This window comes from Blennius ocellaris (assembly GCF_963422515.1).
Source record: "Blennius ocellaris genome assembly, chromosome: 22".
Taxonomy (NCBI): domain Eukaryota; kingdom Metazoa; phylum Chordata; class Actinopteri; order Blenniiformes; family Blenniidae; genus Blennius; species Blennius ocellaris.
Genome location: NC_137671.1, coordinates 22,102,734 through 22,246,912, shown reverse-complemented (window position 1 = coordinate 22,246,912; position 144,179 = coordinate 22,102,734). Strand labels below are relative to the sequence as shown.

The window sequence follows — 144,179 nt, the reverse complement described above, 5'->3', positions numbered from 1 at the left end:
AGGAGCTGAAGGCTAAAAAGGTGAGGAGCTGATGGGTCAAGAATGTGAGGAGCTGAAGGCTCAAGAAGGTGAGGAGCTGAAGGCTAAAAAGGTGAGGAGCTGAAGGGTCAAGAAGGTGAGGAGCTGAAGGGTCAAGAAGGTGAGGACCTGAAGTGTAAAAAGGTGAGGAGCTGAAGTGTAAAAAGGTGAGGAGCTGAAGGGTAAAAAGGTGAGGAGCTGAAGGGTCAAGAAAGTGAGGAGCTGAAGGTTTAAGACGGTGAGGAGCTGAAGGCTCAAGAAGGTGAGGAGCTGAAGGCTCAAGAAGGTGAGGAGCTGAAGGCTCAAGAAGGTGAGGAGCTGAAGGCTAAAAAGGTGAGGAGCTGAAGGCTAAAATGGTGAGGAGCTGAAGGTGCAAGAAGGTGGGGAGCTCATGGCTCAAGAAGGTGAGGAGCTGAAGGCTAAAAAGGTGAGGAGCTGAAGGCTCAAGAAGGTGAGGAGCTGAAGGCTAATATGGTGAGGAGCTGAAGGCGCAAGAAGGTGAGGAACTGAAGGCGCAAGAAGGTGAGGAGCTGAAGGCTCAAGAAGGTGAGGAGCTGAAGGCTCAAGAAGGTGAGGAGCTGAAGGCTCAAGAAGGTGAGGAGCTGTAGTGTCAAGAAGGTGAGGAGCTGAAGGCTCAAGAAGGTGGGGAGCTGAAGGCTAAAAAGGTGAGGAGCTGAAGGCTCAAGAAGGTGAGGAGCTAATTGGTCAAGAAGGTGAGGAGCTGAAGGCTCAAGAAGGTGAGGAGCTGAAGGCTAAAAAGGTGAGGAGCTGAAGGCTCAAGAAGGTGAGGAGCTGAAGGCTAAAAAGGTGACGAGCTGAAAGCTCAAGAAGGTGAGGAGCTGAAGGCTCAAGAAGGTGAGGAGCTGAAGTGTAAAAAGGTGAGGAGCTGAAGGTTCAAGAAGGTGAGGAGCTGAAGGCTAAAATGGTGAGGAGCTGAAGGGTCAAGAAGGTGAGGAGCTGAAGGGTCAAGAAGGTGAGGAGCTGAAGGCTAAAAAGGTGAGGAGCTGAAGGCTAAAATGGTGAGGAGCTGAAGGTGCAAGAAGGTGAGGAGCTGAAGGCTAAAAAGGTGAGGAGCTGAAGGCTAAAATGGTGAGGAGCTGAAGGCTCAAGAAGGTGAGGAGCTGAAGGCTCAAGAAGGTGAGGAGCTGAAGGTTCAAGAAGGTGAGGAGCTGAAGGCTAAAAAGGTGAGGAGCTGAAGGCTAAAATGGTGAGGAGCTGAAGGGTCAAGAAGGTGAGGAGCTGAAGGCTAAAAAGGTGAGGAGCTGAAGGCTAAAATGGTGAGGAGCTGAAGGTGCAAGAAGGTGAGGAGCTGAAGGCTAAAAAGGTGAGGAGCTGAAGGCTAAAATGGTGAGGAGCTGAAGGCTCAAGAAGGTGAGGAGCTGAAGGCTAAAATGGTGAGGAGCTGAAGGCGCAAGAAGGTGAGGAGCTGAAGTCTCAAGTAGGTGAGGAGCTGAAGGCTAAAATGGTGAGGAGCTGATGGGTCAAGAAGGTGAGGAGCTGAAGGGTCAAGAAGGTGAGGAGCTGAAGGGTCAAGAAGGTGAGGAGCTGAAGGGTCAAGAAGGTGAGGAGCTGAAGGCTCAAGAAGGTGAGGAGCTGAAGGGTCAAGAAGGTGAGGAGCTGAAGGCTCAAGAAGGTGAGGAGCTGAAGGGTCAAGAAGGTGAGGAGTTGAATACTAAAAAGGTGAGGAGCTGAAGGCTAAAAAGGTGAGGAGCTGAAGGCTCAAGAAGGTGAGGAGCTGAAGGCTCAAAAAGGTGAGGAGCTGAAGGCTCAAGAAGGTGAGGAGCTGAAGGCTCAAGAATGTGAGGAGCTGATGGGTCAAGAAGGTAAGGAGCTGAAGGGTCAAGAAGGTGAGGAGCTGAAGGCTAAAATGGTGAGGAGCTGAAGGCGCAAGAAGGTGAGGAGCTGAAGGCTCAAGAAGGTGAGGAGCTGAAGGCAAAAAAGGCGAGGAGCTGAAGGCTCAAGAAGGTGAGGAGCTGAAGGCTCAAGAAGGTGAGGAGCTGAAGGCTCAAGAAGGTGAGGAGCTGAAGGCTCAAGAAGGTGAGGAGCTGAAGGCTAAAAAGGTGAGGAGCTGAAGGCTAAAAAGGTGAGGAGCTGAAGGCTAAAATGGTGAGGAGCAGAAGGCTCAAGAAGGTGAGGAGCAGAAGGCTCAAGAAGGTGAGGAGCTGAAGGCTCAAGAGGGTGAGGAGCTGAAGGCTAAAAAGGTGAGGAGCTGAAGGCTCAAAAGGTGAGGAGCTGAAGGCTCAAGAAGGTGAGGAGCTGAAGGCTCAAGAAGGTGAGGAGCTGAAGGCTCAAGAAGGTGAGGAGCTGAAGGCTAAAAAGGTGAGGAGCTGAAGGCTAAAATGGTGAGGAGCAGAAGGCTCAAGAAGGTGAGGAGCAGAAGGCTCAAGAAGGTGAGGAGCTGAAGGCTAAAAAGATGAGGAGCTGAAGGCTCAAGAGGGTGAGGAGCTGAAGGCTAAAAAGGTGAGGAGCTGAAGGCTCAAAAGGTGAGGAGCTGAAGGCTAAAAAGGTGAGGAGCAGAAGGCTCAAGAAGGTGAGGAGCTGAAGGCTAAAAAGGTGAGGAGCTGAAGGCTAAAATGGTGAGGAGCTGATGGGTCAAGAAGGTGAGGAGCTGATGGGTCAAGAAGGTGAGGAGCTGAAGGGTCAAGAAGGTGAGGAGCTGAAGGCTCAAGAAGGTGAGGAGCTGAAGTGTAAAAAGGTGAGGAGCTGAAGTGTAAAAAGGTGAGGAGCTGAAGGGTAAAAAGGTGAGGAGCTGAAGGGTCAAAAAAGTGAGGAGCTGAAGGTTTAAGAAGGTGAGGAGCTGAAGGCTCAAGAAGGTGAGGAGCTGAAGGCTCAAGAAGGTGAGGAGCTGAAGGCTCAAGAAGGTGAGGAGCTGAAGGCTCAAGAAGGTGAGGAGCTGAAGGCTCAAGAAGGTGAGGAGCTGAAGGCTCAAGAAGGTGAGGAGCTGAAGGCTCAAGAAGGTGAGGAGCTGAAGGCTCAAGAAGGTGAGGAGCTGAAGGCTAAAAAGGTGAGGAGCTGAAGGTTCAAGAAGGTGAGGAGCTGAAGGCTAAAAAGGTGAGGAGCTGAAGGCGCAAGAAGTTGAGGAGATGAAGGATGAAAAGTTGAGGAGCTGAAGGCTAAAAAGGTGAGGAGCTGATGGCTCAAGAAGGTGAGGAGCTGAAGGGTCAAGAAGGTGAGGAGCTGAAGGCTCAAGAAGGTGAGGAGCTGAAGGCTAAAATGGTGAGGAGCTGAAGGCGCAAGAAGGTGAGGAGCTGAAGGCTCAAGAAGGTGAGGAGCTGAAGGCTCAAGAAGGTGAGGAGCTGTAGGGTCAAGAAGGTGAGGAGCTGAAGGCTAAAAAGGTGAGGAGCTGAAGGCTCAAGAAGGTGAGGAGCTGAAGGCTAAAAAGGTGAGGAGCTGAAGGCTCAAGAGGGTGAGGAGCTGAAGGCTCAAGAAGGTGAGGAGCTGAAGGCTCAAGAAGGTGAGGAGCTGAAGGCTCAAGAAGGTGAGGAGCTGAAGGCTAAAAAGGTGAGGAGCTGAAGGTTCAAGAAGGTGAGGAGCTGAAGGCTAAAAAGGTGAGGAGCTGAAGGCTAAAAAGGTGAGGAGCTGAAGGCGCAAGAAGTTGAGGAGATGAAGGATGAAAAGTTGAGGAGCTGAAGGCTCAAGAAGGTGAGGAGCTGAAGGCTAAAAAGGTGAGGAGCTGATGGCTCAAGAAGGTGAGGAGCTGAAGGGTCAAGAAGGTGAGGAGCTGAAGGCTCAAGAAGGTGAGGAGCTGAAGGCTAAAAAGGTGAGGAGCTGAAGGCTAAAAAGGTGAGGAGCTGAAGGCTAAAATGGTGAGGAGCAGAAGGCTCAAGAAGGTGAGGAGCAGAAGGCTCAAGAAGGTGAGGAGCTGAAGGCTCAAGAGGGTGAGGAGCTGAAGGCTAAAAAGGTGAGGAGCTGAAGGCTCAAAAGGTGAGGAGCTGAAGGCTCAAGAAGGTGAGGAGCTGAAGGCTCAAGAAGGTGAGGAGCTGAAGGCTCAAGAAGGTGAGGAGCTGAAGGCTAAAAAGGTGAGGAGCTGAAGGCTAAAATGGTGAGGAGCAGAAGGCTCAAGAAGGTGAGGAGCAGAAGGCTCAAGAAGGTGAGGAGCTGAAGGCTAAAAAGATGAGGAGCTGAAGGCTCAAGAGGGTGAGGAGCTGAAGGCTAAAAAGGTGAGGAGCTGAAGGCTCAAAAGGTGAGGAGCTGAAGGCTAAAAAGGTGAGGAGCAGAAGGCTCAAGAAGGTGAGGAGCTGAAGGCTAAAAAGGTGAGGAGCTGAAGGCTAAAATGGTGAGGAGCTGATGGGTCAAGAAGGTGAGGAGCTGATGGGTCAAGAAGGTGAGGAGCTGAAGGGTCAAGAAGGTGAGGAGCTGAAGGCTCAAGAAGGTGAGGAGCTGAAGTGTAAAAAGGTGAGGAGCTGAAGTGTAAAAAGGTGAGGAGCTGAAGGGTAAAAAGGTGAGGAGCTGAAGGGTCAAAAAAGTGAGGAGCTGAAGGTTTAAGAAGGTGAGGAGCTGAAGGCTCAAGAAGGTGAGGAGCTGAAGGCTCAAGAAGGTGAGGAGCTGAAGGCTCAAGAAGGTGAGGAGCTGAAGGCTCAAGAAGGTGAGGAGCTGAAGGCTCAAGAAGGTGAGGAGCTGAAGGCTCAAGAAGGTGAGGAGCTGAAGGCTCAAGAAGGTGAGGAGCTGAAGGCTAAAAAGGTGAGGAGCTGAAGGTTCAAGAAGGTGAGGAGCTGAAGGCTAAAAAGGTGAGGAGCTGAAGGCGCAAGAAGTTGAGGAGATGAAGGATGAAAAGTTGAGGAGCTGAAGGCTAAAAAGGTGAGGAGCTGATGGCTCAAGAAGGTGAGGAGCTGAAGGGTCAAGAAGGTGAGGAGCTGAAGGCTCAAGAAGGTGAGGAGCTGAAGGCTAAAATGGTGAGGAGCTGAAGGCGCAAGAAGGTGAGGAGCTGAAGGCTCAAGAAGGTGAGGAGCTGAAGGCTCAAGAAGGTGAGGAGCTGTAGGGTCAAGAAGGTGAGGAGCTGAAGGCTAAAAAGGTGAGGAGCTGAAGGCTCAAGAAGGTGAGGAGCTGAAGGCTAAAAAGGTGAGGAGCTGAAGGCTCAAGAGGGTGAGGAGCTGAAGGCTCAAGAAGGTGAGGAGCTGAAGGCTCAAGAAGGTGAGGAGCTGAAGGCTCAAGAAGGTGAGGAGCTGAAGGCTAAAAAGGTGAGGAGCTGAAGGTTCAAGAAGGTGAGGAGCTGAAGGCTAAAAAGGTGAGGAGCTGAAGGCTAAAAAGGTGAGGAGCTGAAGGCGCAAGAAGTTGAGGAGATGAAGGATGAAAAGTTGAGGAGCTGAAGGCTCAAGAAGGTGAGGAGCTGAAGGCTAAAAAGGTGAGGAGCTGATGGCTCAAGAAGGTGAGGAGCTGAAGGGTCAAGAAGGTGAGGAGCTGAAGGCTCAAGAAGGTGAGGAGCTGAAGGCTAAAATGGTGAGGAGCTGAAGGCGCAAGAAGGTGAGGAGCTGAAGGCTCAAGAAGGTGAGGAGCTGAAGGCTCAAGAAGGTGAGGAGCTGAAGGCTCAAGAAGGTGAGGAGCTGTAGGGTCAAGAAGGTGAGGAGCTGAAGGCTAAAAAGGTGAGGAGCTGAAGGCTCAAGAAGGTGAGGAGCTGAAGGCTAAAAAGGTGAGGAGCTGAAGGCTCAAGAGGGTGAGGAGCTGAAGGCTCAAGAAGGTGAGGAGCTGAAGGCTCAAGAAGGTGAGGAGCAGAAGGCTAAAAAGGTGAGGAGCTGATGGCTCAAGAAGGTGAGGAGCTGAAGGCTAAAAAGGTGAGGAGCTGAAGGCTCAAGAAGGTGAGGAGCTGAAGGCTCAAGAAGGTGAGGAGCTGAAGGCTAAAAAGGTGAGGAGCTGAAGGCTCAGAAGGTGAGGAGCTGAAGGCTAAAAAGATTAGGAGCTGAAGGCTAAAAAGGTGAGGAGCTGATGGCTCAAGAAGGTGAGGAGCTGAAAGCTAAAAAGGTGAGGAGCTGAAGGGTCAATAAGGTGAGGAGCTGAAGGCTCAAGAAGGTGAGGAGTTGAATACTAAAAAGGTGAGGAGCTGAAGGCTCAAGAAGGTGAGGAGCTGAAGGCTCAAGAAGGTGAGGAGCTGAAGGCTCAAGAAGGTGAGGAGCTGAAGGCTCAAGAAGGTGAGGAGTTGAATACTAAAAAGGTGAGGAGCTGAAGGGTCAAGAAGGTGAGGAGCTGAAGGCTCAAGAAGGTGAGGAGTTGAATACTAAAAAGGTGAGGAGCTGAAGGCTCAAGAAGGTGAGGAGCTGAAGGCTCAAGAAGGTGAGGAGCTGAAGGCTCAAGAAGGTGAGGAGCTGAAGGCTCAAGAAGGTGAGGAGCTGAAAGCTAAAAAGGTGAGGAGCTGATGGCTCAAGAAGGTGAGGAGCTGAAGGCTAAAAAGGTGAGGAGCTGAAGGCTAAAAAGGTGAGGAGCTGAAGGCTCAAGAGGGTGAGGAGCTGAAGGCTAAAAAGGTGAGGAGCAGAAGGCTCAAGAAGGTGAGGAGCTGAAGGCTAAAAAGGTGAGGAGCTGAAGGCTCAAGAAGGTGAGGAGCTGAAGGCTAAAAAGGTGAGGAGCTGAAGGCTCAAGAAGGTGAGGAGCTGAAGGCTAAAAAGGTGAGAAGCTAAAGGCTAAAAAGGTGAGGAGCTGAAGGCTAAAAAGGTGAGGAGCTGAAGGCGCAAGAAGTTGAGGAGCTGAAGGATGAAAAGTTGAGGAGCTGAAGGCTCAAGAAGGTGAGGAGCTGAAGGCTCAAGAAGTTGAGGAGCTGAAGGCTCAAGAAGTTGAGGAGCTGAAGGCTCAAGTAGGTGAGGAGCTGAAGGCTAAAAAGGTGAGGAGCTGATGGCTCAAGAAGGTGAGGAGCTGAAGGGTCAAGAAGGTGAGGAGCTGAAGGCTCAAGAAGGTGAGGAGCTGAAGGCTAAAATGGTGAGGAGCTGAAGGCGCAAGAAGGTGAGGAGCTGAAGGCTAAAAAGGTGAGGAGCTGAAGGCTCAGAAGGTGAGGAGCTGAAGGCTAAAAAGATTAGGAGCTGAAGGCTAAAAAGGTGAGGAGCTGATGGCTCAAGAAGGTGAGGAGCTGAAAGCTAAAAAGGTGAGGAGCTGATGGCTAAAAAGGTGAGGAGCTGAAGGCTCAAGAGGGTGAGGAGCTGAAGGCTAAAAAGGTGAGGAGCTGAAGGCTAAAAAGGTGAGGAGCTGAAGGCTAAAAAGGTGAGGAGCTGAAGGCTCAGAAGGTGAGGAGCTGAAGGCTAAAAAGATTAGGAGCTGAAGGCTAAAAAGGTGAGGAGCTGATGGCTCAAGAAGGTGAGGAGCTGAAAGCTAAAAAGGTGAGGAGCTGATGGCTAAAAAGGTGAGGAGCTGAAGGCTCAAGAGGGTGAGGAGCTGAAGGCTAAAAAGGTGAGGAGCTGAAGGCTAAAAAGGTGAGGAGCTGAAGGCTAAAAAGGTGAGGAGCAGAAGGCTCAAGAAGGTGAGGAGCTGAAGGCTAAAAAGGTAAGGAGCTGAAGCCTAAAAAGGTGAGGAGCTGAAGGCTAAAAAGGTGAGGAGCTGAAGGCTAAAAAGGTGAGGAGCTGAAGGCTAAAAAGGTGAGGAGATGAAGGCTAAAAAGGTGAGGAGCTGAAGGCTAAAAAGGTGAGGAGCTGAAGGCTAAAAAGGTGAGGAGCTGAAGGCTAAAAAGGTGAGGAGCTGAAGGCTAAAAAGGTGAGGAGCTGAAGGGTCAAGAAGGTGAGGAGCTGAAGGCTCAAGAAGGTGAGGAGCTGAAGGCTAAAATGGTGAGGAGCTGAAGGCGCAAGAAGGTGAGGAGCTGAAGGCTCAAGAAGGTGAGGAGCTGTAGGGTCAAGAAGGTGAGGAGCTGAAGGCTAAAAAGGTGAGGAGCTGAAGGCTCAAGAAGGTGAGGAGCTGAAGGCTAAAAAGGTGAGGAGCTGAAGGCTCAAGAGGGTGAGGAGCTGAAGGCTCAAGAAGGTGAGGAGCTGAAGGCTCAAGAAGGTGAGGAGCTGAAGGCTAAAAAGGTGAGGAGCTGAAGGCTAAAAAGGTGAGGAGCTGATGGCTAAAAAGGTGAGGAGCTGATGGCTCAAGAAGGTGAGGAGCTGAAGGCTAAAAAGGTGAGGAGCTGAAGGCTCAAGAAGGTGAGGAGCTGAAGGCTAAAAAGGTGAGGAGCTGAAGGCTCAGAAGGTGAGGAGCTGAAGGCTAAAAAGATTAGGAGCTGAAGGCTAAAAAGGTGAGGAGCTGAAGGCTAAAAAGGTGAGGAGCTGATGGCTAAAAAGGTGAGGAGCTGAAGGCTCAAGAGGGTGAGGAGCTGAAAGCTAAAAAGGTGAGGAGCTGATGGCTAAAAAGGTGAGGAGCTGAAGGCTCAAGAGGGTGAGGAGCTGAAGGCTAAAAAGGTGAGGAGCTGAAGGCTAAAAAGGTGAGGAGCAGAAGGCTCAAGAAGGTGAGGAGCTGAAGGCTAAAAAGGTGAGGAGCTGAAGGCTCAAGAAGGTGAGGAGCTGAAGGCTAAAAAGGTGAGGAGCTGAAGGCTCAAGAAGGTGAGGAGCTGAAGGCTCAAGAAGGTGAGGAGCTGAAGGCTAAAAAGGTGAGGAGCTGAAGGTTCAAGAAGGTGAGGAGCTGAAGGCTAAAAAGGTGAGGAGATGAAGGCTAAAAAGGTGAGGAGATGAAGGCTAAAAAGGTGAGGAGCTGAAGGCTAAAAAGGTGAGGAGCTGAAGGCTAAAAAGGTGAGGAGCTGAAGGCTAAAAAGGTGAGGAGCTGAAGGGTCAAGAATGTGAGGAGCTGAAGGGTCAAGAAGGTGAGAAGCTGAAGGCTCAAGAAGGTGAGGAGCTGAAGGCTAAAATGGTGAGGAGCTGAAGGCGCAAGAAGGTGAGGAGCTGAAGGCTCAAGAAGGTGAGGAGCTGAAGGCTAAAAAGGTGAGGAGCTGAAGGCTCAAGAAGGTGAGGAGCTGAAGGCTAAAAAGGTGAGGAGCTGAAGGCTCAAGAGGGTGAGGAGCTGAAAGCTAAAAAGGTGAGGAGCTGATGGCTAAAAAGGTGAGGAGCTGAAGGCTCAAGAGGGTGAGGAGCTGAAAGCTAAAAAGGTGAGGAGCTGATGGCTAAAAAGGTGAGGAGCTGAAGGCTCAAGAGGGTGAGGAGCTGAAGGCTAAAAAGGTGAGGAGCTGAAGGCTAAAAAGGTGAGGAGCAGAAGGCTCAAGAGGGTGAGGAGCTGAAGGCTCAAGAAGGTGAGGAGCTGAAGGCTCAAGAAGGTGAGGAGCAGAAGGCTAAAAAGGTGAGGAGCTGAAGGCTCAAGAAGGTGAGGAGCTGAAGGCTAAAAAGGTGAGGAGCTGATGGCTCAAGAAGGTGAGGAGCTGAAGGCTAAAAAGGTGAGGAGCTGAAGGCTCAAGAAGGTGAGGAGCTGAAGGCTAAAAAGGTGAGGAGCTGAAGGCTCAGAAGGTGAGGAGCTGAAGGCTAAAAAGATTAGGAGTTGAAGGCTAAAAAGGTGAGGAGCTGATGGCTCAAGAAGGTGAGGAGCTGAAAGCTAAAAAGGTGAGGAGCTGATGGCTAAAAAGGTGAGGAGCTGAAGGCTCAAGAGGGTGAGGAGCTGAAGGCTAAAAAGGTGAGGAGCTGAAGGCTAAAAAGGTGAGGAGCAGAAGGCTCAAGAAGGTGAGGAGCTGAAGGCTAAAAAGGTGAGGAGCTGAAGGCTCAAGAAGGTGAGGAGCTGAAGGCTCAAGAAGGTGAGGAGCTGAAGGCTAAAAAGGTGAGGAGCTGAAGGTTCAAGAAGGTGAGGAGCTGAAGGCTAAAAAGGTGAGGAGATGAAGGCTAAAAAGGTGAGGAGATGAAGGCTAAAAAGGTGAGGAGCTGAAGGCTAAAAAGGTGAGGAGCTGAAGGCTAAAAAGGTGAGGAGCTGAAGGCTAAAAAGGTGAGGAGCTGAAGGGTCAAGAATGTGAGAAGCTGAAGGCTCAAGAAGGTGAGGAGCTGAAGGGTCAAGAAGGTGAGAAGCTGAAGGCTCAAGAAGGTGAGGAGCTGAAGGCTAAAATGGTGAGGAGCTGAAGGCGCAAGAAGGTGAGGAGCTGAAGGCTCAAGAAGGTGAGGAGCTGAAGGCTAAAAAGGTGAGGAGCTGAAGGCTCAAGAAGGTGAGGAGCTGAAGGCTAAAAAGGTGAGGAGCTGAAGGCTCAAGAGGGTGAGGAGCTGAAAGCTAAAAAGGTGAGGAGCTGATGGCTAAAAAGGTGAGGAGCTGAAGGCTCAAGAGGGTGAGGAGCTGAAAGCTAAAAAGGTGAGGAGCTGATGGCTAAAAAGGTGAGGAGCTGAAGGCTCAAGAGGGTGAGGAGCTGAAGGCTAAAAAGGTGAGGAGCTGAAGGCTAAAAAGGTGAGGAGCAGAAGGCTCAAGAGGGTGAGGAGCTGAAGGCTCAAGAAGGTGAGGAGCTGAAGGCTCAAGAAGGTGAGGAGCAGAAGGCTAAAAAGGTGAGGAGCTGAAGGCTCAAGAAGGTGAGGAGCTGAAGGCTAAAAAGGTGAGGAGCTGATGGCTCAAGAAGGTGAGGAGCTGAAGGCTAAAAAGGTGAGGAGCTGAAGGCTCAAGAAGGTGAGGAGCTGAAGGCTAAAAAGGTGAGGAGCTGAAGGCTCAGAAGGTGAGGAGCTGAAGGCTAAAAAGATTAGGAGTTGAAGGCTAAAAAGGTGAGGAGCTGATGGCTCAAGAAGGTGAGGAGCTGAAAGCTAAAAAGGTGAGGAGCTGATGGCTAAAAAGGTGAGGAGCTGAAGGCTCAAGAGGGTGAGGAGCTGAAGGCTAAAAAGGTGAGGAGCTGAAGGCTAAAAAGGTGAGGAGCAGAAGGCTCAAGAAGGTGAGGAGCTGAAGGCTAAAAAGGTGAGGAGCTGAAGGCTCAAGAAGGTGAGGAGCTGAAGGCTAAAAAGGTGAGAAGCTAAAGGCTAAAAAGGTGTGGAGCTGAAGGCGCAAGAAGTGGAGGAGATGAAGGATGAAAAGTTGAGGAGCTGAAGGCTCAAGTAGGTGAGGAGCTGAAGGCTAAAATGGTGAGGAGCTGATGGGTCAAGAAGGTGAGGAGCTGAAGGCTCAAGAAGGTGAGGAGCAGAAGGCTCAAGAGGGTGAGCAGCTGAAGGCTCAAGAGGGTGAGGAGCTGAATGCTCAAGAAGGTGAGGAGCTGAAGGCTAAAAAGGTGAGGAGCTGAAGGTTCAAGAAGGTGAGGAGCTGAAGGCTAAAAGGGTGAGGAGCTGAAGGCTAAAAAGGTGAGGAGCTGAAGGCTAAAAAGGTGAGGAGCTGAAGGCTAAAAAGGTGAGGAGCTGAAGGCTAAAAAGGTGAGGAGCTGAAGGCTAAAAAGGTGAGGAGCTGAAGGGTCAAGAAGGTGAGGAGCTGAAGGGTCAAGAAGGTGAGGAGCTGAAGCCTCAAGAAGGTGAGGAGCTGAAGGCTAAAATGGTGAGGAGCTGAAGGCTCAAGAAGGTGAGGAGCTGTAGGGTCAAGAAGGTGAGGAGCTGAAGGCTAAAAAGGTGAGGAGCTGAAGGCTCAAGAAGGTGAGGAGTTGTAGGGTCAAGAAGGTGAGGAGCTGAAGGCTAAAAAGGTGAGGAGCTGAAGGCTAAAAAGGTGAGGAGCTGAAGGCTCAAGAGGGTGAGGAGCTGAAGGCTAAAAAGGTGAGGAGCTGAAGGCTAAAAAGGTGAGGAGCTGAAGGTTCAAGAAGGTGAGGAGCTGAAGCCTCAAGAAGGTGAGGAGCTGAAGGCTAAAATGGTGAGGAGCTGAAGGCTCAAGAAGGTGAGGAGCTGTAGGGTCAAGAAGGTGAGGAGCTGAAGGCTAAAAAGGTGAGGAGCTGAAGGCTAAAAAGGTGAGGAGCTGAAGGCTCAAGAGGGTGAGGAGCTGAAGGCTAAAAAGGTGAGGAGCTGAAGGTTCAAGAAGGTGAGGAGCTGAAGGCTAAAAAGGTGAGGAGCAGAAGGCTAAAAAGGTGAGGAGCAGAAGGCTAAAAAGGTGAGGAGCTGAAGGCTCAAGAAGGTGAGGAGCTGAAGGCTCAGAAGGTGAGGAGCTGAAGGCGCAAGAAGTTGAGGAGCTGAAGGATGAAAAGGTGAGGAGCTGAAGGCTCAAGTAGGTGAGGAGCTGAAGGCTAAAATGGTGAGGAGCTGAAGGCTCAAGAGGGTGAGCAGCTGAAGGCTCAAGAAGGTGAGGAGCTGAAGGATGAAGAAGGTGAGGAGCTGAAGGCTAAAAAGGTGAGGAGCTGAAGGCTCAAGAAGGTGAGGAGCTGAAGGCTCAAGAAGGTGAGGAGCAGCGGAGCTAACCAGGCTACCAGCATCGGAACTAACCATACTACCAGCATCGGAGCTAGCCAGGCAACCGACATCAGAGCTAACCAGGCTACCAACATGGGATTTAACCATGCTACCAACTTCAGAGCTAGCCAGGCTACCAGCATCGGAGCTAGCCAGGCTACCAGCATCGGAGCTAACCAGGCTACCAGCTTCAGAGCGAACCAGGCTACCAGCATCAGTGCGAACCAGGCTTCCAGCATCGGAGCTAACCCAGCTACCATCATCAGAGCTAGCCAGGCTACCTGAATCGGAGTTAACTAAGCTACCAGCATCGGAGCTAAATAGGCTACCAGCATGGGAGCTAATCAGGCTACCTGCATGTGAGCTAACCATGCTACCAGCTTCAGAGCTAACCAGGCTACCAGCATTGGACACAGAGAGAGCCACAACCCCAACCCAGAGAGAGCCACACGCCCAACCCAGGTAGCACCAGAGGGAGAATGCAGAGAAGACCCCCCCAGCCTGGAGGAGCCCACAAGAGAAGGCTCCAGGCCCCGCCCCAAGCCGCCAAGCTGAGTCCAGATGAGGAATGCCGTTACAAGTCTCTCTTCTCTTTCACATCCCGACAACCACTTCCACACTCTTTGGCTTTTGTTCATTTCCATCTTTTCAAGCAGCTGGAACATGAATTCACCCTCATCCTCAGAGGCTCCAGCATCACAGAAAACACTTCAGCGCCTCCACAATGTCTTTCAACAAGAAAACACGTTTCAGGATGAACTTCCTCACTGCTCTTCTTTTAGTCACATTTCACATCCAGTTGTTTTGAGGCTGAGTTTCCTCCGTGTGAGTGTGTTTCATGTTGGAATGAGTTCATCGCCGTGACGACAGGAGGAGTTCTGCTTCCATCACTTCCTGTTTCTGCATCATTATTAAGCTTAATGTTCCAGATCAACCCCCGTGGAGCGAAACAGACTTGGAACAAGTCCAGAACCAGAACGTCCATAGTTCAGTGACCAGGATTTATTTGATTATGTCAAAAAGATTGTTCTAGATACTTTCTCCTCTCCTCTCCACTGCAGCTCAGCCCTGAACCCGACCACCAATCACCATCATTTAAGAACGGGCAGGTCATTGCACAAATTAAAATGCTGTAGAAATTGTAAAAGAACCGGAGAGCCAACAATTTCTAACTTTGATCACACAAGTGTGTGCATCGTTTATTTTACTCTAGAACAGTAAAGTGCTAAAAACAATATGGCGACTGCCATAAACAACATAACCCGCAAGGCTTCAGGTCCTTAAAGGGACCGCAACTTCCAATGACATACATACAATAATGAACATGAACCTAAACTGCTTTAAATGCCACCCTGTCGGTTTAGCAGTAAGCAATAACATTGCATGTAAATCACATGTTATAAACAAGGCCATCTCTGGCTTAAGGTGAATTATGTCGCTTCTGTAGTTGTGGTAAATGCAGTCACTACAATACTTCTATTTCAAATGTCATGTGTGGGGCTTTGGACAAATCGGCTGTTGTAAAAGTTTATTTTCCCACAAGTTTTGTCTTTGAAAAGCCAGTCAATGTCCCAAGTTGTAAAAGTTTTCTAAATATCTTGTGGAGGAACATGTAGCAGGCGGTTTATACTTTTAAAACTATCATGCCTCCACAGAATATATGTACCCATTCTATTACTTTGTGCTTCTGTTCCACCTGCACACCTTCTATTTAACAGTGTTATGCTGACCTCTAGTGGGAACATGTGGAAACACATTCCAGTGAAGCCACACGGAAATGAGAGGAATTTCCTCAGGCGTTTTCTTTACTTTGAATCAAAACCTCCTTCATGCGTATCAAACTGTGTTTATTGTTTCATTACTGTTTTTATGCTTCTTTGTGATGCTTTTGGGAAATTATGCACCTTAAAGTTTGGCTCAATGCTTTTGATTAATCAAAAATTCAATGTTTCAATCCTTTACCCTATACAACAAAATGTCTATGATGCATTCTTTTAAACACCGGTCCATGTTACACATTCAAACTGTTTATTTTTCACTCTTATTCATCTCAAACGGGGCCTTTGAATATTTGAATTGTTGGTTTTTGCGGCACAATAACCATTTTTACTTGTTTTCAGATTGTAAATATGTGCAGTTTGCATGTTCTCCCTGTCCATGTGTTTATTTTCTCCTTTATTCCTCCCAGTGTAAAATCATGCAAACAGGGTTGATCAGTGATTCTGAACTTGCTGAAATTCATCTTTTCTGCTCATCTTCAGTTGTAGAGGAATATTATTTGCATTAAAACCTTATATGTTGGGCCCCAACATGACAAGCACTAAGCTTCATGGGATTCCAAGTTCTTTGCACACATCAAAATCATGTGTTGTATATGTGACATGGCGGGAAATAAATGAAATGTAAAGTATTCAGTGTGATTTATGTGACATAAATAAAAACACACAAAGAGTTTCAGTTCAGAAAAACCAAAAGTGTTTAAAGTGTGCAGATAGACACTCAGGAATACAACCAGGTTCAGACCAAGTCTCGTTTAAAGGCTCATCTAAATGTTGTTAACAGGAATTACAACACAAGGACGAGTAAACAACTTGAGGTCATGTTAAAACAAAAAGCACGTAAAAACTAAGCAGGTTGTCATGTTTGCTCCTTTTGACACGACGGGTGAAAAGTAAGTCTGACAACAATAAATATCATTTTTTAAAGTTTCCCATTGAAGTAAAAATAGGAGTTTAGGATGTTCATCACTCTTTGGTTGTATTGATCCCAAACGAGACGTTAGGAAGGTAAAGAAGGTCCAGAATCCAAAGAAGTGATGCTGAAGGGGAAGAAATAAAAATGAAACCTGGATGATCGGATAATGAGGAAGTGGGATTCTCCAGAAAATCAATGTAAAAGCACAAACGAGTCCACCTCACAAAACCACATCACTTCTAATGGATTGAGGGAAGAGCTTCGGCAGAAATATCCAATTAAAGCATAAATATGCTTATTCTAAGTTCAGACGCTAAATGTAATCATATGTAGTATACAGTGTAATAGTTTGGTTTGTAAACATCATGTTAGCGTTCAACAAGCAGAAAAGGCTTCAGGTGACTCCAAACTGAACCACAGAGAAAAACAACCTGAGAGCTTTTTGTCAAATCCCATCATTTCCCATCAAGGTCATGTCAGTTTGAAGTGTTGAACTACTGGAATGGAGAGACGTTCAGCAGTGTGACTCTACGCCAGATGTCTCCACGTCTCCTGGCATCTGGTGTTTTGTTGGAAGCTGCTCTCCCAGACCCGGAGCCTCGGGCCCAGACGTCTCAATCACAGGAATAGGTCTGCAGGAAGATGTGGTCTGGGCCCTGGGAGACGGAAATGAGGGCCTGGAGAAGCTGGCTCTTCATGGTGCAGGAGGGAAATGGTGAGATGGAGCTTCAATGTTCCTTTGACCAGCGTTAAGAGTCCAACGTGCCAAAAACAACATGGACACCATGGAGAATTTAAGAGAGGGCCGTGAAACATGACACCTTTGGGCCAAAGCGGCCTGAAAGAGGCTCCAATACAGACTAAATGCAAGAAAACTGATTAGATTTTTTTACCCTATCAGGTCGGCCGTCATTGTGCGAACACCTTGTTGTTCATTGTGTAGCAACAAGAATCCTCCTCGCTGAAACATCATTCCCCCAACGCCTGGAAGGTCGCAGTTTAAGCTTTTTAACAGTTTTAATTGGCCAAGTAAAACCAGAGTTATGATCAAAAAGATCAAGGTCATATGTTGGGCCGGGTTTGGTTGGAGCTGTTGGGTCATTGTTTTATTTTTCATTGTAAAATGGCTTTCTATGCATCTTGATTCTATGCAGGTAGATCTATGGCCCTGCGAGCTCGACTCAATAGTTCTAAATAGTTACAGAAAAAACATCATCTAAAAAAATGTATATTCTAAATATTCCTTAAAACTCATAGAAACACTAAAGATACCCACTGAAACTCTTCAAATGTAACGTGGGAGTGAAAAAAAAGTGAAATATATTTTCATGACTTTTAAAGTCACAAAAATCATCATTACTAAAGACTTTGATATGAGGCATTTGCATCATTTTGGTTGTTTTGAACACAAAATGTGTTTGAAAACAACCAATAAAAAACATATGGATGTATTTAGTTTGAAATGTGTATATTTGGAAGCTTGGCGGCCGAATTGGAGCCTCTTGCGGCTCAGCTCTGGCCCACGGGCTTTATGTTTGAAACCTCTACTTTAAGCCAACACCCACATTAAATCATTGACATGAGTCCAGAAACTAATTTCACTTGGCAAGAGAACTAAAAACAAATGGAATATATTTCCATTAGCAGTTCTTATTGCCTTTAAATCAAGTTCACAGAAGCATATTTTGGACACAAACACGTATTAGTAAAAGGTGAAAAGGCCTCCAGACGTCCGTCTTCACCTTCAGAGAAGAAGAAGGTGTAGAACGACGCCCTCACAGCCCAGGTGGAATGGACCATTCCAGACTTTTCCATCCACTGGAAGGGGCTTTTCTCCGGATGCCACTGCACCGCGGAGAACGGGTAGTGTTTGGCTGGACACAACAAAAACACTCCTGTTTCTCTTTATAATCCATAGAATTGTAAAAGTCACAATTGGAGGACGATCACGTGTCAAAGCTTGAGTAAAACCAGCAAAGCTTCAATACAGCAGATGGGATGAGGAGGGTCAATCTAATAACTCTTAAGAGGTGGAGGTTATAAGGTGGTGCTGCCATCTGGTGGACTCTGGTGTAAATGCAGTTCATGGCTTTCTTCTTTGTTGGTTTCTTTCTATGGCGTCATGGTTTTCTACAGCGAGCCGTCCAGCCGCCATCTGGACGCTCAATGTTCAGAAAAGACGGCTGAACAAATAGCGAGGTGTTGCTAAAAGCCTCTTGCCTCAACTCATATGTTTTTGACCAAACTCTAGCAAATGATTGTCTGGAGTATACAACTCATAGGTATACAACACTAGAGGCCTCATGTGCCGCCTGTGACGTGTCTCCAGCGCCGCCATCTTGGGGAGGTTACCCTCTTGTGCAAAACATAAAGATCCCAGGCGAGAAAATTCACAAACACATTCGTAGCTCGCTTGCTAGTCCACATAGCAACACAAGTCATACCTTCATTTAAAGCTGAGGAAAAGCTCTATCCCGTAGAAACCTCGTGGGAAAACTATTGGCATTTGCGTTCAAATGCTGAAGCAGAGAGGAGGAATTTTGGAAAGATTATACATTTAATAATTCAAAATGCTGATGAATTCTATCTGCAGAATATCTATAGACCTGTGATCGAGCTGATTTTTCATTTACAAATGAATGAGCTAAACCGGAAGTGTGTATACGTGCATGGCGCAGGTCACACAAACGTCCGGAATAAGGTCAAAAAGTAGTGTGCTGAATGGCAGGACCAAACTACATCAACTTTTATTTTGAATTCCAACAAGGACGTTATAAGAGGACTCCACTCAACATATCTCTCACTCATGGTTGCACACAAGTATCCAACAAACAGACCTAAACAAGACGAAATAATAACTATCTGAACCGAGGAACAAAAACACAACACAACAAGCCCAGCAATAACCCTCACTAACCTCCGACATCACCTAAGCTGAACTCCCATCATGCCCTGCGGCGACCAACTCCGTAAACGCTACAATACTCTTCGCCACTAGATGGCAGCACAGAACGTGCACTAACGACAGTGAAATAGAAACCTAACAACAAAACCACTTTTTTTTCCCACATTCGAAAAACGCACTTTTTAGCTCAGTTGGCTAGCACGTGGTGCTCGTAAGTTCAAGGTCGCGGGTTTGATCCCCGTTACGGGCCACACAGTTTTTTGTTTTTTTTAAACTTAACTAAAACTAGATAGAGACTAGATGAAGGTTACCACGATACAACGCTACCTTCTGTAAATTTATTCTTCATTCAAAAAATCCAGCGGCCTCCGCTCAACACGTGACATTTGGTGACACCAATCACAGTGAATTAAACGCACAAAAGCAACGTTTTTCCAACCACTGTGCCGCTGAACACCGAGACGCGCTCAGGTGTGCCGTGTGAACTCTCCAATTTCGGTAGTGGGTGTGAGGACCCCGTTCCTCAGCCCGTCGGAGGACATAAACGTCTCCGTTAGGAATATCAAGGATATCGTTCGGATCGCGACGATGACAAATCACGCACTCCCAGTCGTCGCTCTCGGGCACCGCAGGACGAGGATGATGTCTCAAGCAATGTCTCAGAAGAGACAACACCGGGACCAAGCCATCGAGCACAGTCCAAGAAGGGGCGTGGGCGGCGACTGAGGGCTTTTCCGCCAACACCAAATCAAGCTCAGTTTGAGCATGAAGAGGACACTGTGGATGACAGAGGGCTGTGGACCCCACTGGACCGCGTGGAACACTATATTGATAAAGACTTGATAAATGGTTGCTGATTGCTCCAATGCTACATCACTAGCCAGAAGTTGAGACGCAATCAACACGTCAACTCATGAAATCTGTCGTTTTTTTGGTGCTTCTATTTTGATGTCTTGTGTCCAGTGTCTTGCAGTCAGGATGTATTGGTCCAGCACTTTGACACTTCCTGCCCTCACAGAAAAGTCCACACGTGACAGATCTTTCAGACTGAGGAAATGACTGAATGTGGTCATTGTTGATGACGTTCCAGACGTCACTGAAGGGGCGTGATGCATTCTGGAAAGTGAGGCCTTTTCTGCACCGCATTCTGAAAGGTGGCAGGTCCCAGGCTCCCCCACCATGTGTTTCTGTTGACGAGCAGATGATTCCATTCACAGGAGCTTGTCCATGGTGACAATATCTGCCAACGACGGGACGAGAAACTGAAAAGATATGTAACCATCTCGTGACCAAGAATTATCCGTGAGTACAACTCCAAGATGGGTGGAGTTGACCTCGTCGATAGAAGGATGAGCGACGACAGCACGGATGGCCACGCAAAGAAATGGACACTGCGGATGCTAATGCTCTTTACTGATCTGGCTTTAGCCCCCAGCTGGTTCCTGTGCCGTGAAGACCTCCGTGTATTGGCTACTTCAAAGAAGAACGTCATGCAGTTCTTAAAAATTCAGATGAAGTGGCCATAACCTTCTAGGGTCATCATGACAACTCTGACTTTTGTTTTCATTGTCATTTTATTTTTGCACTGAGCAAAAATGAGAAGTTATTTATTTGGGGGATTTTGTGCGGAGAAAAAGCACATAATCGCTGTTTGTATTTGGTTTTTTGCACTTAGAGAAATTGACAGTAGCTTCCTACTTTGGTTTTGCACTCAGGAAACAATGTTGCCATGTTCAGGTACCAAATATAGAGTTTTGTACATCATTACTCAATTGTGACTTTATTGTGTTTTATTGGAATATAAAACGAAGGTCCACATATGCGGACATCACTTTTCTCAGAAACTACATCGTGTAATAAGATCATTCTCTGTTTTAGACACTCATCAGGTCCCAATAAGGCCAAATAGCAAAGAGAAATTCAAATTGAATGCCATTTAAGAGTCCGGGTCCTAGGAGGTGTTAAAATTGTTTTGATTTTGGGCTGTAGTTGTCCTGGCTGGGGCCTGCTAAAATTGATAAGAACCGGTGCAAACCAGCTTACTCCTCCATTTTGATGTCCCGTGACTGGAGAAGCACGGGTGGGGACAGGAGGAAGACCTTGGAGGAGATAGAGAAAAGGAGGCAGTAATTCTGAGCCGGGGCTCTTTTCCCATTCTTCTTCCGCTGTATTCGCTTGGGCCCGGTTTTTGTTTCTGAGAAGCAAGATCCACCTGTGTGGTGAACGGCTCTTTGAACCCAGAAATATTTCTGTAAGTGTTTTGAGGTAGGTTGCTTTGTAATAAAACTCATGTGTTGATTTCATTCTCAAGTTTCATGTTTGGTGGCTTCAACTCACTGTGGTTTTCCATTTTCCTTACACGGGGAGCGAGCTGTCCCTCCTCGGGGGAGCGGGCCCCCAAACAGGACAGAGGTTAAATTGCAAACAATTAAACAGAGGGGTATCGCACACCAAGTAGGCCGGAGCCAAACCGGAAGTGTGACGACGTGCATGGCGCAGGTCACGCAAACTTCCGGAATAAGGTCAAACAGATGAGTGGCGAACGGCGGGAGCAAGCTGCTTCGGCTTTCATTGTGTCATGAACGAGCCCATCCCGTGACATTATAACAGGACACCACCCGACACGTGTCTCAGTCACGGTCGCACACAAGAATCCAACAAACAGAACAAAACAACACGAAATAACTATCTGAAGCGAGGAACAAAAACACAACACTAGCACAAATCAACAACACAACAAGCCCAGCAATAACCCCCACTAACCTCCTACAACCCCTAACCTGAACTCCCATCATGCCCTGCGGCGACCAACTCCGTGATCGCCGCAATACTTTTCGCCACTAGATGGCAGCACAGAGTGTTGACAATGGAAAAAACAAAACCCCTTTTTTCCCCACACCTGAAAAATGCACTTTTTAGCTCAGTCGGTAAGTGATAAGTGCTCGTAAGTTCAAGGTCGCGGGTTCAATCCCCGCTATGGGCCACACAGTTTTTTTTTTTTTTTTAAACTTAACTAAAACTAGATAAAGACTAGATAACGGTTACCACTATACAACGCTACCTTCTGTAAATTAATTTTTCATTCCAAAAATCCAGCGGCCTCCGCTCAACACGTGACATTTGGTGACACCAATCACAGTGAATTAAACACATTAAGAGCAACGTTTTTTCAACCACTGTGCCGCTGGACACCGAGATACGCTCAGGTGTGCAATTTCAGCAGTGGGTGTGAGCACCCCGTTCCTCAGCCTGTCAGAGGACGTAAACGTCTCCGTTAGGAATATCAAGGATATGGTTCGCACTCCCAGTCGTCGCTCTCGGGCACCGCAGGACGAGGATGATGTCTCAAGCAATGTCTCAGAAGAGACGACACCGGGACCGAGCCGTCGAGCACAGTCCAAGAAGGGGCGTGGGCGGCGACTGAGGGCTTCTCCGCCAACACCAAATCAAGCTCAGTTTGAGCATGAAGAGGACACTGTGGATGACAGAGAGGGCTGGACCACACGGGACACTATATTGATAAAGACTTGATAAATGGTGGCTGATTGCTCCAATGCTACATCACTGGCCAGAGGTTGAGACGCAGTCAACACGTCAACTCATGAAATCTGTCGTTTTTTTGGTGCTTCTATTTTGATGTCTTGTGTCCAGTGTCTTGCAGTCAGGATGTATTGGTCCAGCACTTTGACACTTCCTGCCCTCACAGAAAAGTCCACACGTGACAGATCTTTCAGACTGAGGAAATGACTGAATGTGGTCATTGTTGATGACGTTCCAGACGTCACTGAAGGGGCGTGATCCATTCTGGAAAGTGAGGCCTTTTCTGCACCGCATTCTGAAAGGTGGCAGGTCCCAGGCTCCCCCACCATGTGTTTCTGTTGACGAGCAGATGACAAAGACTTGCCGGTCCATCAACACAAACTCCTGAAAGGACAAAGACTTGCCGGTCCATCAACACAAACTCCTTAAACGACAGACTTGCCGGGCCATCAACACGAACTTCTGAAAGGACAAATAATTGCCACTTATCCGGTCCATCAAGACAAACCCCTGGAAGGACAAATACTTACCGCTCAGCCGTACAGTAAAACATAGGGTTTCAAACAACCTCCAGGGATTACAGGGTTAAAAGTCCCCCCTCCCCTACACGCTCACACTCATTCCGAGGAGCAGCCCCTCCCCTACCCATGCACTCCCTTTAATTATCAGCTGCACGTGCAGGACATTCATAGCGCCTCAGACAGACGGAGAGAACACTGCTGCTTGATCCACAGTTCATTTGAGAGTTTTTTTTCACCTTTTATAAAATGTGCATATTGTGCCTGAGGAAGACCTATTAAGGTCGAAATGTTGCACGTGGCACGTTTTTTTTGGGAGTAACCCAAGTTGGGGATACCATTATGATTTTTTTCTTTTTCTTTTAAAATAACCTAGTGGGTTTTATTGAGAACGCATAATTATATCAAACCGATCACGGTATTTATTTTCATAATACAACTAGACTTTTATAATATTGTGTATATACACACAATCAATATTTTTTTCTTTTCATTATTTTCAAACAAAAAACAAAACAAAACATTCCTTCGTGCAAAAGAAGCTGTGGGAAGAGGGAAACAGCTTCTTTTGGCAAAATGGGGGAATATGGAGAGTGGACAACGGTGCGTTATGGAAGGCGCAAAAACAGGGACCACGGATCTCCAACATTGACAACAGGAGCCCTGGTCAACAATATGGGCAGAAAAATGATGGGTACCGGGGGAGGGCTGGTACATTTACCCGATGGATGGACTTCCCCCCCCCCCCCCCCCCCCAACGACTTACCCCCCTCAGAGAAAACAAAACCACAGAAATAATAAAACCCATTTAAACAAAAAACTGTTCAACCACCATGCATTGGACATTTGTTCCCCATGTCAACCAACGAGTCAACATTAGGGGATGGAGTCTAAGATTGTCTAAACCCAACAGCATGCAATGTACAGACAAAAAACACTTTACAATACCCTCATGTTTATTGTTCTGCCAAAAGTTTTTACCCTTTACTGACTCTACATTTCCCCCAACATGTTTGCACAGAGTTGTACCACAGATTTGACTAAACATAGGCGGCCGATTGTAGTTGAAAGCCCAGGCAGCGTAAATTGCAGGCTTCAAGTGGGACACAAGTCCTACTTGGCACACAACACATGATGGAACATGCATTAACACTACAAGAAACAATTCAACCCACTTTGTTCAACCCACCATGTATTTGACATTTGTTCCCCATGTCAACCAACGAGTCAACATTAGGGGATGGAGTCTGAAGCCCCAACAAGTGCCGGGGCGGAGCGGAGCGGTTCGGAGCAGTTCGGAAGCACAACCCCGACCGAAATTTTGGGTCGTGTCTCCACTGCAGAGAGGAGCATGAAAAGTGGGCGGGGCTTATGAGCTCCGCAGAAATGTGACATTATAACAGAAAAGAACGTCGTCAGATGTAGATCTTATGAATCCTCTGTTGTTTAAATTCTCCACTTTGCACTGTTATTTTTTGCAGCGGAAAAAAAAAAAAGTTATTTTTTGCAGCAGTCATTTTTTGCAGTGGAGAGCTGCAGCGCAACTTCCGTGTTTGTTTTGAGAGAGCGAGTCGCTCGGCCGCTTGGCCAGCGACTTGCCTCGCACTCGAGCGCTCGGGTGCGGGGCAAGTGGCCGGAGCGTTCCCCCCGGTTGGTTGAGGCACAGACATGGGAGTCTGAGCTTTCTGCTCAAACCCAGGAGGTTTTCCACTCCGGCGCCGCAGCACAGCGCCGCGCCGCACAGCGCAGCGCAGCGCCGGAACACGGAGGCGCCGAGCTCCGAGCTACTTTTCATGGCTTCCGCGGTCCGTCCCCGCGATAAAGCGCCACTGACCGCGGCTGAACAGAACGCTGACCGCCTCTGGAAAGCGGAGCTGCCGGAGCGCGGGCAGCGCCGGAGACGAAAGCTCCAGACTCCGGTGTCCCGGACGCACATCAGCGCCACGGCGAGCGCTATGCTGCAAACAGACAACTCCAACGCGATGCAAAGTCCCTTCCCCCGGTCTCCCCCTGCCTCAAGTCCGCTCTTTCACAACAAACACTAAAGTTGAGCAGCCAAGAAAAGAAAATGAAAATAAAAACAACCAGAGCACAGCTGACCACACTGACAGCAGAGGCTTCATCCAGCCAGAACATTAACATATTGAGGGCGTGTAGTAAATCACTGACCAATCAGCAGACAGCAGCTCAACCTCAGACCCGTTCCATGGTCCCCGGCACCCCAACGGATGGGTAGCGGAAAAGCGGTCGCCTTTGGAGCGGTCTAGAGCGGTTTAGACTGCTTTACATGTCGTGAGATGCGACGCGGAGCGGTTTAAACCCGTCTAGGCTGGTACTTTCTGTGCGGTGGAGACGGGGCTTGAGATTGTCTAAACCCAACAGCATGCAATGTACGGACAAAAAACACTTTACAATACCCTCATGTTTATTGTTCTGCCAAAAGTTTTTACCCTTTACTGACTCTACATTTCCCCCAACATGTTTGCACAGAGTTGTACCACAGATTTGACTAAACATAGGCGGCTGATCGTAGTTGAAAGCCCAGGCAGCATAAATTGCAGGCTTCAAGTGGGACACAAGACCTGCTTGGCACACAACATGCAGAACAATTCAACCACCATGCATTTAACATTTGTTCCCCATGTCAACCAACGAGTCAACATTAGGGGATGGAGTCTGAGATTGTCTAAACCCAACAGCCTGCAAACAGATGCATGGAACAAAAAATCTTAAAACTTCTTGGAATTTTCTAAAACAGTGTTCATTCAGCTCAAGTACACTTGGAGTCATTAAATTGACAGTGAAAAGTGGCAGTGCATCATCCTCAATTGTACCAAAGATGGCCCATCTTAGTTTAAAGCCCACTCACCACCACAAGGTGTAGGCCTCAAGTGGGGACACGAGACAAGACATTTGGCGCACAAGACAAACTCAGAGGACAACACATCAAGACTACAAAGCAATCCCAATTCAAACAACTTTATATTTGTCATTTTCATAGTTTAAAAAAAAATGGATCAATCATTAACTTTTTAACCAACAACATACATGGGGACCACAAAACCAGTCAGACAACTGTTTTTGTGGCTTTATGTTATGTATAACAATGGGACAATTAACTTATTAACATGAAATGCCTTAATTAGGAGAATCCGCCATGTTCAGAATTGTCCAATAGATCCAGATATTTCTACTGTCAGATGTTTCCATTGAGTCAAGGCTTTTCCATGAGATCCAGGGCTTTGTTTTCATTAAATTGAGGTGCTGGATTTTATACATTTCCCCATTTATTTGCCAGCATTGGAAAAACCATTATGTGCATCACCTTCAATGTTTGAAACCCATGGTTGCACCTCAGAAATTAATTTCTTGTTGACTATCATTGTTGCATTGGAACAAGTTTCAGGTTTCTTTTTTATCAGGTGACATGAAACCCAATCATCTCATGCATGCATTTGGCATCATTGCACACCTCGATGTCCATGTATTTCCACAGTGGAGTTGCTTTTGAGGTTCGAACAGATACCGTTTTACTTTTCCCCAAATAAGAGCTCATTGATTTTGAAGAGGATTGGTAAGGATGTCCAGCATCTGTGGCATTTCACGGATTTTGCAGTTTCAGGACATTTTGCTTCCAAGTCAAGAGGCCCTTCCTCAATCACTCTTCCAGATCCTCCAAAGCATGCTTTTCCTTTAAAACTCCAAGACAAGCAATGCATCCAACCTTTTCTGCTTTGGCTCTTAATGCAACAAAAGATTGTGAATTTTACACTTTTATCCATTGATCATTTTCCAAAAACATTTCAAACACCATAATTGTCATGTGCGTCGCCATTGTTTGAAACTGAGTTGCACTTCAAACACATTTTTTGTTGAACACCTTTTATTAAACAACTTTCAGGTTTATTCTTTATCAGGCAACATGAAACCCAGCAAACTTTCATGTAGGCATTCATCATTGTACAGCCAACCCAGCTCACACCACGTTTTTACAATTAATTTGTTGTTTGACATGAAACCTTGGATACTGGCTCTGAGGTTCAGCTTAGTTTGACAGTTTTCACCCTTTCACATTGAGCTACAAACCCCTCAGCAGTCAGTTGAATTGTTTTTTCAGTGTTTATTCCCAACCCATCGCAGTCGGCAGTGGATGCACCAGTCAATGGTGATGCCAGACATAGTAACCATAGTCTCCATGGTAACCAGTAAAGTGTCTCCATGGTAACCAGTAAAGTTCAGTGTCATAGTCAGCACAGTCTGTCAAAATGGTTCATTTGTGACTCACTACAGCAACCAATGCATTGGATTACCAACTATACTTCAAAATGCATGTGCGCATGATTTTTATTTGGTCATCTATTGTGTGACGCGACACGCAATCCTACCTCCTTGCATTGGATGCTGTGCATGCAGTGATTCTCAGGTCCAACCGCGCTCCAAGAATGGTCCAATACTGCTTCAACATGGCTCCACAAACCAGTCCTGTCTCATGTGGGAAGTAAGAGTTAAAATGACACTGCCGCCATTGAAACGCACATCCAATAGAAACACTTACCTGGTTCCAAACCATTGGCCAAAAGGCTGATGTCATCTGTAGAACTGCAAACAATTCTAACAATCACCAAGTAGAAAGACTCACCTGACTAAACAGTTTGACCTCCACAGAGTAGAATCAGTCATCTGGCTCCAAACTGTTGGGCTGATGACATCTAGAGAACAGAGGAGGAAAAAGTAAACATATTTTACCATTGAAATATAGATCCAGTAGAAACACTGACCTGGCTGCAAACTGTTGGCCAAAAGTCTGATGACACCTGGAGAAAAGAGCAACATTTTTAAAACATGTTTTCACCAAATATATATATCCAGGAGATACTTACCACAACTGATGACTTCCCAAGGTTCAAATTGCTTAGGTGTCTCTGTATCACTCAGATCAACCACTCCCTTGATGTGTGGGATTTGAATGTTTGATATATTGTAAGAAGCTTTAATTATTCACAAGACTGATAGTGCATACAATAAATGTATAGTGTCAGTAATACTAAAATGTTCAAAATAGCAAGACAATTACATGAAATATGAAAGTACAGCCACAGAGTACATGAAAGATAAGGGTCAAAAAACAAACTAAAATAAGTTGGGTAAAACAGTGACTTGTTTCCAACTGGTGTAAAGGGCCCCAAACTCTCCCTGTGAGACCAGCCCCGAGTATTAAATCATTCTGTAAAGTATTCCATGAATATGAAGAACGCATGAAGGCTTTTATGCCCAGTTCCATATGAATTGTTGGAATTGTGAGTACAAATAAGTCTTTATACCTGTCAGGTTTAGGCTACAGACATTTATTAAATCTGCAAGAAAGAAGAAGACAACAAGAATGAGCTTTGATTACTCGCGAGGAGAATGACCAGGAGCGTGCCCAAGTTCACCTCCTACCCACTCTGAGCTTCAGACCATTTCTCCTGCGTCTTTATTTCATTTAACAAAGGGGGAGGGTTCACAGGATATACATCATAGTAACAAACATTTTGTATGCTTAGCAGTTTATCAACCATAAGTACAATCTCAGGACATCCCGCGCGCATGGGACACCGAGACGGCAGCTGTGTGGAAGATGCGGCTTTCTCTGTTAATCAGTCTCGGTCAGGGTGACCTGCTCAGAACATATGATTAGTGAGCAGCGCTGCACAAGAAATAAGACTGAATTTAAGCATGAATATAATTAAGCACGAATATGGCAACTATATATAAAAACACTAACAATACCACAGACTGTAGTTATTTTAGTTTCTGCATCATAACTGCAATGGTACAGAGGCAGCAAACCAAGAAGTGCTTTAGACAAAACCAAGCCAGTGAATGTGTCTGCATAGAGATCGAGCTGTTGTAGCAACTGCCCCCCCCCCCCCCCCCCGGGGTTTCAGCATATCCTCAATGGTACCACAGATTTCACAAAACATTTGAACACAAGTGTCCCATCTTCGTTGAAAGCAGCTCACCACAATAAGGTGCAGGCCTCAACTGGGGACACGACACTTTATGCACATGACAAACTCAGACAGAACATAAGACTACAAAAAATGATTCAAACAACTTTTGTATTTGTTTCTTGGGGATTTTTCTAGTTTGTCAAAAACAAAGTACAATCAACTTTATAGCAAACATGACATTCCTTAATCAGGAGAATCAGACAGGCAGGCTTTTCCTGAGACCGTTTTTTTAAAACCACAACAGAAGAGGCATTGGATTTAATACTTATTTGCTCACAACATTGAAAACGCCACCATAATGTTCATCATGTGCTTCAACATCATTCGTTGATCCTAACTGACCCATCATTGGTTTCACAAATGCATTTCAACTGAACACAATTTCTGCTTTGAACCAAGCTTCAGGTTTCTCTTTATCAGCTGACATGAAACCCAACAAACTTTCATGTATGCATTTGGCATCATTGCACACCTGAACCAGGTCTGTCAAACCATTTTGTACCACTGATTTGTTGTTCGGCATGAAACTTTGGATGTGATCTTATGGTGGCTGTAGGTCCAGCTTTGCATTTATGATCCGTGGATGAAAAACAGTTTGCCTGCTTTCCTTTTCCTCCTTGTGGTCATGACTGGTTGGTTGAGAAAGATTCACTCCATTGGATATTTTCCTTCAGTCCCACATCCTCCTGTTCATTATGCGATGGTTTGAGTCCTCCATGTCCAGGCATTTCCAAGGTTGAGTTGCTGGATTTAAGGTTCCGACAGATGTCATTTTACTTTTCACAATAAGAGCTCATTGCTTTTTAAGAGGCTTGGGAACATCCAGTTTCTCTGGCATTTGACTGGTTGTTTTGCAGATGTTGCAGCAAGGTTTGCTTCCAGGTCAAGCAGTGCTTCCTCCGTTATTCTTTCTGCTCCTCCAAAGCATATCTTTCCTTTACAAATGCAGCCTTTTCAGCATCTGCTCTTACTGCAGTAGAAGAGGGGCTGGATTTTATACTTTTATCTATTGATTAGTCAACATTTGATCCACCACCATAATTATGTGCATCACCATTGTTTGCAACCCGGTTGCACCTCAGAAATACATTTCATGTTGAACACCATTTCTTTCAACAACTTTCAGGTTCCCTTTTTAAATCAGGGGAACTTTAAACCAAAGAAACTTTCATGTATGCATGTGACATTGCACAACCGAGCCCGCTCCGTCACCATTTTCTTTTTAACAATTTGTTGTTTGACATGAAACCTTGGATGCCATCCCCTATGCTGGCTGCTAGGTTAGGGTTAGCCTTTGACAGTTTTCAGCCCTTCACATTTAGCCACGAATCCCTCAGCAGTCAGTTGAATAATTTGTTTTTTCATTGTTTATTCCCACACCCTCACTGCAGTCCTGCAATTTGCTATAGCAACCAATGCATTGGATTAACAACTATTCTTCAAAATACAAGTGCATATGATTTTTATTTAGACATGTATTGTGTGACGCTACATGGAAATCTACCTCCTTGCGTTGGGCGCCATGCATGCAGTGATTTTCAAGTCCAACGTGGCTCCAAGAACACTCCAACAGCTCCACACCAACTACAAAGCCCAGCTTTGGATGAGAAGTAAAATATGCAAGCCAACATGCTGTCACCATTGAAATACTGATCTAGTAGAAACACTCACCTGGCTCCAAATTGTTTGGCCTTGATGTCCATGAGAAACATCCATGTGGCTCTAAATCATTGGTCATGGGGCTGATGTCACCTAGAGAACAGAATAATGTTTAGTCAATATCATCATTGAAACAAACATCCAGTACAAATACTCACCTGACTCCAAAGCATTTAAGCTCGACATCAAGAACACAAACTCAAAATTGTAGGCCATTCGGGTGATGACACCTGGAGAACAGAAGGAATCAAGTCAAAATATCACCATGGAAATAAACATCCAGTAGAAACACTCACCTGGCTCTGAAGCATTTAGCCTCCACCTCCAGTAGAAACACTCACCTGGCTCCAAACGGCTGGCCATTGGTCTGTTGACACAAGAACAGAAAATAATGCAAGTTAAAATATCACCATTGAAATACACATCCAGAAGAAACTCACCTGGCTCCAAAGTATTTGGCCTTGACTTGCAGTATAAAAACACACCTGGCTGAATAGCGTTGGCCTTTCAGCTGATGTCACCTGGAGAAAAGAAATTAAGTCAAATATCATTGAAACACCTCTATTAGAAACGCTCACCTGGCTCCAAACGGTTGGCCTCCACCTCCAGTAGAAACTCACCTGGCTCCAAACTGTTGGCCATAAGGCTGATGTCACCTGGAGAACAGAACAAATGTTTTCATAGTCATTGAAATAAACATCCAGTAGAAACACTCATCTGACTCCAAAGCATTTAAGCTTGACAACTCGAAATTGTAGGCCATTCGGGTGATGGCACCTCGAGAACAGAAGGAATCAAGTGAAAATATCACCATGGAAATAAACATCCAGTACAAACACTCACCTGGCTCCAGACCTCGATTTCTAAGACAAACACCCACATGGCCACTAGGTTGATGACCTAAAGACTTAGGAGAAACATTTTTTAAAACATTGTCACTGTAGTGGCTTAAAAAAAATGTCTCACTGAAGTTCAAGTTATGACAATATGGATATGAATATCTGATACAATACGTTCAAAAATATGCAACCCCAATTCACCTCCTTTCTCCTCTACCACATAGGATAAAATAAAACCTTCCAGTCAAGCCACAAGTGACATTAGCAAAAAGGCATTGCGGGATAGAGTTCCTACAGTCATCAAAATACACATCCAGGAGATTCACTCACACCTGATGACCTAAGGTTCCAATGCCTTAGGCATCTCTGCACCACTCAGCAGGACAACACCTGCCTTGATACATGGGATTTGAATCTTGGATATATTTGGCCATTTTGCCAGCCCATCTGGCATCACCATGCTTTCAATGATAACCTGCATATTCTCCCATTTCAGAACCTCTTGAACAGGACAGAAGTTATTGCTGCCCAAACCAGCCATCTGCAAACCAGTTGAGCAGCCTGGAACGACTGCCTCTCACCCCATGGTTAAAAGGAAGATTTCACTCCAGTGATGTTCACCTTCTGCATTAGATGACCAGAGCAAAATGTGGACAAGCTTCCCGAGTCAGAGAAGGCAAAAGTTCCCATCATGACACTTCCAAGTTGCCTTCACTCTCATGGAAGAATGGATGGGATACACCAGTCCTCTAACTCCTTTATGTCCACATGCCTGGGGTGAAAATTGTTGGCCTGCTTTCCTTTTCCGCCATGTGGTCATGACTGGATGGTTGAAGAGATTGACTCCATTGGATATTTTCCTTCATTCTCACATCCTCCCTTTTGTGTGATAGTTTGAGTCCTCAATGTCCAGGAATTTCCAAGGTTGAGTTGCTGGATTTAAGGCTCTGACAGATGTCATTTTAATTCTTCAAATTATAGCTCATTACTTTTTAAGCAGCTTGGGAACATCCAGTATCTTGCATTTGATGAATCCTTTTTGCAGTTGTTGCAGTAATGTTTCCTTCCAAGTCAAGCAGCTCTTCCACCTTAGTTATTCTTCCTGCTCCTCCAAAGCAGACTTTTATTTAAAAATGCAGCATGAGAAATGCATGCAGCAGTGCTGCATTTTACACTTTTGCCCATTGGTTGTCAACATGTGAAACACCATAATGTGCATCACCTTCATTGTTTGAAACCCAGTTGCACCTCAAACGCATTCCTCGTTGAACACTTTTGCTTTCAAACAATTTTCAGGTTTTTTTTTGTTTTAATTGGGGGAAATGAAACCCAACAAACTTTCACATACGCATGCAGCATCATTGCACAAACAAACCAGCTCCGTCACCATTTTCTTTTTAATAATTTGTTGTTTGACATGAAACCTTGGCTGCTAGGTTCAGCTGAGCCTTTCACATTTAGCCACAGACCTCTCTGCAGTCAGTTGACTGTTTTTTCAGTGTTTATTCCCACACCATCAGCGATGGACACACCAGAGTCAATAGGGACATTAGACATAGCGCTGCATGCCTCCATGATAACGAACAAGCAAAAGTTCAGTGTCAGTCAGTCAAAAAGTCCTGTAACTTGCTACAGCAACCAATGCATTGGATTACCAACTACCCTTCAAAATACAAGTGCATATGATTTTTATTTGTATTGTGTGATGCTACACGCAATTATACCTCCTTGCTTTGGACGCCATGCATGCATTGATTTTCCAGTCCAACACTACTCCAACATGACTCCACACTCCAACTCCAAAGCCCAGCATAGGAGGAAAAGTGAAAGATGTAAATCAAAATGCTGTGACCATTTAAATACATATCTAGTAGATCGACTCACCTGGATCCAAAGCATTTGGCCTCCATCGCCAGTAGAACCATTCACCCGACTCCAAATCATTGGCCATTGACTGATGTCAAGAAGAACAGAAAAGGAATAGAGTCAAATTCTTAACCATTTAAATGTATATCCAGTAGAAACACTCACCTGGCTCCAAACGGTTGGCCATTGGTCTGGTGACTCCTGAAGAACAGAAAATAATGCAAGTTAAAATATCACCATTGAAATACACATCCAGGAGAAACACTCACCTGGCTCCGAAGTATTTGGCCGTAACATGCAGTATAAAAACACACCTGGAGCCTTTCAGCTGATGTCACCTGGAGAAAAGAAATCAAGTCAAATATCATTGAAACACACCTCCAGTAGAAACACTCACCTGGCTCCAAACTGTTAGCCATTAGGCCAATGTCACCTGGAGAAAAACATTTTTACAAAGATACTCTCACCTTTGAAATGTACATCTAATTGAAACACTCACCTGGCTCCAAACCATTTGGCCTTGATGTCCAAGAGAAACATGTGGCTCTAAATCATTGGCCATTAGGCTGATGTCACCTAGAGAACAGAATAAATGTTTAGTCAATGTATCATTGAAATACACATCCAGTAGAAACTCACCTGCCTCCAAAGCATTTAAGCTCCATGTTTTAAACACCAACTCGAAGTTGTTTGCCATTAGCATGATGACACCTGGAGAACAGAAAAGGAATGGAGTCACAATATTATCACCATTGAAATGCATATCCAGTAGAAACCCTCACCTGGCTCAAAATCATTGGCTGACGACACCTGAAGAACAGACTTGAGAGTTTTTACAACGTTGTCACTGTCGCGACTTCTAGCCGAAAAAAAAAAGCTGAGGCTGAAGTTGGAATTATGTACCGCTGACTCGTTCCACAGAACACCCCACATGTGTTCTTTACAGTGTACAGGTTTATTTGGATTGTCAGGCAGAGAAGGAACAACATCTTTCTCACTAAAGTTTAAGTTATGGACAATATGGATATTTGAATATACAATGATGCTGTATGGAGATACAATGATACATTCAACAAAAACACCCAATCCCAAGTCACCCTCCTTCTCTACCTCTGCCACACAGGACAATATAAACCTTCCAATCAACCCACATCAGCAACACCCACGTGACATCAGCAGTAAAAAAATATTGCATGATACAGTTCCTACAGTCACCATCAAAATACACATCAAGATACGGAACTGATGACCTCCCAAGGTTCCAATTCCTTAGGTTTCGCTGCACCACTCATGAGATCAACACCTGCCTTGATGCAAGGAATTTGAATCTTTGATACATTTTGCTGGCTCCTCTGACATCTCCATGCTTTCAGTGTTGACCTGCATATTTTTCCTGTTTCAGAACCTCTTGAACAGGACAGAAGTTATTGCTGCCCAAACCAGCCATCTCCAAACCAGTTAAAGAGCAGCCTGGAACGACTGCCTCCCACCCCATGGTTAAAAGGAAGATTCCACTCCAGTGATGTTCACCTTCTGTATTAGATGACCAGAGCAAAATGTGGACAAGCTTCCCGAGTCAGAGAAGGCAAAAGTTCCCATCATTGACACTTCCAAGTTGTTTTCACTCTCATGGAAGAATGGATGGGATACACCAGTCCTCCAACTCCTTTATGTCCACATGCCTTGGGTGAAAATTGTTGGCCTGCTTTCCTTTTCTGCCATGTGGTCATGAGATTCACTCCATTGGATATTTTCTTTCATTCTCACATCCTCCTGTGTGTGATAGTTTGAGTCCTCAATGTCCAGGAATTTCCAAGGTTAAGTTGCTGGATTTGAGGCTCTGACAGATGTCATTTTAATTCTTCAAATTATAGCTCATTGCTTTTTAAGAGGCTTGGGAACATCCAGTTTCTGTAGCATTTGACTGATCGTTTTGCAGTTGTTGCAGTAAGGTTTGCTTCCAAGTCAAGCAGCTCTTCCTTATTCTTTCTGCTCTTCCAAAGCATGCCTTTCATTTAAAAATGCAGTACAAGCAATACATGCAGCCTTTTCTGCATCTGCTCTTACTGCAGTAGAAGAGGGGCTGGATTTCATACTTTTATCCATTGCTTGGTCAACAACATTTAAAACACCATGATTACGTGCAACACCTTCATTGTTTGCAACCCAGTTGCACCTCAGAAATACATTTGTTGAACACCGTTGTTGCTTTCAAACATCTTTCAGGTTCTCTTTTTTAAACAAGGTAAAATTAAACCCAACAAACCTTCATGTACGCATGTGGCATCATCGCACAACCAAAGCAGCTCTGTCACCATTTTTGTTTTAACACATCGTTCAACACAAAACCTTGGATGCCATCCCCTATGCTGGCTGCTAGGTTTAGTTTAGCCGTTGTTGAGGGGCTTGTAGCTAAATGTGAAAGGCTGACAACTGTCAGTCAGTGGAATAATTTGTTTTTTCAGTGTTTATTCCCTCACCCTCACTGCAATCAGCGGCAGACACCAGAGTCAATGGGGACATCAATCATAGCGCTGCATGCCTCCATGGTACCCGGGAAGTAAAAGTACAGTGTCAAAAAGTCAGTCAAAAAGGTCTGCAACTTGCTGCAGCAACCAATGCATATGATTAACAACTATCCTTCAAAATATAAGTGCATATGATTTTTATTTCGACGTATTGTGTGACGCTACATGGAAATCTACCTCCTTTTGTTGGGCGCCGTGCATGCAGTGATTTTCAAGTCCAACGCGGCTCCAAGAACACTCCAACCCGAACCCACACCAACTCCAAAGCCCAGCATAGGAAGAAAAGTGAAAAATGCAAAACAACATGGTGTGATATTTACATACATATCTAGTAGATCGACTCACCTGGCTCCAAAGCATTTGGCCTCCACCGCCAGTAGAACCATTCACCTGACTCCAAATCATTGGCCATTAGACTGATGTCACCTGGAAAACAGAAAGGGAATTGGGTCAAATTGTTAACCATTGAAATGCATATCCAGTAGAAACAATCACCTGGCTCTGAAGCGTTTAGCCTCCACCTCCAGTAGAAACACTCACCTGGCTCCAAACGGTTGGCCATTAGGCTGATGTCACCTGGAGGACAGAGGAAGAGAAAAACATTTTTACAAAGATACCATCACCATTGAAATGCACATCTAATTGAAACGCTCACCTGGCTCCTGTTTTGTGGAATGTTTACAGAATCGCTTTCAGTAGGCGCACAATCAAAACAAACACTTCTTGGCTAGAATAAATGCGTCTTTTATTCCCCACCAATCAGTGAACAGCAATACATCACACAGCAATGATAGATCAATCGCTTCTCTCACCCGTGACGCTGATCTGGAGAGCCCACAGACCGGGCATGAGAAATGCTGTGCTGGTCCACGCGAGTGTACGGCTCCGATGGAATGGCTCTGACAAATCATCTTCAAGGATTCTTTGTCATATCAAAAAAAAAAATGATACGAAATTTGGACTCAGGTCCCGGTAAGCCAAAGTAATAAAAATAAAAATATATAACAGGAGCGTAAAAATATATACATATACAAGAGCAAAAATGTAAAGTGTAAAGTGTTTGTAGTGCAGGAAGATGAGGGAGTCTACGGAACATGGCTCGAGTTCGCTAGTCTCACAGCTTCAAGGAAGAAGCTGTTCCTGAGCCTGGTGGTTTTGCTCCGAATGCTCCTCAGCCGCTTTCCTGAGGGGAGGGGCTGAAACAGTCCATGTGCTGGGTGGGTGGAGTCCGTGTATTGCCGTGCAGTCATATGTCAGCAGAGTGAACAGGAGGGGGCTCAGCACACAACCCTGAGGTGAGCCGGTGCTGAGGATGATGGGGGAGGAGACGGTGTCGTTGATCCTGACAGTTTGTGGTCTGTTGGTCAGGAAGTCCAGGATCCAGTTCCCCAGTGTGGGGCTCAGTCCCAGGGAGTGGAGCTTCTGCACCAGGGTCTGCGGGATGATGGTGTTGAAGGCTGAGGAGAAGTCCAGGAAGAGCAGACGGACGTAGGAGTTTTTGCTCTCCAGATGGGTGAGGGTTGTGTGGACCACCGATGAGATGGCGTCATCAGTGGAGCGGTTTTTCCTATATGCGTATTGGTGGGGGTCCACAGTGACGTCATCTTGCATCTATCTTTATAGTGAGGAGCAGCTGCACCGCCCTGTGCATCGTTGGAGACTGGCCAGGTCTCCCAGACGCTCAGGCGCAGGACAGCTGATCCTCCGTTCAAAGCGAAACCAGGCGCAGGTTTCGTAAACATGTTCCGAAACCGGCGCCTCCCTGTTCTCCGAAACTACTCATGGAGCCAATTGTATTAGAATCAAAACATCTTACTGTGCAGGGTTTCATAAGGTCTCTGTACGGACGTGCCATTCTGCACGTACGCGTTATTCGTCTTACAGCTCCAAACAATTTGGCCTTGATGTCCAAGAGAAACACTTATGTGACGCCAAATCATTGGCCATTAGGCTGATTTCACAGAAAAGACTTGAGAAACATTTTTCAAACAATCAAAATACACATCCAGGAGATGCACTCACAACTGATGACCTCCCAAGGTTCTAATTCCTTAGGCGTCTCTGCACCATTCAGCAGGTCAACACCTGCCTTATGTGTGGGATTTGAATCTTGGCTATATTTAATTGGCTCCTCTGTCACCATGCCGTCAGTGATGACCTGCATATTCTCCCGTTTCAGAATCTCCTGAACAGGACAGAAATTATTGTTGCCCAAACCAGCTAAGGAGCAGCCTGCACATGGTTCCTAAAAGGAAGCCAGCCACTCCTCCAGTGATGTTCCCCTTCTACACAAGATGGCAAGAGCAGAATGAGGGTGAGCTTCCCAGGTCCGAGAAGGCACAAGTTCCCATGACATTTCCCAAAGCTACCTTCACTCACAGGAAGAATGGATGGGATACACCAGTCCTCTTGTTCCTGTAGGTCCACAAGCCTTCGGTGAAACCAGTTGGCCTGCTTTCATTTTCCTCCTGGTGGTCATGATTAGACTTCTCAGTTCCTGCAAAGCATGCCTTTCATTTAAGAAATGTATGCCGCTTTTTCCGCTTTGTTGGAATCATTTTCATGTGCTTCATTGTTTGAAACCCACACTTTCCCCCTCAGAAATGCATTTCTTGTTTAACCCAATTTTTGCTTTTAACCAAGGTTCAGGTTTTGTTTTAATCAGGCAACATGAAACCTCACAATTTCTTGTACGCATTTGGCTTCACTTCACATGCAAATCACCTTTGTCAGAGCATTTTGTGCCATTGATTGTTTGACATGAAACCTTTGATGTGTCCCCTACACTGGCTGCTCAGTCTTTCTGAAATTGAGGTTTTTGCCTTTTGCCGCAAAACCCTTGTCAGTTGAATCACCCTTTTTTTCCCCCATCATTTATTCTGACACCATCACTGCTGTCAGCAGTGGACACATCAGAATCAGTGGCAGTGTCACACATGGCGCTGCATGCCTCCATGGTAACCAGGAAGTAAAAGTTCAGCGTCGACAAGTCAGTGCAGTCAGTCAAATAGGTCAGTTTGGAAGGACTTTTCTCACTATAGCAACCAATGCATTGACTTTACAACCATCCTTCAAAATATATATGCACATTATTTTTATTTGGCCATGTATTGTGTGACACTACTACCTCCTTTCATTGGGTGCTGTACATTCACAGGAGGAAAAGTAAAAACATTTTAAACATACAATCACCATTTAAATGCACATCCAGGAGAAACTCACCTGGCTTTACAGCATTTGGCTTTGACATCCAGTATCAAAACTCATGCTATGCAACCCCTGGTTAGCGTTGGCCTTTAAGATGATGTCACCTGGAGAACAGAAAAAATGTTTAGTCATATAGTCATTGAAATACACATCCAGTAGAAACACTCACCGGAATTTAAAGTGTTTAAGGTCGTCGTCCAGAACACTGTTCCCCAGGTGGCATCAGCCTAATTGCCAGCAATTTGAGTCTGAGGAAGAGCAGAAAAAATATTTAAACATACTTTCACCATTGAAATGCACATCCAGTAGAAACACTCACCTGGATCCAAACCATTTAGCCTCCAGGTCCAGGATAAACACCCCACTGAGCACGCTATGTCCATAGACGTCCAAGACACGTCTGTCCAGGCGTGATCTGGACATCAATTTGACAGCTAGAACTAGTTGAGAAATGATACAGAAATATGTAGATTTAAGATACTCAGAATCAGTTGAAAGACTCCTCACAAGCTGTTAAGTTCAACTACTTATTATAACTATAATTATTGATTTGTCATTAAAATGAGGGAAGCTCATCATCATGACAGGCAAGAGGGGACAACATGTGAAGTTTAATGCAAGACGGCACAATGTCAGAGTTATGACCATTTCTTACTTTGGTTGCAAGGCATTGAACTTTATAGTCGCCACAGAGAAACTTGCCACTTTGATAATCTTTCATCTTGTGAATACAACTTTAACTATGCGAGTTCAAATCCAGTTGAGGTGTTTGAGGACTTTGCTTGTGTGTGCATGGGTTTAATCTAGGTACTCTGGATTCCTCCCACATTCCAAAAACACGCTTTTTAATTGGCAATTCTATGTGCAAGTCCATGTGTGTGTTCTGTGATAGATTGATGACCTGTCTTCATTCTTTTAAAACATGTTTTCATTGACATCCAAAGGGTTAATTGTGGCCCCTCTGAGGACGCCTTCAGGATGTATAGAGATGATGTCTTTAGGACCACTTTTTGTTCAATGGGATTCACCTGGCTCCAAACCGTTGGCCACTAGGTTGACGACACCTGGAGAGCATAGGACAAACATTTTTGTATCAATGTGTTACCATTGTGTGACCTGGTAATACTAAACACATGAAACCCAGAATAAACCCAAACCAGAGATTGCTGTAGAATAAGATATTTTATTAAAAGACTGAGAACAGCTTGCCTCCAATAAGCCAATTGCAATGAGTCAATAAAAATCTGATGAAACACATCAGGCAAGGAGTGCAATTAATCAATTGACTGGAACATAAATGAACAATTAAAGGGAATAACGAATGTGGGGCTACACTACTCAGGGTGCAATTAGAGAGATACCAATAAATGTGGTCTTCGTAAGCCTAAGCAACAATAACTAAAACACCACTTCACACATTAATTAAAACACTGAAGTTCTCCTATTCACAATAATCTACAGTGAATAATAAAAAAAAAAACAGGATATCCACTCTACATCACCCTCAAGTAAAACAGAAGTCAAAAAAATAAATAAAATGGCCCATCTCAATCAAATAGGAGTTTGAGAAAAACAGCAATTGGCTACTCTAACCCTAAAAAGCTTTGCAAAAAGAACATTTTACAAACACCATGTAAAGTAACGCATCAAAAATATACCTTGCCAGACTGAAAGCATCCTTCCCCCATTTGGAGACATGCAGGTGTTTGGGATTTGAATCAAGTCTAACATATTATACATTTTAAATATTTATCAAATCTAAAACCGAGCTGAAACACTTTACATCACACATTTTAAAATCATGCTTGGAACTATTTGAAAACGTTTTGTAAGTGAACTCACCTATCAAGCCACCAAACAATTGCTGGCCTCAGCTGCTCCCACTCAGGTGTCTCATTGCAGGAAGAATGGCTCAGGTGAGCTGCCCATCCCTTTTTATAGACTCCGCCCTCTTCCTGCTGACTTCCTTTCACCACCCTTTCACATCTGACTTCCTGCTACCACCCTGTCACACACAATTGCAGTAGAAACAATCAACTCATTCATCTCATGTTTACTTCTGCCTCCACCAGTAACTCAATTCTGATTATCCAATAGCTTAGTAAAAATTGATCCTGGACAAGCCCCATTTCTCTAGAGGGTCCCAGAGTGGAGAATTGACTAAGGAGACAACAACCAATTAATTAGATGAGTTAGAACAGGTGTGGCAAAGAAAAAGGTTTATTTAATAACAATTGAACAAGACTGGCGGAGGTTGAGACTTTGGGTTTGTGCCAAACAAAACCATAAATACAATAAAACCAGAGTCACTGTTGCTTAACTGAAGAACTAAACTATATCACTTTCATCTGGAGATCAAGATTCTATGGAGTGCATTCGTGTTGAAATTATTCTTGAAGACTATAAAAATATTATTGTCACTGTCTATAGAACAGCTGGTTCCTGTCTGGTTACATTTAATTATGAAATGGGAAGGCTTTTAGACAATTTAAACAAGGTGCAGATAGTCAATGATAATTTCAACATAGATCTCCTGAATCCTCATGATAATATTAAACCATCAGATACAATCTCCTCCCTCTTATCCTCAAACTGAGCCCAAGTATAGTTAATACAGCGACAATAATAGATAATATAATCACTAATGAAATTGGAAGTCAAATAAGAGTTGGATTACTTATTAATGATATAATCATCATTATCTCCCTGTATTCTGCACCTTTCATCAAATCCTACAAAAAACCCAAACCCCAGAAAGTCTCTCAGCAGATGGGTTAGGGTGATGGGACACACCTGAAGTCTCTGCTACTGATGACCCAGACCAGGCTTATAATGCCTTTTTGTCCATCTTTGTTAAACTTTATGACAAGCACTGCTCACATAAAAGACTTAATGTTCAAAATTAAAATTCAGTGAATAAAGCTGCTGAGGGGTTATAAAAAAAAGTCATCTTTATAGATTATATACAAAACATAGAACTAAAATGGCAGAGCAGAGATATAAAACCTATAAAAACAAGTTAATAAGCATCATGAGAGTAAATTAAATAAAAATATTATCACAAATGATTGGAACAGTGTCCTGTCTGTGTTCCCTCGCACGCAGGAGAGGACTGATCTCCCGGGAAGAAGGAGAAAAAACAGTAAGTCAGAGTACTACAAACCTTGAAAATGGATCAACAGTAATTTATTACAAAAGACAGAAATACTGGGCTAACAAAGATTTGTCTTATACTTAGCCGATAAACGCGAAGGAGAACAGCCAAGGATGAAACAGGTCAGCACAGCACAAGGAGGAAATGAACAGAGAGAGCGTCTTCTGCTGCAAGCAGAAGTTAAACCCGCGCTTCGCTCTCTCCCCTCTTCCCATTGGCCGCCGATAGAGGGGGCGTCAGTGACGTAATCTCCGTCACTGAGCAGACTAGTTTCCTATTGGTAAACCTTCACACAGACAGAAAAAGACTTCAATTCCCATAATGCACTCAGTAACTTTCCACTATCTATAGGTCAAAACATTCATCCCGTCGGCATTTTAACAGTTTTTATAAATCAACACAACAAATATCACAGATCAGAGGTCATGCAAACATCATAACCCTTTGAAATACCTATAAGTAAAAACAATCAATATCTGCAGAACACATATACAGTAGAAATCTCTGAAAACAAAACATCCTATCTTTGGCCTTAGTACGTTTTTTATAAATCCCTCTCTTGATGTGCTTCTATCACATCACTAACATCATTTATTTATCTCAAACAAGATCTTTTTTTTTACACCACTGGGTCGGTCTAGCACCGCATCCAGGGAAAAGAGGGGATTTTAACAGTCCCTCTCTTGGAGTGGGCTAACCCCACTTCACAAATGATCATTAAAAAGGAACAGATCAATTTCTTCTTCCGGATCAAAATGACCTGGTTCACCTGTGGAAGTTAACAATGCCATGTTTACCACATCCCGTTTGTCAGGGGAGATGGCAGTATTAATCAAACGAGTAAGGAGCGCTCTAATACATGGAATGCAACAACAACCACAAACAGTCAGAATAGCTGTGAACACTGCAATAGAAATCAACACAGACATTACCAAAGCTTTGTAATTACCAAACATGTCAGCCAAACCGTCCCACATGGAGGTATCAACTCCTGAATGATCTTTCATCTTTTTATTGAGTGTACGCAAACCTTCTAAAGCCCTAGTTAAGGTGCCATCTGCTGCTGTGTTATTAGGTATGAAAGTACAACACTTATCACCAAACATAGCACATACTCCTCCTTTCTCCGCCAGGAGCATGTCTACAGCTATGCGGGTTTGAAATGCCATAGTTGAGGTTGCTTGAAGCTGTTCGTGGACGGCTGCAAAACCCATTTCTGTCCAATTGCCTAAACGTTGTACATTATAATGAATATAATTAATCCTGTCTACATTTTTATTAGGTGTTACCGGGAAAAACGCTGAGATAATTGGTAGGTTTTCAAAACCTGCTGCTACTTGATCGACTAATTTGTATTCATCAGGCACTCCTCTTGGCACTCCTATTGCATCTATATAAGTCGGATCTGATTGTCCTCTCCAATCTCTTTTACGACGTTTAAAAATGACTTTTTGGTGCACCTGAGTGCGTTGTATTAGAGTAGAAATTTGATCTATGTTTAAAGGCAGGACTTTTACTGGAATTATTAAAGTTACAAATGCACATAAACCTCTAGCCTGTCTTGGGAGTCCATCATAAATTTTATTTGATCCACACCACCACCATACATCTGACCTAGCTAATGGCGTGAAATCAACGGGAACTTGAAGTGTTTTTTCGCACCAAGTTGAATCAAGTGCTCCTAATTCGTGTTCAACTTTGTCAGCAATTACTTTAATACAGGTGAAGTTTTGTTTAGCCACTATGCTATGAAATAGGGGTTTAAGTTTAGACATTGTAGTTATGGGAAAAGTTTCATCCCATTTCTTACAAGTTTTACTAGGTATAGTTTGATTCATTAAGTTAACTATACAATTTGAGTTTACTGGAGCTGGCACTATCTTAAGTAGAGGTCGAGCATGCATACACACCAAACATGAACCTTTAATTGTGTCCTGAGAGATTTTAGCAGCCTGCTCTGCCATTAGCAACCAATTATTTTCATCACCTGAAATTCCTGTTGTTATTTTGAAATATTCATCTACTTCTTTAACTTGATTAATGGTCTTAATTCCTAATTTTTTTGCTGCTGGAGACATCCAAGCTTTAACTCCTATTTTATTTTGGCAGAGGTAATCACACAATTTTATTGGGAAAGGTACATCTCCCTTATCTCTCATTTCCCATAGGAGGAAGTCCCAACACACTCCAAAATCACCTTTAGGGAAACCAGGGGGGAAAATAGTACGGTTGTTAGTTAAATCTACCTTAATTTCTATTGATTCACTATTTGAAGTTGGTGATTTTAGCGTGATAATTGACCTATGATACCTAGCATATGTAGTGGTTGTCCGACTCCGCCAATCTGCACCCACATCGTCTGCTACCAGGTTTCCCCTTGCCCCCATTAGTCCAGTATTTGTCATATACCAACGTCTACTGTGTCGTCCCAATTGTCCCATAAAACGTAATTGAGTGGGTTGGATGGCTATAGTGGTGATCCTATTTATGGGCAGGAATATTTGTGGAATAGTGAGATGGTACTCCCCACCACTATTTCTACTACAAAGGTCATTTGTGACTCGTCTTTTAGTTCTTATTAGTGTAGCTGATGTAAGTGTTTTTACCTGCTTCACATTCGTTAGAGAACTGATACCTTTACCTGCGGGATGAGTGGGCGGCGACATGTACAGAAACCAGGGTGTTAAGACAATTAGTAATGCAAGTATTAATCTATATAAACATTTCCATGATCCACACATACTGGACCTCTGGCTATGACCAGAACCTTCTAACAGTTTTTTCAGCCACTTCATCCTCTGTTCTTCTGTGAAGATGAATTCTTGTTTAATTCTTTCCGTCTTTCTATATCAGTGCTGCTCCTTTGATCCTTCGTGTTGTGCAATGTTTTGCGATCTCCTGACCGGCTTGAACCTAACAATGTTTTCTCTAAATAACAGGGGTTGTGTATTGCACCCCTGGGGCTCTTCCGTCGTCGGTGTCGTCGCGATGATTTCCTCCTGGTGCCGATTCTGCGTAGGATGCTCCTTCGTTGTCACTTGGCCCCTCCTGGTCGTCGGATTCCCAGTCGTTGTCAGGAACGATGATCTCTCTCCCTGGTGGATCTGCCTTGGCGCAGTGACGAAGATGGAGCCACCCTCGATGTCCTTCGACCCTCACGGCGTGTGATGTCTTCTCCGTCACCTGGAAAGGGCCGTACCACCTTGGATTCAGCCAGTGGCGTCTGAACCTTTTCACCCACACCCAGTTGAGATCTCTGGTATCAGCACCTTTGGGCAGCGGACCGGGATTCCTGCAAGCAGCACAAAACTGGACAGCGTCTGTTAGTACAGTCCAGTATTCAGGACTAAACACCGGTAGTGAAGCATGCGCGTCGGGCTGTGGTATGTCTCCGGCCGGAAGACGATAGCCACGCCCTGTGTGTAACTGGAACGGAGTCAACCCACCTCGTCCTGCTTGTGGTGTGTTTCTCATATCATGAAGAACAATGGGAAGAGCTTCCAGCCAGGTCAGATTTGTGCCTGTAATTACTTTAGCAAGTTTCTGTTTTAAAATGCCGTTAGCTCTTTCAACCAACCCTTGACTCTGAGGATGATAAACTGAGCCATATTTATGTTTGATTCCAAAATGTTCTTCCACTTTTTTCAAGTCATGGTTTTTAAAATGTGTTCCATTATCTGATCTAATCACTTTTGGCAAACCATGAACTGGCACATAATTAGTGATAAGCTTTTGTATCACTTCTGCAGCTGTTTCCTTGGCTGTGGGATATGCACTCACCCAGCCAGAGAATACATCCACCATCACCAGCATATACCTCATTCCTTTCACTCTATATTCTTTTCCCATATCTGTGTAATCAATCACTAACGTGTGTCCTGGCCCTTCTGGGAGAGGAAATATACCTGGAGATGTTTTAAAGCCTGGTTTTACATTCATTTTCCCACATATCTGGCATTGAGATAAAATTTCTTGCACTTTTTCTTTCAAATATGGTAAAAACCAGGGTGAAAGTCTTGTCATTGTTGTATCTTTATTTACATGCGTCTTCCCATGAGCCTCCATGATTACTCTATGGGCAATTTCTAGAGGGAGAACAACTTTACCGTCGGGAGTTCTCCAAATGCCGTCGGCTTCTGCGACTGCTTCCTTTTCCAGCCACACTGATCTTTCCCATGGCGACGCCCTCTCTTGGAGTATTCTAAGGTCACCTTGGGTCATTGTCTGAGTCTGTCTCTCATCAGTCTGTTTATCCAAATCAATGTCTTCTGTCTGTTCTGTCATTGCCAACAAAACATCATGAGGTGCAAAACCTGCTGCACTTTTAGCAGCGACATCGGCTGCATCATTGCCTAATGAGTCCTCATCTGTTTTTCCTGTATGAGCTGCGCATTTTCTTACTGCGAGCTCCAAAGGCAACATAATAGCATATGCAAGTCTCTGTACCAAGTCTGAATGTTTACATGGTGTCCCTGATGTCGTTTTCCAGTCAACTCTTGCCATCTTAGTCAGTTCCCTGGTGCATAGTCCAAAAACATACATTGAATCAGTTACAACTTCTCCTCTCTGACCTTCTAGTAGTTCTAATGCTTTACACACTGCTTTCAATTCTGCTCTCTGTGCTGACATTCTTTCTTCATCATCTAAACTTTCAGCAACTACTGTTTTCCAATCTCTTCCTTCTCTTTCCACAACCGCAAAACCTGCTTTTAACATTCCTTTCATCATGTCCCTATGACAACACCCATCCACATACAAAACTCTTCTGTCCCCTAAGAGTGGTTCTGTTTTCAAGTCTAGCCTGAACTTTACATCTCTCTCAACTCGCGGGGCACAATCATGTATGGGAAACGATCTCACTCCTGACACTGCAAGATCATCTGGGGCTTGGAATGTTATGTGTGGTTGCAGAATAGTTTTTCTCAATCTTTGTGTGCGTAAGGCTGTCATAGAGAATGCTGTTGAGTCTATGTATGCAATTACTCCATGATCTGACAAAATGGTCAATGAATGACACATGACTATGTGTGCTGTTTTAACAATAGCCTTGGCAATAGCCGCAACTGCTCTAGTGCATGGAGGTTGAGATTTCTCTGTAGTGTCAAGTTTTGCGCTATAATAACAAAGAATCGCTCTGTCATTTACAGCCTTACCATTCCCTCTCTGTTGAAACAAAACTGCGTTAATAACACCGTTTTGTTCAACAACTTCTAGGTAGAATGGTTTACAGTAGTCTGGGGTTGCCAAAGATGCACTTTGGCCAACCGCTGTTTTTGTTTGTATGAAAGCTAATTCAGCTTCCGTCGTCCAAATTAGTGGTGCTTTTAAATCGTTGTAGCCTGCAGTAGCCATGAGTTGTCTAAGTGGGTCAGTAAGAGTAACAAAGTCTGGAACATGTGATCGATGGAAATTGAAAAGTCCAAGCAATGACATCATTTCCTGAACTGTCTGAGGCTTAGCAAGCTGGAGCAAGGAGGAGACCTGTGCTGTTGTCAAACTGCGTCCTAACGGAGTCAGTTGTCGTCCAAGAAATGTTACTGACTGACGACAACATTGCAATTTCTTTTTGGAAACTTTGTATCCATGATGAGCGAGACGCTCTAAGATGGAGTGAGTTGCTTGCAAACAAGCAACCGGCGTTTGAGCCGCGATCAAAATGTCATCAACATACTGTACAACTTCCACTCCTTCTGGCAGTGGGACATCTTCCAAAGAAGATTTAAGCAATGAATTGAAGATGCCTGGTGAATTCATCATACCCTGAGGTAAACGAGTATATGTGTATTTACATCCTTCAAAGGTAAATGCGAAAATATCTCTGCTGTTGTCATGTAAAGGTACAGTAAAAAATCCGTTAGCCAAATCAATAACTGAAAACCAAACATGTTCTGGCTTGAGCATGTTAAGAATCACAAGGGGGTTTGGCACTGGTTCCAATGGAGTGGAACATATGGCATTAATATCTCTGAGATCATGTACCAAACGATATGAGCCATCTGGTTTCTTTACAGGGAGTAATGGCGTATTGGATTTAGAATATGTTGGAATCAATACTCCTGCATTTTTCAATCCTTCAATAGTGTCTTTAATTCCTGTTGCTGCTTCTGGTTTCATGTGGTACTGAGGTTTGTAAATGTGTGGTTGGGAAAATGATAACTGCACAGGAGGAACGTTAAGTACACCCACATCAAATGAATGTGTTGACCACAAACTGTCAGGCAAAGTAGATAACATGTGTTCACTTGATGGATGATCTGTTTTCTCCTGACCATGAAACCTTTCCAAATCTGTGTCTGCAGGTGTTACTGTGTTGGTATTTGAGCCTATGATTTTATAGTACATAAGTGATGGAGAATAATGTACACATGAAATCTGTGTAGGTACCCAGTCAACTGCTGCTACTGCTTTTCTACACATTGGTCCCAAATTTTTTGCCTCGCTTTTTACACCTACTGCCAACGAGCAATGAGGCACAGATGTATCTGACATCATGTACCAGGTAAGCTGAGAAGGTGACAAATTAGCAACTGCGGCAACTCCTTCCGGTCCCACTATTATGTCTGACATATGTACAATCGAATCAATGGAGGAGGAACAAACGTCCCATCGCTCCTGATACGTTTCATCAGAGTCCCGACAATAATAGAGTGTAACATGAGATGGGTCAGGAGGAGGCACATATTGTCCACACGCATCAATCCATGGTTTCCATTGATAGAAAAAATGCATAAGTCCCAAAGTAGATGGTGTCTCAGGTTCCAACAACAACCAATAAATGTGGGCGGGATCAGCTGATTCATCAGGTACAGCAAACGGATGCAACGCATACAGGGAGCAGTCCACATCTGGACTTGTTGTATTCACCACTGTACCGTTTGGCAAAGTCACAATAATCCCATCAGCTGAACAAGAAATCAAAGCTTTTAACTTAACAAGCAAATCTCTTCCACAAAGCGGGCGGGGACACGAATCAGTAATCAAAAATGCATGAGTCAATTTTTGTCCATTACATGAAACTACAGTTTCCTTTGACAGTGGTAACGATTGTTTCTGTCCCGACACCCCCACCACAGAGACTGTAACAGAAGAAGGAGCAGGTGCTACATCAGAGGGTAATGTTGAAAGCCCTGCACCTGTGTCTACCAAAGCTTCCACTTGTTTACCTCCTACTGTCAAAATCATACGTGGTTCCACTGTCAGGGGCGGGCATCCCTATTGTGGATGTTGTTGTGAATACTGCGGAGCCATCAGTGACGCCGGAGCCACATGAGGTACCAGGGATCCCTGTTGCTGATTACGGGAATGAAACGAGCCTCCAGCCCATGGAGCAGAGGGTTGAGACGCACAGGACTGATATTCAGCAGCCGCCTGAGGGCAACTGCGAGCCCAATGTCCTGTTTGTCCACAAATGTAACAATCATCACTATCATCACGTGGACCTCTCCTTCCTCTACCACGACCACGAAAACCACCTCTCTGTCGAAGCCTATTCTGGTAGGGCAGTTGTTGTTGATAGCTCACTGGTTGCATTGCCATAGCTCCAAATGGGTGTAGTGAACCCGGCTGAGAAAATGGCTCCTGAGGCTGAACTGCCTGAACAACCTGTTTTACTTTCCCCTGTTTGGGCTCTAAAGCCTTAGCCTGAGCCTCCTTCAACTGAAGTTGCAACAACATGTTAGTAGCGGAAGCTGTAGCTTCTGTCGTCTTAGCTGTCTTCTCTCTGTATCTATCTATGGCATGTGTTAATGAGGCAGAAAAGTGCACATGTGACGCACTCAAAGTTGTGACTTCATCTCTCAACTTTTCTGCAACAGAAGCTGGCAATCCGGACAACACTGCTTGTCTGAAAAAAATAACAGAGGCCCTAGAGGGATCACCTTGAGGAATTTCACCTGTCACAGTTTCCCATTCATCAACAACTCTCTGTAAATAAACCAATCCTGATTCTTTTTCCCCTAGTGGTAATTTAGCAACTGCTGCTTGAGACCACTGTGTTGGAAACCTTTCCCTAACCTCCTGAAACAGGTTTCCTCTATGGTGGACAAGTGGAGCGTGGTGAGGAGAACCAGCGCTTCCTGCTGCCACTTCTATGTCATTCAGCACTGAAGATGTCACACCTGCTCGAGCCAACAAAGCCCTTATATCACCCATAGCCAAGCTAGTCCCTGATGTGATGTCCATTAATTTCTTACACCACGCCACGCCTCCATGCATAATAGACGGTAAGCGTAACAAAAGTCCTGACACGTCAGCCTCTGAGTAAGGTTTAAACTTTGGCGGGTCACCAGGTGTGGAGGGGAGTAGAGGAAGGACATTAGTTACTACTTCTTCCACCTCCGCACCGTCTTTACTGCGTGTCTCCCATCCTCCACCTTGATTTATGTCACTTGAATTGTATGCCTGTTGTTTTGTCTGTAGACGTGTGCGTGTAGCCACCGGATGATCTGCAGGCCTAGTCTGTATACCTGTCACTTCCATCTTCACTGTCACATCATCACTTCCTGTCACAGGAGTAACTGACCACAGTCCTGATCCAAAACCTCTGGAAAAAGAACCTTTTCCTGGATCACTTCCACCTTCTGCTCCTCTCAGCAGAGGGGAACCGCACTCTGATCTTACTCTCCTGTCATCACAGCTACCACTTCTCTGATCACTTGCCACACCCCTATTTCCTGCATATTTTCTCTCACTTTCTGCCTTTTGTCTCCTTTCTTCAATCATGATTCTATTCCACTGGCTGCGACTACATTCATTCAACTGAGCCTTTTCTTGTGCTAAAGCATGAGCTTCAAACTCCTTCAGACCAGCTGTATGTAATGCCTGCTCAACTCTCTCCAAGTCCGTTAAAATGTCAGAATAGTCAGACTGCAGTCTTCTTAAGTAGTCAAGTCCATAGTTTTTGAGTCTTCCCTGTGTTTCTGTCACTGATCCAGTTAACGCTCTGTCATTGTCCCTGCAATCATCTCCTAACGACCTGTCTTCAAACTGTTCACGTTTGTGTGTGAAATGTTTAGGTTTGAAAAAAGTGTCAGATGCTCTCTGCCTATTTTGAGGTGGTTTGACACCACCTAGTAGTTCATCTTCGTCATCTGAGGGAGTAATTTTAATTTTCCCTTGACCATTTATTTGCCCATCAAATGCAATCACTGGATAAAGGCTTTGAGTTGGGGGAGGTGTCGATGAGATCAAAAATGGATTGTTAGGGGAAAATTTTGACTTGTCAGAGTGAGGTGTGGATGTCTGATAAGGTGGCGGCAGTGCGGTGAGGGTTGATGCTTGTGCAGAACTAGAAAACACTTCCTTTTCTTTTGTGGAAGGTTCTCGAAAAGACGGACCCTTATATACGGGCGTCTGACTATGTGGAGGCTCCTCATCGGTGTGAGCTCCTTCTACTTTAGCCATGGCCTCTGTGATCGACAACAGGACTGATTTGCGGACAGAAGATGCATTCGTTTTCTCAATGTATTTGCCTTCTTTTGAAAATATTGACTTTTTAACAAGTTCCTTTTCAATTTGCAGTCTGTAATGAGTCAGAGCTGCTTGTTCAGCGTTTAGCTGTATTTTAAATCTACTCAAGAATGGTCCTGTGTCATCAGTTGTCGGCCACCATGGCTGTTTCTTCTCTGCTTTCTCAAATTGTTTTAATCTGAGTTTGAGAGTTTCTGGTCTCTGTACGTTATCTGGAGAGTACAGGAATTTCTTCACTGCCTCCCATGTTGCACTAAATGTGGCCATGATTCTGTTTCTAATCACCACTTTGTTTCACACAAAAATATATTGCCACACTTCGTTGCCTTCGCCAGTAGAGGTCAATGCCGGTAGTATCAATCCGGAAACGGAATCTTCTACATAGGATCAGAAATCACTATGCGCCGTAACCCTGGGAGTTAACCTCAGATTGGATACTACTTTTTCTACTGTTGATAAAACAACGACAGAACTATACCAACCCACAATATCCCCACAGAAATGTGTGTTTTCAGGACATGAGCCTGGTGCAAGACACACACGAACCTCCCCACACAATCCCTTTATGTTAATATATACAAAGAAGAGAGAAGAGAAGAGAAAAAAAAAAAATTTAAAATTAAAAAAAATTAAAAAATTAAAAAAAAAATTAAAAAAATTAAAAATAACTGCAGTTTACTTAACCAGCGCCTCCTAAACTATCGCGTCCCAGACGCGGGGCAAAGCTTGCTAGTAATAAAACTCCAAACTTTGCGGGCCTTTAACCCTTATAGTTTCTTTTTAAACTTAGACTACAGCGACCTTACGGTCCTTATTTATAGTTCGAGGAACTGAAATTATTTCACGAGACTTTAAAATCTCTATTTAACGTACCCAGTACGGTTTTTTGTTTCGGACTTATAGATCCCAAGGTCCCTGACCTCAAGCCCCAGGCTTCGAAAAAACACTTTTAAGTACTTTTTCCTTCAGCGTGCCCCAGGCACCTGGGATATAAAAAACTGTATAATCCACTCTCAAGTTTTTAAACTCTAATATATTTTTTACAGTTTATTCTATAATTTATTTTTTACCGTTTATTCTATAATTTAGCGACTATCGAACGGCCTTTAACACCACGTGCTACAGAGCCAATTTTATCGTATCCAATGGGCAGTTGTTCGGTGAAACAGGAAACTGCTCACCTTTTTCCAATATTCCCGGGATGGCTCCACAGCACGTCGGTTCGAAAGCTGTCGTTCAAAAGACTAATGCGTCCTTTCTTCCCTTTAGTTGAAAATCGTGTTCGTGGCGCCAATTTGTCCTGTCTGTGTTCCCTCGCACGCAGGAGAGGACTGATCTCCCGGGAAGAAGGAGAAAAAACAGTAAGTCAGAGTACTACAAACCTTGAAAATGGATCAACAGTAATTTATTACAAAAGACAGAAATACTGGGCTAACAAAGATTTGTCTTATACTTAGCCGATAAACGCGAAGGAGAACAGCCAAGGATGAAACAGGTCAGCACAGCACAAGGAGGAAATGAACAGAGAGAGCGTCTTCTGCTGCAAGCAGAAGTTAAACCCGCGCTTCGCTCTCTCCCCTCTTCCCATTGGCCGCCGATAGAGGGGGCGTCAGTGACGTAATCTCCGTCACTGAGCAGACTAGTTTCCTATTGGTAAACCTTCACACAGACAGAAAAAGACTTCAATTCCCATAATGCACTCAGTAACTTTCCACTATCTATAGGTCAAAACATTCATCCCGTCGGCATTTTAACAACAGCTTAAAAACAACATCCAAGGAACAAGGAAAATACGAAATGGTATAATTAGAAATACAAATGAATTTCCAAATCATTTCATCAATTATAATCAGGAATTAACAAACACTAAGGAAATAGCAAATACCTTTTATGATTACTTTGTAAAAGTAGAACCGGCACTAGCAAACGAAATTGTAGAATCCAAGGATGCAGACTTTGTAGCTTCACAAATCATCAACCAAAATTCCAACTCTCTTTTTCTAACTGGTGTGGAAGAAAATTAAATAATCACTGGACAGCAGATCAACAACTCGCTGGACATTTGCTATCACTCAGGCTGCAGTTTCAGCTCAAAATGACTTGAAATGCTTCTTCCTGATGCCACAGGGACTTGAACTCTGCAGGACAATGTGCTAAGAAAAGCTCTGCTGAAGAGGCTGGAGAAAATACAGGACGTTATTGAATTAGTAATTCAACAGCTTTTTAGATGCAGGTAACATTTAACAAAACAAGTGACATGTCGAGTCAAACTGTTACAAAGAAAGAAATGATCAAGAAAAGAACTTTAAAACAGCTTGTATGCGTGTTTGATTTATAAATGAGACATCAGCTCCAATACGTCTGACTGAACAGCCTCATAAAGCCGCTGCTTCCTTGCTTTTGTCCTGGATATTTCACAGCATGTCAGCAACAACTCAATCAAATCACAAGTGCTGATCCCATGAGACTTGTGTACTGCAGCGCCACTGAAAAGGTTGATCATCTACTGGGAGGCGGGCGGCCAAATAAATTAACATTTTCTAATTCATTTTTGTAAAAACCATCTCCTCCACCTGGAATTGAACCAGGATTTACCAATACACCTGCAGCACATTTAACCACTACATCAGTGTCTATATGTAGTGAAAGGAGTCACACAACATGTTTGACATGGAGACAATGTGAAAACTTCCATGAAGCTTTTGGCCTGAATTAAATGTTCCCTCCATTGAAGTACACCAGCCAAAAGTGTCAATCATGGCCAAGAAGTTAAATGTTGTGCTTTCTAGTGTCTTTAAACTAAGTCTTCATTCCTCTTCAGCTACACCTTTTTTCCAACGTTTCCGCTTGACAAGGACTGAATGTATGGGTGTGGCTTCTGAATTGACATGATTAAGCTTTAAACCTCCATCAGTAAACCTCCATCAATCTAAACCTCCATCAGTCTGCACCTCCATCAATCTAAACCTCCATCAGTAACCTTCCATCAGTTAAACGTTTATTTGTGATCAAGTTAAAATGGCTCTTCTGGTCATCAGGCTGTCCCACACACACTCTCTTACATATGATGGTTTTACAGTCTGCTGTTCTCGTTGCTCTGGTGACAACCGATCCCACCTGACAGGTGACTTCACTCCAGGTCTGGTCTCATGCTGCTCATGTTCTCCTGCCAGCTCTGGTTACCTCCTCTCACCCGTCACACACACACACACACACACACACACACACACACACACACACACACACACACACACACACACACACACACACACACACACACACACACACACACACACACACACACACACACACACACACACACACACAGCGCTTGCCTGCTGAAGCTCCTGTGTTGTGTGTGTTGGTCTGTGCAGGTGAGGATGGGCAGCTGAGCATCCGTCAGTGAGGACCCCCGGCCGGAGAGGCTGGAGGCCGGTGGAGAGCCAAGCAGAGCTTCTTCCCCTCCAGGGTGGAGCCATGCCACCCTGCAGGTGAGCTGCCGTCTTTCTCAGGACACGGACTAACCCTAACCCTATGTATTGGAGTACAGAAGTGACAATGTCTACAGAAAGGGAAGCAAAGATGTACAAAGTGTTTTGGGCAGCATTGGTGGCTTTCAAACATGTTTTGAATCTGATTAAGCTTCTTTGTTGAATTTGCAGTTTTTCAACAGTAGCAGGTCACAGCTGTCTCAGATTGAGTTCGGTCCAGACTGATTACTTTTGCACATGTCCAACCTAAACTTGGGCTTACCACAAGCTCTATTTCCCAGGATACCGTAGCAATCTTCACATTCCTAATTCTCCTTTTATTATGCTCAGTGCCTCCAGGACCAGGGGCAGCCATGCAGCCCTGTTCTACCTCTACCATGTCTCATTGTTTGTTCTCGCTTTGTTTTGGAGTCTTAAAAAGCTCATTCATGTGTCTCCAGAGAATTATTGAGGTTTATACATCCATGGCACACATGAAACCTAAAAAACAAAGATTGATGAATTGCTGACACTTGCTGCCCCCTTGCTTTCTTTCTAACATTTTACCAAATTCACAAAGGCCTCATTTATATGCCAATGCTTCAAGTTGAAAACACAGTTTTTCTTTTAGAAAAGTTTCATGTTTGCACAGCAACATTTTGAAAATGATGTCTATTCCCACCAAAACTACAGAAACCCTGAAAATGATGTGGTTTTCATGTTGGGCCACTAGTTGGTGCTGTTGTAAGTTTTTATAATGAATCTACACACATGAATCGGAGAACAATCCACTATAACCATTAAGACTGACAACACAGACATTCTAGTGGACAGACCAAGTTGGATTGTTATTATGGTGACTGTCACAATAAAAGTACCAAGTCGTATTGTTATTATGGTGACTGTCAAAATATAAGTACCAAGTCCAGGAGAATATGGACTTGGAGTCACAACACCATGGAGGAAACTTTGTTCTGATTGGCTCTACTGAGCATGTGCAGAAGAATTTATTGCAGCTGTGGTACTCGTGAGCAGGAGCACCATTTTGAGAAAGTGACGTGTTTCGATTTTTGATTTGATTTGAAATATGTGTGTCATCAGCAAATAATACACATTTCACCATTTCAGAAACTTTATAGATGTGGTTGATCTACAGTATAAACAGTCTTGGCCCCGGCACTGATCCCTGGGGGATGCCACACACAATATCCCCAAGTTCAGAGTAACAGTCTCCCATCTTAACAAACTGTCTCCAAATAGCTTCTCACCCATTTCAATACAACTCCTCTGACTCCATACTTCTCCAGTTTATTCATTAATATTTCATGATTTATGGTATCAAATGCTTTTTTTAAATCGATGAAAAGTCCAGCTGTGAGTTTTTTATTGTATATAGTAGTTGTAATCTTCTCAATGACTTCGGTTAGAGTGAGTGTTGTCATTTTCACCCACATGAAGAAAGAGTCTGAACAATTTTCAAAGTGTTCCAACTTGGAAAAGTTTGTGTTTTCAGTGACTCTGAGCACCATTGTTGTATAAACAGACCCACAAAACACAACCAAAGTTTTCTGTTTTCACTTGTAAATGTAAATGGGGCTTCCATTGGATGACTTTCCAAATCCATTTACTGACTTTATATTTGTCAAAAACCAAAAGAATCCATCTTTTTCTGGCTTTGTTTGATCCTTTACAGGTTTTCTGTAGAATCTGATGTGAAGCCATGCGTTGTGCCTCCTCCTCTGCCCCATCCATCCAGACTTCAAACTATTTGTGACTGAGCTAATCTGCCAGTCCCAGGCTGGGATAAAGGAGGATTCCATATAGATCAAATTTCACCGTACACACCAGTATTAGATTTGATAACAATACAGGAGAAAATGGGTATATGTGTTTCTTTTTTTGTGTGTTTGTTTTGCAGGCTTGTGTAAGACAATGATAAATAATGTTACTGGTTGATTTGCATTTTCATTTTTGGTGTCAAAGTGAAGATTTAAAGTCACAGCTTTCAAATAAAAGCCATCAGAAGATGTTTATTTTAATGGATGATGAATGAATAATAACACATTTAATGGGTGTGAGTGAAGATGTTGATCTGTTAATTGTCTATGTTTAGTTTCATAGCAGTTTTTTCAATTGCCTTCCATAGATAAATCAAATAATTCAGGCATCATTTTGTGTCTCCAGGCAGATGTGAAGTCAGTGGATCCCGATAGTCACACTGTGGACATTCAGTCTTTAAAGAGCCAAGAGATCAACACACAGAACCAAGAGAAGAAAGAAGAGACAGCAAACCAGCCCAGCTCAAACCAGAATACCCCAAAACCAGAATCCCCCAAACCAGCCCAGCTCAAACCAGAATCCCCAAACCAGCCCAGCTCAAACCAGAATCCCCCAAACCAGCCCAGCTCAAACCAGAACCCCCCAAACCAGCCCAACTCAAACCAGAACCCCCCAAACCAGCCCAGCTCAAACCAGAACCCCCCAAACCAGCCCAGCTCAAACCAGAACCCCCAAACCAGCCCAGCTCAAACCAGAACCCCTCAAACCAGCCCAGCTCAAACCAAAATCCCCCAAACCAGCCCAGCTCAAACCAGAACCCCCCAAACCAGCCCAGCTCAAACCAGAACCCCCCAAACCAGCCCAGCTCAAACCAGAACCCCCCAAACCAGCCCAGCTCAAACCAGAATCCCCCAAACCAGCCCAGCTCAAACCAGAACCCCCCAAACCAGCCCAGCTCAAACCCAACTGTCACTGTAAGCAGCTCATAAACACGTCACACCACCAATAATGGCCAATCATGTGATAATGACTGATGATGTAAGTGTTAGGGTGAACGATCAGGCTGTAATGAAATTAAGGATTTTAAACAGATTTGGTGGTCTGTGTTTCCCTCTAGCGGGCGCAGACTGCAACTGCATCATATTAAGCTGATCGTGTGACGACTGTATAGACAATTAGTTGTAACAAGGGCATGCGGCACGTATGGAGACCAAACTACACATAACATCAAAACAGACCTCAAGCACTCAGGAAAGACATAAAAAAAAGGGTTTACGCTTGCACATTAACTGATGACACTGTCACATGATCCTCATTCGCTTATGAACGATTCTCAAAAGTGCTCAAACTTGGAAATAAACACCAGATGGGCAAAGGGGGTTTAACTAAAACAATGCCGGGCAGTTATGAAGCACATTTACACATTTACACAGACCGTCACTTACTTTGGCTCAAGCACGCACACCTATGGCATCCATTCTGTACAAGGCATTCAGAGTACTGAAGAGACGCTGAGAAAGGAAGTGACATTGTACTTTAAATATTTTCATAAGAAAATAACCAGCATAAAATACTTTCTGACAGTAATAATAAATAAATAGGGCTACTTTTCTTTAAAATAGAAGCTTTGTTTGGAGATTTTGTGCAGTTTGCTTATGAAAAACAGGTAAACGTATGTAAGGGAAATAACGCGTACGTGCAGATTTGCACGTCCGCACAGAGACCTTATGAAACCCTGCACAGTGGAAAAGCACTGAGGGCACGGGTGAGGGAAGCGATTGATCTATCATTGCTGTGTGATGTATTGCTGTTCACTGATTGGTGGGGAATAAAAGACACATTTATTCTAGCCAAGAAGTGTTTGTGTTTTGATTGTGGCCTACTGAAAGCGATCCTGTATAAATATTCCACAAAACAAATTGGCGTCACGAACAGGATCGTGGTTTCAGATATGCACAATGTTCCGGAGGAAAAAGAGCGCTGCGGAAGGAGAGGTGAAGGAGAAACCGACCGCTTCGGTTACGGTGCCTGAAACATGGACCGTGCCGGGGTGGGAGGAAGATCCCGAATTCCGATCCGTAGCGACTGAACTCCGGAAGGGGGGGGGGGGGGGGGGCGCATGGAAACGTGGTCTCCCATTGTAAAGACAGCAAGTGGTGAAGAAGTAGCCGCCGCGCTACAGAGGTGCCCTGTGAGTGACAAGAAACCGGTTGATGCCCTGCAGCGGCGTGTGTGGTTATTAGCCGCTGCGTGGCGTCGTAAAACAGAAGAATGTCGCAAACAGGAGCAGCAGATTAGTCGATTGCAAACTGAATGTGCAGAGACTAAACAAAATGAAGTAGTGGCAAAAACACAGCTGCAATTGCTGCATGGGCAACATCAGCGGTTGCAGGATGTGGCGGAACAGTCTGTTTATCAGGTGGCTGTGCTGAAAAAGAAAAAGAATCAGCAGCGGTCACCGGATAAGCGGAAAATACGAGCCTACATTGCAAATGCTGCTAATGCGGGAGGTTATGACCCGTCTAGTTGGGATGGGGACATATGGAATGATGATCCTGAGTTTGGTTATCCATGGAATGATGATGATTCAGATGGCGAAGGTAATAATTTAGTGCAGGGAGCTGCAGCCAGACCAATTGCCCGCAGGAAGGAAACACAGGAATGGACCCCACTTGAAACTCGATTTATTCGAGATGATGGTGGAAATATTTTGAGAGATCAACATGATAATCCTCGCGTAGCTCCGTTGCCGCTTCCTCAGGTTGAAATAATCACTGAAGATTATACAGCAGATGAAGTGCAGCATTTGACAGAACGGTACAAACAACAGCGTGATGAATCAATGATGCAGTGGTTGGTCAGGATGGTGGAGAATGTGGCGTCGCAGTTGACGGTTGATGAAAATTATTTCACCCGGTTCTTGCGGTTGTCGACTGATCCGTTGGTTAACAGTACGGTACGGGATGTGAGGTTTGCGAGAGGGTCTGGAGGAAGCCTGTTGGACCTGTATGCTGAAGCGACGTTCAATGCATATCCCAATGACTCTGACACTCCTCCCTCACGGGAGCGGTGGCAGACTTTGCGGGAGGGAATGGATTACTTGCGCGAACTAGCTATGAGGCGCACGGTAACTGAGGAAAGGAAAGCTGCCGAGTATTTGGAATTGGACATGTCAAAACCGTTGAGAGATGGATTGCCGAAAGCGGCACCTTCTGCATACAAAGGGTTAATTTTGACTCTGACTTTGGGAGGAATGACAGATAAGGTTTTTACCTTGCATTGTTGGTGAAAATGAAGGAGTTGGCTGGCTTGGGTAATTGGGAAGCGCAACAAGCTGAAGACCGGAAAACAGCTTGGAAGTCAAGTTATCAGACAGAACATGGCAGTCAGGGACAGAGGACGCGAGGGAATGTGGGTTTCCAGCAGCACTCGTCGGTACCAACGAGACGCGACCTCTGGTCCAAACTGATACAAGCGGGGGTAGATGGAAAAACTATCGATGGAGTACCAACCGCTAAGCTGCATGCTATGTGTAAAGGAAAAGGACTATTGGCTAAAAAGGAGGTCCGTTGTCTGGGACAGTTTGCTCACAACTGTCAGTGTGGTGAGCACCAGAACCCCAGTGCTCCTCCCATTGAGGAGGAGTCAGAGGAGGAGTCTGACTCGCCCGCTGAGGTAGCGGTAAGGCGGGTGAAAAGCAAAGGAAAGGCTAAAGGCAAAAACAAACAGCGCCACTCTGCTAAGTTGTATCCGGACCTTTCCAAATTTGATTTATAGGATGAAGGTCGAGCCCCAGAGGTGAGGATGATGAATTGGACTGCAAACGACATACGCCCTCATGTTGAATTGGCAATACATTGGAATCGAGGGAATACTCAAAAAGTGCGCGCTCTAGTGGACACTGGGGCAGAGGCCACAATAATACATGGCAATCCTCACAAATTCAAAGGGAAAAATATGGAAGTAAGTGGACTGGGCGGTAAAATTGTTCCAGCCAAAATGGTAACAGTATAATTAAAAATTGGACATTTGCCAAAAAGAAAGTATTAAGTATTGATCACTCCGGTAAAAGAATGGATAATTGGTATGGACATTCTTGCTGGAATGACATTGCATTTGCAGCAGGGTCGATTTCAGTTTGGAACGGAACCCTCTGTAATGGTGCGACCGGTACTGGTGGGGAAGGTCAAAATGGCTCCTTTCCCCATTCCCCAGGCAACTCAAATGGTTAGCTTAAAGCAGTATCGGGTACCCGGGGGCCATGATGAAATTACAAAAGCGATCAAAGAATATGTGGAGGCAGGGGTGCTGAGAACATGCACCACTGCCTGGAATAACCCCATTTGGCCTGTACATAAATCTGATGGAACTTGGCGCATGACGGTGGATTACCGAAAATTAAATCAGGTAACCCCGCCTTTGACGTCCGCTGTGCCGGACACAGTGGGCATTATTGAACGAGTCCAACATCACTCTGGAATTTGGTACGGGGTAATAGATTTGGCTAATGCCTTCTTTACCATTCCCATACCCGACAACCGACAGGAACAGTTTGCATTTACTTGGGAAGGCAGACAGTATACATTCACTCGTTTGCCTCAAGGTTATCTGCACAGCCCCACCATATGTCATCACATAGTGGCCGAACACTTGGATGCATTCCCGTTGCCAAGAGGAGTTTTGCTGTCTCACTACATTGATGATGTGATGATTCAGGCGGACTCCCAGGAGCAGATAGAGGAATTGCTCCCACAGTTGGTGGCTCATATGCGAGGTTATGGTTGGGAAATCAACCCAGCAAAGATCAAAGGCCCCACTCAAACAGTCAAGTTTTTGGGTATTTGGTGGAACAAAGGGGAGAGAGAGATCCTCCCACAGGCAAGGGAAAAGATTTTGGCTTGTGCCACACCCCAGAGTAAGCAAGATGTACAGCGGTTCATAGGTTTGTTCGGGTATTGGAGGAATCACATTCCTCATCTTGGACACATTTTACAGCCTCTGTATCATGTGACCAGGAAAAAACATGATTTTGAATGGACAGATAAGCATCAAACAGCTTTTGAGTTGTCAAAAGAAGCTATCCAGCAGGCTGTGTCACTGGGCAAGATGCAATCAGGGCCCGTTGCGCTCCAAGCATCTGCTACAGGGGACTATGCTAATTGGAGCTTATGGCAAAAACAAGGTCGAGAACGAAGGCCTTTGGGGTTTTGGTCTCGGAAACTACCTGACGCCGGGACACGCTATACACCTTTTGAAAAGCAGTTGTTGGCGTGCTACTGGGCTTTTTGTGGAAACTGAGGCACAAACCGCCGGACATGAAGTTCTGATGCGACCATTAATTCCGATTATGTCCTGGGTAACGAGCAATCCGACTACACATCGTATTGGGACCGCTCAGGAGTCCAGCATCATAAAATGGAAATGGTATGTTGCAGAACGAGCCAAACCTGGGTTGAAAGGTGTTTCAGTGTTGCATGAAAAGGTTGCTGATGTTCCTGAACAGGGAGAAATCATAGCTAATGTGGAACCACTGGAGGAGTCTCCAGTCAAGTCAGGAAAGCTGTGGAATGAACTGTCAGAAGAAGAACAGAAGCATGCATGGTTCACAGATGGATCTGCTAAGTGGTTGAACGGCAAAAGAAATTGGAAAGCGGCTGCTTATAATCCTGCTACGGGAGAAGTGCTATCTGTAACAGGTGAAGGGGGTAGTAGTCAGTTAGCAGAATTGCAGGCAGTACATTTGGTTCTCAGCCGTGAAGGTATCGGGAAAGCATTCATTTACACAGACTCATGGTCCGTGGCAAATGTAATGATTACCTGGATGCCAACATGGAAGAGGAATGGTTGGAAAATCCACAACAAAGAAGTTTGGGGTAGAAAGTTATGGGAAGACATTTGGGAGAAAGTCAAGACTGTGATCACTACAGTAATGCACACACTAAACATCCTACCATTGAAGCATTGCATAATGCTACTGTCGATGGTTTGGCACAAATCCAGCGAGTTAATAGAGAAAGCACGGAGGGATTAGCTGCATGGGTACATGAGAAATCCGGTCATTGGGGTATTCAAGGAACCCAACAGTGGGCACTATCCAGAGGGATAGACTTGAAACTCGACCATATCAAAACCGCCATCAACCAATGTGAAAGGTGTCAGCACCAAAGACGGGGTACACCCCAACAGGTACATGGGCATATTCATAGAGGGAGACAGGCTGGTCAGATATGGCAGATGGATTTCATAGGGCCACTCCCTTTCTCATCAGGGAACCTGTTAGCAGAGTCTACACTTAAACACAGCGTTAAACGTGACATAACACAGCACATGTCTTTTTCCTTTGTGATCACGCGGACCTCGGGCACACCAGTCTTTATTTTCACACGTGTGTCAAATCAGCAACCAATCAGTCACATGATCAATGAGCGTTGCCATGACATCATATGTAAACAAAAACAAATCCAAACACATGAGAGCATATCTCAACAGAACCGATATGTATGTACGGCGGTAGATACATATTTTGGGGTCCTAGTCACCCATGCCAGCAGGCATGCAAACCAGCATGCCTCCTCCAGTGTTTGGGAAAAATCCAGACTTACTATGGCACACCATTAGAAGTCCAGACTGATAATGGATCACATTTCACAGGCCACATGGTAAAGACCTGGGCTCAGGAATACCATGTGAAGTGGGTGTACCACATACCATATTACCCTCAAGCGGCAGGGTTAATTAAGCGTATGAATGGTATACTCAAGTCAACTTTGAAGAAACTGACACCAGACGGTTCGCTCAGGGGATGGGGAAAGGTGTTACAGGAAACAGTGGGAAAGATCAACAATAGAGTGGTAGCTGATGGTGTAACTCCCGTTAGCTCGCATGTTGTCGGTCAGCCAGGATCCTGTGATGTCCTCTGTCCCTGTGAGGTTTTGGAAAGAGGATGATAAGGCAGTGTTACCCTTAAAAGACACACATGGGGAACCGGGTTATCCTCTCAGAAACATGGAAACCGTTACATTACCGCCTGGACAATCAGTGGTTCTGGATGTGGGGGTGGGAATTCAATGTCCACCTGGGACACATGCGCAGGTGTTGCCCAAAACTGCTGTTGCACTCCAAGGGGTGGTTGTTACCCCCGGGGTAATACACTCAGATTTTACGGGTTCAATACATGTGGTGTGTATAAATATGACAACGACACCAGTGGTAATTGACAAACATTCACTGGTTGCACAAATTGTAGTCACTCCTAATGGAGCTCCCCAGGCGGAAGAAGTAAAGCAGCCTGAGGGAAAATCTGGCGTAAAGAGAAACAACCTAATGGTCCACCCATACCTGGTGAAATTATTGCTCAAGGACCTGACAACACGGTTACGGTAATGTTTAAAGGGAAAGAGAAATGGACACATGTTCCTTCCTCACACTGTTATGTGAGGGAGGGGTAGGGTATTCATCACGTGTTTTATTGTTGCAGGACCAATCCAACGCGAGGATGTATGGTGGCCAAAGACCTGGTGGTGCCGGCTGTTTGGTCATCGCCGTCCTTGCCCTCGGTGCAGTCCTGGTGGTGACGACGCCCGGTTGCTTGGCGGAAACTCCCGGGGAACTCCTGGAGGAAGTCCAGCAGGTTAGGTGGACGTGGAGAGCCGAGGCTAGCAACCGGAGTCAGGATAACTACACTTGTCCTGCAAATCACACTTGCAACATGTTGACAATAGAAGCATCCTCTCTATGGCGGTGTCCAAAGTGCCGTAATGGGCAAGACATTCCAATGGTGCCCAAGGGGGACACCGTTACGGTGACGGCACACGCTTCTATGTGTCTCTACTCTACACAAACCAAGAACTGCAGCAAGAACGGCATCATTACGGATAATACTAGCTTCGTTGTGGTGGACCCTGCGTACTGGTGGAGAAACGCCACCCATATATGGGGCGAATTGATCCGTTCTGGGCATTATTGTGGGGAATACCTGTCACTGTACAACATGAAAATGTACATGTCGTACCTGCACCATCCACATGCATACACGTCTCACAGCAGTTAGTGCATCAAACTGTTACATGGACTGTGAACTTTCCTCCCATTCCTAAGTGCCCACGGGCCAAGAGAGCATGGTACGACACTCTGCTTGGAGGCTCTGGCACCCTGCTAGGAATGGCTAACACCATTGACGGACAAATCACGGCAAGCAAACTGCATTACACTGGATCATGGACAGCGGATGGGTTTCGTAAAGTGGGCCAATGGATGCCTTCCATCACCCGCAGTCAACTGCAGGAGGCAGATCTGTGGGCGGAGGGCGATGCTGACTTTACCAACATTCACAATGTCACAGGGGAATTGTTAACTCCGATTGTTAACTCATTGAATGGCACTCATTGTTCTGTGTTCCATGTGTTTGCATATGCTCAACGTGAACGTTTTCAACGGATTTTGACAACAGGTAACCCACATGAATGGCGGGAGATGTGGAACATCTCCTCCGACGTATGGTTACACCTGAATGCTGACAAAACTGTATGTAATACCACACAGTGCTCTGGCACTTGGACACAATACAGGGTAACTGACACTCTCACTTTGTGTAAATATTATGTCCTACCCGTTATAACCACTACAGGGTATTGGTTCCTCCAGACGCAAGGACGCTGGATACATATGGCAACCAACACGACATATGACTTGGACACTTGTGACGACAGAGATTGAGGGAAAGTTTGCATGCTTATGCAGGGCTACCAGGATCCATGCCTGAAAGAAGGAGACGCCATGTGTAACTGGAGACATGAAACACCTAGGGATATCATACACCAGATAGGTCCACACACACTATGCCTGGCTACTATGACTTCTCATTCCCAGTTACCCTATGTACCGTTTTCAGGATGCCTTAGAGGGGTCTATCTCTGGCACTGGCATAATCGTACATATAGGTTGACTAACTTTACTGTATCACACAGGAAGTCAGACATATATTGGGAACATTTGCAAGGATTACGCTTGGGTATCAACCTTACCATGTATCAGAGCGCTATGAACAGGTCAAGGCACCTAACTGATCTTGTGCAACAACATCGTCATAAAATTACCCAGCTGCATGTCAGTACCCTCATCGCATCCCAACGTGTACAGGCGGTGGCAACGTTGGTAGAACACAATTCTGCCTCACACTGGTATGACATTTTTACAGGAGCATCACCTCTCGCACGGAGGTTAACACTTCCCTCTCTGTTCATTTTGTTTATCATCGTGATTGTTATTTCTGTGTTTAACTGTTGCACGGTATGGTATGTTATTCGGATCCGTCGGTCCCTCCGCAGACAGATTCATCGCACCTTATTACATTAACATGTATGTTGGTCAATATGTTCGACTTGTCGGTGGTGACCCTGACTGGGCACGCATTGTCACTGAATTCTTATGGGGAAATCTTTTGTTTGTTCTTTTTGCATCACCATATGGAACTCCTTATATAATAGTTTTTATGGGACATGACATAATTTGGACCAATCTCAGTCGTGATCAAATGCAACGTTATCCTGTGGAAAGGCTTTCGTAAGGTCTAGGGGTGGAATGTAAGGGAAATAACGCGTACATGCAGATTTGCACGTCCGCACAGAGACCTTATGAAACCCTGCACAGTGGAAAAGCACTGAGGGCTGCCGATTCATGCTTATATAAGATGTTTTGATCCTAATATAATTGGCTCCATAAGTAGTTTCGGAGAAGAACAGGGAGGCGCCGGTTTCGGAACATGTTTGCGAAACCGGCGATGGTTCCTCTTTGAACGGGAGATCAGCTGTCCCACTCCTGAGCGTCTGGAGACCTGGCCAGTCTCCAATGATGCACGGGCGGTGCAGCTGCTCCTCCCTATAAAGATAGAGTAAAGGGAGAGAAGAGTTAGAGTCTTCCATCGGAGCCGTACACTCGCCTGGACCAGCACAGCATTTCTCATGCCCGGTCTGTGGGCTCTCCAGATCAGCGTCACGGGTGAGGGAAGCGATTGATCTATCATTGCTGTGTGATGTATTGCTGTTCACTGATTGGTGGGGAATAAAAGACGCATTTATTCTAGCCAAGAAGTGTTTGTGTTTTGATTGTGCGCCTACTGAAAGCGATCCTGTATAAATATTCCACAAAACAACGTATGGGAAGTATTATTGAGGATACACTTGCTTGCTCAATCACAGTTATAAGAAACCTTTACATCATTGGCAAGTTTTTACTTATATTACATTCAGAATGGCCAAAATTATTAGGTTATTGGTAATGACTACTGTAATCATGGAATAAGTTATTATATTATTGGCAAAATGCTGTTAATATTACAATGGATCAAGTTACTTTATTACGGCAAAGGCCAATATATCCCATTATTGGGTGGTATTCCATTATTGGTTATTACACACATACGTGTTGTATTATTCATGTGGAAAACAGTCTGTGCTGAGCCGTCCTTGTCCTTTGTGTCTTGAACTGTGTCAGGAAGAAGCAACAGAGGCTGAAGAAGTGTCTCTGGACTTTGAGTTTCCTGCACAACAATGGCATTCTTTACAGCTGCTTCAGCCATCACGGGAACCGAGTTTATGTTGACGAGTCACAGGTACAAACAACTGACTCCAAGCCCAAAAAATGTTTTTACAAACAGGGATCATATCATTTTACCCTGTTTGTACACATTGCACATGTTGAATATCAGCTGTGATCCATCACAGCATCACCGTGAAGGAGATGAGTTGGCTGCGATTAGGACACACTGATATTGATCCAGTATCAGGTAGTACAGCAGACACTGCACGGAGTACTCATACTCAGGAAGGATTCCCGATACCAGCCAGGGAGTACTACGCGATGTCGTCCGTCAGCAACATCAGCAGCAGGTTGAGCAGAGGACAAGCGACGTCTGGAGGTTCTTTGATATTAATGAGAACAACAGCAAAACAGACTAGAAATTCTATTCTAACAAAATATAAAAAGGAGGAAGACAGTTTGTACAACACCAGCAACTTCAGAGTTAGCCTGATGTCTGTCAATAGTTTAACTGCTCAATGGATCAGGAGGATTTTACGCCTTTCAGATCACACACCAGCAATGCCACATGCTACATGCTTAACAGATTAAAGTCTGAAGGTTACACTCATTAACATCAAGTTGGGACCCTTAGTCTGCAGTCTACACCAACAGCACAGTGTAAAGACAGATACTACATACTGTGATATACATAGTGTAGACACAGTCATATACTTTAGCCTTTAAAGCAGTTAGAGGCTTGCTCTGACCTTTACTTGAATCTACCATCAACCCAATGAATCCCATCCACACTGACCTGAGCTCAGATAGCTACTGTGGATTACCTGGTGTCCTACAAATATGTATAATCCTAATTTCTTCCAGAACCTGCAGCCATTTCCAAAAGAGTGGTACAACCAGGGCCACTTTCTCGCCACCATCAACCAGGTCTGTCTCATCCATTTCATCCCAAAGTAAATAAAGCTGTTGCCAAATCGGATACTGTAGTTTTATAGCATTCACCACAATTTGGGCCGGCCGTACATTCATTTTCACAATTAATTGAAAGACTTTCCACGTTTTCCCCCATGGATTAGTTTGTTAAAATCTCTAATTATCACTCAAGTCATTTTCAAGTCCATTTGTCTATCCAACATGTATACACGCTGGTTTCACCATGAAGGACCAGCAGGGAGCTGGAGTCTATCCAATCACAATCGGAAGCTGCATTACTAACAGTTTAGCAGAAAGACACACAGAGAGATGGCGGACAGGAATAGTTAGTCTCGGGACCAGATGGACTCGGTGTAGAAGCACCATCAGGGCATCTTGTGGGGAGGCTGGGGTGTGAAGAGTGTTTGTCTCTGCTGTGTGAGGATGTTTTCCTTCTGGTCCAGACAAATGATGAAGGAGAATTGAGCCAGTATAAAGGTTCAAGACATTCAGAACTGGCCTTTGAGGATCGACATCAGTTCGATATCTTTGTCTTCATTACACTGGAAATCACACAACTTAATAACGACATATTTTGTGCTGCCAGACATCTGACCAGCTGCAGACTCCAGGCAGCAACCAGTCAACTGTGGCGAAGGATGACCGAACTGGCAGCCTCTACATTCAGGGCAAAGGAACAGTCATGACCTACATGTTTGAGGTGAGTCATGACAGACTAACATTTATTTCTATGGTACTGTTCAGATACAAGGTAATCCATACTGCTTTACAGGGATATTAAGGAAATATAATAGAGAAAGAAGATTGAAATATACAAGAAAAGCAAAATAACGTTAAAACTGTATTTATATAAATGTCATATAATAGATAAAACATTGTTTAATGGAAAGCCTGAACATATTTTTTTTAAATCCATATTTAAAAGAAAAGTGAGCTTGTCAGCAGGAAGTCTTTTACTGAAATCTAGAAAATCATGTTACTGTCTAGATAGGGTTGCTCATGTTGGTTTAATCTAGAAAATCATGTTACTGTCTAGATAGAGCTGCTCATGTTGGTTTAATCTAGAAAATCATGTTACTGTCTAGATAGAGCTGCTCATGTTGGTTTAATCTAGAAAATCATGTTACTGTCTAGATCAGTGCTTCTCAAATGGTGGGGCGCGCCCCCCTGGGGGGGCGTGGTGGGGTGTCAGGGGGGGCGCGAGGCGGGCGCGACTTTCAGTATTAGTGTCTTTATTCATGCTTGAACAATAAAAAAAGGGCCTCCAGCCACTAGGTGGCAGCAGTGCTCACACTAATCAACAGGCTGCCTGTTCAACCAGTAGAGAAGAAGAAGTACTACACATCAACACCGGTGTACAGAGCTGGCGGAGGAGGAGGAGGAGAAGTTTCTGACAGGAGTGAAAAGAAAAAAGGATGAGGCATCAGAGGAAAAGAAAACAGGTGACAGTAAACATACACCTAGTAAGAGCAGGAGATATGACGATGCTACATCGCCCTTAGGTTTACCGTGAACACGGTCGGAAACGAGGAAACACCCGTTTGTGTTTTATGCCTAAAAACTCTGGCAGCGGAGCATGAAACCAAATAAATGAAGACGGCACCTGGAGACCATACACCATACACCTGGAGACCATACACCATACACCTGGAGACCATACACCATACACCTGGAGACCATACACCATACACCTGGAGACCATACACCATACACCTGGAGACCATACACCCGTTATGTCAGTAAGCCACTGGAGTTTTTTCATGGTAAACTCCATGAGTATCGCTAACAAGCCGGTCATTTCGTCAGCACGGCATCAGTAAACAAAAAAGCCCTGTTAGCCTCTTACAAAGTTGCCCACCACATCGCAAGGTGCAAAAAACCCTCACACCATAGCAGATTTATTTTGATAATCAGGCGATTGTATGCAGAATGCTGGTGCCAGCAACTCATACAGTGGTTTATACGGATAAATAAATATTATCAAGTTCTCAATGGTAGTACAATATGGGGGGGGGGGGGCGCTGAAAAAAATTCTGTCCTCTAGGGGGGGCGTGACAGAAAATAATTGAGAACCACTGGTCTAGATAGAGCTGCTCATGTTGGTTTCATCTAGAAAATCATGTTACTGTCTAGATAGAACTGCTCATGTTGGTTTAATCTAGAAAATCATGTTCCTGTCTAGATAGAACTGCTCATGTTGGTTTAATCTAGAAAATCATGTTACTGTCTAGATAGAGCTGCTCATGTTGGTTTAATCTAGATATCATGTTACTGTCTAGATAGAGCTGCTCATGTTGGTTTAATCTAGAAAATCATGTTACTGTCTAGATCAGGGGTCTCAGACTTGCGGCCCGGGGGCCAATTGCGGCCCTCGGGTCAATATTTTGTGGCCCTCTGCTTCTAATCAAAGCTTTGTGTTTGTGCGGCCCGCGCATTTTTTTCTCGCACGCATCTGGGGGTTTTATATTTTTTAACACCTGTGGGCTCCCGTAGCTCAGGCTCGCGAGAACAGCGCAAATCACTTTAAAATGTTTGGATGAACGATTGGAAGTAAAATATCTTGTCAACTAATGCTATACGGTTTTATTTAGCCCCAGCCATGTCTTTTTCAAAACCTGTCGTGAAGAGAAAAGTTGGCGATGAGCACAGACAATTTCAGGAGAAGTGGGAGCTGCATATTTTTTTGTTGAGCACAGGGGCATCCCAACGTGTCTAATATGCACGGATAAAGTTGCGGTGCACAAGGAGTATAACATTAAACGTCATTACTCAACTAAACACGCTGAGGAGTATGCAAAATACCTGGGAGATGAGCGAGAGGACCGGGTCGCCAAACTTAAAACATGTCTACTGAGGCAACAAGATTTTTTCAAGAAAGCCAGCAAAGAGAATGAAGCGGCTGTCAAAGCTAGCTACATGGTGAGTGAGATGATCGCTAAAGCAGGAAAGCCGTTCAAAGACGGCGAGTTCATCAAACAATGCATGTTACAGGCTGCAAGTATAGTCTGCCCGGAAAAAAAGGCTCAGTTTAGTAACATCAGCTTTTCAGCCAACACAGTGGCAGAGCGCATTTCTGACATGTCTGGTAACATTTATGATCAACTGCGTGAGAAAGCTAAACATTTCCATTCTTACTCACTCGCTCTTGATGAGAGCACAGACGTCACTGACACGGCACAGCTCGCAATATATATCCGTGGTGTTGATAACAATTTTGAAGTTACGGAGGAGTTGCTCACAGTGGTTGCAATGCAGGCCAGACCACCGGTCAGGAGATATTCCGCCAGCTGTGTGATTGCATTAAGGATGCCGGCTTACAATGGAAGTGTTTGGCTGGAATAACTACCGATGGAGCGCCATCAATGACAGGGAGGAAAAACGGACTTGTAGCACTTGTTCGAAGAAAACTGGAAGAGGAGGGTGTGGAAGATGCCATTGCTCTGCACTGCATTATCCATCAGCAGGCCCTTTGCAGCAAAATCCTGAGGTTTGACAATGTGATGTCTGACGTCGTTAAATTCATCAACCATATCAGATCCAGGGCTTTAAATCACCGGCAGTTCCGCGACTTTTTGGTCGAAATAGAGTCAGAATATGAGGACGTGCTCTACTTCACCGAGGTACGTTGGCTCAGCAGGGGGAAGGTCTTGAAGAGGTTTTTTGAGTTGAGGGCACAAGTGAAAGCCTACATGGAGAAGGATGGGATGACTGTTCCTGTGCTAAGTGATCCTAAATGGCTAATGGACTTAGCTTTTCTTGTTGACATCACACAGGAGCTGAATGTACTGAACAAGAAGCTACAAGGCCAGGGCCAGCTTGTCAGTGTTGCATATGACAGTGTCAGAGCATTTTTACTGATCCCTTCTCCTTTAATGTGGAGGATGCCCCCCCCCTGTCCTGCAGATGGAGCTAATTGACCTGCAGTGTAATACTGAACTCAAAGCCAAGTTCAGGGAGGTGAGTGGAAAAACAGTGGAGCTTGAACAATTTTTGAGAAAACTGCCCCCCACCTTGCCTGAGCTTTCCAGGATGTTCAAGCGGACCATGTGCCTTTTTGGCAGCACCTCTGTGTGAAAAGCTCTTCTCCGCAATGAACTTCAATAAGTCAAAGTTCAGGTCCAGACTTAAAGATGAGCACCTTAAGGGTCTCAGTTGCCTCCTCCCTCAAGCCAAATGTGGCTCAGCTGTGTGAGAGGAAGCGCTGCCAACTCTCTGGTAGCAAGGAGTAGAAGGAAGTAAATGAAGCCTATGTTCTGAAGAACTGTTCGTGTTCTACATGTTCTGACTTGTTAAGATTGAGAAGATTGGATCAGTTGATCTTTTTTTTGGAATACTTGAAGCCTTTTTTTGTGATGCAGCCTTTTTTTTGTGATGCGGCCCAGCCTCACCCAGACTCTACCTCCAGCGGCCCCAAGGTAAGTTGAGTTTGAGACCCCTGGTCTAGATAGAGCTGCTCAGGCTGGTTTAATCTAGAAAATCATGTTACTGTCTAGATAGAGCTGCTCATGTTGGTTTAATCTAGAAAATCATGTTACTGTCTAGAAAGAGCTGCTTAGGCTGGCTTAACCTCACAACAGGTAGAAAATATTTAGATCAGTGTGATAACTGTAAATAATAGATGTAGCACTAACCAGAGTATTTTATGTTGTCCCCCATCCATCCCCCAACCCCCCACTCTCTCTCTCTCTCTCTCTCTCTCTCTTTGAGCACTCCCACCCGGTCGTGTACGGCAGCCACGCAAACTGCTAATAAAGCAGCTACATGGGGAGCCTCTTAGTCTTCTCCTGTTGCAAAAACAAAAACTGTTCTGACATTGGAAGACTCGCAATCTTAACATATTATTTATATGAGCTGTCAAAAAGGGCAAGGGGGAGAACCAAAGTAAAGGATATCAGCAAAGTTGTAGGAGTTAATTTTATGTTGTGAATATAATTGTATTCTATGCATTTCATTTCAAAGAGCCCTGATTGTTAGGGTAGATTTTCAGTCTGAGATTCTTAAGTTGTTGTATTTGGGTTTAGTTGATGGTACTTTCTCGAGAAACATGTCCAGCTTGTTTCTTATGTCCCATTCTGTTTTCCAGGAAAGACTGAATACTTGCAGGTTCTGGGATCCTCAGTCGGGAGTCTGGTTGCTGCTGCCACTGCAGTGGGAGATGAACGTGGAGTTCGTTGAAGCTCAAGTCCAAGGAGTCATGGTGAGGATTAATCTAATACTGCTCTGTGACGTCAAACCTGAACACAATGAACTGATAGCTCTGTTTGGAGAGTAGCAACAGTAGCTCTCTGTCTCTTCTCATCTTTCCCTTCTCTCACTTCATGTCCCTCTCAACCCCCACAACATCAGCTGAAAGTCTCCAAAATGTTTGGTGCTGCCAAACAATGTTTCTACCTGTTTAAATCAAGGTGTAACTCCCTCGAGGCATGAACAACACAAGTGACTTCCTTGGTACTGGTTTATTTGAAGATCCCTCCAAATCCACCGTGAAAACTATAACATACACACATACAGCCACACAGTATTAATGATTACATCAACAAAGTAAACATAAACATGAAACACTCGGAAAAGTAGAATACAGAAAATACATTAAGTACCTCGTTGGCTGCGTGCCGTGTAAAGGGGGAATTATCTTTCGTCTTCGGATGTTCCTTGAACACTTCAAACTTTGTGACCACTTAAATTGGTCCTTAATTTCGCTGTTTGTCTTAATACAGCAACACGTGCGTCTTCACCTTCTCCTGGTTTTTCCTTCACTCTCCGGAATGGCGCAGCAGTACCCAGCATATCAAAGTAAAAGCGGTCTTTTCAAAATAAAAGTTGACAGCACTCTTTAGCCCCACAAACACACAAAACACCTGAAACATGTGCCAAAAGACAATAATAGTATAAACTGAGATAAAGTATGACTATCAGCTACACAAGGTTTAGTTTTTCTTGGTAAGGGTACACTGAAAAAAAGGAAATATTGGGTCTTTGAATTTACAAAAGTGAAGTTAGTAAAAGCAACACAATTAATTTATATTCTGTTTGTGAACATGGTTTAATCAAGTACACTTAAGTTGTTCCTAAAGGATGTTGAAATTACTCGTTTCTTGCAAGTTGATTTAAATTAATCAAATTAAAAAAACAAACTCATTGTAATCGAGTTTAGTCTCTGCCGTTCAAATGTTGCAGTGTCGTTATCCCTCCGAAACAGAAGGTGGCGCTTATCATCCGTAGTTGGATGCCAAAAATAGACCAAGAAGAAGACCACTCAGAAGGAAAGAGCGCGAAGGAACGATTGGAAAGTCCGTTGGAAAGTCTCCATGCTTTGCAGCAAGAGGTCGTGACCCAATATCTGAAAAAGTAAGTTCTTCAAATGTAGGCTATATATGTTCCTGTTAGAGTAAGTTGGGCGATAGTCGACATCAGCCGGGTTTTCAGACAGTAACGTAATATAACAAGCCTGTTAACTTTTTGTAGCCTACTTATAGTCTATTGGCATATCATGTTGGGGAACTTTAGCTAACACCGGCTAGTTATTTTACTTTAGACAGTAAGCGTCAGTGTGTTTCTCTGCTGAGAAAGCGGCTCCCGGGCCCGCTGCTGCCCACAGCCCACCGCCGCTGAAAAGCAGCCGTTAGCCGCTCTGCACCAGACTGTGACTATGGCGGGTGGGGGAGGAGGGGAAATAAGAACGTGTGTGTGTGTGTGTGTGTGTGTGTGTGTGTGTGTGTGTGTGTGTGTGTGTGTGTGTGTGTGCGTGTGCGCGTGCGTGTGCGCGCGCATGTGTTTTTTCTTTTTACTGAGACACCTGACTGATGCCAAATGTTTTCTTTCACAGGTTCACTGTCCATTTGCGTATCATACATTCAAAAGGCTCTGTAATGGGTAAGTACTCTCACATTTATTTAAGCCCTAAATTTGCATCTTCATTTACCTTGAGATACATTTTTAAAAGAATGTGAGATATTGATCAAATGTTAATTGTAATTTTTCACATTTGATTATAATGGAAAATATTGAAGTGCCAAATATCGCTGGTCCCAAACAGCTTGTCCTCAGAGGGTTAAAGTCCTATGAATTTATTTGGAAATTATAGCATATTTCCATCTTGTATAGGATTTTGGTAGTGCAGTGAGCCTTTTTGTTCTGACTCGCATTTTGGGGATGAATGATATGACTCATGATGATCTTGATGTATGTTGCAGGATTAGGTCCAGGGAATGTGGAGCTGTAAGGGGTGCACACAAACTGTATCAAGTAGGTCCCAGCTTTTACATCACTACAAGTTAAAGCATCCACATTTTGGACGTAGTTCTCGCTATCCATGTACATACCAGCACTGTCCATGCACATTTAAGACGTGGAATGCCCTTATTGTCCACCAAAGTAAAATCCACACCACAGGGGTCCCTCACAAAAAAGAAGCTATATTCAGTTGTCACATTTGTAGTTGTACTGATTTAGCATCAGAGAAAGATTATTTTACTCATATAAATGCACATCTCAAACGAAACGAGACAGTCATTTGTATGTTTTTAGGATGTGACTTTAAGACAAACATTTATTGTACTTTTAAATCACACAAAAACCGAAAACACTGCCATCACACATTGGTTGATTTTAAACCAGAAGTAGTTAGGATATCATATGTGAGTGAATTGGAAGCAAACAGTGAGGAGTGTGTTGAGCAGTCAGTTACTGCCATTCCTTCAAACACTCATTCTCATACTGAAGACTTGCAGAAGGTCATTGAGCATAGATTTGCTGCTGCTTTGCTGAAGTTAGAACATTTAGTCCATGTGCCCACTTCAGCTGTAGATGAATTTCTTGGGGAACTCCATCATTTGATCTCTTCTGCTCCCGTGCCATTATCTTGTGACATTGTGAGTGACATCTTTCATCAGAGAAACCTCTCTGTTGATGAATTTATAATTAGAGAAACTGTTAATGCAATTAGTTCTGGTAATCCAGTGCAAAGGTCCATACAAAAAGTTGGCTCTCTAAGTACAGCCTATCTGCGTAAGCAGTATTACAAGGATAACTTTGGGGTTATAGAGGGTTAGATTGGATCAGCTCGCATGGTGACGTTGAAAAGACATATTGAAATAAAAGGTGGTGTGCAATAATTGAGGGGAGGGTTTATGACAATTTGTAATTTGATGTCTGATTAATATTCTTTGTGTTTCTGCAGAATAAAGAGCTTTGAAGATGGCCATGCCTGTGATTGTGAAGATCTTACTGACTGATGGCAGCTGTCAGAGGCTGAGTCTTTCACATGGAGTCCCTGAATCTCTTGAAGACCTTTTGGCTGAAGTCAAAAAACAGTGTAACCTGCAGGGAAACATCAGGCTTCAGTTTATGGACTCGTTGTTTGGTAATGAGTTTATGAACCTAACTTCAGTTTCAGAGGTGGAGGACAGAGGGACTCTAAGAGTAATTGATTTGTCAACGCCCACAATGCAATATGAGAGCTTTACAGTCCTACCCCTCCAAGCATCAAGTCCTTGCTCAACAAATGACTCAGACTCAGTAAGTGGCTCAGACTGCATTAAAAGTGGTTTCTCATGGAACAAATAATGCTTCCATTCTATTAAATGTTTATATTTGCCTTGATTCTAACTTTCACCTTAGCTAGATCTAAAGTACCACTGTTTTATTTTTATCATTTTCTTGATGGAGCTTGGTAAATAGTTTTGATTTAGCTAACTTTGGTTTACTTTTTGTCTGTTTTGTACAGAGCCTGGATAACAAAACCATCAATGAGGCCATTGAAGACACCACTGTTGGGATCTATGTTGTCAAAGAACATTCTTCAAGTGATGAAGTAGAGGACATTGGCATTGTTCTGGAAGGCATCAAGGTCTTACAAGATCTTGATAATGTAGCATTAGCTGTTGCTATGCTGTTCGGACTGATGTATGTGCTCAACCTTAGCTACCCCGCTGACCTCCGCTACACTTTCGAGGTTATCCAAAAGATTTGGATGGAACTGGATGGAGGTAAGCTCTCCAACAAAGCACTTGCTCTGAAAAACAGGCTCTCTCAGTGAACTGGGCACACTGATATAACTGCACCTTTTTTTTTTGTTTGTGTTATTTCTCCATGACGAGTCGATGCAGGGTTTATTACTTTTTGTTTGCCAATCTACTTTGATTTGTCATCTATGTAAAATGGTGTTCACAGGGTTAACCATCATGGTTATTTTTTTTTAGGAACACTAGCTCTTACTTGCCCAATGGCATATTTTGTTTACTGGTTTACAGTAACAAAAAGTTTTACTACTGTTGTAGTTGTTTTGTACTTGCTGTTGAGGATGCACTTGTGCAGGACTAACTGTTCACAGTTTTAAGTGATCAGTGATTTGTGGTTTGTATTTTGAATCTACTGGTTTAATAATCGGAACAGCTTTGTATTCCTACGCTGAAGTTACTGTATGTGTGTGATTTGGATGTGTGAACAGTAGCTCTTACGTGCCCAATTCAGATTGTGGAATATTTTGTCTACTGGTTTACAGTAAGAAATGCTTTTATTACTTTTGTTATTTTGTATTTTCTGTTGAGGATGTACTTGTGTAGTACTAACTGTTTACAGCTTTGAATGTACTGCAAGAAGTAATTTGGGCTTTGTATTCTGAATGTACTGGTATTATGGTTACAGCTTTGAATTTATATGGTAAAGTTACTGTATGTGTGATTTTCAAAGTTTTATGGAAGAATACAGTTACATTTTTTTCACTGAAATTGGTTTTGATTTTTGTATTTGCACACAACACAAAAACTGACAATCTACAATGCGTTTGGCTGGCTTTAACAAATCAAGTTACATTTAGAGACCTAACCTGGTTGTAAGGAAATAATAAAATTGCTTTTAATTTACATAATACATTTAAATAATATTAGCATTAACAAATCAAGTTTGTTATATTTGAAAATCAGGTATCCTGAACATGATAAAATCACTTTCATACTACTTAATTAATTGGTGTTGCAGTAGCTTAAAAAAATAAGTTAACTCAACTTGATTATTTTAAATACCTGAACATGATTTAAATATTTTGGTTTAACAAGTAATAATTCATTGAAAAAAAGAAGGAATTTTTGTCAGTCCTCCACATTCTTATCATGTGGGACCGATGTACACATTAAAATCAAGTAAATCCAAAGGATTTTTTTTTTCAGTGTAGGTTTACACTATGTTCTAAGCCACGGCAGTCCTGTTTGCCCAAAACGCAGTGCACCGTGGGATTTTGGGGAATTCTGCAGAAGGTCTGGCAGGTTTATCAGGTTCTGTCAAGGCTTTCTAAAAATGAAATGTGGACGTTTGAGGCACCTTTATGCCCCAAATAGCCACCAAAATCAAGCTGCCTCCTCCCAGAAAGTGTGCTCAGTGGCAGACTGGAGTAGACCGTCACACGTCGAGTCCACAAACTGTCACACACCAGACACTCACTGAGGTGAATTTAATGAACTGCATGAATGTCACTTCACCTTGTATTCCAGAGTGCTTTACCAGGCTTGGTGGACCAGAAGGAGATCACTGCAGCACTCAGACAATGCAACTATGATCCTGAAGAGGTCATCTCTGTCTACCTGGCCATGTTTGGAGAGATCCTCCTGCAGGCTCCTCCCAGTGGAGATCACAGCTACACTGACCTCAACTCCTTTAGGTCAACACACACCCTCTTTCATATACTTGAGTTTTACAAAAGCATGAGTGATTAAACGTTTGGCCATAATGTTGTTTTTTAATATGAATTACAACAAACACAATATGAATTGACTCATAGTTTGTGTCTAATCATGAAGGAAAATCATATTTATTTCACATTCAACTAGAAAACTATCATAATGATAGGCTGAGGGAGCGATGCAGGCAGTGGTGACTGGTCATTATGGGCAGGTGGGGCTGAGCGCCACCTGGTGTCATCAGAAAGGACTTCATGCAAAATATGCTATTAATTCGTTAAGATTATTTACTATATTTTATTGTCTGAATAAAACTTCCTCTTACATAGCACATAATTGCTGTGTGAGGACAGTACTCCCAGGTTGTTGTTCTACTCTTGCTGCTTCAGGCTGTTTTCTCCTAATCGACACCAATAGTGCATTAGTGGGGCTCATCCACGCTAGCCCTTCTCTCACCATGCAGTGCGTATTGCGTGCAGTAAAGCGTAAGTGCTTAGGCTGTGGCTCCGTTCATTGAGATCAAGTGATTTTGATGCCGAGTGGGGCTTGAAGCCATAAACCCCACTAAAATGTCATTTAGATGCTTAGAGCTGATTGGTTGGCACTAATTTAGGCACTGCTTCACAGAACCAGAGTGAGTCGTCACAAACATCTGCTTGTTAGCAGTTGAGAATCAACATTAATTAGGTCAATTATATGCGAGTATGAGTTTCAAACTCTTATTTTAGCTGAGAAACTGAAGGTAACTAGTGGTAAATATAGGGTTATGGTCGGAGTGGTTGGAGTTCAGTGGTATAACTTTCATTTGTGAAACGTCTTGACTTGGTTCAGTTCCCAATAATTATGTTTTTTTTTACTTTACTTTTTTTGGGATCAGCTATTTTCAGGCTTCAATATTTTTTACTATGTGGCTGTTATAATTTGGCTAAAAGGTGGAGCAACCACTTTACTTTGAAAGTCAGTGCTGTCACTAGACCTGAAATTAAATCTTTCCCCACCAACTATTTACTTATAATAATGCCATTGGATGCTGGGGATGGCAGAAAATGCTTTCCATGACTTTGCTTGGCCATTGCCATGGTTACGTGTCATTGTTCTGTGTTCCAGTTGGTGTGCTAGTTTGTTTTTGTTCATTTTTATTTCTTTGTTGGTTTATTTTGAATGGAGTTGTATTGCACGGTGCGTGGAGGGGATACACATCACTCTGTGCTCGTGTGTCAAATATAACAAACTTCTGTGCAACAAAGTCAACATTTTTCTTTTTGTTTGAACATTGTCAGCGCCACACTATATTTGAGAATCCTTCATGACTCGAGTTTTAGTTTTTTGCACCATCAATAGGGCTTAATAATTTAGTGGCACAAATAGATGATGTAGGCTGTTCATTGGGAAGTGAATCAAATAAAACATGAACAAAATTGCTGTGAATCTGCTTTCAATGAATTGTGATAAATCACACAATCAATCAAAATGTAAATAACTCACAAAATCAACAATTCAAAGCACAGAAATTGTGTTCATTGTGAGTCATTTGACTTAAGTGAGTACCGAATGCCATAAATTCACACTTTACAACATGGAGATCCTCTCAGGTGATTTGACCAATAACCACTAAATTCTTCATCACATTTCGTGGTGTTTTTGTCTTCCTGATGTTCGCTAGTTTGATTATGCAGTCGGTGGCTATGAAGGAGAAAAATCAATCATTTTTTGAAGAGATGTACCAAAACTAATTTTTTTTCAAAAGTATAATTATGAGTACTAAACTGTAGCTACTTGTCCATACAAGTACTTATTAATGCCATTAAGTCTAATATTTACTCTATACTCAAACAATATGTGAAAGCTATGTGTTGCCTTGAACCACCTCCATGATACACACACCTCCATCAGCTTTGAAGCTCCAGTGTACTACTATACTAATGTTAAAGTATACTAATATTGAAGAATCTCCAAACCATTGACATCTCTAGTCCTCTCTTGTCTGCCTGCTGATGATGCCGTTGATCCATGACATCACATAATACTCACAGGGTTGCATTGGTGATCTTTAACAAGTATGAGAATGCTGTGCAATATCAGACCGCTGGTACTAGTGTCGCTATTTATTTTTTTTTATCATTAATGTGTTAAAATGAAGACTAACTCTGAGCGAGGGCTGGAAGCACCTTGGGGTAAACACAAAGAGACAAACAACCACAGACACAGGCATTTTTAGGGTCACCAATTAAACTCCTGTGCATCTTGTTGAGCTGTGGGAGGAAGCCAGAGTACCGAGGGAAGAACATGCAAACTTCACGCAGAAAGACCAGTGTGTGTTCAAACCAACACATAATTCGGTGTTTGGTGTTGCTGCTTGTGTCTGCCTCTATGTTGCACCTGAACATCTTGCTTCCACCCAGCAGGGCGCTGTTGGAGAGGGACCGTGCCATCGGGGATCTGATGAATAAGCTCCAGATTAAAGAGAAAGAGGCAGACAGTCTCCTCCAGAAGAACAGCTACCTGGTGGGAGAGGTGCGCTACCTCACTGACGTTGTCCAGCACCTCAATCAGAGAATGGCTGAGCTGGAAGCTGACCGGCAGCAAGCAAGAGAGAAGATCAGATCCCTCCTGAACAGCCGAGCTCCTGCTGTCTCTCCAGCCAAAGCGGTCTCCCAGCCCACCCTGGACCCTGCCCAGCTCCTCCAGGTGGGCCACCTGACCCGTACACTGAATGTCTCCAACAAGAAGCTCAAGGCCACTGTCCATCAAGCTCTGGCTGACATGAGGAACCAGCTGGAGCAGCTGAAGGGCTCCATAGGGAGGTTGACCAAAGTGGAGCTGGAGGGAGCAGCTGAGGTGGAGGAGCTGCGATCGCTCTACAGGAGGGAGGCAGCAGAGAGGAAGAGCCTGTACAACAAGGTACTGGAGCTGCAGGGAAACATCCGGGTGTTCTGTCGCTGCAGGAAGAGCGACACAACCTCCAGCTGTCTCGAGACCACCCACGACCAGGAAGTGGTGCTTGTTCAGAAAGGAAGTAAAAAAAAGTTCCAGTTTGACAAAGTCTACACTTCCAGCAGCACACAGGTAACGGCTAGTTTCCACGGATTGAATTACTATTCCATAGATTTAAATGAATGTATCAGCCATAATTTAATCATGTGTAGCATGTAGCATCACTGGTGTGTGAGCCTGAAACTATTTAGCATGTAGCACAGTGTTAAAATGCCGACGGGATGACTGTTTTGACCTGTAGATAGTGGAAAGTTACTGAGTGCATTATGGGAAATGAAGTCTTTTTCTGTCTGTGTGAAGGTTTACCAATAGGAAACTAGTCTGCTCAGTGACGGAGATTACGTCACTGACGCCCCCTCTATCGGCGGCCAATGGGAAGAGGGGAGAGAGCGAAGCGCGGGTTTAACTTCTGCTTGCAGCAGAAGACGCTCTCTCTGTCCATTTCCTCCTTGTGCTGTGCTGACCTGTTTCATCCTTGGCTGTTTTCCTTCGCGTTTATCGGCTAAGTATAAGACAAATCTTTGTTAGCCCAGTATTTCTGTCTTTTGTAATAAATTACTGTTGATCCATTTTCAAGGTTTGTAGTACTCTGACTTACTGTTTTTTCTCCTTCTTCCCGGGAGATCAGTCCTCTCCTGCGTGCGAGGGAACACAGACAGGACAAATTGGCGTCACGAACAGGATTTTCAACTAAAGGGAAGAAAGGACGCATTAGTCTTTTGAACGACAGCTTTCGAACCGACGTGCTGTGGAGCCATCCCGGGAATATTGGAAAAAGGTGAGCAGTTTCCTGTTTAACCGAATAACTGCCCATTGGACACGATAAAATTGGCTCTGTAGCACGTGGTGTTAAAGGCCGTTCGATAGTCGCTAAATTATAGAATAAACGGTAAAAAATAAATTATAGAATAAACTGTAAAAAATATATTAGAGTTTAAAAACTTGAGAGTGGATTATACAGTTTTTTATATCCCAGGTGCCTGGGGCACGCTGAAGGAAAAAGTACTTAAAAGTGTTTTTTCGAAGCCTGGGGCTTGAGGTCAGGGACCTTAGGATCTATAAGTCCGAAACAAAAAACCGTACTGGGTACGTTAAATAGAGATTTTAAAGTCTCATACAATAATTAAAAAGTTCGGGGAACTTTAAACAAGATTCTGAAGAATTCAATAGTCTTAAGTTCAAGAAGAAACTATAAAAAAAAGGTCTGGGACCTGCCAAGTTTGGAGTTGTATTACTGGCAAACTTGGTCCGCGTCTGGGATGCGATAGTTTAGGAGGCGCTGATTAAGTAAACTGCAGTTATTTTTAATTTTTTAATTTTTTAATTTTTTTTAAATTTTTTAATTTAAAAAAAAAAAAAAACAATTTCTCTTTCTTCTTCTCTTCTCTCTTCTTCATATTTTATTAACATAAAGGGATTGTGTGGGGAGGTTCGTGTGTGTCTTGCACCAGGCTCATGTCCTGAAAACACACATTTCTGTGGGGATATTGTGGGTTGGTATAGTTCTGTCGTTGTTTTATCAACAGTAGAAAAAGTAGTATCCAATCTGAGGTTAACTCCCAGGGTTACGGCGCATAGTGATTTCTGATCCTATGTAGAAGATTCCGTTTCCGGATTGATACTACCGGCATTGACCTCTACTGGCGAAGGCAACGAAGTGTGGCAATATATTTTTGTGTGATACAAAGTGGTGATTAGAAACAGAATCATGGCCACATTTAGTGCAACATGGGAGGCAGTGAAGAAATTCCTGTACTCTCCAGATAACGTACAGAGACCAGAAACTCTCAAACTCAGATTAAAACAATTTGAGAAAGCAGAGAAGAAACAGCCATGGTGGCCGACAACAGATGACACAGGACCATTCTTGAGTAGATTTAAAATACAGCTAAACGCTGAACAAGCAGCTCTGACTCATTACAGACTGCAAATTGAAAAGGAACTTGTTAAAAAGTCAATATTTTCAAAAGAAGGCAAATACATTGAGAAAACGAATGTATCTTCTGTCCGCAAATCAGTCCTGTTGTCGATCACAGAGGCCATGGCTAGAGTAGAAGGAGCTCACACCGATGAGGAGCCTCCACATAGTCAGACGCCCGTATATAAGGGTCCGTCTTTTCGAGAACCTTCCACAAAAGAAAAGGAAGCGTTTTCTGGTTCTGCACAAGCATCAACCCTCACCGCACTGCCGCCACCTTATCAGACATCCACACCTCACTCTGACAAGTCAAAATTTTCCCCTAACAATCCATTTTTGATCTCATCGACACCTCCCCCAACTCAAAGCCTTTATCCAGTGATTGCATTTGATGGGCAAATAAGTGGTCAAGGGAAAATTAAAATTACTCCCTCAGATGACGAAGATGAACTACTAGGTGGTGCCAAACCACCTCAAAATAGGCAGAGAGCATCTGACACTTTTTTCAAACCTGAACATTTCACACACAAACGTGAACAGTTTGAAGACAGGTCGTTAGGAGACGATTGCAAGGACGATGACAGAGCGTTAACTGGATCAGTGACAGAAACACAGGGCAGACTCAAAAACTATGGACTTGACTACTTAAAAAGACTGCAGTCTGACTATTCTGACATTTTAACGGACTTGGAGAGAGTTGAGCAGGCATTACATACATCTGGTCTGAAGGAGTTTGAAGCTCATGCTTTAGCACAAGAAAAGGCTCAGTTGAATGAATGTAGTCGCAGCCAGTGGAATAGAATCATGATTGAAGAAAGGAGACAAAAGGCAGAAAGTGAGAGAAAATATGCAGGAAATAGGGGTGTGGCAAGTGATCAGAGAAGTGGTAGCTGTGATGACAGGAGAGTAAGATCAGAGTGCGGTTCCCCTCTGCTGAGAGGAGCAGAAGGTGGAAGTGATCCAGGAAAAGGTTCTTTTTCCAGAGGTTTTGGATCAGGACTGTGGTCAGTTACTCCTGTGACAGGAAGTGATGATGTGACAGTGAAGATGGAAGTGACAGGTATACAGACTAAGCCTGTAGAACAACCGGTGGCTACACGCACACGTCTACAGACAAAACAACAGGCATACAATTCAAGTGACATAAATCAAGATGGAGGATGGGAGACACGCAGTAAAGACGGTGCGGAGGTGGAAGAAGTAGTAACTAATGTCCTTCCTCTACTCCCCTCCACACCTGGTGACCCGCCAAAGTTTAAACCTTACTCAGAGGCTGACGTGTCAGGACTTTTGTTACGCTTACCGTCTATTATGCATGGAGACGTGGCGTGGTGTAAGAAATTAATGGACATCACATCAGGGACTAGCTTGGCTATGGGTGATATAAGGGCTTTGTTGGCTCGAGCAGGTGTGACATCTTCAGTGCTGAATGACATAGAAGTGGCAGCAGGAAGCGCTGGTTCTCCTCACCACGCTCCACTTGTCCACCATAGAGGAAACCTGTTTCAGGAGGTTAGGGAAAGGTTTCCAACACAGTGGTCTCAAGCAGCAGTTGCTAAATTACCACTAGGGGAAAAAGAATCAGGATTGGTTTATTTACAGAGAGTTGTTGATGAATGGGAAACTGTGACAGGTGAAATTCCTCAAGGTGATCCCTCTAGGGCCTCTGTTATTTTTTTCAGACAAGCAGTGTTGTCCGGATTGCCAGCTTCTGTTGCAGAAAAGTTGAGAGATGAAGTCACAACTTTGAGTGCGTCACATGTGCACTTTTCTGCCTCATTAACACATGCCATAGATAGATACAGAGAGAAGACAGCTAAGACGACAGAAGCTACAGCTTCCGCTACTAACATGTTGTTGCAACTTCAGTTGAAGGAGGCTCAGGCTAAGGCTTTAGAGCCCAAACAGGGGAAAGTAAAACAGGTTGTTCAGGCAGTTCAGCCTCAGGAGCCATTTTCTCAGCCGGGTTCACTACACCCATTTGGAGCTATGGCAATGCAACCAGTGAGCTATCAACAACAACTGCCCTACCAGAATAGGCTTCGACAGAGAGGTGGTTTTCGTGGTCGTGGTAGAGGAAAGAGAGGTCCACGTGATGATAGTGATGATTGTTTTATTTGTGGACAACCAGGACATTGGGCTCGCAACTGCCTTCAGGCGCCTGCTGAACATCAGCCTTATGTGTCTCAACCCTCTGGCCCATGGGCTGGTGGCTCGTTTCATTCCCGTAATCAGCAACAGGGATCCCTGGTACCTCATGTGGCTCCGGCACCACTGATGGCTCCGCAGTTTTCACAACAACATCCACAATAGGGATGCCCGCCCCTGACAGTGGAACCACGTATGATTTTGACAGTAGGAGGTAAACAAGTGGAAGCTTTGGTAGACACAGGTGCAGGGCTTTCAACATTACCCTCTGATGTAGCACCTGCTCCTTCTGTTACAGTCTCTGTGGTGGGGGTGTCGGGACAGAAACAATCGTTACCACTGTCAAAGGAAACTGTAGTTTCATGTAATGGACAAAAATTGACTCATGCATTTTTGATTACTGATTCGTGTCCCCGCCCGCTTTGTGGAAGAGATTTGCTTGTTAAGTTAAAAGCTTTGATTTCTTGTTCCGCTGATGGGATTATTGTGACTTTGCCAAACGGTACAGTGGTGAATACAACAAGTCCAGATGTGGACTGCTCCCTGTATGCGTTGCATCCGTTTGCTGTACCTGATGAATCAGCTGATCCCGCCCACATTTATTGGTTGTTGTTGGAACCTGAGACACCATCTACTTTGGGACTTATGCATTTTTTCTATCAATGGAAACCATGGATTGATGCGTGTGGACAATATGTGCCTCCTCCTGACCCATCTCATGTTACACTCTATTATTGTCGGGACTCTGATGAAACGTATCAGGAGCGATGGGACGTTTGTTCCTCCTCCATTGATTCGATTGTACATATGTCAGACATAATAGTGGGACCGGAAGGAGTTGCCGCAGTTGCTAATTTGTCACCTTCTCAGCTTACCTGGTACATGATGTCAGATACATCTGTGCCTCATTGCTCGTTGGCAGTAGGTGTAAAAAGCGAGGCAAAAAATTTGGGACCAATGTGTAGAAAAGCAGTAGCAGCAGTTGACTGGGTACCTACACAGATTTCATGTGTACATTATTCTCCATCACTTATGTACTATAAAATCATAGGCTCAAATACCAACACAGTAACACCTGCAGACACAGATTTGGAAAGGTTTCATGGTCAGGAGAAAACAGATCATCCATCAAGTGAACACATGTTATCTACTTTGCCTGACAGTTTGTGGTCAAAACATTCATTTGATGTGGGTGTACTTAACGTTCCTCCTGTGCAGTTATCATTTTCCCAAGCACACATTTACAAACCTCAGTACCACATGAAACCAGAAGCAGCAACAGGAATTAAAGACACTATTGAAGGATGGAAAAATGCAGGAGTATTGATTCCAACATATTCTAAATCCAATACGCCATTACTCCCTGTAAAGAAACCAGATGGCTCATATCGTTTGGTACATGATCTCAGAGATATTAATGCCATATGTTCCACTCCATTGGAACCAGTGCCAAACCCCCTTGTGATTCTTAACATGCTCAAGCCAGAACATGTTTGGTTTTCAGTTATTGATTTGGCTAACGGATTTTTTACTGTACCTTTACATGACAACAGCAGAGATATTTTCGCATTTACCTTTGAAGGATGTAAATACACATATACTCGTTTACCTCAGGGTATGATGAATTCACCAGGCATCTTCAATTCTTTGCTTAAATCTTCTTTGGAAGATGTCCCACTGTCAGAAGGAGTGGAAGTTGTACAGTATGTTGATGACATTTTGATCGCGGCTCAAACGCCGGTTGCTTGTTTGCAAGCAACTCACTCCATTTTAGAGCGTCTCGCTCATCATGGATACAAAGTTTCCAAAAAGAAATTGCAATGTTGTCGTCAGTCAGTAACATTTCTTGGACGACAACTGACTCCGTTAGGACGCAGTTTGACAACAGCACAGGTCTCCTCCTTGCTCCAGCTTGCTAAGACTCAGACAGTTCAGGAAATGATGTCATTGCTTGGACTTTTCAATTTCCATCGATCACATGTTCCAGACTTTGTTACTCTTACTGACCCACTTAGACAACTCATGGCTACTGCAGGCTACAACGATTTAAAAGCACCACTAATTTGGACGACGGAAGCTGAATTAGCTTTCATACAAACAAAAACAGCGGTTGGCCAAAGTGCATCTTTGGTAACCCCAGACTACTGTAAACCATTCTACCTAGAAGTTGTTGAACAAAACGGTGTTATTAACGCAGTTTTGTTTCAACAGAGAGGGAATGGTAAGGCTGTAAATGACAGAGCGATTCTTTGTTATTATAGCGCAAAACTTGACACCACAGAGAAATCTCAACCTCCATGCACTAGAGCAGTTGCGGCTATTGCTAAGGCTATTGTTAAAACAGCACACATAGTCATGTGTCATTCATTGACCATTCTGTCAGATCATGGAGTAATTGCATACATAGACTCAACAGCATTCTCTATGACAGCCTTACGCACACAAAGATTGAGAAAAACTATTCTGCAACCACACATAACATTCCAAGCCCCAGATGATCTTGCAGTGTCAGGAGTGAGATCGTTTCCCATACATGATTGTGCCCCGCGAGTTGAGAGAGATGTAAAGTTCAGGCTAGACTTGAAAACAGAACCACTCTTAGGGGACAGAAGAGTTTTGTATGTGGATGGGTGTTGTCATAGGGACATGATGAAAGGAATGTTAAAAGCAGGTTTTGCGGTTGTGGAAAGAGAAGGAAGAGATTGGAAAACAGTAGTTGCTGAAAGTTTAGATGATGAAGAAAGAATGTCAGCACAGAGAGCAGAATTGAAAGCAGTGTGTAAAGCATTAGAACTACTAGAAGGTCAGAGAGGAGAAGTTGTAACTGATTCAATGTACGTTTTTGGACTATGCACCAGGGAACTGACTAAGATGGCAAGAGTTGACTGGAAAACGACATCAGGGACACCATGTAAACATTCAGACTTGGTACAGAGACTTGCATATGCTATTATGTTGCCTTTGGAGCTCGCAGTAAGAAAATGCGCAGCTCATACAGGAAAAACAGATGAGGACTCATTAGGCAATAATGCAGCCGATGTCGCTGCTAAAAGTGCAGCAGGTTTTGCACCTCATGATGTTTTGTTGGTAATGACAGAACAGACAGAAGACATTGATTTGGATAAACAAACTGATGAGAGACAGACTCAGACAATGACCCAAGGTGACCTTAGAATACTCCAAGAGAGGGCGTCGCCATGGGAAAGATCAGTGTGGCTGGAAAAGGAAGCAGTCGCAGAAGCCGACGGCATTTGGAGAACTCCCGACGGTAAAGTTGTTCTCCCTCTAGAAATTGCCCATAGAGTAATCATGGAGGCTCATGGGAAGACGCATGTAAATAAAGATACAACAATGACAAGACTTTCACCCTGGTTTTTACCATATTTGAAAGAAAAAGTGCAAGAAATTTTATCTCAATGCCAGATATGTGGGAAAATGAATGTAAAACCAGGCTTTAAAACATCTCCAGGTATATTTCCTCTCCCAGAAGGGCCAGGACACACATTAGTGATTGATTACACAGATATGGGAAAAGAATATAGAGTGAAAGGAATGAGGTATATGCTGGTGATGGTGGATGTATTCTCTGGCTGGGTGAGTGCATATCCCACAGCCAAGGAAACAGCTGCAGAAGTGATACAAAAGCTTATCACTAATTATGTGCCAGTTCATGGTTTGCCAAAAGTGATTAGATCAGATAATGGAACACATTTTAAAAACCATGACTTGAAAAAAGTGGAAGAACATTTTGGAATCAAACATAAATATGGCTCAGTTTATCATCCTCAGAGTCAAGGTTTGGTTGAAAGAGCTAACGGCATTTTAAAACAGAAACTTGCTAAAGTAATTACAGGCACAAATCTGACCTGGCTGGAAGCTCTTCCCATTGTTCTTCATGATATGAGAAACACACCACAAGCAGGACGAGGTGGGTTGACTCCGTTCCAGTTACACACAGGGCGTGGCTATCGTCTTCCGGCCGGAGACATACCACAGCCCGACGCGCATGCTTCACTACCGGTGTTTAGTCCTGAATACTGGACTGTACTAACAGACGCTGTCCAGTTTTGTGCTGCTTGCAGGAATCCCGGTCCGCTGCCCAAAGGTGCTGATACCAGAGATCTCAACTGGGTGTGGGTGAAAAGGTTCAGACGCCACTGGCTGAATCCAAGGTGGTACGGCCCTTTCCAGGTGACGGAGAAGACATGACACGCCGTGAGGGTCGAAGGACATCGAGGGTGGTTCCATCTTCGTCACTGCGCCAAGGCAGATCCACCAGAGAGAGAGATCATCATTCCTGACAACGACTGGGAATCCGACGACCAGGAGGGGCCAGGTGACAACGAAGGAGCATCCTACGCAGAATCGGCACCAGGAGGAAATCATCGCGACGACACCGACGACGGAAGAGCCCCAGGGGTGCAATACACAACCCCTGTTATTTAGAGAAAACATTGTTAGGTTCAAGCCGGTCAGGAGATCGCAAAACATTGCACAACACGAAGGATCAAAGGAGCAGCACTGATATAGAAAGACGGAAAGAATTAAACAAGAATTCATCTTCACAGAAGAACAGAGGATGAAGTGGCTGAAAAAACTGTTAGAAGGTTCTGGTCATAGCCAGAGGTCCAGTATGTGTGGATCATGGAAATGTTTATATAGATTAATACTTGCATTACTAATTGTCTTAACACCCTGGTTTCTGTACATGTCGCCGCCCACTCATCCCGCAGGTAAAGGTATTAGTTCTCTAATGAATGTGAAGCAGGTAAACACACTTACATCAGCTACACTAATAAGAACTAAAAGACGAGTCACAAATGACCTTTGTAGTAGAAATAGTGGTGGGGAGTACCATCTCACTATTCCACAAATATTCCTGCCTATAAATAGGATCACCACTATAGCCATCCAACCCACTCAATTACGTTTTCTGGGACAATTGGGACGACACAGTAGACGTTGGTATATGACAAATACTGGACTAATGGGGGCAAGGGGAAACCTGGTAGCAGACGATGTGGGTGCAGATTGGCGGAGTCGGACAACCACTACATATGCTAGGTATCATAGGTCGATTATCACGCTAAAATCACCAACTTCAAATAGTGAATCAATAGAAATTAAGGTAGATTTAACTAACAACCGTACTATTTTCCCCCCTGGTTTCCCTAAAGGTGATTTTGGAGTGTGTTGGGACTTCCTCCTATGGGAATTGAGAGATAAGGGAGATGTAGCTTTCCCAATAAAATTGTGTGATTACCTCTGCCAAAATAAAATAGGAGTTAAAGCTTGGATGTCTCCAGCAGCAAAAAAATTAGGAATTAAGACCATTAATCAAGTTAAAGAAGTAGATGAATATTTCAAAATAACAACAGGAATCTCAGGTGATGAAAATAATTGGTTGCTAATGGCAGAGCAGGCTGCTAAAATCTCTCAGGACACAATTAAAGGTTCATGTTTGGTGTGTATGCATGCTCGACCTCTACTTAAGATAGTGCCGGCTCCAGTAAACTCAAATTGTATAGTTAACTTAATGAATCAAACTATACCTAGTAAAACTTGTAAGAAATGGGATGAAACTTTTCCCATAACTACAATGTCTAAACTTAAACCCCTATTTCATAGCATAGTGGCTAAACAAAACTTCACCTGTATTAAAGTAATTGCTGACAAAGTTGAACACGAATTAGGAGCACTTGATTCAACTTGGTGTGAAAAAACACTTCAAGTTCCCGTTGATTTCACGCCATTAGCTAGGTCAGATGTATGGTGGTGGTGTGGATCAAATAAAATTTATGATGGACTCCCAAGACAGGCTAGAGGTTTATGTGCATTTGTAACTTTAATAATTCCAGTAAAAGTCCTGCCTTTAAACATAGATCAAATTTCTACTCTAATACAACGCACTCAGGTGCACCAAAAAGTCATTTTTAAACGTCGCAAAAGAGATTGGAGAGGACAATCAGATCCGACTTATATAGATGCAATAGGAGTGCCAAGAGGAGTGCCTGATGAATACAAATTAGTCGATCAAGTAGCAGCAGGTTTTGAAAACCTACCAATTATCTCAGCGTTTTTCCCGGTAACACCTAATAAAAATGTAGACAGGAAAAATACATGTGTTCTGCAGATATTGATTGTTTTTACTTATAGGTATTTCAAAGGGTTATGATGTTTGCATGACCTCCGAACTGTGATATTTGTTGTGTTGATTTATAAAAACTGTTAAAATGCCGACGGGATGACTGTTTTGGGCTGTAGATTGTGGAAAGTTACTGAGTGCATTATGGGAAATGAAGTCTTTTTCTGTCTGTGTGAAGGTTTACCAATAGGAAACTAGTCTGCTCAGTGACGGAGATTACGTCACTGACGCCCCCTCTATCGGCGGCCAATGGGAAGAGGGGAGAGAGCGAAGCGCGGGTTTAACTTCTGCTTGCAGCAGAAGACGCTCTCTCTGTCCATTTCCTCCTTGTGCTGTGCTGACCTGTTTCATCCTTGGCTGTTTTCCTTCGCGTTTATTGGCTAAGTATAAGACAAATCTTTGTTAGCCCAGTATTTCTGTCTTTTGTAATAAATTACTGTTGATCCATTTTCAAGGTTTGTAGTACTCTGACTTACTGTTTTTTCTCCTTCTTCCCGGGAGATCAGTCCTCTCCTGCGTGCGAGGGAACACAGACAGGACAACAGCTTGGAGTAAAATCCTACTGAGCTACAGAGCAGTTTAAACTAATGAACAAAGTTGTGCTAACTCAGCTGCTCCAAATGTTTATTTTCTGCCTTCACAATACGAGATGCAACTGCCAAGAGCTGGTTAGAGTCTTCTTGTTATGGCTTGCGGTGTGTGTAGGATCCAAAAGCTGACAGGAGTCGGACTGCAGAGAGTAGAATAGTTCTTAATTGGAATCTATGGATCTACAGGAGCGATTTGAGTCCAAGTGGGAGTCAGGCAGCTGGAGTCGAGAACTGGAGATCTGAAACTCGGGCAGCACACACCGTGTCTGAACAGAGGAGGAAAAAACCCAAGTTAGCACCAATGAGGTCCAAAAGGGCACAAAGGTTTCCTTTCCAAAAGCTGAGCTGGCTGAGCAGAGTACCACTTTGATAAACCGACGATCTGGCAATGAGGGAAGAGCGATCTAGAGGCTTTATGGAGGAGGCGATGATGAAGCTTTCAGGTGTTCCACCCAGCTCCAGTGCATGACATGTCGACTCCGCCCACCATAGACACACAAGGGGAGGGAAACACAGGAAAAAGAAAACAGAAAAACACACAGCATATTTATGAAGCATCTGCAATTTTATTGAGTTTTAGTGAAGTGGCGTAGTTTGTGGTGTAGACTGATGCGTAAAAATCTATTAAACCAACTTCCCACAGCCCTTTGTCTGAACAAATTCTGACTCCTAAACATCAAGCAGTCTGTCCTTGTGTTCTTGCTCTGATTATCAGACAGTGTTCTTCCCTCTGCTGATAGGAGGAGGTGTTTTCAGGAATGCTCCCAGTGATAACCTCCTGTGTAGACGGATACAACGTCTGCATACTGGCTTATGGACAAACTGGCTCGGGGAAGACGTACACCATGATGTAGGAAAACGCCTGGAGTCAACATCAGGTCAGTCCCACATCTTAACTAACCCTATGATGATGATGATGGCCTGGATTTATATAGTGCTTTTTTTCAGGCTGACTCAAAGCTCATACAGAAAGCATTATTCCTTCACGCCAGTCCCACCAGTGGTGGGAAGCTACGCTGCAGTCACAGCTGCCCTGGGGCATGCTGACAGAGGCGTGGCTGCCATTTTGCACCATTCATACCCATGCATACGAGGCAACGTGGGTAAAGTGCCTTGCCCATGTCTTCATGGGCAAGGCAACGACACTGACTTGGATAGAGTGGGATTCGAACCGCCAATCTCCGGTTATTGGACTTCCTATAGCTTTCCCAAAGTTATTTGTATTGTTTTATATTTAATGACGTTTGAAGTGACAAAGTGGCTCATAAATAAAAAGGTAGTTGAGCAGTTTCTGATATTAAACGTGTATCACATACTGCCAAACAAAGGAAATGGTTAAATGGCTAAAACTGTTAATACAATCATAAAATGTCAGCAGCTCTTCATTGATAAAGTACAGTTTTCTTAAATATAGTTAAACATTCATTATTTGAAATTCTGAAGCCTTGTTATCTTGATTTGAAAAGTTAAACGTATTTTGAGACTCAAGACAAGCTTTATTTGTTGTAAAGTCATAAATGGTTCTTTGGCCACAAAGGTCGCATATCTTTGACGTATTATCAAACATTAGGCTCATGGGCCAAAACTGGTCCTCAAGATGCTCCAATCAGGACAAACCATCCAGCAAATGGTCAACATTTCAAAGAAAACATTGATTTTTGGACTTTGGATTGAGGGTTTTTTATTGAATTTTTTTACATTTCAATGTATTTTGCACCAGAAGGTTTCTTGACACCAAGTTTGTTAAGTCACATAAGGATATTTTATCCTGTCCTGTCACTCACTTAATTAATCTCTCTTTTAAACGTAGTCTTTTTCCTGAGGACTGGAAATGTGCCATTGTCACACCTGTTTTTAAATCTGGAGACCGCCTTGAAGCTAGTAACTATCGACCTATAAGCATACTGCCAGTATTTTCAAAAATTGCTGAAAAGGTTGTCATTGAACAACTGACCTCATTTCTTAACACCAGCAATTTTGGTCTACATTGTATGCAATTTGGTTTTAGAGCGAACCATTCAACCGAGACTGCCTCCTTACATTTAATAGAGCAAATTAAATCACGGCTTGATAAAGGAGGAGTAGTTGGTGCTGTATTTTTAGACCTGTGTAAAGCATTTGATACAGTTAACCACAGTGTCTTAATATCAAAACTTTCTAAATTGAATTTTTCGCCTAGAGCTCTGGCTTGGATGTCATCATATTTATCAAACAGGAGGCAATGTGTTAAAGTCTGTGATGCACAATCCAGTTACAGGACATGTACTATGGGAGTCCCACAAGGATCTGTATTAGGTCCTTTATTATTTAGTCTTTATATTAATGATCTTGCTGAACAGTGTGCTGATGTCGATCTGCAGATGTACGCAGATGACACTGTTGTTCATGTACATGCTAAAACAGCTGACTTAGCAGCTGCTAAGTTAACAACTGCACTGGAGAGAATCACTCTTTGGCTTGATCAATCATGTTTGAGTTTAAATGTAAACAAAACAAAATGTATGTTTTTTTCTAAAACCATGGTACAAATCCCTGATGTTGAGATTCTCATTAAAGGTGAACGAATTGATATAGTTACTGAATTTAAATATCTTGGCGTGTTTCTGGATCCAAATTTAAATTTTAAGAAACATGTCAAAAAAATGGTTAAAACCATAAAATACAATTTAGTTAATTTTAAACACATCAGAAATTGTCTCTCTCTGGATGCAGCCAAGATATTTATGCACGCCATGATTCTGTCCCGCATGTCATATTGTATCACCTGCAGGGGGCAGGCTGGTGAATCTACTTTGAGACCTCTGGAGTCTTTATACAAACAAACTTTAAAAACACTGGACAAAAAGCCAATTCGTTATCATCATTGTAGGATACTTGAGAAACATGAGTTATTGAGCTTTGAGAATTTTAGGTTAGTCACCAATTTGTGTATGGTCTATAAAATTTTAAATGGTTTGGCCCCACAGCCATTATGTGTTTTTATCCACGCTCGCTCGTCAAATTCCATCAGATCCACTAGAATATCCTCCATACGAGATTGTACCATACCATTTCGCCGCACTGTAGCGGGGCAATCTGCTTTTTCTGTAAGAGCCACAAACCAGTGGAATACCTTACCTGACGCCGTAAGGGGCAGTAGCTCTCTCAGAGTCTTCAAATCCAACCTCAAAAATCTGTTAAAAGCTGCTCAGCTCTGCAACCACTAATTTGGTCCGTAGACTTCTTTTTGTGTGTGTGGGTGTGGGCGTGGCTGGGATGAGGGAGGTGGGGGGAGTTGCACGCAGACGTGTGTAGCCACGTTGTTGTGGTGTTTTATCCCTGTATACTGTTTAATCTGTCTTGTTACTGTGTTGTATTTTTGTGACCTGCCAAGGGACTACAGATGCAAATTAGCTTAAAGCTACAATCTGGTATAGTGCATCAAATGGCAACATTTATGTTTTAACTGTACATTGTCCCTTTTAAATCAATTTTATATTCATTCATAATCTGATGTTAGAGGAGGAAGATGTTCTATAATCTGGATTAGAGGAGGAAGATGCTGTATAATCTGTTAGAGGAAGACGCTCCATAATCTGATGTTCGAGGAAGATGCTCTATAATCTGGATTAGAGGAGGAAGATGCTCTATAATCTGGATCAGAGGAGTAAGATGCTCTATTAACTGATGTTCGAGGAAGATGCTCTGTAATCTGATGTTCGAGGAAGATGCTTTATAATCTGGATTAGAGGAGGAAGATGCTCTATAATCTGATGTTAGAGGAGGAATATGCTTTCTTACTCCTCCCCTCTCTAACACCTCGTCCTCTCTGACCTCTCCCCTCTATGACTCCTCCCCTCTCTAACGCCTCATCCTCTCTGACCCCTCCCCTCTCTGACCCCTCCCCTCTCTGACCCCTCCCCTCTCTAACACCTCGTTCTCTCTGACCTCTCCCCTCTATGACTCCTCCCCTCTATGACTCCTCCCCTCTCTGACCCCTCCCCTCTCTAACACCTCATCGTCTATGACCCCTCCCCTCTCTGACTCCTCTCCTCTGCAGTGTTGCGTGTTCATCAATGTGAGCCCGGACGCAGCCGACGTGGTAGAAACTGTGAGCTCGCTGCAGTTCGGTTCCACCATCCGACAGGTTGCTCTGGACAGAGCAGCTCAGAACATCGGACCAGCCAGAGGCAGCAAGACGGCCAAATGAAAGGCGAGCTTCGTCATCATCATCATCGTCATCTGGATTATTTCGCAGCTCGGGGGCCTGCAAGGGGTTTCTCTTTCGAGCAGTTCATCTAAGACCTAAACTAGCTGCGCCTGGACAGAACAGAGTAGAGGTGTGAATCATTGAACACAGATTTATAATTTGACAGTTGTGAGGGCCCTGGTGGGAGGATTCAAACATTTCAGCATTTATGTATGAATATTGCAAATGTGTACAACCATCTTAGAGCAAGACAGCAGAAGAGATGGAGAATTGTGAGGAAAGTTACTGGAATGTGCAGCTATTAGAAGATGTTTTTTAAAGATACGACCGTCAGGACTGTCTTCATCTGTGTGTTTCTGTACTTCTTGTTTTATTTTGTATTCGTATGTGATCTTCATCTCCTCTCACTTGTTCGGCCTGTGATGCATCTGTTTCACTGCCAGTGTCTCTTCCTCTCCCTTCACACGCGTCCTGTTTCTGTCTGTTTCACTCCCAGTGTATCTTCCTCTCCCTTCACACATATCCTGTTTCTGTCTGTTTCACTCCCAGTGTATCTTCCTCTCCCTTCACACGTGTCCTGTTTCTGTCTGTTTCACTCCCAGTGTCTCTTCCTCTCCCTTCACACGTGTCCTGTTTCTGTCTGTTTCACTCCCAGTGTATCTTCCTCTCCCTTCACACGCGTCCTGTTTCTGTCTGTTTCACTCCCAGTGTCTCTTCCTCTCCCTTCACACATATCCTGTTTCTGTCTGTTTCACTCCCAGTGTATCTTCCTCTTCCTTCACACATATCCTGTTTCTGTCTGTTTCACTCCCAGTGTATCTTCCTCTTCCTTCACACATATCCTGTTTCTGTCTGTTTCACTCCCAGTGTATCTTCCTCTCCCTTCACATGCGTCCTGTTTCTGTCTGTTTCACTCCCAGTGTATCTTCCTCTCCCTTCACACGTGTCCTGTTTCTGTCTGTTTCACTCCCAGTGTATCTTCCTCTTCCTTCACACATATCCTGTTTCTGTCTGTTTCACTCCCAGTGTATCTTCCTCTCCCTTCACACGTGTCCTGTTTCTGTCTGTTTCACTCCCAGTGTATCTTCCTCTCCCTTCACACGTGTCCTGTTTCTGTCTGTTTCACTCCCAGTGTATCTTCCTCTCCCTTCACACGTATCCTGTTTCTGTCTGTTTCACTCCCAGTGTATCTTCCTCTCCCTTCACACGCGTCCTGTTTCTGTCTGTTTCACTCCCAGTGTATCTTCCTCTCCCTTCACACGTGTCCTGTTTCTGTCTGTTTCACTCCCAGTGTATCTTCCTCTCCCTTCACACGTGTCCTGTTTCTGTCTGTTTCACTCCCAGTGTATCTTCCTCTCCCTTCACACGTATCCTGTTTCTGTCTGTTTCACTCCCAGTGTATCTTCCTCTCCCTTCACACGCATCCTGTTTCTGTCTGTTTCACTCCCAGTGTATCTTCCTCTCCCTTCACACGTGTCCTGTTTCTGTCTGTTTCACTCCCAGTGTATCTTCCTCTCCCTTCACACGTATCCTGTTTCTGTCTGTTTCACTCCCAGTGTCTCTTCCTCTCCCTTCACACGCGTCCTGTTTCTGTCTGTTTCACTCCCAGTGTATCTTCCTCTCCCTTCACACGTGTCCTGTTTCTGTCTGTTTCACTCCCAGTGTATCTTCCTCTCCCTTCACACACGTCCTGTTTCTGTCTGTTTCACTCCCAGTGTATCTTCCTCTCCCGTCACACGCGTCCTGTTTCTGTCTGTTTCACTCCCAGTGTATCTTCCTCTCCCTTCACACGCGTCCTGTTTCTGTCTGTTTCACTCCCAGTGTATCTTCCTCTCCCTTCACACGCGTCCTGTTTCTGTCTGTTTCACTCCCAGTGTATCTTCCTCTCCCTTCACACGCGTCCTGTTTCTGTCTGTTTCACTCCCAGTGATTCTTCCTCTCCCTTCACACGCGTCCTGTTTCTGTCTGTTTCACTCCCAGTGTATCTTCCTCTTCCTTCACACATATCCTGTTTCTGTCTGTTTCACTCCCAGTGTCTCTTCCTCTCCCTTCACACGCGTCCTGTTTCTGTCTGTTTCACTCCCAGTGTATCTTCCTCTCCCTTCACACGTATCCTGTTTCTGTCTGTTTCACTCTCAGTGTATCTTCCTCTCCCTTCACACGTGTCCTGTTTCTGTCTGTTTCACTCCCAGTGTATCTTCCTCTCCCTTCACACGTGTCCTGTTTCTGTCTGTTTCATGCAACCAGTGAGGAATTTACTTTTGTGACTTCACCTCCTTTCATGGAGACTAAATTGATTTATTTTGGCTGATATTGTGTTCTTTGGCTGAAAACATCTGTTTCAGGTGAACCAGGTTCCTGGTGTGGCCGACAGACCAGAAACATCTGGTTCAGGTGAACCAGGTTCCTGGTGTGGAAGACAGACCAGAAACATCTGGTTCAGGTGAACCAGGTTCCTGGTGTGGTCCACAGACCAGAAAGATATGGTTCAGGTGAACCAGGTTCCTGGTGTGGTCCACAGACCAGAAACATCTGGTTCAGGTGAACCAGGTTCCTGGTGTGGAAGACAGACCACAAACATCTGGTTCAGGTGAACCAGGTTCCTGGTGTTGTCCACAGACCAGAAAGATCTGGTTCAGGTGAACCAGGTTCCTGGTGTGGTCCACAGACCAGAAACATCTGGTTCAGGTGAACCAGGTTCCTGGAGTGTACGACAGACTAGAAACATCTGGTTCAGGTGAACCAGGTTCCTGATGTGGTCCACAGACCAGAAACATCTGGTTCAGGTGAACCAGGTTCCTGGAGTGGACGACAGACTAGAAACATCTGGCTCAGGTGAACCAGGTTCCTGATGTGGTCGACAGACTAGAAACATCTGGTTCAGGTGAACCAGGTTCCTGGTGTGGACGACAGACCAGAAACATCTGATTTTGTTGAACCAGGTTCCTGGTGTGGTCCACAGACCAGAAACATCTGGTTCAGGTGAACCAGGTTCCTGGAGTGGACGACAGACTAGAAACATCTGGTTCAGGTGAACCAGGTTCCTGGAGTGGACGACAGACCAGAAACATCTGGTTCAGTTGAACCAGGTTCCTGGTGTGGTCCACAGACCAGAAACATCTGGTTCAGTTGAACCAGGTTCCTGGTGTGGTCCACAGACCAGAAACATCTGGTTCAGGTGAACCAGGTTCCTGGAGTGGACGACAGACTAGAAACATCTGGTTCAGGTGAACCAGGTTACTGGAGTGGACGACAGACCAGAAACATCTGGTTCAGTTGAACCAGGTTCCTGGTGTGGTCCACAGACCAGAAACATCTGGTTCAGGTGAACCAGGTTCCTGGAGTGGACGACAGACTAGAAACATCTGGTTCAGGTGAACCAGGTTCCTGATGTGGTCGACAGACTAGAAACATCTGGTTCAGGTGAACCAGGTTCCTGGAGTGGACGACAGACTAGAAACATCTGGCTCAGGTGAACCAGGTTCCTGATGTGGTCGACAGACTAGAAACATCTGGTTCAGGTGAACCAGGTTCCTGGTGTGGACGACAGACCAGAAACATCTGATTTTGTTGAACCAGGTTCCTGGTGTGGTCCACAGACCAGAAACATCTGGTTCAGGTGAACCAGGTTCCTGGAGTGGACGACAGACTAGAAACATCTGGTTCAGGTGAACCAGGTTCCTGGAGTGGACGACAGACCAGAAACATCTGGTTCAGTTGAACCAGGTTCCTGGTGTGGTCCACAGACCAGAAACATCTGGTTAGTTGAACCAGGTTCCTGGTGTGGTCCACAGACCAGAAACATCTGGTTCAGGTGAACCAGGTTCCTGGAGTGGACGACAGACTAGAAACATCTGGTTCAGGTGAACCAGGTTCCTGGTGTGGTCCACAGACCAGAAACATCTGGTTCAGGTGAACCAGGTTCCTGGAGTGAACGACAGACTAGAAACATCTGGTTCAGGAGAACCAGGTTCCTGGAGTGGACGACAGACCAGAAACATCTGGTTCAGGTGAACCAGGTTCCTGGTGTGGACGACAGACCAGAAACATCTGATTTTGTTGAACCAGGTTCCTGGTGTGGTCCACAGACCAGAAACATCTGGTTCAGGTGAACCAGGTTCCTGGAGTGGACGACAGACTAGAAACATCTGGTTCAGGTGAACCAGGTTCCTGGAGTGGACGACAGACCAGAAACATCTGGTTCAGTTGAACCAGGTTCCTGGTGTGGTCCACAGACCAGAAACATCTGGTTAGTTGAACCAGGTTCCTGGTGTGGTCCACAGACCAGAAACATCTGGTTCAGGTGAACCAGGTTCCTGGAGTGGACGACAGACTAGAAACATCTGGTTCAGGTGAACCAGGTTCCTGGTGTGGTCCACAGACCAGAAACATCTGGTTCAGGTGAACCAGGTTCCTGGAGTGAACGACAGACTAGAAACATCTGGTTCAGGAGAACCAGGTTCCTGGAGTGGACGACAGACTAAAAACATCTGGTTCAGGAGAACTAGGTTCCTGGTGTGGTACACAGACTAGAAACATCTGGTTCAGGTGAACCAGGTTCCTGGAGTGGACGACAGACTAGAAACATCTGGTTCAGGAGAACCAGGTTCCTGGAGTGGACGACAGACCAGAAATATCTGGTTCAGGTGAACCAGGTTCCTGGTGTGGTCCACAGACCAGAAACATCTGGTTCAGGTGAACCAGGTTCCTGGAGTGGACGACAGACTAGAAACATCTGGTTCAGGAGAACCAGGTTCCCGGTGTGGTACACAGACTAGAAACATCTGGTTCAGGTGAACCAGGTTCTGGTGTGGAAGACAGACCAGAAACATCTGGTTCAGGTGAACCAGGATCCTGGTGTGGAAGACAGACCAGAAACATCTGGTTCAGGAGAACCGGGTTCCTGGTGTGGTCCACAGACTAGAAACATCTGGTTCAGGAGAACCAGGTTCCTGGTGTGGTCCACAGACCAGAAACATTTGTTTCAGGTGAACCAGGTTCCTGGTGTGGAAGACAGACCAGAAACATCTGGTTCAGGAGAACCAGGTTCCTGATGTGGAAGACAGACCAGAAACATCTGGTTCAGGTGAACCAGGTTCCTGATGTGGAAGACAGACCAGAAACATCTGGTTCAGGTGAACCAGGTTCCTGGTGTGGAAGACACACCAGAAACATCTGGTTCAGGTGAACCAGGTTCCTGGTGTGGACGACAGACAAGAAACATCTGGTTCAGGTGAACCAGGTTCCTGGTGTAGACGCCCCTGAGTGTACTTAAAATTGTGGGTGGTGCAAAGTGGGGTGGGGCCAGACTGCAGTTGAGAATCCTGAAACCCCACCTTCGGCACTGCCCACTGGTCCATGTTGTTGAGTGAGGTAAGGTGAGGTAAGGTAGGGGGGACACAGTCTCCTATGATCCAATATTCTAATGGAGGGAGATCAAAGAGGACCGGGAACCTTTGATATTGACACACAGTGACTGAAACTACTTCCTGCAGGATTTAGAAATAAAGGAAGGTTGGATGTTGGTCTGTATTTTACTAAGACTCCTGGGTCAAGGTGTGTTTTTAACAAGAGGTTTAACACCAGCAACCTTAAAGGCTTGTGGTCCATAACCTGTTATTAGAGATACATTCTAGTATTGATGTACTAATCACAGGGAAAATATCTTTAAACAGTTTAGTGGGTATTGGGTCCAGTAAGCAAGTTGTTGGTTTAGATGAATCCACGATTGAGTAGAACTCTAGGACTTATAGAGTGAAGCTGGATCACTGGAAGTCAGGCTCCTCTTATGAATCTAAAGATGTTGTTTGATCTGCGACTGCACTGGGCAGTGGGTCGTTAATTTGATCCCTCATAGTTAGAATCTTGTTATTAAAAAATGTACAAACTCATTACTGCTCAGAGTTAAAGGGATATTAGGCTCGACAGAACTGTGACTTTTTGTTAGTCTGCCTATAGTATTGAAGAGAAATGACGGCCTGCAGTATCCTGTCCACGGAGTACTGCAGGGTCAAACTGCACTGGAAAGGTTGTGTGTATCCTGTCCACGGAGTACTGCAGGGTCAAACTGCACTGGAAAGGTTGTGTGTATCCTGTCCACGGAGTACTGCAGGGTCAAACTGCACTGGAAAGGTTGTGTGTATCCTGTCCACGGAGTACTGCAGGGTCAAACTGCACTGGAAAGGTTGTGTGTATCCTGTCCACGGAGTACTGTAGGGTCAAACTGCACTGGAAAGGTTGTGTGTATCCTGTCCACGGAGTACTGCAGGGTCAAACTGCACTGGAAAGGTTGTGTGTGTCCTGTCCATGGAGTACTGTAGGGTCAAACTGCACTGGAAAGGTTGTGTGTATCCTGTCCACGGAGTACTGCAGGGTCAAACTGCACTGGAAAGGTTGTGTGTATCCTGTCCACGGAGTACTGTAGGGTCAAACTGCACTGGAAAGGTTGTGTGTATCCTGTCCACGGAGTACTGCAGGGTCAAACTGCACTGGAAAGGTTGTGTGTATCCTGTCCACGGAGTACTGCAGGGTCAAACTGCACTGGAAAGGTTGTGTGTATCCTGTCCACGGAGTACTGTAGGGTCAAACTGCACTGGAAAGGTTGTGTGTATCCTGTCCACGGAGTACTGCAGGGTCAAACTGCACTGGAAAGGTTGTGTGTATCCTGTCCACGGAGTACTGTAGGGTCAAACTGCACTGGAAAGGTTGTGTGTGTCCTGTCCACGGAGTACTGCAAGGTCAAACTGCACTGGAAAGGTGTTTTTGGAAGAAGGCAGTGGACGTGTGCTCCTCACCTGCAAACACAAGCATCACACATGAAGACTTCAGGACTTTAATGAGACGCTGCCCCCTTCCGGGCTGAACAAGGCAAGGCGGAGCAAGTCCTCCTGAAGAAACATGGGGGAGGAAAGTAGCAGCAAGACGCAGAGCAAAGGTAGGACATACAAAGTAAGGCATCAGGAGGAACAGTCTTCAAATGAGCATCATCCTCCTGTGGAACCCTGAAGGTCCAGCTGAAGGTCTAGCTGAAGGTCTGAAGGGCCAGTGGTCTAGCTGAAGGTCTAGCTGAAGGTCTGAAGGGCCAGTGGTCTAGCTGAAGGTCTAGCTGAAGGTCTGAAGGTCCAGTGGTCTAGCTGAAGGTCCAGCTGAAGGTCTGAAGGTCCAGTGGTCTGGCTGAAGGTCTAGCTGAAGGTCTGAAGGGCCAGTGGTCTCGCTGAAGGTCCAGCTGAAGGTCTGAAGGTCCAGTGGTCTAGCTGAAGGTCCAGCTGAAGGTCTGAAGGTCCAATGATCCAGCTGAAAGTCTGAAGGTCCAGTGGTCTTGCTGAAGGTCCAGCTGAAGGTCTGAAGGTCCAATGATCCAGCTGAAAGTCTGAAGGTTCAGTGGTCTTGCTGAAGGTCTAGCTGAAGGTCTGAAGGTCCAGTGGTCTAGCTGAAGGTCCAGCTGAAGGTCTGAAGGTCCAATGATCCAGCTGTCGGTCTGAAGGTCCAGTGGTCTAGCTGAAGGTCTAGCTGAAGGTCTGAAGGTCCAGTGGTCCAGCTGAAGGTCCGGTGGTCTTGCTGAAGGTCCAGCTGAAGGTCTGAAGGTCCAGTGGTCCAGCTGAAGGTCCGGTGGTCTAGCTGAAGGTCCAGGTGAAGGTCTAGCTGAAGTCCTGCTTCACCTGCTTCATCCTCAGTGGTCTCTCTGGTCCCATGTCCAAGACCCTTCCGGGGTCCAGGTCCTGGTGCTAAAGGGTGGCCAGGATTCTGAGGAAGGAGATGAGGAGGACGCAGAAGGACTGTCCAACTCCGGAGACCAGGGCCTCCAAGGAGATCATGGTCTTCCCTGCTGCTTGTTACACACCGGCTATGGCTGCACCTGCAAGACATCAGCATTAACACTGAGGGAGCAGCATGACCACTGAGAAACACCAGCATTAACACACAGAAAGACAGCAGCATTAACGCAGAGAGACAGCAGCATTAACACACAGAGACAGCAGCATTAACACAGAGACAGCAGCACTACCACAGAGAGACAGCAGCATTAAGACACAGAGACAGCAGCATTAACACAGAGACAGCAGCACTACCACAGAGAGACAGCAGCATTAACACAGAGACAGCAGCATTAACACACAGAGACAGCATCATAAACACAGAGACAGCAGCACTACCACAGAGAGACAGCAGCATTAACACAGAGACAGCAGCACTACCACAGAGAGACAGCAGCATTAACACAGAGACAGCAGCACTACCACAGAGAGACAGCAGCATTAACACAGAGACAGCAGCACTTCCACAGAGAGACAGCAGCATTAACACAGAGACAGCAGCACTACCACAGAGAGACAGCAGCATTAACACAGAGACAGCAGCACTACCACAAAGAGACAGCAGCATTAATACACAGAGACAGCAGCACCACCACAGAGAGACAGCAGCACTACCACAGAGAGACAGCAGCATTAACACAGAGACAGCAGCACTACCACAGAGAGACAGCAGCACTACCACAGAGAGACAGCAGCATTAACACAGAGACAGCAGCACTACCACAGAGAGACAGCAGCATTAACACACAGAGACAGCAGCACCACCACAGAGAGACAGCAGCACTACCACAGAGAGACAGCAGCATTAACACAGAGAGACAGCAGCACTACCACAGAGAGACAGCAGCATTAACACAGAGAGACAGCAGCATTAACACAGAGACAGCAGCACTACTACAGATAGACAGCAGCATTAACAGAGAGAGATTGCAGCATGACCACAGGGAGACAGCAACATTAACACAGAGAGACAGCAACATTAACACACAGAGACAGCAGCATTACCACAGAGAGACAGCAGCATTACCACAGAGAGACAGCAACATTAACACAGAGAGACAGCAGCATTAACACAGAGAGACAGCCGCATTACACAGAGAGAAAGCAGCATTACCACAGAGAGACAGCAACATTAACAAAGAGAGACAGCAGCATTAACACAGAGAGACAGCAGCATTACCACAGAGAGACAGCAGCATTAACACAGAGAGACAGCTGCATTAACACAGAGAGACAGAAGCATTACCACAGAGAGACAGCAGCATTAACACATAGAGACAGCCGCATTAACACAGAGAGACAGCAGCATTAACACAGAGAGACAGCCGCATTAACACAGAGAGACAGCAACATTAACACAGAGATAGCAACATTAACACAGAAATAGCAACATTAACACAGAGAGACAGCAGTACTACCACAGAGAGACAGCAGCATTAACACAGAGACAGCAGCACCACCACAGAGAGACAGCAGCACTACCACAGAGAGACAGCAGCATTAACACAGAGAGACAGCAGCACTACCACAGAGAGACAGCAGCACTACCACAGAGAGACAGCAGCACTACCACAGAGAGACAGCAGCATTAACACAGAGACAGCAGCACTACCACAGAGAGACAGCAGCATTAACACACAGAGACAGCAGCACCACCACAGAGAGACAGCAGCACTACCACAGAGAGACAGCAGCATTAACACAGAGAGACAGCAGCACTACCACAGAGAGACAGCAGCACTACCACAGAGAGACAGCAGCATTAACACAGAGAGACAGCAGCACTACCACAGAGAGACAGCAGCACTACCACAGAGAGACAGCAGCATTAACACAGAGACAGCAGCACTACCACAGAGAGACAGCAGCATTAACACAGAGACAGCAGCACTACCACAGAGAGACAGCAGCATTAACACAGAGACAGCAGCACTTCCACAGAGAGACAGCAGCATTAACACAGAGACAGCAGCACTACCACAGAGAGACAGCAGCATTAACACAGAGACAGCAGCACTACCACAAAGAGACAGCAGCATTAATACACAGAGACAGCAGCACCACCACAGAGAGACAGCAGCACTACCACAGAGAGACAGCAGCATTAACACAGAGACAGCAGCACTACCACAGAGAGACAGCAGCACTACCACAGAGAGACAGCAGCATTAACACAGAGACAGCAGCACTACCACAGAGAGACAGCAGCATTAACACACAGAGACAGCAGCACCACCACAGAGAGACAGCAGCACTACCACAGAGAGACAGCAGCATTAACACAGAGAGACAGCAGCACTACCACAGGGAGACAGCAGCATTAACACAGAGAGACAGCAGCATTAACACAGAGACAGCAGCACTACTACAGATAGACAGCAGCATTAACACAGAGAGATTGCAGCATGACCACAGGGAGACAGCAACATTAACACAGAGAGACAGCAACATTAACACACAGAGACAGCAGCATTACCACAGAGAGACAGCAGCATTACCACAGAGAGACAGCAACATTAACACAGAGAGACAGCAGCATTAACACAGAGAGACAGCCGCATTACACAGAGAGAAAGCAGCATTACCACAGAGAGACAGCAACATTAACAAAGAGAGACAGCAGCATTAACACAGAGAGACAGCAGCATTACCACAGAGAGACAGCAGCATTAACACAGAGAGACAGCTGCATTAACACAGAGAGACAGCAGCATTACCACAGAGAGACAGCAGCATTAACACATAGAGACAGCCGCATTAACACAGAGAGACAGCAGCATTAACACAGAGAGACAGCCGCATTAACACAGAGAGACAGCAACATTAACACACAGAGACAGCAGCATTAACACACAGAGACAGCAGCATTACCACAGAGAGACAGCAGCATTAACACAGAGAGACAGCAGCACTACCACAAAGAGACAGCAGCACTACCACAGAGAGACAGCAACATTAACACAGAGATAGCAACATTAACACAGAAATAGCAACATTAACACAGAGAGACAGCAGTACTACCACAGAGAGACAGCAGCATTAACACAGAGACAGCAGCACCACCACAGAGAGACAGCAGCACTACCACAGAGAGACAGCAGCATTAACACAGAGAGACAGCAGCACTACCACAGAGAGACAGCAGCACTACCACAGAGAGACAGCAGCACTACCACAGAGAGACAGCAGCATTAACACAGAGACAGCAGCACTACCACAGAGAGACAGCAGCATTAACACACAGAGACAGCAGCACCACCACAGAGAGACAGCAGCACTACCACAGAGAGACAGCAGCATTAACACAGAGAGACAGCAGCACTACCACAGAGGGACAGCAGCACTACCACAGAGAGATAGCAGCATTAACACAGAGAGACAGCAGCACTACCACAGAGAGACAGCAGCATTAACACAGAGACAGCAGCACTACCACAGAGAGACAGCAGCATTAACACAGAGACAGCAGCACTTCCACAGAGAGACAGCAGCATTAACACAGAGACAGCAGCACTACCACAGAGAGACAGCAGCATTAACACAGAGACAGCAGCACTACCACAAAGAGACAGCAGCATTAATACACAGAGACAGCAGCACCACCACAGAGAGACAGCAGCACTACCACAGAGAGACAGCAGCATTAACACAGAGAGACAGCAGCACTACCACAGAGAGACAGCAGCACTACCACAGAGAGACAGCAGCATTAACACAGAGAAAGCAGCACTACCACAGAGAGACAGCAGCATTAACACACAGAGACAGCAGCACCACCACAGAGAGACAGCAGCACTACCACAGAGAGACAGCAGCATTAACACAGAGAGACAGCAGCACTACCACAGAGAGACAGCAGCACTACCACAGAGAGACAGCAGCATTAACACAGAGAGACAGCAGCATTAACACAGAGACAGCAGCACTACTACAGATAGACAGCAGCATTAACACAGAGAGACAGCAGCATGACCACAGAGAGACAGCAGCATGACCACAGAGAGACAGCAACATTAACACAGAGAGACAGCAACATTAACACACAGAGACAGCAGCATGACCACAGAGAGACAGCAACATTAACACAGAGAGACAGCAACATTAACACACAGAGACAGCAGCATTACCACAGAGAGACAGCAGCATTACCACAGAGAGACAGCAACATTAACACAGAGAGACAGCAGCATTAACACAGAGAGACAGCCGCATTACACACAGAGAAAGCAGCATTACCACAGAGAGACAGCAACATTAACAAAGAGAGACAGCAGCATTAACACAGAGAGACAGCAGCATTACCACAGAGAGACAGCAGCATTAACACAGAGAGACAGCTGCATTAACACAGAGAGACAGCAGCATTACCACAGAGAGACAGCAGCATTAACACATAGAGACAGCCGCATTAACACAGAGAGACAGCAGCATTAACACAGAGAGACAGCCGCATTAACAAAGAGAGACAGCAACATTAACACACAGAGACAGCAGCATTAACACACAGAGACAGCAGCATTACCACAGAGAGACAGCAGCATTAACACAGAGAGACAGCAGCACTACCACAAAGAGACAGCAGCACTACCACAGAGAGACAGCAACATTAACACAGAGATAGCAACATTAACACAGAAATAGCAACATTAACACAGAGAGACAGCAGTACTACCACAGAGAGACAGCAGCATTAACACAGAGAGACAGCAGCACTACCACAGAGAGACAGCAGCACTACCACAGAGAGACAGCAGCACTACCACAGAGAGACAGCAGCATTAACACAGAGACAGCAGCACTACCAAAGAGAGACAGCAGCATTAACACACAGAGACAGCAGCACCACCACAGAGAGACAGCAGCATTAACACAGAGACAGCAGCACTACCACAGAGAGACAGCAGCATTAACACAGAGAGACAGCAGCACTACCACAGAGAGACAGCAGCACTACCACAGAGAGACAGCAGCACCACCACAGAGAGACAGCAGCATTAACACAGAGACAGCAGCACTACCACAGAGAGACAGCAGCATTAACACACAGAGACAGCAGCACTACCACAGAGAGACAGCAGCACTACCACAGAGAGACAGCAGCATTAACACAGAGAGACAGCAGCATTAACACAGAGACAGCAGCACTACTACAGATAGACAGCAGCATTAACACAGAGAGATTGCAGCATTACCACAGAGAGACAGCAACATTAACACAGAGAGACAGCAACATTAACACAGAGAGACAGCAACATTAACACAGAGACAGCAACATTAACACACAGAGACAGCAGCATTACCACAGAGAGACAGCAGCATTACCACAGAGAGACAGCAACATTAACACAGAGAGACAGCAGCATTAACACAGAGAGACAGCAACATTAACACAGAGAGACAGCAGCATTACCACAGAGAGACAGCAACATTAACACAGAGAGACAGCCGCATTACACAGAGAGAAAGCAGCATTACCACAGAGAGACAGCAACATTAACACAGAGAGACAGCAGCATTAACACAGAGAGACAGCAGCATTACCACAGAGAGACAGCAGCATTAACACAGAGAGACAGCCGCATTAACACAGAGAGACAGCAGCATTACCACAGAGAGACAGCAGCATTAACACAGAGAGACAGCAGCACTACCACAAAGAGACAGCAGCACTACCACAGAGAGACAGCAACATTAACACAGAGATAGCAACATTAACACAGAAATAGCAACATTAACACAGAGAGACAGCAGTACTACCACAGAGAGACAGCAGCATTAACACAGAGACAGCAGCACCACCACAGAGAGACAGCAGCACTACCACAGAGAGACAGCAGCATTAACACAGAGAGACAGCAGCACTACCACAGAGAGACAGCAGCACTACCACAGAGAGACAGCAGCACTACCACAGAGAGACAGCAGCATTAACACAGAGACAGCAGCACTACCACAGAGAGACAGCAGCATTAACACACAGAGACAGCAGCACCACCACAGAGAGACAGCAGCACTACCACAGAGAGACAGCAGCATTAACACAGAGAGACAGCAGCACTACCACAGAGGGACAGCAGCACTACCACAGAGAGACAGCAGCATTAACACAGAGAGACAGCAGCACTACCACAGAGAGACAGCAGCATTAACACAGAGACAGCAGCACTACCACAGAGAGACAGCAGCATTAACACAGAGACAGCAGCACTTCCACAGAGAGACAGCAGCATTAACACAGAGACAGCAGCACTACCACAGAGAGACAGCAGCATTAACACAGAGACAGCAGCACTACCACAAAGAGACAGCAGCATTAATACACAGAGACAGCAGCACCACCACAGAGAGACAGCAGCACTACCACAGAGAGACAGCAGCATTAACACAGAGAGACAGCAGCACTACCACAGAGAGACAGCAGCACTACCACAGAGAGACAGCAGCATTAACACAGAGAAAGCAGCACTACCACAGAGAGACAGCAGCATTAACACACAGAGACAGCAGCACCACCACAGAGAGACAGCAGCACTACCACAGAGAGACAGCAGCATTAACACAGAGAGACAGCAGCACTACCACAGAGAGACAGCAGCACTACCACAGAGAGACAGCAGCATTAACACAGAGAGACAGCAGCATTAACACAGAGACAGCAGCACTACTACAGATAGACAGCAGCATTAACACAGAGAGACAGCAGCATGACCACAGAGAGACAGCAGCATGACCACAGAGAGACAGCAACATTAACACAGAGAGACAGCAACATTAACACACAGAGACAGCAGCATGACCACAGAGAGACAGCAACATTAACACAGAGAGACAGCAACATTAACACACAGAGACAGCAGCATTACCACAGAGAGACAGCAGCATTACCACAGAGAGACAGCAACATTAACACAGAGAGACAGCAGCATTAACACAGAGAGACAGCCGCATTACACACAGAGAAAGCAGCATTACCACAGAGAGACAGCAACATTAACAAAGAGAGACAGCAGCATTAACACAGAGAGACAGCAGCATTACCACAGAGAGACAGCAGCATTAACACAGAGAGACAGCTGCATTAACACAGAGAGACAGCAGCATTACCACAGAGAGACAGCAGCATTAACACATAGAGACAGCCGCATTAACACAGAGAGACAGCAGCATTAACACAGAGAGACAGCCGCATTAACAAAGAGAGACAGCAACATTAACACACAGAGACAGCAGCATTAACACACAGAGACAGCAGCATTACCACAGAGAGACAGCAGCATTAACACAGAGAGACAGCAGCACTACCACAAAGAGACAGCAGCACTACCACAGAGAGACAGCAACATTAACACAGAGATAGCAACATTAACACAGAAATAGCAACATTAACACAGAGAGACAGCAGTACTACCACAGAGAGACAGCAGCATTAACACAGAGAGACAGCAGCACTACCACAGAGAGACAGCAGCACTACCACAGAGAGACAGCAGCACTACCACAGAGAGACAGCAGCATTAACACAGAGACAGCAGCACTACCAAAGAGAGACAGCAGCATTAACACACAGAGACAGCAGCACCACCACAGAGAGACAGCAGCATTAACACAGAGACAGCAGCACTACCACAGAGAGACAGCAGCATTAACACAGAGAGACAGCAGCACTACCACAGAGAGACAGCAGCACTACCACAGAGAGACAGCAGCACCACCACAGAGAGACAGCAGCATTAACACAGAGACAGCAGCACTACCACAGAGAGACAGCAGCATTAACACACAGAGACAGCAGCACTACCACAGAGAGACAGCAGCACTACCACAGAGAGACAGCAGCATTAACACAGAGAGACAGCAGCATTAACACAGAGACAGCAGCACTACTACAGATAGACAGCAGCATTAACACAGAGAGATTGCAGCATTACCACAGAGAGACAGCAACATTAACACAGAGAGACAGCAACATTAACACAGAGAGACAGCAACATTAACACAGAGACAGCAACATTAACACACAGAGACAGCAGCATTACCACAGAGAGACAGCAGCATTACCACAGAGAGACAGCAACATTAACACAGAGAGACAGCAGCATTAACACAGAGAGACAGCAACATTAACACAGAGAGACAGCAGCATTACCACAGAGAGACAGCAACATTAACACAGAGAGACAGCCGCATTACACAGAGAGAAAGCAGCATTACCACAGAGAGACAGCAACATTAACACAGAGAGACAGCAGCATTAACACAGAGAGACAGCAGCATTACCACAGAGAGACAGCAGCATTAACACAGAGAGACAGCCGCATTAACACAGAGAGACAGCAGCATTACCACAGAGAGACAGCAGCATTAACACAGAGAGACAGCCGCATTAACACAGAGAGACAGCAGCATTAACACAGAGAGACAGCCGTATTAACACAGAGAGACAGCAACATTAACACACAGAGACAGCAGCATTACCACAGAGAGACAGCAGCATTAACACAGAGAGACAGCAGCATTAACACACAGAGACAGCAGCATTAACACACAGAGACAGCAGCATTACCACAGAGAGACAGCAGCACTGCCAAAGAGAGACAGCAGCATTAACACACAGAGACAGCAGCACTAACAAAGAGAGACAGCAGCATTAACACAGAGAGACAGCAGCACTACCACAAAGAGACAGCAGCACTACCACAGAGAGACAGCAGCATTAACACACAGAGACAGCAGCATTAACACAGAGACAGCCACATTAACACAGAGACAGCAGCACTACCACAGAGAGACAGCAGCATTAACACACAGAGAGACAGCAGCATTAACACAGAGACAGCAGCATTAATTCAGAGAGACAGCAGCACTACCACAGAGAGACAGCAGCATTAACACAGAGACACAGCAGCATTAACACAGAGACAGCAGCACTACCACAGAGAGACAGCAGCACTACCACAGAGAGACAGCAACATTAACACAGAGACAGCAACATTAACACAGAGAGACAGCAGCATTAACACAGAGAGACAGCAGCATTAACACAGAGAGACAGCAGCATTAACACAGAGATAGCAACATTAACACAGAAATAGCAACATTAACACAGAGAGACAGCAGTACTACCACAGAGAGACAGCAGCATTAACACAGAGACAGCAGCATTAACACAGAGAGACAGCAGTACTACCACAGAGAGACAGCAACATTAACACAGAGATAGCAGCATTAACAGAGACAGCAGCATTATGGTGCAGTGGTACAGTGCAAACAGTTTGTTTGTCAAAAATAATGATGCAGTTTGCATGAGCAGAGTTCTCAGAACAAACACGTTCTGCTCGTTCTTCCTAGAGTGACTGTAAACAAAGGCATTGCTCCAACAACAGACTGTAAACAAATGCATTGTAGCAACAACAACAGACTGTAAACAAAGGCATTGCTCCAACAACAGACTGTAAACAAATGCATTGTAGCAACAACAACAGACTGTAAACAAAGGCATTGCTCCAACAACAGACTGTAAACAAATGCATTGTAGCAACAACAACAGACTGTAAACAAAGGCATTGCTCCAACAACAGACTGTAAACAAATGCATTGTAGCAACAACAACAGACTGTAAACAAATACATTGTAGCAACAACAACAGACTGTAAACAAATGCATTGCAGCAACAACAACAGACTGTAAACAAAGGCATTGCAGCAACAACAACAGACTGTAAACAAAGGCATTGCAGCAACAACAACAGACTGTAAACAAAGGCATTGCAGCAACAACAACACAAAGGCATTGCTCCAACAACAGACTGTAAACAAATGCATTGTAGCAACAACAACAGACTGTAAACAAAGGCATTGCTCCAACAACAGACTGTAAACAAATGCATTGTAGCAACAACAACAGACTGTAAACAAATACATTGTAGCAACAACAACAGACTGTAAACAAATGCATTGCAGCAACAACAACAGACTGTAAACAAAGGCATTGCAGCAACAACAACAGACTGTAAACAAAGGCATTGCAGCAACAACAACACAAAGGCATTGCTCCAACAACAGACTGTAAACAAATGCATTGTAGCAACAACAACAGACTGTAAACAAATGCATTACAGCAACAACAACAGACTGTAAACAAAGTCATTGCAGCAACAACAACAGACTGTAAACAAAGGCATTGCAGCAAAAACAACAGACTGTAAACAAAGGCATTGCAGCAACAACAACAGACTGTAAACAAAGGCATTGCAGCAACAACAACAGACTGTAAACAAAGGCATTGCAGCAACAACAACAGACTGTAAACAAAGGCATTGAAGCAACAACAACAGACTGTAAACAAAGGCATTGCAGCAATAACAACAGACTGTAAACAGAGGCATTGCAGCAATAACAACAGACTGTAAACAAAGGCATTGCAGCAAGAACAACAGAGTGTAAACAAAGGCATTGTAGCAACAACAACAGATTGTAAACAAAGGCATTGCAGCAACAAAAGACTGTAAACAAAGGCATTGCAGCAACAACAACAGACTGTAAACAAAGGCATTGCAGCAATAACAACAGACTGTAAACAAAGGCATTGCAGCAACAACAACAGAGTGTAAACAAAGGCATTGCAGCAACAACAACAGACTGTAAACAAAGGCATTGCAGCAACAACAACAGACTGTAAACAAAGGCATTGCAGCAACAACAACAGAGTGTAAACAAAGGCATTGCAGCAACAACAACAGACTGTAAACAAAGGCATTGCAGCAACAACAACAGACTGTAAACAAAGGCATTGCAGCAACAACAACAGAGTGTAAACAAAGGCATTGCAGCAACAACAGACTGTAAACAAAGGCATTGCAGCAACAACAACAGACAGTAAACAAAGGCATTGCAGCAACAACAACAGACTGTAAACAAAGGCATTGCAGCAACAACAGCAGTCTGGTCCATTCATCATCCACCCGTTCAGACTTACTGGTGAGGACTCCGCCCAGCAGGGGTCCCACGAAGCCCATGAGCAGGACAGCGATGGGCAGGAAGCGAGCCACTTTGTGGCGGCGCAGCGTGGCAAGGCAGAGCAAGGCAGCCGGCAGGTGGAACATCAGCGACGACACGGTGGCCCACAGGAACACTCCGTACCACATCTCTGTCCACACACACACACACACACACACACACACACACACACACACACACACACACACACACACACACACACACACACACACACACACACACACACACACACACACACACACACACACACACATAGCAGCGTCAGGCCACCTGCCTCACCTGAACCACCTGGACCACCTGCCTCACCTGGACCACCAGCCTCACCTGGACCATCTGGACCACCTGCCTCACCTGGACCACCTGCCTCACCTGGACCACCAGCCTCACCTGGACCACCTGCCTCACCTGGACCACCTGCCTCACCTGGACCACCAGCCTCACCTGGACCACCTGGACCACCTGCCTCACCTGGACCACCTGCCTCACCTGGACCACCTGCCTCACCTGGACCAGCAGCCTCACCTGGACCACCTGGACCACCCCTCCACTGCTGCAGGTCTGTTGTCCTCATCAGAAGCTTCACATGATTTTCAGCACAAAAGGACGATTCTTCTCCAAAAGAACAAGAAAGTTCTGCTCAACTAAATGACGTTGGGTCCGTTTCACGAAGCAGGTTTAAGGATTACCCCAGGTTATTGAACATCGAGTTGAGGGAAATGCGGGATTTTCCGTTTCACAAAGGGAGGTAACTCAAACCGGAGGAAGCGGGGTAACTCAAGCCTGTTTCACGAAGCGGTGTAACGTCAACTCCCGGTCAGTTACCGGGGCAACAGACACTCTAGAACTAACCTGGTCGGGAGCAGGTTTTTGTCAGTGAACACGGAGTTTTGCTCTGGCTCCGCCCCCTTTCAGACGGGCACGGGATTTCATTTCCTCATTCAGCGGGGGAGTTTTGGTGAAACAGTTCTGCAGTGCCTTATTCCAGAGGCAAATTAGACGTCAACTTTATTCCCTCAATATGGAATGTGCTTTTGATAATGATCCGATTGATGAAGGCGCAGCATTACTTCGCCGAGAATTTCATATTCGAAGATAATATTCGCATCATCAGAGCGCGCAGAGATGTACTGGCATTTGCAGACACCTTCCTTTTTGAGCGGTACGTTTTACTGCCGAGACCATTATGTACATCCACAGTTTAATCGCTCTGTACATTAGCAACATCACCAGCTGAGCCTTGCCCTGACGTCATAGCAGATATTGTGTAATGTGCTGCGTTTCCTCGTAAATGGCAGAGCTATCAGAGACATCATATGCCATCATCACTTCGGGGTCTGATCACCACCACCACCACCAAATAAAGACATGATGCACAATTCATTTGGTCTTTTTTATTTCCTACAAATACAAGCGCTAGTTTAGTTAATGTAGTTAGTAGTTAGCATAATTCACCTGGGACTGTACACCCACCCTTAACTTGTGCTCCAGTGTTTTCCATCTTCTGGAGCAGGTGGAGTCTATAGATGTGTTTTACAGATAACTGGGAAGACATAAGGAGGACACTCAATTATTACAGTTGGACATGAATTCCACAGAATGAACCTCTGGTGTTTACTGAACATCTGTCTCACTGTCAGTCCTTGCAGTGGATGTTGAGGGACCCTCCTGCTGCTGCCCAGCCAGGCCCTGTTAAAAATACTGTGTCAATACTTCAGTGTAGACAAAATATCACTCTTTATTCCACCACAATGTTTCAGAAATGTAAACAGGATGAGAACTATCATACCTCTATAGGCCTTTGTGGATCCTCCTCTGTAAAGGCAGCAGACAGGGTTTCCTGTACTCTTCATCATAGATGAATATGTTTCAGTATATTTAAACTACCATTTTGTGTAGTTTTGCCTACTGAGTGTTGCCTACTAACAAGGTCTGTTGTGGCATGAGGGGGTCCAGCAGGCAGAGAGCACCATCACAATCTGTTGGGTGACAAAAAAAAGACATGATGGGGAAATAAAGATGAACAAAAGGAGGCTTAAAGAGATATATAGGCCTCGGCATATTATATATTATGAAGGAAGTGGCATCTTGAGGGGTGAGCTCTGAAGAGGAGCTCCTCCAGGGATTCCCTCAGCCACTGGCCTCCCAACATTCTGGCTTAGGGCTCCTCTGCCTCTGTTAAAGGTGGAGGTGCTGGGCCTCCACCCATTTTACATCTGCCTTCTTTCTGTTGGCTGAGTAAAGTCTGTCTTAGTTTAGCCTTAATTATTTGACAGCACATGATATGGGTGAGAAGACATTTATGTGTTTGAAAACAGCATTATGTTGGGAATAAAACACTTGCACAGTCAAATGGCCACTTGATATTTACTGTACAATGTCACACATGATCGACATTACGTTAAGAAATGTATTGATTAACAATTAAATTAGCAGCGGTCTTACCCGATTGGACAATGTTTTTAATACTTCACTTTCAGCTGCTGCCAAGAGCGCTTCTCCCCCGCGGAATTGCACCCAAAAGAAATAAATTAATAAGCTACCATCAAGCAGTATTCCCTTGCAATAATGTTGCGATGACAAAGACGTTTGAACTTACGCATTCACTTGAGCAGCAATCTTCTTCCACGCCGCCTCCCTCTCTTTAGCAGCCGCTGCGCTGTTGCATTTTTTTTTTTAATATGTTCATATTCGCCATATGATTGGATCAATACTTCCTGCTCCACTGGCGTCAAAAACTCCGCCCTCTGCGTCTCAGTTGTCATGGTGACTCGTTGAATCGGGGCTCCATTGATGCAGTCTTTTTAGAGTCGTGGTGCACGCGCTTGACTCCAGGTGAAATTACTCCGAGTTCATCAAACTGATCAAAATCCGGCGTCGTGAAACCCGAAAACTCCGCGTTTTCTGTCTCAGTCTAACTCAATTCAGAGCTCGGTGTTAAGCCCATGGCTTCTTAAACCTGCTTCGTGAAACGGACCCGTCATTTCCTTCGTCCAGCTCTTCTGGAAGAACTCATTCGTCTGCTGAACCCTGTAGGAGCTGCTCTGCTGAGCCCTGTAGAAGCTGCTCTGCTGAACCCTGTAGAAGCTGCTCTGCTGAACCCTGTAGGAGCTGCTCTGCTGAACCCTGTAGGAGCTGCTCTGCAGGGACCCTTGGACCTGTGAACAACTTATCTTTCACTAAAATTAAATCTATTCAGATTTGAATTCTTTATATTTGGTCTGAGGTGAAATTGATGAAAATTAACTGAATCAGTCCAACTAGTAATTTATGGTTGAATGTTGAACTGGCTGATGTTTCTCTCATGAGAGGAAGAAAGGAACTGTTCATAATGATCTTCTTGTCATGGCTGGGGGCCGGCGTGTGGAGTGTCCTGAACCCAAAAGCAGACCTCAAGCAGAAAGTTGTTTGCAAACAGTAAATGTTTTATTGAGGGAACAGGGAAAGGGGAGCTGGAACGGTGACGGGACCCGGGTAACTCCGGGGAGCCTCTTGGAACCGGGACGTGACCCGGGGGAATCTCAGGGGGGCCTCTTCCCACATGGAAAGAACCTATATGAGGATATATTGTCAGGATTGGTGGTGAACAGGATTCAAACGCCAACTAGTCCGGGATGTAATTTGAAAATAAAGTTTATTTTAAGTCGCTCCAACGGGGCGGCAGTCCGTGGCGAGGGATCGGGAAGCAGAGGCGGACGTCACGGAGACGGGGTCTTCCCAGGAGGGCAGAGCGGCGTACACCGGGACTGGACGGGAGAACAAACGGAGGTCAGAATACTGAGCTGCTTCCACACAAGAAGCGAACAAACACAAAACAATAATCACGAGGGGCAGAGTCTAGGTACCGCAGAGTAAACGTAACGATCTTGCAATGAGAGCCTGGGATCCCGGTCCTTAAATACTGGCTTCCCTCATTCACTTCAGGTGTGCGTCCTGCTCCGTCCGCTCCGCCTACACTCACACACGCCCACACACACACACACAAAACAACAACACAGTAGGAGACCTGCACGGGTTGTGACAGTACCCCCCACTTAACGGACGCCTCCTGGCGTCCTACCCGGCTTATCCGGATGCTCCCGGTAGAAGTCGGTCAGCAGACTCCGATCCAGGATGTGACCCCGCGGTACCCATGACCGCTCCTCAGGACCGTAACCCTCCCAATCCACGAGGAACTGGAACCCCCTGCCCCGGCGACGAACATCCAAGATCTTGTTGACTGTGTAGGCCGGGTGGTTGTCAATGAGCAGGGGGGGTGGCGGGGGCTCGGTGGAGGGGCTAAGAGGGCTGGAGTGGACTGGTTTCAGTAGCGAGACATGGAACGTTGGATGTATCCTTAAGGACGCCGGCAGTTTCAGCCTCACCGCCGCCGGATTGATGATCTCCTCGATCTCAAAGGGCCCAATGAAACGAGGCGCCAGCTTGCGGGACTCTACCTGGAGTGGAAGGTCGCGGGAGGAGAGCCATACCTTCTGACCCGGGTGATACACGGGAGCTGAAGACCTTCGACGGTCGCCAGTCTCTTATTGCGGGCAGATGAACGCACCAAGGCGGCCCTCGCCTCCTTCCAAACCCGCCGGCAGCGTCGAAGGTGGGCTTGCACCGAGGGCACGGCAACATCCTCCTCCTGGGTGGGGAACAGGGGGGGTTGGTAGCCGAGGGCCACCATAAACGGGGACATACCAGTGGCCGAGCAGGTGAGGAAATTATGGGCATACTCCACCCATGGCAACTGCGAGCTCCAGGAGGATGGGTGCCGAGCCGTCACACACCGCAGTGCCGTCTCCAGGTCTTGGTTGGCCCTCTCCGTCTGACCATTAGTCTGGGGGTGATACCCTGAGGAGAGGCTGGGAGAAGTTCCAAGAGCTCTGCACAATGCCTTCCAGACCTGGGACGTGAACTGCGGGCCTCGGTCCGACACCACATCCTGGGGGATCCCGTGCAGCCGGTACACCTCCCTGACCAGCAGATCAGCCGTCTCCGTCGCCGTGGGTAATTTAGGAAGGGGGACAAAGTGCACAGCCTTTGAAAAGCGATCCACAACAGTCATTATCACTGTGTTACCTTCAGACGGGGGGAGACCGGTAACAAAGTCGACAGCAATGTGGGACCAGGGTCGACTCGGGATGGGCAAGGGACGGAGCAGCCCTGCAGGCGGTTGGTGGGATGCCTTGCTTCGGGCACAGACGGTGCACGCAGCCACAAACGTCTGGGCATCCCGGGACATGGAGGGCCACCAGAAACGTTGCCTCAGGAAAGACAGGGTTCGCTGGGAGCCTGGATGGCAGGTTAATTTGGAAGAATGGCCCCACTGCAGAACCCTAGACCTCATAGGCTCAGGAACAAAGAGACAGTTCTCCGGCCCATTACCCGGATCGGGATGGGTGAGTAGGGCTTGTCTGACCTGATCTTCGATGTCCCAGGAGGCAGATGCGACCATGCAGGTGGAGGGAAGTATATCCTCTGGTTCCCCCTCAGTCCTCTCAATGGTGGTCTGCCGGGACAGGGCGTCGGGCTTCGTGTTCCTGGAGCCTGGTCGGTAGGTAAGGGTAAAGTTAAACCGACCCAGAAACAATGCCCAGCGTGCCTGCCGGGAGTTTAGTCGTTTGGCAGACTGAAGGTATGACAAATTCTTGTGGTCAGTCCAGACCACAAATGGTTGGGGGGCTCCCTCCAGCCAGTGTCTCCATTCCTCCAATGCCAGTACAACTGCCAGCAACTCCCGGTTACCGACATCATAATTCCGTTCAGCCGGAGTCAGGCGTCGCGAAAAGAAGGCGCAGGGGTGAGTCTTGGAGTCCTCGGCACGCTGGGATAACACCGCTCCAACGCCAGTGTCCGAGGCGTCGACCTCTACGATGAACTGCTTGGTGGGATCAGGATGACACAGCACCGGGGCCTGCGTGAACAGCTGCTTCAGGGTGCTGAACGCCTGTTCAGCTGCCTGTGTCCACTGAAAACGGGTTGAGGTGGACGTGAGTTGCGTGAGAGGGGCTGCGACCTTACTGTAGTTCCTGATGAATCGTCGGTAGAAGTTGGAAAACCCGAGAAACCGCTGCAGCTGTTTACGGGTAGTTGGTCTGGGCCAGTCCACCACCGCTTGGACCTTGGCTGGATCCGCTTTCACCTGTCCCCGTTCGATGATGTACCCCAAGAAGCTCACAGAGGTCGCATGGAAGACACACTTCTCCGCCTTCACAAATAGCCGATTCTCCAGAAGACGCTGGAGCACTGCCCGGACGTGAAGAACATGCTCCTCCTGGCTGCGAGAGAATATCAAAATGTCATCCAAATATACAAATATACACTGGTTCAACATGTCCCGCAACACGTCGTTGGCCAGGTGCTGGAATACTGCAGGAGCATTTGTGAGTCCAAAAGGCATAACTAAGTATTCAAAGTGCCCGAGGGGAGTCTTAAACGCCGTCTTCCACTCATCTCCCTCGCGGATCCGAATGAGGTGATAGGCGTTCCGGAGGTCAAGCTTGGAAAACACGGTAGCTTCATGGAGGGGCTGGAAAGCAGAGTCCATTAGCGGTAGGGGGTATTTGTTCTTGACCGTTATATTGTTCAGTCCTCTATAGTCAATGCATGGCCGTAACGTACCGTCTTTCTTGGCAACAAAAAAGAACCCGGCCCCCACGGGAGACGATGAGGGACGGATCAGGCCAGCAGCGAGGGACTCGTGGATGTACCTCTCCATGGTTTCTCTCTCGGGGCGGGACACATTATACAGGCGACTGGAGGGAAGGGGCGCCCCCGGGAGAAGCTCAATGGCGCAATCATATGGTCGGTGAGGGGGAAGGGAGGTAGCTCGCTGTTTACTGAATACCTCCCTTAGGTGGTGATAATCAGGAGGAACGGAACCCAGATCGATCTTCTCCTGGTTGGTGGAGGGGGGTGTTGGGGGGCGTCCTGGAGCCGACTGGAGACAGTGAGTGTGGCAAGATCGTTCTGTCAGGATTGGTGGTGAACAGGATTCAAACGCCAACTAGTCCGGGATGTAATTTGAAAATAAAGTTTATTTTAAGTCGCTCCAACGGGGCGGCAGTCCGTGGCGAGGGATCGGGAAGCAGAGGCGGACGTCACGGAGACGGGGTCTTCCCAGGAGGGCAGAGCGGCGCACACCGGGACTGGACGGGAGAACAAACGGAGGTCAGAATACTGAGCTGCTTCCACACAAGAAGCGAACAAACACAAAACAATAATCACGAGGGGCAGAGTCTAGGTACCGCAGAGTAAACGTAACGATCTTGCAATGAGAGCCTGGGATCCCGGTCCTTAAATACTGGCTTCCCTCATTCACTTCAGGTGTGCGTCCTGCTCCGTCCGCTCCGCCTACACTCACACACGCCCACACACACACACACAAAACAACAACACAGTAGGAGACCTGCACGGGTTGTGACATATATGCACATATATGAAACCTATATGCAGCATATATGCACATATATGACAATATATATGCTGTATATATGCACATATATGCACATATAGGACAATATATATGCTGCATATATGCACATAAATGCTGCATATATGCACATATATGACCATATATATGCTGCATATATGCACATATATGACCATATATATGCTGCATATATGCACATATATGCAGCATATATGCACATAAATGCTGCATATATGCACATATATGACCATATATATGCTCCATATATGCACATATATGACAATATATATGCTGCATATGTGCACATATATGCACATATATGCTGCATATATGCACATATATGACAATATATATGACAATATATATGCTGCATATATGGAAAGTCCCACATGGACAGAACCTATATAAACATATATGTTTTAATATAGGTTTTGATATAGGTTTTGAATATATGTGACACGTATAAAATTGGCCATTTTCCTATATTTTATGCACATATATGGACCTATATGCACAGATAGGTACATATTTTTAGATATATATATATATAGCTCAGGTGGCAAGGCAACAGACTGGTGCACGGGAGACCCTGGTTCGATTCCCGCTAGGGTCACTGAGCAAATAACAGCATCCGGTGTGGGCCCACATGGAAAGAACCTATATAAAGGTTAGGATATATGTGGCATATATAAAATTGGCCATTTTCCTATATTTTATGTACATATATGTGTGCATACATGGGCACATATAGGTGTGCATATATGCGCATATAGGTGTGCATATATGGGCACATATAGGTTTGCATATATTGGAACATATAGGTGTGCATATAGGTTTGGAATATATGTGACATATATAAAATTGGCCGTTTTCCTATATGTTATGTACATATATGTGTGCATACATGCGCATATAGGTTTGGCATATATGTGAAATATATAAAATTGGCCGTTTTCCTATATGTTATATACATATATGGGTGCATACATGCGCACCTATATGTACATATATGTACATATATGTATATAACATATAGGAAAACGGCCAATTTTATATATGTCACATATATGCCAAACCTATATTAAAACATATATGTTTATATAGGTTCTTTCCATGTGGGTTGGAACCGGTACGGGACCCGGGGGAATCTCAGGGGGGCCTCTTGGAACCGGGACGGGACCCGGGGGAATCTCTGGGGGGGGCCTCTTGGAACCGGGACGGGACCCGGGGGAATCTCAGGGGGGCCTCTTGGAACGGGGACGGGACCCGGGGAGACCTCTTGGAACCGGCGTCGGAACAGGAACGGGAACGGGAACCACCCCGGGGAGGACACTCACCCCCCGGGGAGGACAACACCGTCTCACCTCCACACAGAGTGAAGACTAGGCAATCCTCTGGCACCGGACCCTCCTCCCTGCAGGGCTTAAGACTGCTTGACAATCAATTAGCTGATTGCCTGCAGGAGTGCCAGAGAGGATCCGGTGCTGGAGCGAGGTGTGTGACTCCTGACACTTCTTACATTATAAAGTCTGTAATCATCACAACTGATAGCTCAAGCGCATTAAATTGTCATTCATCTAAAACCATGTTATTTTCATCAAATAATTCAGACTCAACCCCTGAAGGAAGCAGTCTCGGTCCAGCTACACATGGAAACTGTTTTCTTACAGCACTGCTGGAAAGGCACAGAAAAGAAATCTGAAATGATGAAGTAAGGTTCAACATTACGCTGAAAAGCGGAACTGATAAAGTGTCCAGGTGAAGCAAAATGCTAACTAGCTTAGCACATTACAAAGGAAATACGTTTAAACAAGTTTCATATTGTAACTGTACCAAACTGTTCACACACGAAGCCTTTTAACTCACAACAGCAGTAAAAACAAACGTTTATTTAGCCTAAAAAACAATATTAAAGACATTATCGTCACCTGAGAAGTCGCTAAGAGACGTGTTGTTTCCTCGGTTCGTGTCGTTTGTCCTCGGCACAAAGTTCAAATCTGGAATCTGCTTGAAAAAGCCAGTCTCCTGATATTTGTCCTGCATGTCTGTAACTGTTTCCACAACAGAAGAGAGATATGAATCTATGAATCTGCGTCTTTCTTCCACCTGAAGCGGAGCAGCATCGACCCAACTGAGCTAGCTGTAAACACGGTGACGTCAGGACGCTGGATCCCGGTGACCGCCATCTTGGATGGGTCTACAATAGACAATATACAGAGAAGCTTCATCGACTCACGCCGCCGATCGTAGCTGACGTAACAGAACGACGCCATCTTGGATAGGTCACGCTGCGCCTCCAGTACATTGGTTTTCTACTGAGGAAGGTGTCGTCCAACTATAATCACCACTCGCCGAAATTTCACACACGAAAAGTATGTGCTTTTACGTTGAAATAATTTGTTTTATCCTTCTTTACAAAGACTGACATGTCATTAATAAATGTGTAAATTAAGAAACTGATCATTTGGAGTAGTTTCTCGCTCATACACGTGGAAACACCAATAACACATATATTCACATATTTGTTTTTGTGAGCAAAATATATTGCCAAATCTACTGTACCCAAATATACTCAATGCTGATTTGCAAAGAAAATAAATGTCCAGATCATGACTTGTGTGTGGCTTCATTCCTGAGTGCTTGAAACAATCTTAACCCTCTGGGGCCGATTGACGCTCTGCAGCGTCAAAATCACATGACCGTTTGAAAAGGCAGTAGCGTCACAGCACAGCGTCATCTGGTCCAGTGTTTCAATCCGTGTCGAAAGTGCAGATATAAAACTACAAGCTCGTTTTTAAATGATGTTGATAGCCCAAATAAAAGCGGAGATATGAGGAAAACTGTGTCCGTGTTTTTCCGCGACATTTTAGTGCGCGTCAGGTGCAGAAGACCGGTCAGGAGTGAAAGTGAAAGTAACTGAGCAGCAAAAAAAAACAACACTTGTAATGTGCCAGTATACCTTTCACTCATTGGTTGAGAAGAAGAGCCCATGTCCAATCAAAAGTTGCCATAGTGGGAGGTGTCATTTTGTTTAGTTCACCCGTGAAAAAGTAAACAGAGAGACGGAGACAGCGAGAGTGAGGTGAGATTTATATCAGAGAAAAAGCGACTATTATCATGATTTGACCATGTAGTGAGTGTGTAGTGAGTCAGATTAGTGTTTTTTAGTTTCAAGTGAACTCTTTTTTTTTTTTTCTATCAAAACAATGACGCGCCTTATGAACGTCAATCAGGCGCTCCGACTTTTTTTTTTTTTTTGAAGGAGCAGAGCATCGAGTGACACTGAGTTTGAGAGTGATTCTGATGGCAATATTGAAGACCTCAGCTTATTTTTGTTAGAGAGGAGACAGGTGTCCCCCAGACCAGGAGACGTGTCCCCCACCCCTGTCCCCATCATTCCAGCTCCACCACAACAGCCAAAGGCTAAAATGTAAAAATTGCCTGCAGGAACACAAGAAAAGGAAAAACACTTCATGGAAATGCCATGTGTGATGTGTCCCTCTGTGTTGTGTTGGACAGAATCTGTTTTTTTGAGTGGCACAAATAATTTGTCTTCACCTGACATTATATGTGTGACCTTTTGCAAATAGTTTTACAAAAACGCCTGAGGCAGTGCTTCTATTTCACTGTAAATATCTGTATATAATTGTTTTTTCAGTCCTGTTTTGATACATTTTAGTTAATTATAGTTTAGATTTACTTTACAAGTAAACAAAATGATTCGTTAACCATGTCTGTGAATTTTATAGTCAATAAATCTATGTTTTTACCACCCGAATTTGTAATTTTATGGTGTTTTTAGATCCACTGTTTTAATACAGTATGCCAAAGTGATGAAAATACTTCAGAAATGCATTTATGAGGTTGTCCTGAACAAAATGACACCAAAAAAGGCAAGGTTTAAGGATTTTATATCTGAGATATAAAGGAAAAATCAATTGTAGTGAAAAACGGCACAAAATGCTTCAGGCCCCAGAGGGTTAAAGTCTGCTCCACACTCACACTTTTAACACCCAACCTAACGGTATTCAACACTGGAGTTCCGGTTGCAAACTATTTGCATTTAATCTGCTTTAATTAAATCATGACATGACAAGAGCTGGTGACTGATCACTTCCGATAACAAGTAGTAAAACTTCCTATCATGTACTTACCAGTGGCACCAGAGGGGTGAGGTTTCAGGCCTCGCACCAGCCACTCCATTTGCCAAACCTTACCAAGGTGATTGGTAGATGTTGCCCACATGTTGGAAACGCTTCACTGCAAAGATCTGGGGTCCGTTTCACGAAGCAGGTTTAAGAAGCCATGGGCTTAACACCGAGCTCTGAATTGAGTGACAAGAAGATCATTATGAACAGTTCCTTTCTTCCTCTCATGAGAGAAACATCAGCCAGTTCAACATTCAACCATAAATTACTAGTTGGACTGATTCAGTTAATTTTCATCAATTTCACCTCAGACCAAATATAAAGAATTCAAATCTGAATAGATTTAATTTTAGTGAAAGATAAGTTGTTCACAGGTCCAAGGGTCCCTGCAGAGCAGCTCCTACAGGGTTCAGCAGAGCAGCTCCTACAGGGTTCAGCAGAGCAGCTTCTACAGGGTTCAGCAGAGCAGCTTCTACAGGGCTCAGCAGAGCAGCTCCTACAGGGTTCAGCAGACGAATGAGTTCTTCCAGAAGAGCTGGACGAAGGAAATGACGGGTCCGTTTCACGAAGCAGGTTTAAGAAGCCATGGGCTTAACACCGAGCTCTGAATTGAGTTAGACTGAGACAGAAAACGCGGAGTTTTCGGGTTTCACGACGCCGGATTTTGATCAGTTTGATGAACTCGGAGTAATTTCACCTGGAGTCAAGCGCGTGCACCACGACTCTAAAAAGACTGCATCAATGGAGCCCCGATTCAACGAGTCACCATGACAACTGAGACGCAGAGGGCGGAGTTTTTGACGCCAGTGGAGCAGGAAGTATTGATCCAATCATATGGCGAATATGAACATATTAAAAAAAAAAATGCAACAGCGCAGCGGCTGCTAAAGAGAGGGAGGCGGCGTGGAAGAAGATTGCTGCTCAAGTGAATGCGTAAGTTCAAACGTCTTTGTCATCGCAACATTATTGCAAGGGAATACTGCTTGATGGTAGCTTATTAATTTATTTCGTTTGGGTGCAATTCCGCGGGGGAGAAGAGCTCTTGGCAGAAGCTCAAAGTGAAATATAAAAACATTGTCCAATCGGGTAAGACCGCTGCTAATTTAATTGTTAATCAATACATTTCTTAACGTAATTTCGATCATGTGTGAAATTGTACAGTAAATATCAAGTGGCCATTTGACTGTGCAAGTGTTTTATTCCCAACATAATGCTGTTTTCAAAGACATAAATGTCTTCTCACCCATATCATGTGCTGTCAAATAATTAAGGCTAAACTAAGACAGACTTTACTCAGCCAACAGAAAGAAGGCAGATGTAAAACGGGTGGAGGCCCAGCACCTCCACCTTTAACAGAGGCAGAGGAGCCCTAAGCCAGAATGTTGGGAGGCCAGTGGCTGAGGGAATCCCTGGAGGAGCTCCTCTTCAGAGCTCACCCCTCAAGATGCCACTTCCTTCATAATATATAATATGCCGAGGCCTATATATCTCTTTAAGCCTCCTTTTGTTCATCTTTATTTCCCCATCATGTCTTTTTTTTGTCACCCAACATATTGTGATGGTGCTCTCTGCCTGCTGGACCCCCTCATGCCACAACAGACCTTGTTAGTAGGCAACACTCAGTAGGCAAAACTACACAAAATGGTAGTTTAAATATACTGAAACATATTCATCTATGATGAAGAGTACAGGAAACCCTGTCTGCTGCCTTTACAGAGGAGGAGCCACAAAGGCCTATAGAGGTATGATAGTTCTCATCCTGTTTACATTTCTGAAACATTGTGGTGGAATAAAGAGTGATATTTTGTCTACACTGAAGTATTGACACATTATTTTTAACAGGGCCTGGCTGGGCAGCAGCAGGAGGGTCCCTCAACATCCACTGCAGGGACTGACAGTGAGACAGATGTTCAGTAAACACCAGAGGTTCATTCTGTGGAATTCATGTCCAACTGTAATAATTGAATGTCCTCCTTATGTCTTCCCAGTTATCTGTAAAACACATCTATAGACTCCACCTGCTCCAGAAGATGGAAAAAACTGGAGCACAAGTTAAGGGTGGGTGTACAGCCCCAGGTGAATTATGCTAACTACTAACTACATTAACTAAACTAGCGCTTGTATTTGTAGGAAATAAAAAAGACCAAATGAATTGTGCATCATGTCTTTATTTGGTGGTGGTGGTGGTGATCAGACCCCGAAGTGATGATGGCATATGGTGTCTCTGACAGCTCTGCCATTTACGAGGAAACGCAGCACAACACACAATATCTGCTATGACGTCAGGGCAAGGCTCAGCTGGTGATGTTGCTAATGTACAGAGCGATTAAACTGTGGATGTACATAATGGTCTCGGCAGTAAAACGGTACCGCTCAAAAAGGAAGGTGTCTGCAAATGCCAGTACATCTCTGATGATGCGAATATTATCTGCGAATATTAAATTCTCGGCGAAGTAATGCTGCGCCTTCATCAATCGGATCATTATCAAAAGCACATTCTATATTGAGGGAATAAAGTTGACGTCTAATTTGCCTCTGGAATAAGGCACTGCAGAACTGTTTAACCAAAACTCCCCCGCTGAATGAGGAAATGAAATCCCGTGTCCGTCTGAAAGGGGGCGGAGCCAGAGCAAAACTCCGTGTTCACTGACAATAACCTGCTCCCGACCAGGTTAGTTCTAGAGCGTCTGTTGCCCCGGTAACTGACCGGGAGTTGACGTTACACCGCTTCGTGAAACAGGCTTGAGTTACCCCGCCTCCTCCGGTTTGAGTTACCTCCCTTTGTGAAACGGAAAATCCCGCATTTCCCTCAACTCGGTGTTCAATAACCTGGGGTAATCCTTAAACCTGCTTCGTGAAACGGACCCCTGGTCCAAAGTGTCACCATGACTTTATGCAGTGGCTGCAGATTGGTCACTTCACCAAAGGTCTCTGCCGGATGGAGTCCAGAGAACTTGTCATGCTCCAGAACTCTGACATCATTTAAACTTGAATTGAGAAAGTACTAATTTGTTCTAATGAAATAAAAACTTTATTCCAAAATCACTCTATATCTCGTGTGGAGCATCATTTCGGCCACTCCTTATGAAATGAAAATAGCAGTCAAATCCAGCATAATAAAACAGGTTGAAACTGCTTAAACCTGATAAACACTTCATGTTTAAACTTGAATAGTGAAAGTACGACTATGTTCTAGTAAAATACAAACTTTATTCTAAAAACCAACTCTCAAGCTCCTCATCCTATCTCTAAGGGTGCGCTCAGCCACCCTACGCAGGAAGCTCACTTCAACCGCTTGTATCCGGGATCTCGTTCTTTCGGTCATGACCCATAGTTCATGGCTGTGGTGGAGGCAATAACTCGGGTCTGGGAGGAGTTTGGAGAGGCCATGGAAGAGGACTTTCGGTCTGCCCCGAGGAAATTCTGGCAAACCGACTCCATGCTCCGGGAGCATGGAGTCCGGGGCCCTTCATCCCTGCAACATCGCGTGACGTGGGGACGGTACCTCTGGACAGGCACAATGGGGTGGTGGTCCCTCTCTTCAAGGAGGGGGATCGGAGGGTGTGTTCCAACTACAGAGGGATCACACTCCTCAGCCTCCCCAGGAAAGTCTATTCCAGTGTACTGGAGTGGAGGGTCCAGCCGTTAGTCAAACCTTGGATCCAAGAGGAATAATGCGGTTGTCGTTCTGGTCGAGGAACACTGGACGAGCTCTATACCCTCCACCAGCTGCTTGAGGGTTCATGGGAGTTTGCCCTACTAGTCCACATGTGTTTTGTGGATCTGGAGAAGGCGTTCGACCGCGTCCCCCGAGACATCCTTGGGGGGGTGCTCCGGGAGCATGGAGTCCAGGGCCCTTTGTCAAGGGCTGTTCGGTCTTTGTATTCCTGGAAAAGGAGTTTGGTTTGCATTGGCGGCAATAAGTCGGACCTGTTCGCAGTGGTTTCACCTGATCCGCCAGTGGCAGACAGAAAAAAGCATTAGCCAAATCTATACAAGAGAAAAATCTATGTTCAGGTGAGAGATGTGACAACGCAGTTTTGAGATGTCTGGAATCTCGTTTCTCTGCACAGGTTGCCGGGACCGGCAGCCAGGGGGGACTCGGCTGAGATCCTCAACACCAGCCCCTGGGTACTTCTCAGGGTGATAAAGAGGAAGTGGTCCGAGCCCAGGTGAACGGGTCGATTTAAGGTCGTCGAGAGGACGTCTCACGCTGTTCGGCTGAGTGACAAAGGCTCCCCAGGAAAGTCTATTCCAGGGTACTGGAGAGGAGGGTCCGGCCGTTAGTCGAACCCTGGATACAAGAGGAACAATGCGGTGCCATCTGTCGCAGTGTACTCTGGCGGGAGAACCACATCGCACTCTTCAGGAGACCTCCATCCATCTGAAGCAAGTTGCCCCTGGATCGGCTGATCCAGGAGACAGCTCCACACGTCAAAGGGCAGAATAATCCCTGTACACCGAAGTAAGAAGAACACAGAGAAGTAGACGACAGCAAGGGAGGAGGTGAAATAGCGCTCCTCTCTGTTAATGTGACGTGCCAAGTCCATCCATCCATCCATCCATTTTCTGCCGCTTATCCGGGGCCGGGTCGCGGAGGCAGCAGTCTGAGCAGAGTTGCCCAGACTTCCCTCACCCCAGACACTTCCTCCAGCTCTTCCGGTGGCACCCCAAGGCGTTCCCAAGCCAGCCGAGAGACATAATCCCTCCAGTGTGTCCTGGGTCTGCCCCGAGCCCTCTTACCGGAGGGACATGCCCGGAACACCTCCCTTGGGAGGCGTACGGGGGGCATCCAAAATAGGTACCCGAGCCACTTCAGCTGGCTCCTCTCGATGTGGAGGAGCAGCGGCTCTACTCCGAGCTCCTCCCTGGTGGCTGAGCTCCTCACCCTATCTCTAAGGGTGTGCCCAGCCACCCTACGAAGGAAGCTCATTTCAGCCGCTTGTATCCGGGATCTTGAACGATATCCCCAGTTGAGGTCAACAGCTCCCCACATCCACTGTAAACAGTGTTGGTGGAGAACTGCTTCCCCCGCCTAAGGCGCCGGACGGTTTGCCAGAATTTCCTCGGGACCGATCGAAAGTCCTCCTCCATGGCCTCTCTGAACTCCTCCCAGACCCGAGTTTTTGCCTCCACCACAGCCCAGGCTGCGGCTCACTTGGCCTGCCGGTACCTGTCGATTGCCTCAGGAGTCCTATGAGCTAACAGTGCCTGATAGGACTCCTTCTTCAGCTTGACGGCATCCCTTACTTCCGGTTTCCACCACCGGGTTCGGGGATTGCCGCCACGACAGGCGCCAGAGACCCTGCGGCCACAGCTCCGAGCAGCAGCTTTGACAATGGAAGTGGAGAACATGGTCCACTCAGACTCAATGTCTCCAGCCTCCCTCGGGATCTGTGAGAAGCTCTCCCAGAGGTGGGAGTTGAAAACTGCGCGGACGGAGGGCTCGGCCAGATGTTCCCAGCAGACCCTCATAACACGTTTGTGCCTGTCGAGTCTATCCGGCCTCCTCCCGGTCCAGCGCATCCAACTCACCACCAGGTGGTGATCAGTTGACAGCTCTGCCCTTCTCTTTACCCTAGTTTCAAAGACACACGGCCAGAGATCAGATGACACGAGCACAAAGTCTATCATTGACCTCCGGCCTAGGGTGTCCTGGTGCCACGTGCACTTATGGACACCCCTGTGCTCGAACATGGTGTTCGTTATGGACAAGCTGTGACTGGCACAGAAGTCCAATAACAGAACACCTCTCGGGTTCAGATCGGGAGGCCGTTCCTCCCAATCACTCCCTTCCAGGTCTCACTGTCATTGGCCACGTGCGCGTTGAAGTCCCCCAGGAGAACAATGGAGTCCCCAGTTGGGGCACTATCCAGCACCCCTCCCAGGAACTCCAAGAAGGTTGGGTACTCTGAACTGCTGTTCGGTGCATAGGCCGAGACAACAGTCAGAGACCTGTCCCCTACTCGAAGGCGTAGGGACGCAACCCCCTCGTTCACTGGGGTGAACTGGAGTTCACCCCAGTGAACGAGGGGGTTGCGTCATGTGTTGGAACACATGATGGCTGAGCTGCGGGGCAATCAGCAAGCCCACTCCAGCCCACCGCCTTACACTGCGGGCAACTCCAGAGCAGTGGAGTATCCAGCCCCCGTCGAGGAGCTGGGTTCCAGAGTCGAAGCTGTAAGTGGAGGCGAGCCCGACTATATCTAGACGGTATCTCTCAGCCTCCCTCACAAGCTCGGGCTCCTTCCCCCTCAGCGAGGTCACATTCCATGTCCCAATAGCCAGATTCTGTGGCTGGGGATCGGGTCGTCGAGGCCCCTGCCGTCGACTGCCCCCCAATCCACAATGCACCCGACCCCTACGGCAGCCTCTGTAGGTGGTGGGCCCACCGGAGGGGCAAGTCCCCCGACAACATAGCTCCGAGGGTTATTCGGGTGCTCAAACTCCCCCACCACGACAAGGTTGCAGTTCAAGGGGGAGTCACCACCATTTAAAAGTTTTGTATGTTGCTATTTGAGTATATGATTGTTGCTTTTGCTTACATATGACCTCTATTATACGAAGAGTGCCTCATACTGTATTGACACTAATTATTGACCTCTGGGGTCAGAGGTGAAAAGGGGAATTGAAGGAATATAGTGGTTAAACATTTGTGTCAGGAGTCACACACCTCGAGTCGGTGTTGTCCTCCCCGGGGAGTGAGTGTCCTCCCCGGGGTGGTTCCCGTTCCTGTTCCGACGCCCGGTTCCAAGAAGTCCCCGTCCGGGTTCCGTCCCGGTTCCAAGAAGTCCCCGTCCGGGTTCCGTCCCGGTTCCAAGAAGTCCCCGTCCGGGTTCCGTCCCGGTTCCAAGAAGTCCCGTCCGGGTTCCGTCCCGGTTACAAGAAGTCCTCGTCAGGGTTCCGTCCCGGTTCCAAGAAGTTCCCCGTCCGGGTTCCGTCCCGGTTCCAAGAAGTTCCCCGTCCTGGTTCCGTCCCGGTTCCAAGAAGTTCCCCCAGGGTCCCGTCCCGGTTCCAAGAGGCCCCCCAGAGATTCCCCCGGGTCCCGTCCCGGTTCCAAGAGGCCCCCCAGAGATTCGCCGGGTCCCGTCACCGTTCCAGCTCCCCTTTCCCTGTTTTCACAATAAACCTTTGACGTTTGCAAACAATTCTCTGTTTTGAGGTCTGCTTCTGGGTTCTAGCTCCACGCACCGGCTCCCAGCCATGACAATTTGTTTTCTTTGTGACAACTGGACATATTGGATTCAGTTGTGTTTCTACACTACTGGGGTTTCTCCCACTGCCCAAGTTGGGAAAACACAGCTATAAATCCATGTTCAGGGACATTCCAAGTTGGTTGGCGATGTCTCCTCAGTGCTCTACTTGCAAAAACTTGGTCAAGGTAAGATTGGATCAACAGATAAGAGGTCAGAGGTCACTTTGTCCCACAGAACGTCAAGCTCTGAGAAGAACCAGTTTGAAGCAGTTTTGGGAACAAAGGAATAGCAAATTCACTATAGCAACGCACACATCACGAGGAACCGACCAATGTGAGGTTGAGGTGGTGTATGCAAATGTATAAATATGAACCACGTGTTGCAGTTGTGCCCTTCTTCATTGTAAACCTGGCCTGCACACTTGGGTCTGCAAGGAAGAACGGTCTGAGCTCGTATTATGTAATCTGATATATGTATTTTTGTAATCTCTTGTTTGTGTGATTATTAAATTCACTATTGAAGAAATTAACTCTGTTCCTGCCTCTCCCGGATCAAACGAACAAGCAGGAATTTAGGGGAACACAGGAACGAATTCCAACACTAAGCATCTCTACCTAAAGTCAGTAACACGATTTCTCTAGATTAAACCAGTCTGAGATGCTATATCTAAAGACAGTAACGGGATTGATTTTTTTTTGTTTGTTTTTTTGTTAAACCACACTGAGCAGCTCCATCTAGAGACAGTAACGTGATTTTCTAAATCAAACCAGCCTGAGCAGCTCCATCTAGAGACAGTAATGTGATTTTATAGATCAAACCAGCCTGATCAGCTCTATCTAAAGACAGTAATGTGATTTTCTAGATCAAACCAGCCTGATCACCTCTATCTAAAGACAGTAACACGATTTGTCTAGATTAAACCAGCCTGAGCAGCTCTATCTTAAGAAAATAACATGATTTTTTTCTCAATTAAACCAGCCTGAGCAGCTCTATCTTAAAGGAGTACAGTAGGATTTTCCCGAATTTTAGGAAAGAACCGCCCTCTCCACCTTTTGAAAAATGCACGCAAAGCTCTACCTGCTCCCGAGATGGAACGCCTACTAAAACGTGTGCGAGAGACATGAACGAGCCCAGTTCTCCTCGTGCACGCACTGTTTACAAGTCACAAGTCAGCATTGACACGATTTTCCTCGATTAAACCATGGTCCAAGTGGAGGAACGTGGGAGCAGCGCTTCAAAGGGTTGAGTGGAAATCTCCACCAACGGCTGATCCCACGTTTCATCGGGCTCATCGATCCCTCCGGACAGGGCCTCACAGCCAGAGACAGGTGAGCCGTTTAGGGACTATTTAGTAACAAGAACTTAGAGCTGTGATTTCACTTGTATATAAGTTAAAGATGTAAAGCAAAGTTGGACTCTTCAGGTGATGAAATATACATTAAATGTCCACCAATGACTGTTGAGATGGTTGATCATTTAGTTTTAAACGTAGTAAACATAGAAAATACTGTGGCTGGTTATTGTGATTAAATTAAATTACATCTCACAACAAAACATGCTTTTAAAATAACAAAGACATTTGATCCAAATTACATTGAATTTAATACAAGAGACCCATTCTACAAAACAAACCTTTCCTCCTGCAATTAGCCTTTCAATACCACCTCACTCCGTGTGTGTTGTCCTCACAATCAATCAAAGTGATCTGGTGTCTCCTGGTGTTGATCTTAAGAGTCTCTCAACTTGTGGAACCTGTGCATTTAACACTTTTCTTTTGTCTACAGTGTGTTGTGGGAATCTCCCAGAACCTGTATCTCGCCCACCTTGCTGCTCCTCCTGTCACCTGCAGTACAAGGTGATTTCGTCTGTCCACTTCTGGCTCTAAAGACTCTTCTGGCTGTTTGTACCTACATGAACATCATTACATGCAGCTTGTTTACCAGAGCTTTACTTCAAGTCATTGCACAGCTAGAAAACTTTAGTTTAGTAAGTCTCAGTAAGGTCTGAGTGTGTATCACATGTTTAGGTGCAACCAGGGTTGGGTAGTCATGGAATACATGTAACAGTGTTACATAATTAGGATACAAAAAACATATAACTGTAATCTGTTACAGTACATAAAAAAATGTGTAATCTCGTTACAGGTATGCTCGATAAAAACTGGGATTACTGAGCAGGATTACAGTAGAAATCCGATGGAATAAACTAGAAATGCAGCTGTCACATGCGCCATGCACTGGCATTGCGACACTTCCCGACGCTTTCAGGCTGACAATCCATGCTTTGCCATGGATTCTGCAGACAGTTGCTTTCATCACTATGTTTTAAAGTCGGAGAAATCTCTTAACCTCTCTGTACAATGCAAACTATGTCTCCCAGCCGTGAAAGTGCTGTGAACGTCCAGGAACTGGACATCTCACCTGAAGAAACATAGAAACATAAAACCTGCTCACTTTCACTGATACACACATGGACTCTGTTTACTAGTTTTATTAGCTTGTAACATGCTTCCTACCTGTTCTCAATACGTTTAGAGGCTCTTGTGTTTTAGGGATTAATTGGGGCGACACGTGCCATCACTTTTTTCTTTTTACTCAATGAGTGATTCATGCTGCCAGATACAGCCTCTCATCAAACATTCACATTTATTCCGGAAAAAAAACAACATTAAAACTAATGAGGAAACGGGTCGAGAGAGAGAGAGAGAGAGAGAGAGAGAGAGAGAGAGTTTTAGAAAAGATGGGCACATTTTCTTGAATAGAAATTGAAAGCTTTATTTGTATTGTGGTTTTGATTCTCAAAAAAAAAAAAATCAATGTTAGACACCTGATTGGTTACTGAGTTTTGATAGTTCAAAACTTGTTAAGTGCAATTTGTGTCTGCTGTGTATAAGATGTGTCAGTACACTGAGCAGATGACACTTTCTATTCTTTCTTGTCATTTTTTTATGTTTTATTATGGCCAGGCAAGAGTAGAGGCACGGCTTTTCAGAGGTTGATGGACTCTGTGCTGCGCGACCTCGCTTTCGTTTCTGTTTACCTGGACGACATCTTGGTGGCTAGTTCTTCAGTTGAGGAGCATTTTTCACACCTAAAGCAAGTTTTTCAGCGCCTTGAGCAGGGGTGGGCAATTTTTTTTCCGAAGGGGCCAAATGAGAAGCAGAAAATATTGTGGAGGGCCTTGCCAAAAGTTTAAACTCTATTCTGCATATGAATTTTATTTCTAAATTGAAAGCAGTAAATGGCATTGTTTACACATGCTGGTAAGTGTCTGTGTTATTATTAGGTAAAGACTGTCTATTAAGACATCACAATGTCTTTGTATGCCAAATATCATTAACAAGATATGTCACATTATGATTGTCAAACTGCCAAGCTGTGCAGACAAAAAGTAATAGTGAACACACATTTGGGTATTTTCTTGTTCAGTGAGAGAAATCTAGCCTTTGCTGCCCTTTAACGAGTGCATCAAAGTCAGGTTGAATGTCTGAGGTGGAGATGCGAAGCACAGCTGACAGATGATCATCAGTAAGAGAGGATCTGAACCTGGATTTGGTAAACTTCATTACTGAGAATGTTTGTTCACATATGTAGGTAGATCCAAACAGAACCAACATCTTCTGAGCATGTCTCCTCATGTTTGGAAAGTTCTCCTCCTTAAGAGATGAGTAGAACTCCAGCAGTGATGCTGACTTAAAGTGCTCTGCCAGTACTGTGTCAGACTGCAGGTCAATGAGCTCCAGCTGAACATCACTGGGTGCATCATCTACTCTGCAGGCAAAGGGAGAGGAAACCAGGTGCATTTCATCCTCAATGTTTTTACAATCATCAAATCGCCTTAAAAACTCACCATGCAAATCTCCTAACATGGATAAGTACCTGCAGAGATGATTAGCTGATGGTCTGACTTCTTTAAGGGTTTGCATGTGAGTGAGAGTGTTGTTCTGTAGTTGACTTGAAAGAAACAGCAACTTTCTCATAAAAGCCTTCACCAGGTTATGCATGTCATGAACGAAAAGGCCCTTGCCTTGCAGTTTAGTGCTCAGTTCATTCATCAGTGCCGTCACATCAACAGCAAATGCAAAATCTGCCATCCAGTTCATATCTGAAAGCTCGGGGATGTTTTTGCCTTTCATCTCACAAAACTCTTGAATCTCTGTTTTCAGGTCCCAAAATCTTTTGAGCACTTTGCCCGGACTGAGCCATCTGACAGCTGTGTGGTACATGATGTCACCATGTTCATTCTCATGCTCCTCTAAAAGTGCAACAAACTGCCTGTGATTTAATGCTTGTGCCCTGATAAAGTTAACCGTTTTTGTTACAACATCAATAACATGGTTAAGTTTTAGCACAGACCTGCACAGTACATGCTGATGTATAATACAATGTATCAACACTAAATGATGCTCTGTGCCGAGTTCAGTCACTTTATCTTGGATCTGTTTCAAAAGTCCGACATGTTTTCCTGTCATATTCGGACAACCATCAGTAGTGACGCCTACCAGTTTGTCCCATTTCAGTCCAAGCTTGACCATGCATGCATCGACCTCCTTGAACAGATCGTTTCCCGTTGTCGTTCCTTTTATTGACCTCAATGCTGCCAGCTCCTCCGTAATCTTGAAGTCCTGCCTTATTCCCCGGAGAAACACCAGTAACTGGGCAGTGTCACGGACACCACAGCTCTCATCCAAAGCCAAAGAGAAAAAGTCAAAACTTTCAACTCCACTTTTGAGCTGACATTCGAGATTCTCCGCGATTCCTTCCACCCTTCTGGTGACGGTTCGCCTGGACAGCGGGACTTTTTCAAATGCTTCTTTATTCTCAGGGCATATTAGCGCGGCAGAGTCCACCAAGCACTCTTTCACAAACTCGCCATCCGAGAACGGCTTGCTGTTTTTAGCTATTTTGTGGGATATGACGAAGCTGGTCTTGGTCGCTGCATCCTGGGCTGTGTGTAGTTTGCTAAAACAGCCTTGTTGTTTTGCTAGCTTTGCTAGCAAGTCTTCTGATATTCGCGCTCTCTCAGCCTCCGCCAAGTGTCTGTATTTCTCCGCGTGTTTTGTCTCATAATGCTGACTCACATTGTACTCCTTAAACACGGCGACGTGCTCTCCACAAACTAAACAGACGGGTTTACCACCGACTTCAGTAAACAAATATTTAGTGCTCCAAATCTTCTTGAAATTTCGGCCTTCAGCATCCACCTTTCTTTTCTTGACGTGCCCGTACATCATTGAGGGGCGACAATCACATGCACTGAGAAGCCGTCGGTGGGGAATCCACCGCCGCCATCTTGTTCGGCCATTTTGATCCGAATCACCACCCCAGCGCCACTGTTGGTGGGAGGCAGTACTACATGCAATATGTTTTGTTCCGACGCACAATTACAGCGTCACTGTCGGTGGGAGGCAAGAGAACATGATCCGCAATGCAACCGTGCTCCTCCAGACTTGAAACCTCGCCAGTGCGGTATAAAAATGGCGGTGTACGGCCGCTGACATGCTTGTTTGTGGACGCCGCCATTATTACTCACGGTCAGCGCCATACTACTCTCAAAACGCAAACCTCGCCAGTGCGGTATCACAATGGTGGCTTATGGGCACCGACATACTTGTTTTTGGCCGCCGCCATGCGTGTTTGTGGTCGCCGCCATATTTAAAAGGACAACTGATGTCACTGCTTCAGTTACGTCACGGTTTCATGGATCATGTTCAGTTTGAAGAAGCACAAGAACACTGGAGAAACATCCAGGTAGATATTATGTGAATAGAGCTCAGAGTGTTTATAAGGTCCAGAGCCAAGTGGATTGAAGAGGGAGAATCCCCCCCCCATCATATTCCATATTCAATATCTCTCTGAACCTATTTCAACAAGACACTGCAGCTGGAACCACATCTGTAGAGTTCAGCTACTAAACTGATCTGCCTTCTTCATTCATGCAGTGACAATGTGTGGTGCATTAAGCAAAACTAACTACAAAAATGGAGAGTAACTGTAGTTACTTCAGAGTAAATGTCCATGACAAACCTTCAAAAAGTACCTCTGACAACTTTAAAAGAATAAAACCATCCATGAATCACGTCATTGTTCTTTATTATATATTAAAAGCACTTTTAAAGACAAAACCAAACAAATCCACATGAGCAAGCGTGAGCGACTGTGGAAAGGGAAAAAGTCCCTCTAACAGGAAGAAATCTTTGCAGAAACCAGACTCAGAGGTGGAGGCATTCTGCTGGCCGGTTGGGGTGAGAGGATAGAGGAGAGGACAGACAGATAGATAAAAGATACACTCTGAAAATTGGGACAGGAGACTTCAAACCACTATATTGATAGACATCCGGCAGGGAGGATGAGAGCACAGACGACAGGAGCTTGCTAGAACTTTCTCCCACTGGCTATGATGACCTGTGCTTGAAGCCTTGTGTGACCTTCAGCCATCAGGATGTTGATGATGATCTGAAAAAGATGGACAAGGTGCATGCAGATAGGTTTCAAAAGACACAAAATATTGACCACTACTTCTATGATGTCCTCCATTGATTGATCATCTTAATTCTGGAAGCATAACATCAAAAATGTAATCGATGAGTCTCAGGTCCCCCTTCTTGATTTCCATGACCTCCTCCATCTCTTTCAGCATCTCGAAGATCTGTTGCAATACAGACGAATAAAAATAAACAAACTGAGCTTATGTTACATAAAAAATCTCAAACTTGATTGATGAGTCATAGGAGTGTTCTGCATGCAGACATGCGACACTCAATTCCTTTACGGTCTCTGGATCCGTGGTCAGCACAGATGCTGTGTGCATTGTTGGGTGTGCATATGAATGCTCCATGCCCACGCATTCGCTGCTACGATGACGTGACATTCTGATTGAACACTGCGTCTGAAAAAATATTTAAATCAGAATCATTAGTATTTGTTCAAATGTACTGATCTCTCATTGATGATTGCAAACTGACAAGCATCCAAGTGATTCATTGCAGTATGTTATATATAAGATATTCAATCTCCCTCACAACCATTAAACTTTCTCTAATTTGGATGCTCTGATAATAACACAGAAATCCCAGTCAGGTTGTAAAAATCCAGTAATGCAGTATGATAAAAAATACCAGTACGGGTCTAAATAAACCAACACATGGAACAAAGATAAAAAAAGAGCAACATAAACTTTGAGCTGATCTTACTTGAATTGCTCCCAACATAACTATACAACGACTCTTCCTCTCACTAATACTGATATAATGACACCTATCAACCATGTCCTACTTATTAGTGCAGGCTGATGCACACCGTTTTGAGGCTTTTCACCCACGTGACAAAATTCAGCCATTTAGGACGTAAACGCAACTAAATGTTGTGATGAAACTGCAGTTAGCAGGAGTGATAAGTGAAGGCACACAGTAAACTGTGAGTTGTCTGGACGGAGAAATAAAGCAGCAGATATGTGGACAGACTGACACAGTTGGGGAGAGATGAACATATCTGTTCCCTCATGGAAGGTTGTGAAGCTGATCTGGCTCCGGTCTTCCAGTGCGAGTATAAACATATTCTCTAAATACTGGTATAACTCCACCTACTATTTCGTTCTTATTAGTGCAGGCTGATACTTTACACATAGAAAAAAATGCAATTATTTACCTTAGCAGAAGACAATCCTTTACTCTGTTGAGCTTCGAGTACACGTGTGAAGAAAACAATGCAATGGGAACAAATGTGCGTTTGAAGCGCGGCGCACAGTTTTTTTTCCGGCGAGTGGGTCCTCCAACGTCACTTCCGGTGGGTGGGCCTCCGAAAACGTAATTCCCGACGTTCCGCGGGGTCTGATACGTCACTTCCTGTATCTCGCTACAGTAAACGTCACTTCCGGTACGCATATTTTCAAAATGGCGGCGACCGGTAAATAAGTATGGCGGCGCCCGCAACACTGCCATTTTTGATTCTCCACCGACATCTCTTGCATGCACTGATTGACTTGTTTTACGGGTTACGTATACGACGTACGTAGGTTACGTACACTGTACATAAATAAACAGGCTTCAAAGTTAAAGCATTTCCATTTTAATTTATAGAGCCGGTGGTTTTAGTCCACACATTAAAATTCGAAAGAAGCTTTTGTTTTCTTAATTCTAAGCAACCTTTCGCGGGCCGGTCAGAATCGGGTCACGGGCCGCATTTGGCCCGCGGGCCTTAAAATGCCCAGGTCTGGCCTTGAGGAACATGGCCTAATTGTCAACCCTGCTAAGTGCCAGTTTGGTCTGCCTGTGATTGACTTTTTGGGTCATCGTATTTCAACTCAGGGTGCCATTCCATTGCCTTCTAAGGTGCAAGCGGTGACAGATTTCCCTCGTCCAGCCTCGGTTAAGGCCCTGCAGGAGTTTTTGGGCATGATTAATTTCTACAACCTTTCATATTGAGATTACAACTATATACCAAATAAAGGTTTTATCAGCTCTATCAATTACAATGGTCAAATTGTCTCAATGGCTACAGACAGAAAATCGTGGATTTAAATCCACCTGGAGGTGTTTGTGGAATTAACTTGTGTGTGCATGTGTTTCCTCAGGGTTCTCTGGTTTTCTTCCATAGTCCAATTAAATGCATGTTAATGGTAATACTAAACTGACTCTCTGTGTATGTCCCGTGGTAGACTGATGACGTGTTCTGTTTCTTTTGAAACGTGTTTTCAGTGACGGCCAGACCAGACGTCAATATAATGTTCAGGAAAGACGTCTCAAAAAACTTTCATTCAGGCTCTTCTGAGGAAGTCTTCTGGATGTCTAGAGACATCGTCTTTAGTTGTGTTCTGGACCTACATGTTGACACAAAGAACAGTGGCTGTGTAAAACACATTGGTTACTGTGGAACTGTGCTGTGTATTCATCAACAACATCTCACATGTTGGAAGATAAACAAGAGCACGGAGCAACATTTTATCAAAAATAATTTATTTATGAAAAATTATTCATTAGAATAAATTGGTTATTTATCAAATAATAATGACATTGGGCCACCACCAGCTAAACTGGAAATAGTTAATGCCAAAAAAAGTGTTATTTAAATTGATTTATGTTTCTCTTTAGATATAACAATCTTGAATAACAGGGAAGGTGTGAGATTGGAGCGCAGGCTGTTTCAAACCAGTGAACCAGGACCGCTTGACCCCGTCAGCTAGAAAGGGTATTTACTGGGTTTCAGAAGATGGCAGTGCCTCGAAGTCAGTGGGGACGCGCACTGGGTGGATGTCTGTGACTCCCCCCCCCCCCCTTTTTGTGCGAGTCCCTTGCGAAGATCGTGTGATAATCGCGGGAGACCTCCTCATACAAATGCATCTCCTTGTTTCTGTTGTGGTAAAGTGCGAGCCTCAGCAGAGCGTTGCTCGGTCTTTGACTCGAAGCCTGAATAAGGTTCTTCTGGTACAGACATGGTCTGTTTACCTGAAATGTCTGTATTCTCTGGTTGAGTCATTGGAGCGTGCACAACCATGTCACCTTCGGTGCTCGGTTTTGTACCCTGAAGAACCTGTTCAAGGTTAACATGGTGAGCGCTGGTGATGGTTTTGGTTGTGGAAATGAGGAGAGTTGTGTCATGCGTGTCGTCGCTGGTGAGGGACGAAGGCAGATTGTCAATGAGATGAGAATTAGTTCAAGATTGTGGAATGAACTGTCAGTTAACATCTCTAAAGGTGGAAATGCGGTCACTTTAATCTGACCAGGTGTCAGATTTTGGACCCGTGGGTTGGCTGAACGATTGCTGTTAGAAGCTGGGTGGCCTAGTTCTTAGCCAATGGGAGTCGGGCTGACGACTTGGGACCAAAGGCGCCGTTTGGTGGCAGCGAGTCGGTTTAGGATGTCCTGACCAATAAGCAGTTCTTCTGTGTCCAGATCAGTGACGTGGATGGGATGCGTCGCTGACATGTCCTGGAAAGCTGTTGACCCAGACACATTGAGTGATGTGGTGCAAGTCCTGAGTGAAGCCTCGGTTGTTTATGCTACACTCTTCCACCTGAAGTGGCTTTCCTTAAGTGGCATGTGCAAGCGTGGTTCTAGCAACCCGTGCGAAGGTGTCTGAACACATGAGGGGGATTTCTGACCCAGTACCAAGCAGTGAGAGAGTGTCAACAACCCCTACCACCACTGAAGTGTATCTGTGGTTGGCATAGCCAAGATTACCCAAGAATGTCAAATGGGCCTCTTTCACCTCCTGGATCTCCTCCTCCTGCCAAAATGAACTTTGTGTGCGGAGGGGAGGGGCCAAGTCATGCGGTCAGGGGGAGCCAGGTCCCTTCTTACCAGGCGGGTTCAGGTGCTGCTTCACCACTCTGATGCAGGTTTTAATCCACTGTGGGACATCTGCATCCCAGTTGTTTTGAGTCTGACCTCAGCCTCGGTTTTTAGACTTACCTCTCCTCACCTGAGACCTCAGGACACCTGCATCACCATCATAGTTTTCACCTGAACGGTGGTGCAGCTCCCACACCATCTGCGCATGTTTGCGGAGGTCTTTCATGGTGGGGTTTTGGTCCTGCAGAAAAGGGCGACATCGATCCACACACTGTTGTGGAGGTTGTTAACGAAGAGGGACTTAAAAGTCTGGTCTTTGTCCAATCCTGGTGCATTGTGGCCTTGGAAGTAGGCAGCC

The 144,179-nt window shown here is 45.2% G+C and overlaps 1 protein-coding gene, 1 long non-coding RNA gene and 1 pseudogene across 3 annotated transcripts; 2 read left to right on the top strand and 1 right to left on the bottom strand.

Moving 5' to 3' along the window:
* Positions 1-63,315: 63,315 nt before the first annotated feature.
* LOC308146338 (uncharacterized protein) lies at positions 63,316-92,611 on the top strand (the record flags this gene model as incomplete). The annotated part of the gene is made up of 8 exons (XM_080518109.1): positions 63,316-63,450; positions 63,918-64,114; positions 66,312-66,429; positions 67,876-67,989; positions 72,373-72,486; positions 77,777-77,943; positions 80,368-81,028; positions 92,498-92,611. The coding sequence occupies 8 exons, from the start codon at positions 63,316-63,318 to the stop codon at positions 92,609-92,611; spliced, it is 1,620 nt and encodes a 539-aa protein (XP_080374235.1).
* Positions 74,482-76,127, top strand: LOC308146313. The gene is made up of 3 exons (XR_013937104.1): positions 74,482-74,534; positions 75,469-75,806; positions 76,015-76,127. It is a non-coding gene; the product is annotated as an uncharacterized lncRNA (long non-coding RNA).
* An 11,059-nt stretch (positions 92,612-103,670) lies between the features above and the next one.
* Positions 103,671-124,232, bottom strand: LOC308146512 (transmembrane protein 170A-like; annotated as a pseudogene). The gene is made up of 3 exons: positions 124,118-124,232; positions 114,735-114,905; positions 103,671-103,801 (listed from the first exon to the last, which is right to left on the bottom strand). The product of its transcript is annotated as a transmembrane protein 170A-like (transcript).
* Positions 124,233-144,179: the final 19,947 nt, after the last annotated feature.